The sequence below is a fragment of the Amblyomma mixtum genome, chromosome 10 (genome assembly GCF_055824585.1).
Source record: "Amblyomma mixtum isolate Tamu chromosome 10, ASM5582458v1, whole genome shotgun sequence".
Classification (NCBI taxonomy): Eukaryota; Metazoa; Arthropoda; class Arachnida; order Ixodida; family Ixodidae; genus Amblyomma; species Amblyomma mixtum.
In genome coordinates this window covers 116726424-116833075 of record NC_143021.1, presented here as the reverse complement: position 1 = coordinate 116833075, position 106652 = coordinate 116726424, and the positions used below count along the sequence as shown (strand labels likewise).

The following is a 106652-nucleotide window of genomic DNA, read 5'->3' as shown; positions in this document are numbered from 1 at the left end:
ACTTGCCAATAACCGGAGCGTAGGTCAAGCGAAGAAAAGAATTCGGCGCCTTGGAAACAGTCCAATGCATCGTCAATGCGTGGGAGTGGATACACATCCCGACGTGTGATTTTGTTGAGGCGTCGATAATCCACGCAGAAGCGTATAGACCCATCCTTTTTCTTGACAAGGACAACGGGAGATGACCAGGGACTACTTGATTCTTGAACAACACCGCGGTGGAGCATGTCGTCGACTTGTTCGGCTATGACACGACGCTCTGTAGGTGACACACGGTATGGGCGCTGGTGCAGAGGCGGGTGAGTGCCTGTGTCGATGTGGTGGGAGACAGCCGTCGTCCGGCCCAAAGAGGCTTGCGGCGTGTCGAACGAAGACGAAAAATGGTGCAACAGCTCAAGAAGCTGCTCGCGGCGGCGTGGCTCGAGGGAAGTATCAACAGAACAGGCGAGGAGATCACGCTGAAGCGGGTCAGAAGCCACATTAGTAGGGGTCAACGCATCAATTTCGCAAGCAGATGAACGGTCGGTAGCGTCGAGGTCAAATAGTACGTCCACAGGCTCAAAACGGCCAACGCACTCTCCACGAAGCAAAGTAACGGCGTAAGAAAGTGTATTGAAGACCAGAAGTGTGCTAGCACCACTGCGCAAGTCAAGCACGGCGAAGGGCAGTGAGATACGGTGGCGGCAGGAAGCAACGTCGGAAGGTAAGAAGACAACGGTGGCGTCGGCGGTAGAAGCAGCACAGAGAGGAACGAGGACACCGCTAACGGGTGGGATAGTAGTGTCCTGAGCGACATGGAGTTTCGGAACAGCACGAGGACCCACGTCATCAAACGCAGCGGCGGATGGCAGAGCGCATGGCACGGAAAGTTCGACGTGAGGGCGGGCGCAGTCAATCATGGCATGGTGATGGGACAGAAAATCCCAGCCGAGAATGACATCATGAGAACAAGTGGTGAGGACGATGAATTCAATAAAATACACTTCGTTCGCAATTACTACTCGGGCGGTGCAGAGAGCTGTGGGCTGGAGATGCTGTGCGGTGGCGGTACGTAGCGACAAACCGGAAAGAGGCGTCGTCACCTTGCGAAGAGAGCGGCAGAGTTTTTGGCTGATAACAGATACGGCGGCACCAGTGTCTATGAGAGCAAGCGTCGAAACACCTTCCACAATAACGTCAATAACGTTCGCAGGGAAAAGAGGACTTTGACGGTCAGCGGAGTACGCAGTTCGTGCCTCGGGAACTGCGACGGTTAGTTTCCCTGTTCGGCTGAGGAAAGTCGGCGGCGCATGGGCGAAATGGAGCGGCGGCGGGGTGACGGTGAGCGACGAGACCAGGAAGCCTGGTGGTCAGAGGGTTCAGGTGGCGGCCCCGGCGGAACTCGGAAGGAGGGCGCCGAATAGGACATGCCCGTATATTCAGGCCTCGACAGTGACATGCGGCGTCGACAATGGCGGGAGACGTGCCCGGGAATGCCGCAAGCAAAGCATATCGGACGGGTGTCCGATGTGCGCCATGGCGAGGTGGGCGGCGCAACTCTACCAGTAGTGCGTGGCGAGCGCATGATGGCCGAAGGATACGCATACGCCCGGGGAGGGGCTGGGCGAGCCACAACTTCGGCGTAGGTGCGAGGCGCCGCCACAATGGGGTGCGGCGCGAAAGCGTCAGGATAACTTAGCGGCGAAGCACTCGGGGCAGGTGGAGATAAGGCAGCCTCAGAAAGCGCCATCCGGGCAGCGACAGGAGCTGTAGGATGGCCGGAAGGAAGAGCTTCCGAGACCTGTCGCTGGATTTCATGTCTGAGCTGCGGCGCCAGAGAACATGATGGTTCGGGTAGAGATGGTAGGAGAGATAGCTGGCGGGCAACCTCCTCGCGGACAAATTTCTTGATTTCGGCGCTGAGGTAGGAGGAGTCGGGGTCCGCGGCCAGTCCAGCGAGCGACGCGTCAGCAGGGTGGCGAACCAAAACGCGTTGCTTCCGTAGCTCGTCGAAACTTTGGCAAAGTTCGTATACCTTTGCGATGGTGGTCGGACTCCTAGCCACGAGCATGTTGAAGGCTCCATCATCGATGCCCTTCATGACGTGGCGAATTTTATCTTCCTCTGTCATAGATGGGTTCACTCGTTTACATAAATCGACTATGTCCTCGATGTAACTTGTGAAGCTTTCACCGGTCCTCTGCGCTCGCGAACGGAGACGCTGTTCAGCGCGAAGTTTGCGAAAGGCAGGGCGGCCGAATACTTCGGCAAACGTTGTTTTGAACACGGACCAGGTGGTGATGTCCGACTCGTGGTTCCGATACCAGAGGTTTGCGACGTCAGTAAGATAGAACACGACGTTGTTAAGTTTCAGAGCGTCGTCCCACTTGTTGTGCCGGCTCACCCGTTCGTAGGCTGACAACCAATCTTCCACATCTTGGTCGCAGCTGCCACTAAATATAGCAGGGTCGCGTTGACGTGAGGGTCCAGAACAGGTGATAGGTGGAAGCAGGTCGCAGGAAGCAGGAAGCAGGGTCGGGGGCTGCTGGCTTGGGTCCTCCATGGGAACGGACACCGTGCGACTGTGGAGTTCCAGGGCGACGTAGGGGGTTGGGATCGTTGCACCCTCCACCAAGTGAACAGTGGATTTATTAGTAGGTCACGGCGACCAACGAACGCAGCGGTCAGGTCGTAGCAAGACGGCAGAACCAGCCGAAGGAAGCAGCTCCAGCACGAGCCTCGCGTCGGAACCACCAGCGATGACGACGAAGTGCGGCACCGCGGAGACGTCCTCTTCTTCTTCTTACACGTTCTTGAACAATGTCACAAGAACGCCAACGTGGTGTTTTCCGTTCAACAGGTCCTTCAGCGCTATCGCGTTAATATACTCGGGAACTCAGGGTGAAGGATCCGGACCAGAGAGCACATGGTTGGCTTATGGGTGCCTGAGTGCCGGCTACGTGAAGAACCCGTTGCCACGTGACGTACGGTAGTTGATTGATTGACAGGTAGTTGTGATTCATATAGAATATGGGGTTTAATGTTCTAAATCGACCCATGGTGTGTGAGGGGCGTAGTATTGAGGCTTCCGCAATAATTCCAACCACCTGCGGTCTTTTAACGCGCTCTGATATTGTACAGCAGGTACATGCTTCCTTCCAGAACAGTGTGTAAAATCTTGATGTGGACTACACGGCGCTGTGTATCGTGCTTGGCGTTGTGTGCCTTTTGGTGGCCGCGAGCTTGTCGGCATCGCGACACTTTTCCTGCATCAAAATGGCGGTTTGGCCGAGTTATTTCACCCTGAGCAGAAGTAAAGCGCCGCTCGAAACGAAACACAGACAAAGGGAAGGCGCCAATACGACTCCAGCCCTCGTTGCATTTGACTCTTCCCTTTGTTGACGGTTCATTCATAGCTGCACTGAATTTGTACTCTTTATATACGCAGTCTGCTCAGTTGAGATGAATAATAACAAACAAGGATTGCAGTACAAAGCGCCAGCGTTCGCCGCGCTGGTCATGCCAGACGAGGTGTATTTGTTCATTAGGCTCAACGCTGCAGCGATGTCCTGGTGAAGTTGAAGCTGAAGTTGATTTATTTATTCAACAATGAGAGGGAACATCGAGACAAAAAAGCTCCATTGAGCTTGACAGGCTCTCGAGCCCCAAAAAACAAACTAGACGGCAGCACTCCAAAGCCAACAAATACACGCGGAAGTAAAACGGTGATACACAAAATATGGGAGCATAAGATTTCCTATTTATACTAGATTAGGTTGAAATGAAGTCACAAATTTAATGCACTGTGACAATACAAAACACAGTATCAAAAATATTAACAACCTGATTCAGTAAATGGAACGCTTCTTGTTCTGTTACAAAAGGGATGGACTAAAGATGAAGCTGAAAACAATGTTTGCACGTCCATACATTTTCTGAAGTGATAAACGGAAGTTCTCGAGAGAAACTATCAGTAGGTTACCGGGCCGACATTATTTCTGTCGGATCTGCACGGGGAAAGAAAAAAAGTGAACTCCGGAGGTAGCGAGTTACCGAGCGAGACGTCGGCCCTTAGGCATTCCGACTGCATGAGGCCGCGACCGAAACAGCGAAGAGCCGGGTGAAAGAAAAGTATTTATTCCCATGGTAGAGAAAAGACTGTGGAGCAACTCATACAGTGGCAAGCTTATCTTCAATGCACTACACACCGACGAGAGAAATTCTCGCGCCACCAGAGGTATGCGTTGCACACGTAATCACGGCGAAACTGAACGGCACGTCATGTCTATCGATGCTGAGAAAAAAAGGAGAGCGCATCCATCTTTCAAAATCATCACGCAGTCGTCTGTCCATCTCACTGAAAACTTTGCACAAACAAAAAGGGACAGAAGGCAGAAGACACACAGACGAGCCCTAACTTGCAATTGAACTGAAGGAAAACGGAATCTATGCGAGGAACTAAATAGCAGAGTTATTGGCCCACGACACATGTAAAAAACGTAAGCAAGGCCAACATCACAATCAACACCGCATCAACAGCGAAGTACCACTTAAATAGGCCGTCAGACAACATAGATGAACATGAAAACCGGGCAACCAAACAATGATAAAAACTGCCGAAGGCACTTATGACTCCTTAAGCGCTTAGATGGCGAAAACACCGTTCTTTTTACTTTTCCATTTTTTTTTTACTTCGCTTTTTTTTTGCGATGACACACCTGCTCATTAGCAGCCGTAAGGCAACGCGTATACTAGGTTCCTCTTTGTTCGAATTACTCGAGCGAAATCATGCGGTTGTGACGTCCTGACCCTGTCGACCAATCCAGATTTTCCGCTCACAACACCGTACTACAAATACCACGCCCGGTTTTCGGCTGAAAGGCACACGTAATGCTATCACATTAAAAATTCCTGCTTTATTTCTTCAGCATCGACGCGGCAATGCCACGATTGGCTCTGCGTGCGTTTGTTACGTCAGCTGCCTGCTGTGCTCAGAGGCCGCGCAGCTGGCACTGAATGCGCGTCCATGCGTTAGAAGTTCACGTCAGTGTCCGTAGGGAAAGTCTGCTCTGCGGACAGGCCATTCTACAGCTACCACCATGAAGACCCTGCGAGAAGTGGAAGTGGTATCTAATAATAACAACAACAACAACAACAACAACAACAACAACAATAATAATAATAATAATAATAATAATAATAATAATAATAATAATAATAATAATAATAATAATGTTTATTTTCACCACTCGATACAAGTGATAAAAGTGGTGGCTGAAGTAAAAGCTGCTGTCTCCGCAGCTTGACGACGCCTCAGCCACCTTTACATCAGCAGCAGTGACATGGCGAAAGGAAAAACATGGGTTGGAAGGCATTTTCTATTCAACAAGCCCTATTTAAACTTGCAAAAAGAAATTTATCAACACAAGGCGAGGAAGAAAGATTGCATCGCAAGAAAAAAATACTGAAGTCAATATAATCGTTACACAAACAGGTTCGCTATGTGCGTATGCGTCATTGCAATAATATCTATGAGCTGGAAGTCAATATTGTTCATAAGAGACGGTAATGAATACTTTATACTTTCAACCCCAAAACCAGTCCGTGAAAAAGGAACAAACCACGGTGTTTGGTACCTAAAAGAGTAGGTTTTTGTCACTTTTTCCAGGTTTGCTAAGTTTAAAACAATTTTTGACCTACCTTGTGCTGCTTTTTTATAGGCACACAGCAGTTTGTATGCGTAAATATTTTCCGCTGTTATGATCCTGTCCTTTCGGAAAAGAGGTAGTGTATGCTCAAACCTAGGCGTATTCTCTATAGCACGTACAGCTTTCTTTTGTAGTAGTAGAAGCTTGTTAATGTTTGTTATAGAGGTATCTGCCCATACTAAGCAGCAGTAGTAAGCACCAGCAGCACACATGTCTCCCATGGGGGTGCATCACCCTGAGGCACACCACTGATGACGTGAGCACAGGTGTCACATCCCATAGAGAACGGATGCCTAGCCAGCATCCCCTTAGTGTGAATTCTGAACTGGGTCCCCATTGGCCCAATCCCCTTGTGGCTCGACGCCCACCTCCGCAACTGGTTATACGTCCTGCAACGCCGCTGATGACGACCCTTTGAGAAAGTATCCCAAAGTGCTATCCCTGTAAAATAGCCGGGCACCCAGACAAAACCTCGGAGACACTGAAAAGAGGAATGGTGGGCCGGGCCTACAGAGTTACAGCGCATCCGCACGACACAAGCGGACACAAGACAGTCATCACGCAGATTCTTTGCAGGTTTCTTCGTGAAGCGGGACAGCATACCTTCCTGTGACTTTATGCGTTACGTCCCCATGAGTTCACACTCGTTCAGTAAAGAAATGAGTCGTTCAAAGGGGAGCAGTGCTCTGATGCCCATCCTGGAAAAACTGAGGAAGAAAGAAGAAGGCATATCGTTGCGTTACCAGGCATTCTCCGGCGTATGAAATCTTGTTTTACGCATGCACGCAAATACGGCAATATCTCTTATCTTTTAACACTCCTCTATTTGCACGTGGCAGTGGTGGTGGCTCTGCTCGAGCCAGTCGGCAGGCCCGTGCACTTTCCTTTTCATCCTTCTCTCAGTCGCAACAACAACTGAGAAGAGCACAGTTAAAATCAGCCATATCCGTTGCTTCGTTGGCTCAAAGGATTAATGCTGCGCTCATGAACGCATAAGGCGGCGGTTCGGTCGCACTTTTTACTGCTGCTTAATTATTCATCTTTTTTTTCAGGAACCATTAACAGCACCGAAATTATTTTTCATTCACCTCTAGGGTCGTGCGTCCTTGTAGATTGCATTCCGAGATACTTTTGCGCCATCATCATCATCATTAGCTTGACTACGCCCACTGCAGGGCAAAGGCCTCTGCCATGTCCCTCCAATATTTCATCATGAGTCCATTCGCTACGAGTTACTTATTCCCACTTGATATATTTCGCGCCGCACAGATCACATACATAAGGTGGGATTTTCTAGGTGCAAAACTAAAACATTCTTGGATTCTTTTATTCCTCGCACGTCATATGACTGCAACCACCTTCCTTCTTCGGTTGCCACAATTCTTGGCCCCGTATTATTTCGCACTGCTGCTACTGCTTCTATTGAATGATATATTTTGTTGATTACTTATTCTAACTTATCTATGCTCTGGTAATTTATTGTTCTCTGCTGTTGTTTGTATTTTCAGTGTTGTTATTTATTACTCACTCCCCTCTGTAATGCTTTGCCCTGAGGTTAAAATAAATCAATTAATTAATTAACCCTCTCCTTTGCTGGCTGCGGCCACCTTACCCCAGCATACTTCTTGATCTCATCCGCCAGTGCATCTAACCGCAGTTTAAACCACACATTCTAAATCAGTTTTTCCCTCTTTTTTCATAGTGCAGTAGGACTACTAGCCGCACTTTGCGGATTTCTGGCATACGTAATACGTCCCTGAAGCATCTGATACACTTGGCACATGCCAAGTGCCAGGCGGCAAGAACCACCTGCAACTTGCCGCACTTGGTACACAGAAGAGCCACCTGCCACTCGCAAGCGCCCTCGTAATTGGCACTTCGACACTCATTTGATCCGATCCAATCGCGCTTTACATGCATGTTTTTTTTTTTTGCGAAAACAACACTACTGGAGCCCAGCTCGGCTCGTCGCGTATGCTCGTGGCGGTGCGGCTACCAAACGACCTTGAGTCGCCGTTGCCTAGCAACCGCTTCAGCTGCGCTCCAACAGATGGCGCCGCGTCGCTGCCGCCTGTCGCCTACACACCCAGAGGGCCCTACCCTAGCATAGGCGCAAGTACAATCTTGTGCCGTTGCCTAGCAACCCGAGTTACTACCCGTGCTTACATGAGTTACTCGGGTAAGCTCGGGTAGTAACTCGGATAAGCTCGGGTAAGTTCGGACGAGCGTCGTGCCATCTTCGCGAGAGGTTGCTCAGGAAGAGCAACATGGGCCGCAAAATCTCGACGGGTGGCTGGGATAGAAACCGCCACCTGCCAGTGCAGTGGCGCATCGCTTAACCGCTGCGCCACTGCGCTGGTAGTGGTATAGGAGGACTCACCGCCAGCTATGAATCTTAAGTAGGAATTACCAATTCAGCATACATGGGCATTAACCCACTAAAGATATCATGCCACACCGCTAATGCGGGGTTTCAGTGCTCGTTTAGTGCAGCTAGAAAGAGGCAGCAATACTAAAAATCGCATGGGGGCAGCCGCACACTAGAAGGAAGTCAAGGCTGCGCATGCTGCCACTCCGGTTTGAGGAATACATTTTCCCGAGAAGAAGAACCATTTGACTACAGTGGGTGTTCTCTTCAGATCTATCTATCAGACCAACTCGCCCACCAGTTCATGTTGTATTCTCTACAGAGAACAGATTCACATTGCCCGTCCATCATGTGCAGTCACGAGTAAAAAATATTGCAACTAGTGACGTGCCACCGAAGCGGCAGATAGCAACGCTCGGCGCTGCGGTTACGAACACCCCGATAGCCAAAGGGCCAGGCGTGTTCGCAAAGCACGACGCCATGACAGCCGCGCGAGGCGATGGTCGCCTCTCCGGTCGCGCCATTGAGCTAATCTTTTTTTACTCTCGACTGTAAGTTAAAAAGTGGAAAACAACGCTGAACCAGGTAAGTCAAGTGCTGCTGCGCAGAATTCGGCGCTTAGATATGCTAAACCGTCTACTCAACCAACCAACCCTTCTTAATCTGTACGCAAATAATCTCCCAGAACAGCAGCTTGGTTACTCATTTGTGACGGAACAGCGCAAAACACCGGGACAAAAGACAAGCTCTTGTCTTTTGTCCCGGTGTTTTGCAGCTGTTCCGTCACAAATAAGCAGATAATCTATCATTCCTCTCTGGATGTACGTTACATCTCAGGCCAAATTCCAGGATGGTTTTGATTGGTTTATTGGTTTATTGGGGTTTAACGTCCCAAAGCGACTGAGGCTATGAGAGACGCCGTAGTGAAGGTCTCCGGAAATTTCGACCACCTGGGTTCTTTAACGTGCAGGATGGTTTTGAGAAAAATTCGCAACTTAAAAAGTGAGACGAGCCAGGAGGTAAAACCAGAGTTGGTGCTCTCTACCGTTGCACACGCGTAGAAGTCGAGCCGTCTCCTCGGCGCATGCCAGATCCCCCGTTGGCCCATGCGGGAGCCCGACACATAAAGCATTTCATCACTGCCGCTGTGCCGTCGTTCACTTTAACCACGTTACCGGCAGGGGCGGCGGGCTAGTAACTATGGCCTCTACCAAAATGTGTCACCGGGCCTCTATTTCGCATAAAATTATCCTCCCTGACTGTGAACTGTTGGCGGTCGACATCTCACTTCCACAGTGCGCCAAAGTTACTATTGCAAAACATTCTCGCTAGGTGGCGCCGCCCTGGTTAGCTGGCTGCCTACCGTGCTCCGGTTTCACCTGCCCCTGGCATAGTCCAGGGCTTCGCCCGCCCCTGGATTTCCTCTCCATCGATTCAGGAAGGCTTCCGAAGCACGTGGATACCATCGTCATCACGGCCCGCTGCCGAGCTGGCCCTCCAAGCGCCTCCAAAAGTCTGATGCGGCGCGGCGCCTCGCTAACCCTAACGCGCCGCGCCTGCACCTCTGCAATGCAGCGTCTGACGAAGCCCCTGCAGCCCAGACCCACTGATGCCGCCACCGCGGGGCCTACTCCAACCGCCCACGTCACCGCGCAAAATCCTGTTGGAACCAACACTGTGAGCGACGCTGGGAGCTCCGGATCGACGGCCGCGGCGCAGCCGGCAGCGTTCGTCGTCGCCGCAGCGTCCACTGCTAGCCAACTCCATGCTCTAAGGGACGCCAACACCTTTGGGCCCATAGACGCGTCGCAGCCGCCTGCTTTCGTCGACGCCGCCGGTGCCGCCGCGCCTACACCTGCCACATTACCCGCTGACACCAAGACCTGCAGCCCGGCACCAGCGTCGCAGATTGCGCCTCAGGCTGACGATTCGTCGGCAGACATGGACTTCATGGCGTCCCCGGTAGACGACACTCCATCCCCGGAAATCGGCTGGAGCACCATCGGTGCCAGCCGTAAGCCTGCTTCCGCCACCCGACCCCGCTCCGAGCTCATCACTGTTGGAATACAACTCCCTCCTGGTACCCTCAATCCCAAGCTGCCTCTCTACGACGTGCTCGCCGCAGTCACCTCAGCTGCACAACTTTCCTCCAAGACCAGTGCAGACATCACCCTTGAGGCCAAGCCAGCCCAAAGCCTTGTGTTTTTAAAAACTCATTCTCCTCTCACCGCCCACCTCCTACTTTCGATCACGCCGCTTCACCTTCACGGTAAGCCTGTCAGCATCAACACTTATTCCCCCCATCCTCCCATCTCATGCCTCGGCGTCATCCATAACGTCGGTGGCCACTTCACCCCTGATGACCTCATGCATGATCTAGAGTCTTTCAAAACTGATATTCTCGCTGCTCGCATGATGGGATCCACTCAATCAGTGCTCATTACGTTCGCTGGTACCGTCATCCCCCACTTTGTTTATTTCAAACGCGTTGCCTTCCGGTGCCGTCCTCATAAACCTAAGCCTCCCACCTGCACCCGTTGTCTCACTCTAGGCCACCGCGCCCACCAATGCCCCCAGCACAGCGTTCCGGCCAAGTGCCGTCGCTGTGCTGCTCCTCTACCCGCTGACCCTTCCGCTCATGTGTGTGCCCAGCCCTGGTGCGTTCATTGCAAGGTGAACACCCACCCCTCCCTCGACCCCACTTGCCCCTTTCTCCTTGCTAAACAACGCGAGTGTGCTAAAACTGCATACCTCCGACGCCTAGCTTTGCGCCGGGCCACTCAACCCACCACCCCGTCCTCCTCCTTCTCTAATCATGAATCTCCATCAGCTCCGATCACGTCACCACCAGGCTCCTACGCCGCCATAGTTAAAGGATCCTCGGTTCCAGCGACCCTCTCTTCCACTAAACCACCCTCTCCATCCTTGACTGACGAGAGACGCTCCTTCGACCTCCGGCTGGCAATGCTGGAACGCCAGCAGCGAGAGCAGCAGCGCATTTCCCACGATCTACAACAGCAGATACATGCCTTGACTCAAACCCTCCAGACAACCACCTCCTCTCTTACCTCCCAGCTTAGCAAGCTAAATGAGCACCTTGCCACGTTCACCACTCCCTCCTCCAGCGCCCATGTCGCCCCTTTGGCTGACCTTGTCGAAACCACCACACAGGCACATCACACTCGCTTGGTTCAGCTGGAAACTTCTGTTCTCCAGATTCTTACCACCCTCCAAGCACAATCAAAGCAATTGGAATCCTTCACATCTATGCTCCAATCCGTCCATGAGTCACTGCCCCCAGCAAAAAAGAAGGAACGCGTACCATCGCGTTCCTCTCCACTATCATAATGGCGTTTGGCGAGGACCTCGAGATTGTGCAGTGGAACTGCCGAAATCTTTGCCACAATAAGACCCCCCTCCACCAGTATCTACTCACCCGCACCTCTCTGCCTCATTTTCTCCTTCTCCAGGAGACCCGGACGGCCCGCAATATCCCAGGCTACCGCGCCTACCATGCCACTACGGCCACACCACTTGCGTCTATTTATGTACGCAGTGACGTGCTCGTAGCGCAAATTGACATCCCCTCCACCCTCCTTAAATATTTAGTTGGTGTGGTTTATTACCACCCATCTTCCCGCATCTCACTCGTCCTTTTGTCTTTTTACAACCCCCCTGTCACTTCCTCTTTATTCTCTGCTCTGGGCAAATTCCTTCACTCTCTTCCTTCTACCTCCCATCTCCTCTTTGGTGGTGACTTTAATGCCCCTCACACACTCTGGGGCTACCCACAAACCCTCAAACCCGGCCGCCTCCTCCATTGTCTGTCCCAGGAACGCCACCTCACCCTTCTTAATACTCCTGGCTCTCCTACTCGAGCGGGCACTGCCTCACAACGCCCCACGACACCCGACCTCACTTTCTCTCGGGGTTCACTTTCCTTTCACTGGCAGGTGACAGCCGAAACTCTTCTAAGTGACCACTTTCTCATCCATATCACCGCCTCTCTTTCCCACATCCCTCGCTGTCATCCGGTTATTCACACTGACTGGCATGCTTTTCGCACTAATCTCGCCTCCGACTCCTTTCAATCCTACGACGACTGGACGTCGCGCATCTCTGCAGCGCTCACGTCCAGCAGCCGTCGCGTTCGCTCTCGTTACCCAATCCAAGACCCAGATCCTCACCTTCTCCGTTTATGGCGTCGCCGTAAACGTCTTCAACGCTTCTTTCGCTCCCAACCACACAATGCCCAACTTTCCTCCCGGATCACTGCTCTGCGGGCCGAGATCGTCGCCCACTGCGCCTCCCTCGAGCACTCTCGTTGGAGTGCTCTTTGTGATGGCCTTGATTCTTCTTTGCACTCGCGATCCGCATGGTCTCTCTTTAAATCCCTCCTTAGCACTAAGCCTGCCCTTGCTCCCACTCTAGCTAAAGCCCTCACTCAGGGGACTCCCTCCGAAGTTTTTGATCAACTCGCCTCTCTCTACCTCCCGCCCCCTCTGGCACCCTCCTACCCGGTGTACTCAGGCGGACCTAATCCCGATCTGGACCAATGCTTCACTCTCCGGGAGCTCGAATCTGCTCTGGCTGCTAATGCTACACGCTCGGCTCCCGGTGAGGATGCCATTACATACACCACACTTCGTAACCTTCCTGACTGCGCCAAAGAATTCCTCCTCCAAACCTACAATGAGGCCTGGCAGAGCGGCTGCTTGCCGAGCTCCTGGACATCCTCCCTTATTTCTATGATTCCAAAGCCGGGCAAACCTCCCTCTCTCTCTAACCTCCGCCCAATCTCCCTGACGTCGTGCGTTGGTAAGACCCTTGAGCGAATGGCTCTGACTCGCCTCTCTGATTTTCTTGAGGCACGGGAGTTCTTCCCCCATTCTCTCATTGGCTTCCGACGCCGTGTCTGTGCACAGGACATGTTTCTGATTCTCCAGCAAACGTTTCTGTCCCCTACACCCACTCAAGTTTACGCACTTGTGACCGTCGATGTTCGCAAGGCCTTTGACGGTGTTTGCCACGATCACATCCTTTCTCAACTTGCCTCTTTGGATTGTGGCTCCCGCATGTACTCCTATATCCGCTCATTCCTCTCTAACCGTGTGGCTCGCTTTCGAGTAGATACCCACTTGTCTAACCCACACCACCTCACCCGTGGCACTCCTCAAGGTGCTGTTCTCTCTCCTACCCTTTTCAATCTCGCTATGGCCCCTCTCGCCTCCCAGCTAGCTGAAATTCCCGACCTGCATCATATATTTTACGCCGATGACATCACACTCTGGTGTTCATCTGGCTCTCCCGGTCACGTACAGGACACCCTGCAACGTGGCCTAGATCTCATCGACTCCTTTCTCACCACCGCTGGCCTCTCTCCTGCTCCTGAGAAATCCGAGCTTCTTCTTCTCAACCATTCCTCCTACCAGCGCTCACACAACCACTTCGTCTCTCTGCACCTTTCTGGCTCTCCCATTCCTGTCGTCACACAGTGCATAGTTCTTGGCTTCCCTTTGCATGCGGCTAAGAATGTGCAAGCCCTCCACCGCGCGGTCACCACCTGCCACTCTGTAACTCACCTCCTGCGGCGCGTGGTCACTCGACGCTCAGGTCTCCACGAGGCTCACGCGTGCCGAGTTGCCCACGCGCTGGCCCTCAACAAGGTCTTGTACTTTGCACCCTACGCTTCCTTCACTCAGACTCAACTTAACGCTCTCGAGACTGCCCTTGTGGGCCTCTACAAGGCAGCTCTCAACCTCCCTATCACTACCTCTACCACTAAGCTCTTTGCTACAGGCCTCTTCCATCCTCTTCGTTCTCTTCTCAGTCTCCATCGTGACTCGCAGCTTGCCCGGCTTTCCCTTACCCGTCAGGGTCAGTGGTTATTGACTCAAGCGGGTATCTCGCCCATTCCAATATCCCCGTTTACCTCTCCTATTCCCACCCCCGCTCCCAATCTTCGTATCCTTCCCCTCCCGACCAACATGTCCCCCGTCCTGCACGCCGGACGTCGTCATGCGGCCGCACAGCACCATTCCCCTCTCTTTGATACCCAGGGTGTAGCTTACACGGATGCCTCTTTCGTGGCTCCTCGAGGTTCCTGCGGCTACGCCCTGTACCATCCACACCTCCCTGCTCCTGAAACCCACACCAGCGGGCCGTATCTACACCCTCCAGACGCATTGTCCCTCGAGGTTCTCGCCATTGCGCATGCCCTCCAGTCATTTGCCCTCCTTCCCTCTCTCCAAGAGTACACAGTCTATTCAGACACACAAGCCGCTATACACAACATACAGAAACGCACCCTGACCCCTTCTCTCCAACAGGCGGTCGAACGAGCGGTCTCCGCACTGCAGCCTTCCATCGTTTTCCTCCGCTGGGCCCCTGGGCATTCAGGGATTGACGGCAATGAGCTGGCCCATCAGCTCGCCCGCGACACACTTTTCCGGGCACCGTTGATCCCCTGGCCCAAGCCCTCGGAGGACGGTGGGAGACTCACCCTTCGCCGCACCATAAAAGAGGTCTACCTTGAGCTCCGCCTCGACAAACGCCTTTACCCTCCCCCTCATCCATCACTCACGGTGCCGGAGTCTCGCCTTCTTCGGCACATTCAGATGAATGCAGTTATCACCCCGTCCCGCCTCTTCCTCTATCGCTATCGATCGGACCCTTCCTGTCCCAACTGCCCCTGTATCTATGCGGACCTGGCCCATTGCCTCTTCTATTGCCCGGCTGCTCAGCAGTCGGGTTCCTTCCCCCCACCCTCTCTATCCATCACCACCTGGCTCGACTGGCTTGGCGCTGAAGGGGAAGAAGAACAGCGGCTTCTGGTCGCCCAGGCGGTCGAAATGCTCGGCCTATAAATTTTGGTCGAATAAAAGTCTTTTACTACTACTACTACTACTACTATTGCAAACGTCTACTTCCCTGTAGGCGTTCACAGGACAGACAGTTTGGATAGCTTACTTAGCAACGCAAACAGTATAGTCATCGCAGGAGATTTTAATTCGCACCACAGTATCTGGGGTAGTAGTTCAGACCAGCTTCTTTGGTCTTTGGTGGTTCACACCAGCAAAGGCCAGCTTCTTTGGTCATGGATGGCCACGCATGCAGTGCGCTGCTGCAATTCCGGAGCTGTAACCTTTATGCGAGGAGCTTATCGTTCGGTCGTAGATTTAACACTAGTTACTCGTGGGGTGTGAGTATCTGCATGGTCAACAGAGGACTCGGGTACATCTAGTGACCACTTTCCAATAACTTTTAAGATTCTAACATCTCCCCTCAGAAAAAGTGGGGCGACAATGAAATTTGTAAATCACATTTCGTACAAAAAATTAATGACTGCCTCACTTCCATCTATAGTTAGCTCGACTCGAGCAGAAAGAGCTCAGCAGTCCATTTCCTTTCTGCAACATGCTTGTGAGCATTCTGTATTCTCCGTGTGCACTACAGCCCCTCACAGACAGCCGTCTCCATGGTGGACGGAGGAGTGTAAGAAGGCTTATCGTCGTCGCAAAGCTGCCTGGAAAAGCCTTTCCTATAATCAGAGCCCAGCTAATTGGATAAATTATAAGTTCTTTTCTGCATCTTTCAAACGAACTGTCAAAAAAGGCAAAGAGGTATATAATGAGAATTTAAATACGTATCTCTCAAGTCCCCAGAATAGGAAGGCTCTGTATAGGTTCATGGCGCGCAATAAGAACTCGCTGGCCGCCAACTGCACTAAGTCAATAGTGTTGTCTCCTCAGGAGGCTCAGCAAAACCTTGAGCGAATCGCTCAGGGGCTGGCTTTGCGTTTTCAGATGTAGAAAACAGAACCTTTACACACACTCGCCCCAAGCTCGGACTATACAGAGGTTGATGTGTCGGAGCTCCTACCAATTGTTTCTTCAATGCAGTCTGCTGCCCCGGGATCTGCTGGGGTTACTGTGGGTATGTTGAAGATTTTTGCGCAAGACTTCACCACTCATCTTCTAGATATCGTAAACGCGTCATTGGAAAACACGTGGATTCCTCATAGTTGGAAGATAGCGAAAATAATTTTGCTTTTGAAGAATGCAGAGAATGGATTTCAATTAGACAATATACGGCCAATTAACCTCAAATTTAGTCAAGTTTATCGAAAGAGTAGTAAATAGTCGCCTCACAAAACATGTTAATGCCGTAAATGGCAAAACAGAACCTTTACACACACTCGCCCCAAGCTCGGACTATACAGAGGTTGATGTGTCGGAGCTCCTACCAATTGTTTCTTCAATGCAGTCTGCTGCCCCGGGATCTGCTGGGGTTACTGTGGGTATGTTGAAGATTTTAGCGCAAGACTTCACCACTCATCTTCTAGATATCGTCAACGCGTCATTGGAAAACACGTGGATTCCTCATAGTTGGAAGATAGCGAAAATAATTTTGCTTTTGAAGAATGCAGAGAATGGATTTCAATTAGACAATATACGGCCAATTGCTTTAACCTCAAATTTAGTCAAGTTTATCGAAAGAGTAGTAAATAGTCGCCTCACAAAACATGTTAATGCCGTAAATGGCCTCAGCTCTGCGCAGATTGGCTTTCGTCGCAGTTGTTCCATTTGGACCGCGCATGTGGATCTAGAAAGCCGAATCAGACTTTCGATGCGCAAGAGGGCAGTTTCGGCTTTGGTGACACTCGATGTTGCTAACGCTTATGACAGCGTGCATGGAGCACACGGTCCTTCTTAACAAACTTGAACAGCTACACCAACCGCACTACATTTATGCCTGGATTTGTGATTTTTTAAAAGACAGGATGTTCTTCTGTACAGACGGATCTTTCTGTTCTAATACCTATGTCCAATCCAGAGGTGTGTCGCAAGAATCTGTTCTGTCACCGCTGCTTTTTAATAGGGGTGTGCGAATATCAAAATTTTCGAATACGAATCGAATACGAATACTTGGTTCCGAATATCGAATCGAATATCGAATAATCAAGGACAGACGCATTTAACCACTACAAAACATTATTTGAGCACCCAAGAACATCACAGTTCAACTATCAGTGATGAAATGAACACAAAAGGTTTGTGTGGCTGCACAAAAAGTACCAAAGTTTCAAACATTATTCTCAGAAGAGTGACAATATCAGAGAAGATGGCTAGTACACAGCATTGATTAAGGCTAGCTCGCCATAAGCACAGAAGCGCGTTGCTGGGATGAACATGAAAGGCTGTCGTGAAGGAAAACCGGCTGCCCCACATGATCAGGCAGAAGTAGTTCCCTTCTAGCTGAAACGACTTCTCCAGCCAAAGAAAATGCCCTCTCACTTGGCACTGACCTGGCACATATTGCGAGGTATTTCGTGCACAGCTCTGACTATACCAGCTTCACAGGTATAGCCACAAAGAAGCTCACCAGCGCAGTCAGCTACTGCATGACCCAACGTTACGCATTGCTCTGGGTGTGGTGTTATCGATCCTCGTGTGATAGTATCTATCGTAGCAAGTGCACGTGTACTCTTGTGATGCTCGGCGCATGCGTGACGTACTCCGTGTCTGTATATATACTTGTCGGGTTGCAATAAACGGGGCTTTTTCCTTTGGGCGTGGGCCTGGGGGCCACGCACTAGTCCTCATCGATGTGTCGTCCTGCGAAACACTACATGGTGTCAGAAGTGGTTGCCCAGGTTATACGGGACCCACGGCAGAAGTAAGGTTACCGCCTGTGGCCGGCCGCCAGCAGCATCGTATACCAGCCGGATAACAGCCCAGAAAATGTCGGAAGAAACGAAGGTTTCGTCTCAGCCTTTTTTGGTGCAGCCGCCAGCGAGCTTCAACTTCGACAAGACGTCCGAGTGGCCTGGGTGGATACAAGAATTCGATGACTACCGATTCGCCTCAGGACTTAATGAGCGAACTCAAGAGGCTCAGGTGCGTACGTTGCTGTACACGATGGGACGACAGGCACGCAACATTTTCAAGACATTCAACTTGTCCGAGGAAGACTCGAAGAAATACGACGTGGTGAAGACACAGTTCGACACCCATTTTGTCGCCACAAGGAACTTAGTCTACGAAAGTGCGTGCTTCCATCGCCGCCACCAAGAACCAGGCGAGTCTGTAGATCAGTATGTTACGGAGTTACATACGCTGGCTGATAGATGCGACTACGGGGAGATGAAAGAGCGGATGATTCTCGACCGGTTTGTAGTTGGACTACGGGACGCAAAGTTGTCGGAAGCTCTTCAAATGGATGCGGCGCTGACTCTGAAAAGTGCTCTCACCAAGGCACGCCTGAAAGAAGCTGTGCAGCGACAGCAGCAGGATCTTCGGAGCGTTGTGGACCGCGAAGAGCATGAATCCCGGACGAGGGCTGAAGTCGACACTGTTCATAGGCGGACATCGAACCAGAGACGTCCGGATCACCAGACGTGTGCCGCTTGCGGTAGGGGCCCTCATTCGAGGTCGTCGTGCCCTGCCAGAGGAGCACTGTGCTACGTGTGCCAGCGCCGGGGACATTTCGCAGCTGTCTGCTCACGGACACAAAGGACAACGGAACCCGAAGCATGGCCTTCAGAGGTAGGCATCCGCAGTCCTCGGGGTGAGCAACCGAACAAGAACTGTGTGACATTTTCCGTGGGAGATTTGGCTGTGTCATCTTCAAAGGCTCGCTTTGTTCAGATTGCTATTAATGGTGCAGTTGTTTCGGCGAAAGTTGACACGGGAGCCGAGGTAAATGTTGTCCCAGGGTCGTTTCCAGCGCTGCCCAAGGTACTACAGCCTACCGATGTTATTCTGATAGGACCAGGCGGTGACAGGTTGAACTTGAAGGGAAAGTTTACTGCCGACATTCTGTGGAAGCGTGCTTCGGTTAGACAGGATGTGTTCGTTGTCGATTCGGTGAGCAATGCGATTCTTGGCTTACCCGCAATAGAAGCCCTGGGAATAGTTAAATTTGTGGACGAAGCATCGGTTCATCAGGTAGTGCAGACGCGATTTGGTTCCTTGTTCCGCGGTCTGGGGACCATGAAAGGCGAATACTGTATTCGTCTTAAACCAGATGCCGTACCCTATGCCATTCACACTGCTCGTCGCATACCCATCCCGCTGCGAGATGGCGTGAAACAAGAGATGGAAAAGAATGGGGTCATTCGTAAAGTTCAAGGGCCTACGGAGTGGTGTGCTGGCATAGTGCCAGTCTTGAAGCCGTCAGGACAAGTGCGAATATGCGTTGACCTGACTCAACTAAACAAATCGGTGCAACGCGAAAGATTTGTGCTCCCCACTGTTGATGAGACACTCGGGTTGATCAGCGGTGCCGTCAAGTTTTCCAAACTCGACGCAAACTCTGGTTTCCATCAAGTGAGGTTAGCAAAGGAATGTCAGCAGCTCACAACCTTCATTACTCCGTTTGGCCGTTATTGCTTTGAGCGGCTACCATTTGGCATAACTTCGGCTCCGGAGTATTTCCAAAACCAAATGTGCAAGATTCTTGAGGGAATTCCGGGCGTAGTGAACCTAATGGACGATGTCCTTGTTTTTGGCTCTACTCAGAAGGAACACGACGAACGGTTGTTTCGCACCTTGGAACGCTTGGCCGAAAATGGTGTGACCCTAAACAAAGAAAAGTGCCAGTTCAGTGTAAAAGAGCTTTGTTTTCTTGGGTGCCGCGTGAGCCAAGATGGCATACGCCCGGATCCGGCGAAGGTTCGAGCAATTGCAGATCTAAAGCCGCCATCGAACGTTGCAGAAATGCGCAGATTTTTAGGTCTTGCTAATCATTGTTCACGATTCATTCCAGACTTGGCTGAGCAAACGACGCCTTTGCGTCAACTGCTGCAAAAGAACACTGAGTGGGTCTGGGCAGCGCCTCAGCAGATAGCTTTTGATAGCGTGAAGAGTGCTATCTGCTCAGATAGGTGTATGGCTAAGTTTGATGCACAACGTCCAACGATTATTTCTGCAGATGCTTCGTCGTACGGCCTAGGGGCAGTTTTACTGCAAGTACAACCGAATAAAGAAAAGCGGCCAGTTGTTTTCGTCTCAAGGTCATTGACACCAACTGAAATGCGCTGTGCGCAAATTGAAAAGGAGACTTTAGCTATAACATGGGCCGCGGAACGTCTCGAAAGCTATGTGCGCGGACTGCATATTACTGTGGAAACAGACCACAAACCGTTGGTTACTTTGCTAGGAAAGACGCCACTTGATCTGGTTCCGCCTCGCATTCAAAGGTTCAGAATGCGGCTAATGCGGTTCAGCTTTGAGGTGCAGTATGTCCCGGGCAAAAATCTCGAAATAGCTGATGCACTCTCCAGAGCACCAGTGGCAGGCCAAAAGACGAAGAACTTTCTTTCGGTCGATGAAGTCAACTGTTACGTTGCCGGCGTGTTATCTGAGTTGAGCGAGTCACAGCACTTCGGGCTAGTAGCCGAAGAACAGGCGAAGGACGAGACTTGTCGTACGTTGTGTCGCTACGTCCGTGAGGGGTGGCCTAGTCTACCTTCGTTATCGGCCGTTTTGAGGCCCTATTGGCAGGATCGCGTCGTTTTGAGCGTATGTAAAGGTGTCCTCATGCACGGCACTCGCATTGTTGTGCCACACTGCCTTAGAAGCAGAATGTTAAAACTGCTTCATGAGGGCCACCAGGGGGTTGTAAGGTGTAGAGCAAGGGCAAGGGAGTCTGTGTGGTGGCCAGGCTTAAGCGCTCAGCTTGCGGTATTCATTGCCGACTGCCGCACGTGTTCCCAATTTCGCTTCCAGCCGTGCGAGCCAATGATCCCGACCGAGACACCTTTTCGGCCATGGCAAAGGGTTGCCGCGGATATCTGCCATGTGAAAGGCTGTAACTACTTGCTCATAGTTGATTACTTATCTCGATTTCCAGAATTGTGTCCGCTGACCTCTCTTAGCAGCACAGAAGTTATTTATCATCTCAAGAAAGTGTTTTCTACCCACGGTATACCGGAAACGCTGGTAACCGATAACGGTGCTCAATTTTTCAGCCAGGAGTTCAGCCACTTCGCGAACTGTTATGGATTCAAACGTGTGACGTGTATCCCTAGGTACCCGCAGGCAAATGGGGAGGTAGAAAGAATGGTAAAAACTGTGAAAGAGCTGTTGCTAAAATCTGGTGACCTACATCTGGCTTTGTTAGCATACAGGGACACGCCGGGACCCCTAGGAAAAACGCCAGCAGAGCTACTCATGGGGCGGCGCCTTCGCACTACCTTGCCTCTCCACCCAAAGAAGCTGGCACCAAAGACCCCCAATCTCAAGGAAGCACGGGAAAAAGACGCAGCTTTCAGGGAGACTCAGCGGCAAAATTATGATCGCCGGCATGCTGCCCGACATATGTTCCCGTTGGTTCCAGGTGATTCTGTTTGGGTCAAGGACTACAGGCGAAAAGGTGTGGTGCTTCAGCGCGCAAAGCGGCCACGCTCGTATATTGTGGTTTTGGAGAGCGGGGGCCAGATTGAACGAAACCGGCGAGCGCTAATCAAGCAGGCGCCAAACAGAGGCTCGGATTCCAGGGACGGGGAGTATGAATTTCTGTCTAGCCTAGATGGTACAGAGGAGAACGGAAACTCTGTTTCCATTGCACAAACTGTCCCAGACGGTCCCGAGGAGAACGGAACGGAAGCTCTCCCAAGTGATCCGTTGCAGCCGCCGCCGGAAACCTCTTCGCCTGCGGTACAGGGTGAACATGTCACACGCTTTGGTCGAAAAGTAAGAAAGCCGGAACGGTACGGTATTTGTGAATGCCATTCATGGAATCGCTTACATTGAATAGTTGTTGTATTTTGTTTTACAAGTTGCTGCTTTAGTTTTCTCAAAGGCAAAGGGAAGATGTGGTGTTATCGATCCTCGTGTGATAGTATCTATCGTAGCAAGTGCACGTGTACTCTTGTGATGCTCGGCGCATGCGTGACGTACTCCGTGTCTGTATATATACTTGTCAGGTTGCAATAAACGGGGCTTTTTCCTTTGGGCGTGGGCCTGGGGGCCACGCACGAGTCCTCATCGATGTGTCGTCCTGCGAAACACTACACTGGGCACCGCCATGTTGTGTCTCTGTCAATAGGACTTGCGGACCGAAATGAACGCCGGTGCTCGCAATGTAATATTCGGCTAGATACAAATATTCGCGTCGGGTCGAATATTCGAAACAACACGAACACTTGGATTTGGAATCGAATACGAACACTAAAAATATAATATTCGAATTATATTCGAAAATATCGAATATTCGCACACCCCTACTTTTTAACATATTGGTTCGAGACATTCCCATTCACAGCGGGCTGGTATTTCCTCCCGACACCCCTTCGTACATCTCGCTAGTCTACCGTTCCACCCCAATTCTGCAGGTGGAGTCGGTTAAATACCTAGGTGTTACTTACGACCCAAGTCTGGACTGGCGCCAGCATATTAAGAATAATGTTATTAAAGGCGAACGCTCTCTAGGCCGGCTGATACGGGTAGGCAATAAAAATTTTGGCTTGCGTCGCGACACCTTAGTTCTTCTCTATAAGGCTTATATGAGACCAATTCTGGAGTTCGGTTGCGTGTTGTTCTCTGGCAGCGCAAACTATAAGCTGCAGCCTTTAGCCTTACTGAAAAGGCGTGCCCTACGGCTGTGCCTAGGGCTCCCAAGATCGGCTTCCAATGCTCTCCTTTATCTGGAAGCCCGTATTCCCGATCTACATTCCCGCTTCCAACTACTCACGGTGCGTACTTTCCTCAGGTCCTTTGACTCGGCCCTAGGTGTTAATACTCCCATTTTCCTATCCCACCCACACCTGTTTTTCTCTTCTCATTGGCCACGTTATCAGCTCCCGCAGGTTAGGTTTACGCAGAACCTGTTGGCCCCGCTTCAGGTCGATCTGACCTCCTTGCAACGAGTTGCTGACACGCAGGCTGATCCCGTCTTCTATTACGACCATATCTTTCCGTCCCATGCCGGCAAATATCCTAAATGGTCTTCTGGCTGAGCACTTACAGCATTTTCCTTATCGTGCTGTTCTCTCCACTGATGCTTCCGGGAGCTGTGAGAAGGCGGCAATTGGGATATATTCACAGGATCTGGCTTTCAGCTATTCCGTTCGTATCCCGGATTACACTTCTGTATTCTTTGCAAAGTTTTTGGCACTTGGTTTGGCTCTTCTTAAAATTCCGTCGCATGTAGCACGGGTACTTATCCTTGCAGACTGCCTTTCAGTTTTAGTCTCTGTCCAAACTTCCGGCACCTCTCTATTGATGCGTTCCCTTAGGTTTTTTGTTCCGCGCACAGTAAGGGAGGTGCGCTTTGTCTGGGTACCTGGTCATTCGGGAATCTACTTCAACGAGGTGGCTGATTTATTGGCAAGGTCAGCTCTCACTGCCCCTGTAATATATCCCGCACCGCACCTTATTATGTTGGAGACCTCCCGTTTCCAGCGATTCCAACATACATCAGCCAGCTTGGGTGATCCGTTGCTGAATACCGTGGACTTTCAACGTTTAAAGTTCCCATGGAATGTCCGTTCATGTAAGACAAGGCGGTGTGAAGTGTCCATGGCGCTTTTGCGATGCAGAATCCCCCACCTCAACTTGTACTTATGCAGATGCGGGTTCGCTACGACAAACCTTTGTAACACATGCAGAGAAGTTGAAACTATTGACCATTATTTCCTCTCTTGCCGGCGGTTCGCATTTCAGAGAAAACAGTATTTGGAGGTCCCTCATTCGAGGTTAGGACTCCCTTTGTCTCTACCCGTTCTGCTCTCGTTTGGTGCGAGCGCCACGGGATTCTCGTTAAGCACTATTTGCGACTACCTTCATGATTACATCATTGCAACTGGTCGCTTACCCTGTTAAATCCATATAAAATTCCACCGAATGTCCAAAAAGCGTATTTTACTTTATTTCTGCAATATCTAATTTGTTTATTTATTATAGATTTTTAAGAATTCATACATATTTTCTTATTTCAAACATTCTACTATATCACTCAGCTTTCTTTTCCCCCGTTTTTTTTTCTGTCGCATTCACCACCGTACCTTGGTCAATCCCCCCGCGTGGGTATGTGCCATTTTCATATGGCGAAGAAGAAGAAGATCCGAGGGCTCCACTCGACGAAGAGTACAGCCACAAAGAAAAGAATACGTTCCAGGCTTCCGAGGTGAGCGATCTTCTGATGCGGGGAGAGATTTTTCTTTTTCAGCGGTATATGTGAGAAGGACATTTGTCCGGGGTAAACGGCGTGGTTATTGCTTTATGTCGTAGCGAAAAAATGCTACCTTCATCTCTTCGCTTCGGTTAATATCGATCAAGAGCAGTTGCTGGCCTCCTTTTGGGCCTTTCAATGATCACATAGAAATTGTTTCCGTGGAGTGGCGGTAACACTCACTCACTGGGAACCACACTTTCAGCCGGAAGCAAGCATAGAAGATGGAGTTTCCTTCGAAAAATTTCTTTATGTGAATAATATTCATAATAATAGTAATAAATCAACTATCTAACGCATGAATGGGGAGGGTGTTTGACAAAACACGCGATCGCCGGCATGCATATATTCCTCCTGAGGTTCTTCCAGAGTAAGGTGACAAATTACCGCTTTGCCGCATCATAATCACTTCTTGTCCGACTCTCTCTTGTGCGTTGCAGCAATGCACCGTCCAAAAAGGTTTATTTTGTTTTGATCTATGGTTGTTTCACGTCTCAAAGCGACTCAGGCTATGAGGGATGCGTAGTGAAGAGCTCCGGAAATTTCGACCACCTGCGGTTCTTTACCGTGCATTGACATCGCGCAGCACACGGGCCTCTAGAATTTCGCCTCCATCGAAATTCGGCCGCCGCGGCCGGGACCGAACCCGCGTCTTTCGGGTCAGCAGCCGAGCGCCATAACCACTGAGCCACCGCGGCAGCTCCGTCCGAAAAGGATGCATAAGATTCTCTTTCACAGTGCGGTGCCAAGCACCGATACTCGAGCGTTGGTTGGCTCAGTGCAGGGATTCACACTGCTTCGTCTTCGACCCAGTGCGATGCAGTTCCTCCTGGATGTAGTCACGATGGCGGCGCTGGGCGTGGCAGTCCGGGCATCGCAGAGACCACACGTCGTCATCATTGTCGCCGATGACCTGGTGAGTGTCCTTAGCGCGTGCTTTCCTTTTGGGCGAGACTGCTGCGTCTTCTGCCGGCCAAATAGCCCGCAGTGAAACTTACCGGCAGTTTGACCCACTCGCTTACTCTGGTAGCATCGCGACACACAGGCAATGAAACGACACTGCGGCATTCTCTTTTCCCAGCTGTTTTGCCGGGAGTCAGATGTAACCAAAAGAATCTCGGAATGCCACCTAAAGGCGACTGATTCCCAGGGGAACAAATATTGACTTGTCCTGTTTATTTCTCCAGTTATAAAAACGAAAGGAAAAAAAGAAAACCTTCTAAAGGGGGACTTGGAAGTGCGGTATTTTGTGCCTTCAAAAGATGTGTCAATCGACTAAGCCATAGAGCCGATTGGCACTGCCAGCATTCTGTTTCTCGGGTTAATCTGCCGGCTGCCGGCAATATAGCCACTTTCTTTCCTTTCTCTCAGAAGGGACACTCGTTATATAATCATCATAATCATCAGCCCGTCTACACCCACTGCAGGCCAAAGGCCTCTCCCATGCCTCTCCAATTAATGCTGTCCTTTGCAAGCTGCGACCACCGCATCCCCTCAAACTTCTTAATCGCATCCGACCGCCTAACTTTCTGCCACTCCTGCTACGCTTGCCTTATATTCGAATCCACTGCGTTACATTAAGAAAACATCGGTTGTCTTGTCTTCGCATTGCATGCCCTCCCAAATCCACTTCTTCCTCTTAATTTCAACGAGAGGAGGAAATGGCAGGAAGCCGGGAAAGCTTTAACATTAGGTGTTTATGAGGAACTTTATCGAATGCTCTGGCGAAGTCTAAGAAGAGGGCATCAGTTGGTATATTAGCGTCGAGATTAGAATGATGATCATGAAGGAATGTAGCAAGCTGCGTCTCACATGAATGACAATTTCGAAATTCATGTTGGGATGGAGAGAAAAAATCTATGGAATCAAGATGCTGCATGACTTGAGAGTATATTACGTGTTCCTTGAGCTTAGAAGGGGTGCTAAAAAGCGCAGCTTTTTGGGCTTGTTGGTGCATGATCATAGCGAGATAATATAGCGCAGAGTAGGACAGGACACAAGAAGACAACACGAACAACACGAGCGCTAGTTGGCGGAGGGATGCTAATTGGCGAAATGGGGCGATAGTTGAGCGCTGAATCCTTGTTACCTAATTTGTATACAGGAACGTTCCCCACCTTCTAGTCATCCGGGATGATACCTGCGACGAGTGACTGAGACAAGACAAGAATGAGGGAGGAGGAGGCAAAAAGCTAGAACTGCAACTTTACTAACTCTGTCCTCCGCAAAGAAAAATACATGATTTCAGCAACAAAAAAAAATGGCAATTATACTTTGTAGACTTGCGAAAGCGTGTGTTTAGCCTGAGTGGCTCATCGTTTTGCTTTGCGGGGCCGTCGGCACGTCAAGCGACGACATTAGTTCGTGCCGCATATGGGAGTTGATGAAGACGGAGGCGCTTTCGGCTGAGGTGATAGCCTCTCTCTCTAGCGTGCTCTTGTGATCTCGCACTGCGGCCTTTGAAGCTGATCTGTTCGCGCCACCACGGGTTCGACTCCATATTATGGATGTTAATGTAATATCCTTGACATGTCTTAGAAGACGCACACAGACATATATATACATCAACTCCACCTTGAGTGATTCCCCTAAAATGTTCGACCGTCACACTCACCACTTCGAGTCGTTGATCAGTTCGCACTGGCCTTACCATACAGGGTCTGTTCTGAAAGTAGTAGGACTCATTTTTTTTAATAACATTTATTTAAGGCAATAGTACAAACGATTAGAATTTTTCAAAGTAGCACCCTTCCGCACCTACACGCTGCTGCCAATGAGTTTTCCAGTTTTCTTACGCCTCCAGGAACGCCTGGACCGGAATGCTGTTTAGCTCCCTCGTCATGGCCTGTTGAACCGCCTCTACCGATCCGTGATGCTTCCCCTTGAGCGTCCATTTTATTCTCGGGAATATAAAAAAGTCTGGGAGGGTCAAGTCGGGGCTGTAGGGGGCCCGAGGCAGCTTTGCCGCCTTATGCTGGGCAAAAAATCGGGGTCCTCATTCACATGATGAAGAAGATCCTGGCAGATCGCTTTCCGGTTGGCCTTTTGCTCCTCTGACAACACTGCCGCCACCAACTTCGCGAAAACTTTCCTCATGGCTAAGTTTTCTGTCACGATCTGAAAAACTTGGGTTTGAGGAACGCTCATGTCATCAGCAATCCTTCTGGTACTCATCCTATGATCACTGTTCAGGAAATGTTTCACTCGCTGAAGATTTTCTTTGGTCTTGCTGGTCGAAGGGCGTCCGGAGCGGTCGATGTCTTCCACTTTTTCCTAACATTCTCGGCATCGCTTGTTACACTCAAAAAACACCTGATCTACCCATGGCAGCGTCACCGTAGGCCCTTTTTAATCATGTCGTGAGTCTCTTTGCCCGTTTTACCAAGGTTTACACATTTCATCGCGTATCACTGATCCAGTAAACGCTTTATGATTCTACGTGACGAGACGTTTCGACAGGGGTTCACAGTACAAGCGACCTACTCTCTTCAACCGCCGGGAGCCGACTGCCAATTTTTCGCAGCGTTCCCAATATCCCCCTTCAACGATCCTGCACGCGCAGACCGCCTCTCGTCCTCCCGTTCACTCAGGAAAAAATCAGTCCTACTACTTTCAGAACAGACCCTGTATGCTAGCCGTCCCGATTAGCACAGTTGGTACAGCGACTGCTTGGAGAGGGGGAGATGCCGGGTCGAGTGGACGCTAAGGAGCATTACTCGCTTATTACAAATTGGCTTGACCTTAGGAGATTTCCCTAAACATTGCATTGATGTTGTGTAAAAATATTTACATAAATAAAACCGCAAGAATGCAGAAACATTTTTCACACTGTCAGTTATACGAATGCTCTTATAACAGTAAGAAAAGGACGGAAATTGTTTTGTAGTGTGCGCTCAGGAATTAAATCATCACTATGGCAGAGGCTCAAGAAGTGCGGCTCTTACCATACGCTCTCCGTAAGCTGCTCTGATATCTGTTAGATGTCCGTCTTCCCTGCATTGCACGCGGTGTTTCTTCTGAATAATGAAGCCAGCTGTGCAATGTGTCAACAGTCTAGCAAGAGAACAGCAGTTCACAATTGGTGGCGATGTGCTGGAAGTGTGGAAGAGAATCTGTCTATTTAAGGCAGGTAGTGACAGCTGATCCGGATCATGAGACGGAAATGACGGAAATGACGAGACCCTACTGGTCTCGAATAAAACTTACTTGACAGTCAGCGCTGTTGTGTCCCCTTCTTGTTCTGTGCCGTCTTTGCGCTGTAATAATGAATGCTGTATTAGAAGAATAAGAATGGGGTGGAGCGCATATGGCGTCTGACATCATGAACGCCAGTTTGACAATATCCATCAAGAGAAAAGTATACAACAGCTGTATCTTACCGGTACGCACCTATGGGGCACATACGTGGAAGCTAACAAAGAGAGTTCAGCTCAAGTTACGGACATCTCAGCGAGCTATGGAAAGAAAATGATCGGTGTAACGTTAAGAGAACGGAAGCGGGCGGAGTGGGTGAGGGAACTAACGCGGGTTAATGACATCCTAGTCGAAATGAAGAGGAAGAAATGGGCTTGGGCAGGGCATGTAATGCGAAGGCAAGATAACCGCTGGTCCTCAAGGGTAACGGAGTGGATTCCAAGAGAAGGTAAGCGTAGCAGGGGGCGGCAGAAAGTTAGGTAGGCGGATGAGATTAAGAAATTTGCGGGGTTACGGTGGCCGCAACTGGCGAGGGACAGGGTTAATTGGAGAGACATGGGAGAGGCCTTGTCCTGCAGTGGGCGTAGCCAGGCTGATGATGATGATGATGTGCAGTAAAAGTTGCATTGTTTCCTCCCGGAACGCTTTCCCTCGGGCCTAAGTGTGTGGTGGGCGCAGGGTTGGGCAGACGTGGGCCACCACGGATCGAGGCAGGTGTCGACGCCCAACCTGGACGCCCTGGCCGCTGACGGGCTGGCGCTGGCCCACCACTATGCGCAGTCCGCCAGCACGGCCTCCCGAAGCGCCCTCCTCACCGGCCTCTACCCCATACACACAGGTGCGATGCTGCTCTGTGTGTGCGCCCTTCGGTGGCTACGCCCTGACACCGCTCGTACTGGTCACTACCCAGACCGGGTGCTTCAAGTCATCCACTACGGCGACGTTGGAGACTAGCTTTCGATAGGGATTCGAACCAACGACATATGCACTTTCAATTATATGCCTCCCCATACTTTTATCTCTTTCCTTAAAGGTGCACTGAAGAGGGTCTTTTTGCCGCGAGAACTCAATCTACACGTTCCCAGCATTCTTGGAAACTTCGATTGATTACCCTGTGCGGCCGATTTCTCTAATTAAATCGGATTAATGTCCAGCTCCCGCTTTTTTTTTTAATTTCCCGCATACGGTGGGAGGAGTCGACCAACGCATGGAGTGGTTTTCAGGCAGTCGCGTGAAGACTTTTCTTTCGCTTTTATTTTGTTTCTTTTAGGTTTCCGTGAATAAATGGGTCTAGTCAGAGACTACACAGCTGCGAATTAGGCCCACGGAAATAAAAATACGCGTGGACTCTTTGCTTTCGCCGGTCACTACGTATCACTCCGCTGGTGGCAGAGCGGCAAGCCGCCACGGGATTGGATGGAAGGTTGGTCGACTCCTCCCAACGTACGCGGGGAATTAAAAAAAAAAGCGGGAGCCCGACGTTAATTCAATTAAAATTAGGGAAATCAGCCGCACAGGGCAATCAGTCGAAGTTTCCAAGAACGCTGGGAGCGTGTAGATCGAGTTCCAGGGGTAAAAATACGAGTTCAGATTCCTCTTCAGTGCACCTTTAAGGCGTCATTGAGGTGCTCACCGAGGTGTGAGACAATTACTAGGCAGTTTCCTGTTCTCAAAAGCCAATTTTCTTATCAAAATTGTGACGCAACCGTACGTTTTACAGCCTTCCAGGTGGTGTCATATGCTCGTAGGGGTGGGTGTCAGTGCGCCCAGAGGCAGTAATGCTTTTGCATTCCCACACGTCCGCCGTTTTAAAGGGATACTGAGGCGGTTTTCGAATCAGCTAACCTTCTAGGGTTTTGAAGTAGTGTCATTGCTGATGACGTCTGTGCAATTAGTTTTTCGATTTTGGCTAAAACAGTGGCGCAATCACCAATTAAAAACGCGACGTTTAAATTTCCCGCGCCCCGCGCGAGCGCAGGAGACGGGAACAGCGGAGAGGGAAACCTAGTCCATGTCGGCCTGCGTGACGTCATGTTGAGGAGCCGGGGATGCTTCGGCGCACCCGAGCGCGCTTTCAGCGCGCGTTGTTTCTCGTGCTGCATGCGTTGTTCCTCGTACTGCGTGCGTTGTGACGTACAAAGCGTGTCAGCCAACCTTGAGAATCAGATTCAACAGGTACTACTCTGCGTTCGTGTCCACGAACAACTACGGCCGCGACTGTGTCGTCTTCCACTGTTTTCCGCAAGATCACAAGCTCGCAGCGCAACCTCTCGCTGCTGTGACGAAGAATTCAAGCCGACTAAAGCAAGCTTACTCTGCTCGAAGCACTTTCGTAAGAGCGGCTACATGCAGAGCTTGTCCTTAATGTGACCTCTGGAAATTTGTGTCGAAAAGGCGCGGCAGAACCATGACACAGTTCCTTCGATTTTCTCGCGTGAGAGGCGTGTCACCATTCCGACCATTCCGAAGAAGCGCCTCTTTTAAAAGTAGAAACATGCTCACTTAGCCCCTGAAGAAACCTTATAGAGGCTTAAGCATGTATCGCTCTCCTCAGCTTAGGTGCGGCCAGACCACCTGAGACGTGCTCAGCAAGGCTCGGTTAGTGATTTTATACACATTTCGACGTGTCCAAGCAAGCAAGCAAGCAAGCAGGCAAGCAGAGCAAAGCACAATAAAGCAAAGCAAGCAAGCATCGAAGCTCTTCATATGCGGCATCTCGTTTAATCCTAGCTAAGCAATTAAAATGAAAGCGTTCGACGTTGATTTCGGATGCAAATTTATGAGAGAAATGAATGCCAACCGAGTTTTTGCAAAAAAACACCGCAACCTTACTCGGTTTCTTCATCAAGTTGTGGCAGCAGGCGAGTTGCAGCTAGCTTGGCTTTTAAACACACATATAGTAGGCAACTACTTCACTGAACCTAAACTGCAAATCTAGGAAGGACGAACGTTTCCGAGGCAGCGATTAATATTTTCTGGCATCTGCTGAACGCGCCAGGAGTGAAGCGTATTTGTGCGCCTATTTGGCTTGGTTTCCAGCGCACCATGATTGCGTCACTATCTTGTGGTCACATGCCTCGCAGTGCTTGGCCACTGCGCTTCGCTAATATGGACACCAACTTTGTGCTCCTTCATCGTTTCCTTGAAATACTTTCTTGCCCCAATTTGCAACGCCGGGTATTGAGAACAGGATTTTTTGTACACAGTGCTTTGGGCCTTTTCTTTAGGATGACGCTCTTCCGGGCGAGCCAGGAGGCGTCCGGTGGTGGTAATTGACTTGAGTATTGTTCGCACCCCTTCCTTTCCGAGAATACGAGCCGAGGTTGTGCTGGCACCTTTTACGCATGGTCTGCATCGCGTCTTTGACGCTGGCGTATGCTTGTGCTAGGCATAGAATTTTTTCTTGTGTCTTTTTTGGTTTCAGGCGATACGTGGAATGAGCAAACTGTAGTATCCTTTTCTTCGGTGGTCAGTAAAAAAAAAATACTCGCCGTATTCGCTTTTACAACGACACGGAAAGCTGCGATCTGCCCTCAACGCAGCGCCGGATCCGCATCGGCAGCTTCTCCAGTCCTCAAAGTGACGTCACGACCTCTCTTGACCAATCACGGGCGGCGGCGCGCCGCGCGGCGTGCCCCGCGGCACAGGCCGCATATTTCGGCAAAAAAAGGCATTCGCGCTTGTTTTTGCCTTATTTGGATGCGATATTCCAGTATACAGCATGAAGAACTATAGGATGCCGCTGCCAGCCCTATTTTCAGAAAAAGTGCTTCAGTCTCCCTTTAAGTGCCTGTGCCCAATTTTTTGGCTAGTCTTTACTTGGTTACGAGCACGCTTCTGACGCGAATTTCGGAGCATTATTCAACTTTGGTAGCCAAATAATTCGTGCATAAATACTGCGCCGCGATTTCAGCACGATGCTCGGCTGACACTACCGACAAAGTGCGCAAGAAGCGGTTCATGGTTAATAAATAAATGGTGTCCAGGTTTTTCGGTTGCATGTTAGTATAAGGCTTAGCTCCCATGTCATCCAGCTTTACTCGTTATCGTGTCCTCTTTTTCCTGTGCTGTTAAAGGTAGGATCATCCTGCGGTGATCTTGCCTTGGAGCACACTTCGGTCGGTTTCTGTTGCAAACGCTGATGGAATTTTTATTTCCTCTCAGGCATGCAGAACGATGACATCAAGAATTCGGAGCCGTGGGGCCTGCCGCTTAAGTACAAGATTTTGCCCGAGCACTTCAAAGACTTGGGTTATTCAACGCACGCAATCGGCAAGGTAACTGAGAGCACTTCCCTGGAGATCACCGGGCTCTTCACTGCGTACAATGTTAGAGCGCTACAGACTCAAGTAATATTTACCGTGACATGCACTGGCTCCCGTAAAAGGGGATTGCCTCTCTAAGCCAGGCTTCTTTTAAATCGGCGAGGCGCAATGTGGAAACCCGCATTGAACATATATATTTTAGGCAAAGAAAAACGGAATAACGCCACCTCTAAGTGTTTCCACCTGCGCTGTTTTAAAGGCTTGGCTTGGGTAGCAAAATTTGGGGAAGGCGGCCTACTGCGTTTTTATTTTTGAAATAAATCACTAATAATAGCGACACTGAGATAATATTGCTGCTATGCAAGTTCAACAACAGGCTTCTGATTCTTGTTACAGCCGAATCTTTCTTGTTCAGAACATGGTTTCCGGGTGCAGCTCTTGGTATGCTTTGATTTTGGTTGAAAAAACGCTTTTGGTAGCATAAACAAGCCATGCTGCACGAGTCACGTTATTTTGAATATTTGATCAGAGGAGTGTTGCTGCCAAGTCTGTTTATAGTTGTATCTGTGTGGTTGTATCTATACAACCACGCTCCCGTCCGTCTCCCTCTCAGTCCTTCTATCTGCCGCTTCTCTGTCTCTGCCAGTTTTTTTATGTATTTATTTATTTATTTATTTTCGTTCTTTATCTCGCAGTGGCACCTGGGCTTTTTCAGAAAGGAGTACACTCCGCTGATGCGAGGCTTCGACCACCACTTCGGGTTCTGGACGTCGCACAGCGGCTACTACGACCACTGTTCACACGAGGCACGTCTCGCCGACTGTCTCGACTTATAACGCGAAGCAATTTATTACCAGTGCAGTAGAGCAAGCACGTAGCCAATATTTGTTTTCGGGAGTTGCGAAGCACTTTCTTCCATCGGCGGGGAGGATAGCTTGATTTCAAGGGGGCCCCTCTTGGATAACTGCTTGAATGGAACAGTGGGCGGTTGGTTCAACAAAAACTGTGAGGTGCAGATGTTCGCGGACGTAATTTCAGGATTGATGATTGCCTTCTAGAGAGGCTTGCACATCTTGCAAGTATTGTCTCGTTCTTACAGCTGATGTATTCTCTGGTCTGCCAGGAGGGAGAGCTTTGGACCGACTGCTCCCCGGAAATGGGCTGTCGATGGCGTTGGCCCCTGCGTCCTCTCCTTTATTCCGAACTTAAAACGTGAAATGAGTGCCAGGCTAGTCCGCACATTAGCACAAACTAATAGCTTTAGGGAATAGGGTTCAGCTTAAGTTAAGGACAGCGAGCTATGGAAAGAAAAATGATGGGTGTAACGTTAAGAGATCGGAAGAGGGCGGAGTGGGTGAGGGAACAAACGCGCGTTAATGACATCCTAGTTGAAATCAAAAGGAAGAAATGGGGGTTCGGGCAGGGCTTGTAATACGAAGGCAAGACAACCGGTGGTCCTTAAGGGTAACGGAGTGGATTTCAGGAGAAGGCAAGCGTAGCAGGGGGCGCCAGAAAGTAAGGTTGGCGGATGAGATTAAGAAGTTCGCAGGGATACGGAGGCCGCAACTGGCAAAAAAGGACAGGAGAGACATAGGAGAGGCCTTTGCCCTACAGTGGACGTAGGCAGGCTGATGACGATGATGATGATGATGAATAGCTTTACCATTCAGTGCGCGCTCTTGAACTTAAATAAAACCTGCTACAGTTGGTAAGATAACCAATCACACGGTATACACTACCTGCCTATTTCTTCCCCTGGTCGAAATCAAGAGAAATAAATGGACTTCGGAGGGCATGTAATCCGAAGGCAAGATAGCCGATGGTCCTTTAGGAGTAACAGAGCGGATTCCAAAGAAGGCAAGCGTAGAAGGGAGCGGCAGAAAGTTAGGTGGGCGGATGAGATTAAGAAATTTGCGGGGATACGGTGGCCGCAACTGGCAAAGAAGGACAGGGTTACTTGGAGAGACATAGAGAGGCCTTTGCCCTGCAGTGGGCGTACTCAGGCTGATGATGATGATGAAGTTCAGATACACCAATGTTGGAGAAACCATTACTGGAGGCCAGGTGAATCATGGCAACCTGATAACGCATCACAATTCACAACATGTGAAAAGCAAGCAATGAAGCATGTGAAACATTTGAGCATGAGAAATGCAAGCAATTTAAACAAATAAAACAAGTAATGATAATAAGTGTCACGGTGGTCACCTGCCAGTCCCGTGTTCTGGCGTACTGCCTGAAGAGCAGGATAGAGCCTCCTCAGGTTCAAGTACTCTTGAACCTGAGCAAGCAATCTTGAATGAATAAACAAATTGCAAGAAAAACGGCGGAAAACATGCTTCGAGCTCTAAATAGAAGCTGCTGTCCCGTTCTTTGTTCTGCTTGGAAGTTTTTCCATTGCGTTTTCTTATCATGTAGGCAAATGTCTGCGCAACGTAACCTAATGGCGCCTGCGGGCTGTCAGGGCCTTGATTTTTAACTATTGAGAAGACAAGGAAGGCAAATAAAAGGCTCGTTATGGCATATATATGAAGAAAAACAGCTATCAAAACTGAACACAAAAAAAAATATATATAAACATTTCCCCGTGCTCCTTGTATGCGGTGGCTGTTGGCCTCCTTGGCATTGATTCCTGAGTGGCGGTATCAGCGCGATAAGTCTGTCTACTCTTACGTGCTAGCCTTCTCACCAGATTTACGATTAATGGGCTGAAGTATATCTCTCGTTGAGCAGCATTCGCGATTCACTGCCCGGTTTCAGCACACCATCCACTGGCGCACAGCCGCATATAGGCAACGTATAGAGGCAGGCGCCGTCTGCTGCGGCTGATTCCATGTGTTCTTAAAGTCGATAAAGGCAAATTTTTGCAGGTCGACGACCCGACCACCACGGGGTCCAGTCCGTTATTTTCTACTTGCCACTCCTCATCGAGTGCTCGCCTGCAGGAAGAATGTGACAGTGCAAAAGATGTACAGTCTTTGTCAAAAGTTTAGAGCCCAGGGGGTTCACTTCGAAGCTTTATATTGTGACTCCAGGGGCATTCATGGAAGTCCTACCTATTGCAGGATGCAGTACCAGAAATCTTCTGATGTCCAGGAAATTTGGAGCGCTACAGATCCATTACGAACGACACAGTGTGCCTCAAAAGAAAGCCCCCTAGGTTCCAAACTTTTGACAAAAGCTGTACCATTTTTTGGGTTCCTATACCACCTCTACAAACAGTTTATGCTGAACAACTCGCCCTGCTTTGCCGAACTACGCTGAGCGTGGCCATTTGTCTTCTCGCAGACTTACACCCTACTTGGAAAAACGCTTTCTTCCTGGGGCCTGGACCTCCGGCGCGATTTCTCCATCGTCAGTGACAAGGCCGGCCAGTATTCCACAACCCTGTTCACCGATGAGGCAGTGGATGTGATTCGCTCTCATAACTACTCAAAGGTACTTGGGACACGCATCGCTAGCAATTAGGACTCGTTGGCAACCCTCCACATCGCGTATATTGGAGCCGCTTCTGTCGGTCTGTATTTGTTCCTTATGAACTGGACGGACTTGTAAAGAGGAATATGTCCAAGCCAGCGGGAAGGCGTGGAGTGAGCGGAGGGGCTCCCAAATGTTTTTTTCTTATTCGCGTTATATTTGCCTGGTTAATGTGCGGCTCAACAATTGGTGCCGTGTCATCTACTGTAGTACATACGTTACGATGCTCGTGGTTAAAGCTGCATGCTTGACGGCGCTGGGGCTTTTCTCCGATAACTCTTTTCGCCTTTTGTGCCGATTTGCAGCTAGCTCAGCCGAAGCAAATTTGTGTTAGTGTTGTGCTTTAAATACCTCGATTTATTTAGTGCCATTTCTGCTCATGGCGCCCTGTGTGTAAACGGAGTCCAGATTGAGCCTGAGCCGTTATTTATTCTTTAAAACTAAAAAAAGTTCATCGTGACGCTCAGCCCTTATGGTTGTTTTGGGCCTGTACAGAGAGATGTATGCGCGGAAGTTGGTAGTTTGCACCGGCCTTTTTATCGGGTGCTATAAATCCCCGGCTTACTTTAAGCACTACAAATCACCTCGTGGCAGCACGCGTTTCAGTGTTAAATGCACTAACCTTAAACCTTAAGCACGCTCAGCGTTGAGGAGCACACAGGAAGAGACAAACTGAAGTTGACCTGTAAGGATGTATTCCCGCAATATAACGACAGACTACTCATCACCAGGAATTCTGGACATCGCCGAGCCAGCGGCGCTAAGATTAGCCACCATTCATGTCCTGTTCTGCAGCCACTCGGTCATTCTCTTTCTTAATCACGGATAAATGTGAAAGCGCTTTTCTTTAATGTTCGAAGCCATGCTCCACGTCGTAGCAGCCAAGGGAGCTAGAAACACTTCTTCCGTATTCCTGATCATGTTCACTGCAAAGGCAGCTTTCGAAGGCTAGACGAGGTTGAAATATGAAATGCAGGTGTCACTGCCACCGGCAGTTCTCGCTAGCAAACTGAGGTCACGTGACAACACAGTTATGGGCGCAGATTCTTAAGGCTAGGCTATACACCAGCATTCACTTTGCGGCGCTGATCACGAATCCCTATTCGGAATATGCACCATGACATTGAATCGGGTGGCGGGAAAAAACGTTCATCTCAAATCTACTTTTCTGAATCAACAGGCACTACAGCACCTCTTTCTCCCTTTCTTGCATAACTCCCTCCTTTATCCGTGTGCCCTTACGTGTGCCCTCGGGTGTCCACCGAGATGTGAGACGGATACTGCACCATTTCGTTCCCTCAAAAACTACTTTCCATATCCTGATCAACAGACACATGAAAGCAGCCAGAAAGATCCGGACAATCGCCTTGTATTAAGAACGAAAACTAGATAGAGGGGTCCCCAGTGTCTCTCTGACATAGTCTAAGGAGAGCATCAGCTCAGCGGTCTTAGTGGATTCCTGCGAGGCCTATACTGTCGTGTCCCGTTTCTTCCCTGTACAGCCGCTGTTGCTCTACCTGTCCCACCAAGCGGTCCAGGTGGGCAACTCCTATCACCCGCTCGAGGCCCCCGCCGAGAGCATCAGGAAGTTCGAGCACATCAAGGACCTCGATCGACGCATGCACGCTGGTGAGCACGAAGGACGACTGCGCCCGCGCTGCGTAAAGCCAAGGCCTATTGGCCCTTCCACTGCTAAATTTCCCGCAGAAACTCCTCCTGCGCTTCCTAGGGGGCGCCACAAAAACAGCGCTAAAAAGGGTAGATGTGCACGCTAGTTGGTGAACCCTGGTTCCTTACAAAGCGCAAAAGAAAAGGACACAGATAGAAAAGACACACACAGCGCTGACTTACAACTAAATTTATTCATGACATATACATGTATATATAAAAATGACAAGATGTACGAGAGGCGGCAAAGTGGTATAATGCGCAAAAAGTTGAGAGAACCTTTTAGTTGTAAGTTAGTGCTGTGTGTGTCTTTTCTTTCAATTTCCTTACCTTATGCGCTGTTGCAAGGAATCAAGCGCTAAAAAGCGCTTTTTACACCTCTGCTGGCTGATACAAATTCCCGACACCTGCTTTCCATTGCATGCGAATGCACGGAGACAACCTTTCGGTTGTGCTAAGGCACGTTTTTCAGTGAGTCTTTGAATGTTAAGCACTAAAAGATTTTTCATTGTTTTCACGGTACGAAAGGACGATAAATCATGTAGGATGGACTGCACATAGAACGCACAAAATATCAGGCGCCAAGTTCCAGCGCCCTGCCTGCTACAAGTCAGGCAAGTAGTATGGCGAAGTGGAGCTCCACGTAAGCTCTACGCGGAACTTCCAGGCACGAAGAAAAAGGAACGTTTCCAATAACCAAAACCGCCACAGTGTTAGACAGAAAAATAACGAGTGTCGGGCGCAAGCAATCTTGCGTTCGCGCACTACTTTTTCCTGTCGGCGTACTCTGTCCTTCCTTGACTACGGGAATGCCGCCCTGAAATTTTGTGTCTAGCTTTCCCGACTTTGCGTACTGCATGCGCCACTAAACACTCTCCGACGCGTGCGCTTTCGGAAAATATAAAGTTGGGCTTTTAGAAGCTGAAAAGTGGCAATAAAACACGCCCGACCGTTTTGCTACGTTCGAATCTGGCCTCAGCATGAGCTGGGTAGTTTATTCGTAGAACGCAGTTCAGAGCGAAAATACGCGAATGTCGATATGTTTCCCCATTGTCTTGACATCAATGTAATGCGCTTTTTAACTCCGGAGCCTGCGACGCTGACGTAGTGGGGCAATTGGGATAAACCATATAGCCACTTTTGCATCCCGTACCGCTCGAAATGAAGTCGTCATGGTTGAGTACTGAATCGTGAATGCGGAATCCGTCTGCAGCTGTTTCGGCTTAGGCAGCGCTTTTCCTGGGATTTTCTCCCCTTTCGTCTTCGTTTTTCGCGCTGTTGATTTTGAAAACTTATTGCTGGCAGCTGTACATTGAAAGTAAGGTGTTATGCTGGACACACCACACACCACACCCCTCACCTTTTTTTCTCGTCGCGGTAGGCTTTAGGGCTATGGCTGCTAACCAGAATGGCCTCCTGGCCGATTTGTCTCACGGCTGCAGCTTACCACGCCTCGGTAGTTATGCTGCACATATGAGCATGTGGTACGGCCAAGCAGCCAACATAGCGCGAACTACGCGTTTCTCTCGACCAGTGTGTAAAGTGCCCGTATCCAGCGCGCCCGTCACTCACTTTCGTGTTGCTTTGAACGAATTTGAATAATGGAACACTGAGAGTGAGATACCGTTGCTCGCGGCAGCTTAAAATGGCCTGAAACACCTTCTGAGAAGGGTACATAAACTATACAACAATAACTGATGGGCACGTTGCTCTGACATGATTTCTTGTGAAACAGCGCAACGGCACAAGGCCAGAGGACAAGAAGGGACGATACACAGCGCTGTTTAGCGCTGTTTATCAGCGCTGTGTATCGTCCTTTCTTGTCCTCTGGCCTTGTGCGGTTGCGCTGTTTCGCAAGAAATACATAAACTCGCTGAATCATTACATTGCGCTATAGTGCACATCTAAGCCAAATCAGACACTTCTACACGCAGCAGAGAACACACAATCGCACCCGAAAGTTGGCGAGCCCTTTCCTGCGACTTTGAAACTCTCGTTCTCCTCATTGTCGCATGTCTGCAAATCTCGGTTAAGAGATGCCTGTTGAATAAGCTCTTTTGGACGTCACGCAGCTATCATGGTCGCTGCCAGTCTGCAGCTCGCCCCAGTAGGTCAGGAAGCTCCGCCCCACTGGGGTAATTTTCGTGATGGGGATTCTCGTGCGCGTTGGCAGCCAGCCACGGGGCAGCGTAGGTGAGGCCGGGGGAGGAGCGCCGATCTTTGAGCATGCAGGAAAGAAAGTGAGGAGAAAGAAAGGTGTTAGGACGCTGCAATTCGAATTTCGACACACATAACTTAGCCTCTAACAAAGACATGAAAAATCCTTGCTGGGGGATACTGGTGAAGCAGACTTCTTTAACAACCCAGGAATACCACGACTTTATTGATAGCCCCTTTCGAGCCTCTTTAAGACGCAGCAGTAGTGACGGTGGCAATATTTCGAGACCGAAGACTGCTGGCCAGGTAGACGTCGCCGATTCCTTCTCTTTTCCACATTTCGCCGGAAGGCACGCGAAGCGTCCGTCTTCGAAATTTTTTGCTGCAGCCGGCTCAGAGTGAGGTCTGTGGTTCGTCACGGGTCTTTTTGCACCTACTATGGAAGAGGAAGGACGTCCAGTCGACTCAGAAAGCCGGCGAGATAGGCGTTGCAAGCAAATCAAACTTTTATACTTCTTGTAAGGTGCGGTTTTGGACTAGTTGGTAATTCATGCTTGACACAAAGCGCGCAGAAAGCACAAGAAGAACTTCTATTGTCATCGCTTGTGCTTGTGCTCTCTTCGCTCTTTGTGCCAAGCTTGTAATGCCCAGGCAACTGCTTTTGCCTAAGGTGCAAGCCGCGGTTGTGGCTCAGTAGTTGTGGTGCACGGCTGCTGACCCGAAAGACTCGGGTTAGATCCCGGCCGCGGCGGTCGCCTTTCGACAGAGGCGAAGTTCTAGAGGCCCGTGTACTGGGCGATGCCAGTGCAATTTAAAGAACCCCAGGCGGTCGAAATTATCCGGTGTCCTCCTCTACAATGTCCCTCATAGAACCCTCCCCTCCAGCCTATTGAAATCCGACGGCGTGTTTGCGCCAAGACTCAAGGGCTCAGTAGGCTTGTGACGCTTGTGGACAGTGAAGCCAACTTTGAACAAGTTACAAGCTCCGAGATCGTTTCTGTTAACAACAAGCTGCTCAGACATGAAAGATGTCCTCACGGAAGAGAGGTTGCGGAACAAGCGCAAACTATCAACTGATTTTTATTCTTTAAGTGTGAGCTTCTATAGGTAACGGTATCAAACGCACCGAAAAATGGGATGACGAGTTAAGCCTGTGCATGGGCCAAACAAAATGAAGGAGAATTTTTTTTTTTTTTCAGCAATAATACAATAAAACTGTGCTCTCACGAATGGGTCACCTGTTTCCTTCGGGAATGGTACGCCTCCAACAGCTATCGTCCTACTGTGCTCCTGCTTCTGCCTACAATCCTGATGGTCTATAAATCTAATAAAAAATTACGGAGGGCACTTAAGACTGTTTGTCTAAAAGCACGTCTTACTGGGCTAGTTGGTGGAGCATTTTTCTAACAAAAGGTAAAAACAGCGTTAAATTTAACACAAACCACACAGAAAGACGGACAGGACGAGCGCTGATTCCGACTGTGTTTATTAAAAGCCGCATGTTGCGTATATATAGCCCGATGAAGATGAACGCATGAGCACTTCCGATATGGCAAAAAAAAACTAGTCATGACAATTATAGACAATAACACTAGATAAAATAAATACAAGGCGATTTTTTTAACGTTTACATAGAGCAGCTAGGTTGAAAGGACGAGCGGAAACTGATTTTAACGCGAAAGCCGCCCTTTGTCGGCCTCCATGGCACGAAATTTCTCAGTGATGTCACCACGAGTGTCTTGGCCAAGGATCCAAAATACAGCTTTGAGCCTACCGTACCGGCACACGAGCTTTTGACTTTTAACCGCCGCGCCACAAGAAAAGCGAAGAAAGAAAATGAAGAGAGGTGTGTTTTCGACGGCGTAGACAGTTTGGCAAAGACCACACTAAAGAAACCGGCTCCGAGAGGGACAGCCTTGACCGACAAGGTTGCCGCATCTTGCTAGGATAGCGGTCTGTCCCTACTGCAAGCGAACAAAATGCGGTGACTTCGTTTTCATGCCTTCAGGTATTTACAGCGAGAAAGTTTTGCAAGCAACTGCGAAGAACTTCGTGCAAGTCAGGCCACTCGCCACCAGGATAAAGAACAAGGCTGTTGCCCTGTGCAAATCCCTCGAGTTCCAGAGCCTGGCAAGGGCTGTTTTGAACTCTTCAGTGAATGCCTTGTCAATTTTCCTTGTGGTTAAGGCCTAAAACTCACAAGCACCGTTTAGGGCCATTGTGAGAGAGAAGGGTCCCTGGCAGCAACTCATTAGCTGCTTTTTACTGAAGAACCTGAAGGATTTGTGCGTTTCTGGCCCTCCTTAAACGAAATATTCCTTGGATGTAGTCAGCGTGTTGGAGGAAGAGAAGGATATGTAGAAGTCCTTTTTTACTCTGTGCCCCATAGCGACCTATCAATTGCTATTCGAAAGTGTATTGAAGCAAACGGCAGTGTTGCCTTTCAAAACACACTGACAATTATATGTCACTTTTAGAGCTTTATATTCAGTCCACCGTCATCCAGTTTGACAACCGGTGGTTTCTACAAATCCAGGGCATTTGCATCGGTTCACATGTAGCGCGCATTTTTCTCGCATTCATTGACAACACTTTGGCTTCACTATCTTTCCACGGACGACGGAACTGTCCTAAAGATTTTTAGATATGTTGATTTTTTAGTATTTTTAAACAGACATGACACAGGCCGCTAGGAGGGAACTGGCATGAAAATTTTAGGACTTTTCTCGCAACATGGCATGGGGCTGTCTTTCACATATGAGCTTCCTGAACAACAGTGCCTCCAGTTTTTAGACCTTAACATTAAGCTGGGGAAGAGAAGTGTTTGCTGGCGCTACGTACCTACAGCAAAGAAGGATTTTTTACCGTTTGATTACCCAATCAAAAACTGTAACGAGGGCTAATGCCATCCTTTCCATGCAATCAGCACTCCTCAAGTCATGGCCTCACATGATGCGGGCGAGCTTCCTGGGTGAGGTAAATAGATTGCGTAAAGCAGGGTTCCATGACCACGTCTTGGCTGCCGTGACCAAGGCACTGCTGCAGAATCTCAAGGGTAGGCCAAAGAGGCAACGCCGGAAAGAAGACTTCGGCGAAGCCAAACCAGTGGTGATACCGTACGTTCAAATGGTGTCCCACTATCTTAAAGGAGTTGGCAACAAGTTCGGAGTCCCCAAGGTCTTCTCCGCCCTCTGCAAATTGGGTAAGATGTACCCCAAGGTTAGCAGCGGTGCTAAAGCAACATCTGGCTGTGGAAAGAAGCACACAAAGCCCTACGTAAGTGGTCTACGAGATCCCCCTTACATGTGGCAAGGTATATGTCGGTGAGACTGGACGCTGTGTCAACGAACGTGCCGGGGAACATAAAACATCGTTAGGAAGCTCATCAGATTCGTCTGAATAAATTAGGAGTCACTTTGGCGACTAAAGTGGTGCAAGGCGAAAGCCTGAGTACAGCATTCTGCCACGAATGTGGTTGTGGATGATGATTCAAGTGCTGCCAGCGAATGACGCGTCCATTGGCTGTCTGCGTGTGTTACTGATGTGTGGTTAACATGTTAAGCTTCGCCTGTAGGGGTGGAACGCGACAGCGTCTTGCAACGCTGCCAGGGAGTCCGCAGAACGCCATCGCCAATTCGGCTGAACGCCTTGCTGGACGGTAAATTTATTTTTTTGAGGAAAGGAAATGTATCTCTCTCGCATATCTGGGTGGACACCTGCACCTCGCCGTAAGGGAAAGGGGGAAGATGGGAGTTAACGAAGACGCCGTATTAGCTAGACGCGCCTTTGTTCATTCCAAACCATTGAGCTGGCATTACGGAGTGGCTAGCGTGCTCGTATCGCACTCCGGAGACCCTGGTTCGATTCCCCAACTCGACCAATTTCGTTCTCGGTTTTATTGATTTATGCGGTCTAACTAGAAAGGCTAATTAGGCTATTTCATATTTATATTATTGTATTTCTATCCATCGTGTTCTGTCATTAACCTGTCAAATGTTGGAACTGTCTAGGATGTTCGACACAACGTATATGAAACGAGCAACGTCGAATTGAGTGGGGAAGTGCGTGGTGGTGGAGCGGACGCGGCTTCGTACTTATCTGTTTTTTCAGCAGCGTCTCCTTCCGCGGACGCTGTTGTCGCTGCGACGCGCGTCTTTCTTTTCTTTTCCTCTTTCTTCATTCTGCTCTATCTTAATTAGGCTAATTGATTAATTAAGCAATTAACTAAACTCAGTCCCACTTAGTTGGAGCATCACTATACGATCCCTTTGATTGGTTGCATGGTTACTAGCCAAAGTACAATTGGCCCCATTTGAAATTCGCGCACTGTGACGTCACGAGCATTTCGACCAATTGAAAAGCGTGACATTTTCTGTCGACAACTCCTGCTTACAACGATGAGGCATTAAAGGCTTCCGCCTTAAAATTTACCCACCCATTGCCACTCTTGCATCGATAAAAATGAAAAAAAAAAACTGTAAACCACGACTTTGGGAGATCATAATTCTAGCTATAAGTAAAGACAGATTAGCTCGCGAACTGGCAGAAGCCTTTTTTATCAAAAAGAGAGGCGACGCGTGCGTCAGCGCCGCTTCTATCTCCCTGCGAGCAAGTAAGTGAACGTAGACGGGTAAAAAAATACGCGGTAATGAGTAGTTTTTGCCTGTGGGGTGTTTTCTGTTTATATTTTTTGCCGTATCGGAAATGCGCATGCGTTCACCTTCTTCAGGCTATATATATGAAACATGTGGCCTTCAATAAACACAGTTGGAGTCAACGCCCGTCCAGTTCGTCGTTCTGTGTGGTTTGTGTTAGGATAGGATAGGATAGGATAGGATAGGATAGGATAGGATAGGATAGGATAGGATAGGATAGGATAGGATAGGATAGGATAGGATAGGATAGGATAGGATAGGATAGGATAGGATAGGATAGGATAGGATAGGATAGGATAGGATAGGATAGGATAGGATAGGATAGGATAGGATAGGATAGGATAGGATAACTTTATTTGGCTCTAGCACAAGTGTTTTTTTTTATGTAGTCAGATGAGTCCATACGCAACGGTCGGTTGCCCCTATTCCAGGGCTCCGCTGGATGCTGCCGTCAGCTGAGCTCGCCGTATCAAACCGATCTGGTCATCGCGGCAGTCGCTGGAGAGCAGACCCTCCCATTGCTCCACACTTGGGTTTTGTATAACTGGGACGATGTCGACTGGTTTGTGTTAAATTTCTGCGCTGTCTTTACGTTTTGTTAGACGTTTAAGACTGTTTATGTGCTTCGAATGTGAAAGCGCCGTCTCATTGTCAGATCTGCTGCGAGGTTCATTAAAGATTTTTTTTCTTTCTAGTCACACAGCTACTCATTAGCATGCAGTCGTAAGTAAGCGCATACATTTATTCACCGAGGCATAACGCGGTTTTGTGGCCTATAGATTGTGTGTTCGCCTCGCAGTGTGAATGGAAACGTTTATTGCCAATGATGTAAATCGTGGGGGCGAAGCCCCCTACATGGCACTTGGATGTCTCCTCAATGTGGGGAGGAGGCACCCTTACAACGCGAAGGATAGCCCCTGGAGCGCAATCCTTCGGTGAGCGCTGGGGATGATCCGGCGCTGGTCTTGAGCGGACGGGCTGGTCACAAGAGACTCCCAGTAAGACTCCGCCGCGGTTGGTGATGGGGGATGAGGGAAGGTGGGGCATGTGAGGAGGGTGCGTAAGGTCTCCCGGTTTGCCGCAAAGTTTGCATGATGAGGGGAACTGGCCTGGGTATCGGGCATGCGGCAGTATTGGGTATGGAGCAGTCCGGGTTTGTAGTTGTCGCCGTTGTGCAGCCTGCGCTATGGTGAGCGAGGAGCTGGGAGTGCGTATTCCCTTCGTTTGTCTCGGTAGTACGAGAGTCTGATGGCCCTTGGTTCAATCGACGTCACTGTATTAACGCCTGCTGCTGACATATTCGAGCTCGTGGTGACATCACTGAGAACTTTCGGGCCATGGACGCCGACGAACGGCGGCTTTCGCATTAAAATCAGTTAAAACTTTCCGCTCGTCCTGTCAACCCAGCTGCTCTACGTAAACGTTGAAAAAAAAATCGCCCCGTATTTATTTAATCTGGTGTTAATATCTGTACTTGTTATGACATCATTGTGCAGTGACATGAGCTGTAACGGTTAACCGAATTGCCTGTTTCTCGTCTTGTTCACAACGTTGTTGTCTTCCTTTTAATACAACGGAGAATACCTGTATAGTCAAGCTTATTACCTCACCTCGTACACGACGGGATAGAAACAGAGCGTACTTGTCCTTCCATCTCCTGTGTATTGTTTGTGGCGTTCTTGCGCGAATTTCCAGCCATTTAATCCTTTCGCTTTAATCCATTCAGGTACTGTGTATGCTCTGGTGTAAAACGAGAATTTGCAGAATTTCCCTGGATAGTGGAACAACTAGCGGTGTCTCCTTCTTTTCATACGAATTTAGCCCGCTTGATGTCGCTACTGCGCAGCCTTTTCTTGTTCGCTATTGAATGCAGTAAATGATATTTGTTTGGAACAACTAGCTTGGCTGAACGTACTTTGGCACACTCGGCTAAAGATTTTTCACCAGTAATACTATTATTCTTCTGCTTGTCTAGCGTTCTCTGTAAGTTCTAAAAACCACGTGTGATCTCCTGATGCATGGAATGCTCGTTCGACAAATCCTGCTGTTTCATTGTTAGAACTTTCGGTCATTCTGACGCTTTTTACAAAATTTTCTGCATGCCTTTTGTAAAATGACCTCGACTGTATTTCACTGCAAACCTAATTGCTCTCTTGAGACCGACGTGAAACATTTAGCGGAAAAAAAATATATTTTTCCTGAAGAGAAACGGCGAGCGGCACTTTACACGGTAAAGAAACTCCTAAATGCTTTTGTCAGCTCTTGAGAGTAATACTAATAATAACAATAATTACTTGGATCCTAAAACTCTTCTTCTCCGAAGCTAACCATCTGCTCTCTGCATTCTTCACGTTCTGAAAAGTAGAGCTCCACCATCTGCGCGGACCGGAATACGTGAACGTGCAAAACTGCCAATGCCCAGTCAATTATGTGTCAACATGCCAGTTCCTTGTCACCTTTTTTACCGGCGATGCGCTCCGCCTATGGTCTGCTATCTTCCTGTCACGTTGTGCTCTCTACCTTCCCCTTGGTGTCTGCTTGGTTGGTATATATAGAGCGTGTCTCGTCTTCAGAACAATGTCTCAAGTGGCCAGAGTTCCCCTAATATTCTATGAAATCCAACAAAGCAGCACGTCTGCCATTCCAGTCATAAAAAAAACCCTGATTTGGCTTAACATTTAAAACATTTAAACCAAGAGCGTTGACGCTGACTGATAATAGGCCATGTCGGGGCCCTCACATTTCTACGGCAGGGGTTTTCAAACCAAGTTTTATGAGATCAGAGTTAGTGCATTCTGTCCTAGCATATGAACAGTCCAAAAGTAGGTACCAAGAACTACACAAACAGCAAATCAGACCGACCTGCTGCTACAAACAAAACAACTTCACTTTTCCAATTATTCGCGACTCATTTTCATTTACTCTATAACATATACACTGCCGATTTATCAGCCGCACTTTACCAAAGTGGCTGCCGACATGGTTACACCGATTTTGGAGTGTGCGTCATCCATATGAGACCCCTCCACCAAAACAAATATAGACATGTTGGAAAAGGTGCAGAGAATGACCGTCCATTTTATTTTCAACCGTTGCAGACGAACAGAGAGCGCAACATGGATGGTTAATCTCTTGGATCTTCAGACCCTCCAATCCAGACGCACAGAATACAGGCTTAGTGTTCTTATACCTCCTGTAAAATAATAAAACGCACATTAAACAAGGCTCTCTACCTTACTCCTGTGCCTCGAGCTAACACACGCTTTAACCACGGGAAAATCTTACAAGAACACCGGGCTTGTATCGAATCATTTAAACACTCCTATTTCCCTAAGACTGTGTCCGACCAGAATAGGCCGCCTCAGAATGTTGTTGATTCTCCTGATGAAGTGGAATTTATTGCCGCTTTGAAAAGTATGAATGTCTAACTATTTTCTTTGCCTTAGTTTTGTATTTTTGGTAACATTCATGTGTGTTTCCTACTCATTTCATTTCATTTCATTTATTGGTTTTGTTTGGCCAGTACAGAGACTGCAAACAAGAGAGAGCAAGCTAAAGGCGCCTAGTAGCGCCTGACAGAGGCCTGCCCTCCCCATGTAAAAAAAACAAAACAAAGTGGCACTTGGCAATGGTACAAAGTTTCCATAAGTAACAGAAACTAGAAAAGCAGCGGATATATTGACAACGAAACAGAGATCAAGCATGCATAGAGCTAAGCACAACAAACTAAGATCAAAACATAACAAAGACAAAAACTGATTAGGTAGAAACACACCACAACTAGCTATAACAAAAATATTCATGAACAGTTTTCCTAAACCTGACCTCGGACATATTTTGTAGCGACAATTCTGTTAAATATGGATAGGTGTTTAATGTATGAGGAACTATGTGAGTTAGTTTTTGGAACCCATAGTTTGTACGGGATTTTGATGCATGGTATTGAGGGTGCCTAAGACTGTATGCTGTTTGGGCAATTAAATATGTGCTCTCGAAAGTCTGCCAGTTTCCTTTCATAAGGTTTCTGATATAAACAGCAAGCTTCTTGTGGTAAGCCGCCGTGATGGTTAGCAGTCTATGGTTGAGGAAGGAAGGACCTGTGCTCTCACTGCAATGTAAATTATCAATTGCTCGTACAGCTCTTTTTTGTAAAGTAAGTACTTTCACAAGATTGGTTGAGGTAGTCGTTCCCCAGATCAACAAACAATATTGTACATGCGAAAAGACTAGAGAGAAATAAATTTGTAGTTTGAATTTTCGAGGCAGTATTGTGCGAAATTTATTTAGGATACCAACAGAGCGAGCCATTTTAGTGCAAACGTAGTTTACATGATCTGTCCAGAGTAAATGTTCTTCAAAAATGACTCCAAGGAACATTGTAGAGCTGACACGAGTTATAGGAGCTTGTTCGAAGTGAATTTGGAAGTTGTTCGGAACTTCCTTATTTTTGGCTCTAAACAGTATGTACTTTGTTTTCCTGACATTAAGTTCTAACCTATTTGATTTTAACCAAACAGACAATTGGGATAACCAACTATTGGAGGCTGCTTGCAAAATATTACTATCTTGCCCTGAAAAAAATACGTTAGTATCGTCTGCATAGATTATAATGTTGTCTGCTGGACGAAGGTTGACGATATCATTAATATATAATAAGAACAACGTTGGTCCCAGAACGGAGCCCTGTGGCACACCAGACACAATCTGACCGATCCCAGATGAAATACCGTTAATGATAGTTGTTTGAGATCGGTTGTCAAGGTAGCTAGCAAAAAAGGTTAAAGGAACGTCGCGTATTCCATAACACTGCATTTTTTCAAGCAATATCTTATGGTTAACCGAGTCAAACGCTTTCCTCATATCAAGGAATATGCCAACTGTTAGCAGTTTATTTTCAATGTTTTCAATTAGCTTTTCTTTGATTTCCAGTAAGGCGGCCTCAGTTGTTTTGTTTTTTTGAAATCCGTACTGTTGCTTGGAGATGACATGGTTTTTGTCGAGATATTGAGAAAGACGTGTGTTGATTGCAAGTTCTGCAATCTTAGAAAAAACTGAAAGAATGGAGATCGGCCGATAATTATTTAAATCATTAATGTCACCCCCTTTGTGAATGGCAGTGACACGAGCTATTTTCAACTGATGTGGAAATGTGCCTGTCGTGAACATTAGGTTAACTATATGTGCTAATGGTATCGCAATGACATCTGCTACTTTCTTGATCGGGACTGGAGCTATGCCATCGACACCTGGAGCACTATTACTGCGTAAGGAGTGAATAATGGTAATTATTTCTGAGTCAGTGCATGGTAACAAAAACATGGAATTACTTTGTTTACTGGTTATATAGACTGAGACATCTTGATGTGGACCATCAGTTGATTTTGGCGGAAAAACAGATAAGAAATGCCCATTAAATTCATTTGCTAGTTCAGCGCCATCATAGTTCGCGCCATGAATGTGGAGTGAGACGGGTGCATTGGTTCTGTTTTTACCTAGAAGATCGTTAAGTGTATTCCATGTTCCCTTCGAGCCATCAGACATGGAGAACTTTCTCGCGTAATAATCACTTCTTGCTTTTTTAATGTCAGCGCCTAACTTATTGCGGAACGTTTTGAATTGACGGAGAATGTCAGTGTCTTTTGTTCTCACAAAACGAGAAAAAAGTCTGTTCTTTTCCTGTATGCGGTCATATAGTTGTTTTGAAATCCACGGCTTTCTTGATTTTCTATGAGTTCTGCGCGTTGCTTGCGGAAATGCAGTATTGTAGTGTTCTTGAATAGTAGATATAAAATTTGTGTACGATTGGCATGCATCCTCCTGTCTTAAAATATTACTCCAATCTGTGCTAGCACAAAGACGTCGAAACTCTGATAAGCTGTTTTCATCAATTCTTCTAAATGTGGAAGATTCCGGTTTACTCCTGTGTTGTTTTGGTTGACTCGGAACTATACAGAATATAGGCATATGGTCACTAATGCTTAATGTCAAAACGCCAGCCGGGACATCACTAGTGCAAATATTCGTAAAGCACACATCAATAAGCGTTTCAGAGTTGTCAGTAACTCTTGTTGGTGAGGAAATTAAGTTCACAAATCCATAGCTGTTGTACAAATCTAGCAAATTTCTCGTAACGGACGTTTGACCCAGAATATCAACATTTATATCACCAAGAAAAACCACTTCATAATTATTAAGAGAGACATATTCCAAAGTTTTTTCAACAAAGTTGCAAAACGCAGATACCGAACTGCTTGAACTCCAGAAGGAGTCTGCAGTATTCCTATAAAATAAATAAAATAAAAATTGACTGTGGCTGAGCTTGGTTAAGCCTGGTAATTGCGAAGCAATACGTGGTTCTGCTATTGTACCGCTTGTGGTGATGCTCTGGTTATGCTTATGCTAATAATAATAATAATATAATAATAATAATGGTTTTTATTTGCGCCAAATGAATACATGGCGCGGGAGACCCGCAGTAAAAGCTGTCACAAGCGACAGCTTGACAAAGCCGGAGGCCCCCCTATACACTTGACAGCATCATAGGCGCAATGAAACGGCATGTCTCATCCAAAAAGAAAATAGAACAAAACATGAAAACATCTGCAATTACAATCACTCATAAGAACTACATAAAATTATACAGAAAATGTGTTAGAATGAAGCTAGAAAGCACTTACAAAAGCAATGGAACATTCATGTGCGATGGCAATGAGTTTAGCGAAAGTAACAGATAAATTAAGCACATTTTTGCTTCAAATAAAATTCAAATCAAAGTGAATACAGACAAGCGGTACAGTCAGGGTAAACAACAATGTGACAGAGTAAACAGGAATGGCAAGCGAAGTGTCCTAGTACATGTTGAAATACATGTTGAAATACATGTTGAAATACTAGCCAGGGGGCAGCGCCCCTGGCTAGTATGTCTATGGTGATACTCTTGGCTGTGCTATGTTTCTGCTATGTTTGGCATGGGTAAACACGCACAGATAAGAATGACGACACACACACTCGTTTTCATCTTTTATTCAAACCTATAAATACGCTTCGGTGATATGTGAAGAAAAGACTCTTGGTCTGCACATCACTTATCACATATTCGTCAGAAGGTCTGTACATAATTAAGTCTAAACTGCTTCCCCACTGAGCTCTTCTCGTTCTTCTTCTGTCTCCGTAGCTCGCTGATGCTTTCTCTTTGCAACCTGCCGAAGCGTGTAGACTGGAGGCGGCATCTCATGGACTTGACGTGGAGAGCGCAGTCAGGCCGCGGCCGTGGCTATGCGCCGCGCAAGGCAACGGCGTGAGATGGGGCCCCGTTTTTAAGCAGATGGTATGACGTCACTTAGCGCGTAGCGCCCCGGGTGAGAGTAGCTGGAGTCAGGCCACGGCCGTGGCTATGCGCCGCGCAAGGCGACGGTGTGAGATAGAGCCCCGTTTTTACACAGGTGGTATGACGTCACATAGCGCGCAGCGCCCCTGGTTAGAGGAGCGGGAGTCAGGCCGTGGCTATGCGCCGCGCAAGGCGACGGCGTGAGATGGGGCCCCGTTTTTACACAGATGGTATGACGTCACGCAGCGAGGTCACGCGAAAGGTCAAGCGTGGCTATGCGGACGCGGCACGGCACGGGCTGAGGTGGTAGCGAAAGTAGTTTTGCTTCGCAATAAAATAAATACGGAGTGGGCATGTGGCCACCGTTTTCGGTGTAGAACCAGCGTGTAAACGATGCCGGCTGCCGACGCGTGCAGCGATGGTGTCGGCGCTGGACGACTCCGTAGGCCGCGTGTTCCAGGCGCTGAGCGATCGGCGCGTGCTCGAGGACACCGTGCTAGCCTTCGTCGCGATGGGCGGCGGCGACACGTTCGAGCCCGCGGCCGGCTCCAACTGGCCCCTGCGCGGATCCAAGCTCTCCCTGTGGGAGGGGGCCACGCGCACCACGGCGCTCCTCTGGAGCACCAAGGTGGCCAGGCCGCGCACCGCCACGCAGCTGATGCACGTCACCGACTGGCTGCCCACCCTGTACTCGGCCGCCGGTGAGACGACGACGCTTGTTACAGCTGCTAAAATTTCGAGGAACTTCAGCGGTTAAAGTGGTGAAAGGTGAAAGCCTGAGTGCTGCATTCTGCTACGCGATTGTTCACTTCGCATTCTGTTGGTGCATTAATTAACTGCCAAGTCATCATCATCATCATTAGCCTGACTACGCCCACTGCTGCAGGGCAAAGGCCTCTCCCATATCTCTCCAATTAACCCTGTCCTTCTTTGCCAGTTGCGGCCACTGTATTCGCGCAAATTTGTTTATCTCATCCCCCCATCTAATTTTCTGCCGCCCCCTGCTACGCTGGCCTTCTGTTGGAATCCACTCCCTTACCCTTATTAAGGACCAGCGATTATCTTGCCTTCGCAATACATGCCCTGCCCAAGCCCATTTCTTCCGCTTGATTTCAACTAGGATGTCATTAACCCGCATTTGTTCCCTCTCCCACTCCGCCCTCTTCCGATCTCTTCCGATAATTCCGATCTCTTCCGATAATTTTTCTTTCCATAGCTCGCTGCGTTGTCCTTAACTTAAGCTGAACCCTCTTTGTTCAGCCACGCAAGAAAACTTATAAACACTGAAGTGCGGCTGCTCTTTGCAGTTGTTTTCGTTTTTCAAAGTTCGGGGAAGGGGGGAGGTGGCTCTTAGTCGAGTGTTACGGTATACGATATAACCGCTTTTGTGTCTGCAGCCTTTCTAATGTGGAATAGTGTCAAAAAGATAGTTTGGCCAGGACAAATCCACAGTCTACTTTTTTCTTTATTTCCTACATCTGAGCTGGACAATGTAAGGCCGAGGGTCGATGTCATGCGTAGTTCGCGCGCGATAGTTGTCACCGTCATAGGTGTGACGAGCACGAGTAACCTTTAGTGGGCTTCACCTCATGAGCCTCTCAACACTGGTTGACTGACAATCTCTGAATGCGAGTCAGTTCAACAAACCACGATTTACCTGGCAAGTAATAAAGTTTATGTGAGCGAGTTTTAAGGTGAAATATATTGGATAATTTTACCCTGGGTGCGTTTGCTCGTTCGGCCGAGGTCGTCTGTGCGAAACTGCTCTGAGACTTGCGGCGCTCGTAAAGATTTCGCTGAGCCCTGCCGTGTTAGCTCAGTGATTACAGCTCTCGGCTGCTGGCCCGAAAGACGCAGGGTTCGATCCCGGCCGCGGCGGTCGAATTTCGATGCAGGCGAAATTCCAGAGGCCCGTGTACTGTGCGACGTCAGTGCACGTTAAAGAACCACAGGTGGTCGAAATTTCCGGAGCCCTTCACTACGGCGTCCCTCACAGACTGAGTCACTTTGGGACGTTAAACGCCAATAAACCAAACCAAACCAACGAATTCGCTGCTTGCTCCTGCCGTTAGGTGGTTTCTTTTTTGTTTTTTTTTCGTCTTATGTTTGTCGTTTCCCTCTGTATAGTTCAACGTTCGCCCCAAGTGCTCGTCTAAAATACCGGTCAGGGGGCCAGGGTGTACAAGTAGACAATTAAAGATAAACTGATTGCTCAGCAAGTGCTATAGAAAGCGCTGTGCCGGTCGCTGCCAGGCGGGGACATCACCGACCTCGGGGCCATCGACGGCAAGGACCTGTGGACGGTGCTTGTGGACGACCGGCCTTCGCCGCGCACCGAGGTCCTCTACAACATCAACTACCAGCGCAAGTTGGCCGCCATACGCGTCGGGTGGCACAAGCTGGTCCTGGGAGGATCTCTCGGGGACCAACGCGACGGCTGGTGGGTACACCAGCTGACGCCACTCGGCGACTGCAATTATAGAATCAGTTTGAGCCCGGGCTCGCCTCCAAGGTATGTGAGGCCTTAAAGAGAAACTGCATAGGTTTGAGAAATCGACGAGCTTAAGAGGGTCGAATGCGTGAAACTTGCAGGTGAAGCATGCGACGTCTTTTTGGTCTACCACTTGAAATAGTGAAGTAATCGCAGATTAAAATCCGGACGCCCTTCAAGCTTTTCCGCAGCGCACAACGCAAAGTGGGGGGCGCATGATGACGTCATCGAAAGTATTGGTGCATTTCCAACGCACAAACACCTCTTTTCGGGCGTTTCGGTTGTCGGGCGACAGGGACACAACAAGACAGGAAACACAGAACAAGAGGGGAGACACTACAAGCGCTGACTCGCAACTAAGGTTTATTATAAAAAACAGAACAGAATATATACAGTACCACCCGCGACTTTCATAACACCGGGGAAACAGATTACGTGCATGGCGTGAAAGATGATCTAAACAGGACCAGCGCGCGTGTGCACCCGGTTATTTAAGTACCTAAATTCCAAATCTGACAAGGCCACTGAAGGTTCACTGACGCACCGTTTGCCGTTTTTTCGAATAAAGAACGCTTCCATCAGCTCTCGGGTCACCTTATCTTGGTGGCAAAAAAGCACATTAGTTTTCGGGTAAAGGGGTGTGCATTTGCAAACCCAGCAGTGTGCGGGAAGGTTGTCTCGCGAGTCACTGCCGAGTAAGTTGCGGTGCTCAAAGAGCCTTACGTTTACACAGCGCCCCGTTTGCCCGATATACTCTTTACCGCAAGACAGTGGCAAACGATATACAACACCCTTTCTACAACACCCTTTTTCTGTCTTAGTTTGCGCTGTTTTTTCCACCAGCAGGAAGTGACTTATTCAATCCTCTTAGCATGCGGTGACAAATAGATAGGACAGACTGGCAGATGCATTAATGACCGGTTCCGTGAACATTACAAAGATGAGCAAAAAGGCGAAAAAGGACATATAGCCGCCCATATAGAAAACTGCAGCGCCTGTCAACCAGAATTCGAACAATGCAGAGTAATAGGACGCCACGCTGATCAACTAACTATGGAAGTGATTGAAGCCTGTAACAAAAAATCTAATAAATACACCGTTGTCAGTCCGCCATCTGTGTTTTTATCAAAGAAATGGCGTTCCTTTCGAGAAAAGAAAAAAGAGAGAAAAACGAAGAAAAAAATAACTTAGTGAGATTTCGCGCCCTTTGATTACCGTTGGATGTGAGTGAACTTGCCTTCCTAGAAAAAGTGTTAAATTTGTTGTTCGCGAATGCCAAATTCAATCATGCCATTGTTTTAATGATTTTAATGCTAAGATATTGCAGTTCTCAGAAAATCTTTGCCACCTACACATGCCATTCACTTTTTAGGTTTTATCGGTTTTCTTTGTTATTAGATGTGTTTTATCGTTTGTATGGCTCTTTACACCATGTGTAATTATTCGATACGCAGTCAACCACTGTGCTTTCTTCACCTTTTCCACCTCTTTTGAGATTTCATCATGTTTTATCCTTACCACCCTCTTACGCTACTTAAGGCTTTTACGGCCCTTTGCACCTCATGACGTCGACTGCTTCCGATTACATCTGTCACTTCCTTCCTATATATTGTCAACCTTTTGCGCAACCAAGTTGAGCTGCAAGTCAGCGCTCGTGTTGTACATTTCTTTCCGTCGTCCTTGTCTGGTCTGCGCTGTTTCAGAATGAGCACATCTGCGCCACTGCGCCAGGAATGGTATAAGGGCTCCCAGGGGTCATTGACTGCTAAGTAGATAATGACCGACTCCGCTTACAAGGGCATTAACCCACTGCCACTATCGCGTCATACCCTTAAGCCGGAGCCCTCTCCAATTTTCGACTTGAAGCCGCCGCTGTGGCTCAGTGGTTATGGTGCTCGGCTGCTGACCCGAAAGATGCGGGTTCGATCCCGGCCGTGGCGGTTGAATTTCTTTGGAGAAGAAATTCCAGAGGCCCGTGTACTGTACGATGTCAGTGCACGTTAAAGAACCACAGGTGGTCGAAATTTCCGGAGCCCTCCACTACGGCGTCTCTCATAGCCTTAGTAGCTTTGGGACGTTAAACCCCACAAACCAACCAAACCAATTTTCAACTTGAGGCCTACATCCTGCTGTTGAATTTTCACATTTCATTCGAAATGTACGCACGCATACTACCCACTAAATTTTTTTTTTTGGTTTGCAAAAAAAAAAAACGAAATAGGTAAACTGTAAGCCCCTTCTGTCTTAAAAAAATGCTTTTACAAAATAGTTGCCATGCAGCTCCGCTAAGAACTACAACTACATTGTCATTCTCCGTGGCAGCGGTGGCATATACTGACAGTTTCTGTAATGGGCGGTCACTTCTGCGCCATTTTAGGGCATGAGCTCAATTCAGCAACACCGACATATCTTTGCCGAAAGCTTCGTTTTCGCGTCTTTAGTGATATGGTCCAATACTGCGGCTGGACATAAAAGCCTTACTTCAAATGAAAATTTAGCTCTTTGTCCATCGCAGTAGGCTGGTGCTTTGCCCCAAAATGACGTCTTCTGATTGAATTGTCAGCATACTTGTAAACGGACGCCAGATTGAGGCCCCTATTGACTGAAATACAGAGAGCACTTAATCTGTAACTTGGTTTTAGTTGCCGAGTATGGAAAAAGCTTGCTCCATCAGGGTCAGTGGCCCTCAGAGTGGTCCGACGCCAAAGACACAATCCAGGAGGATGAGGAGGGGTAATCAAAGTGAGTGGATCTTAGGGTGACTGGGCATGTGTAGAGATGAAATCTAGAAAAGTGCGGTGAGGGGCTAGTTGGTACCACATTATGAGAACAAAGAATAACTCCGCAAAGAGGACGGGACAAGGCCACTGCATCAACATTAGATTATTAGAGCAGGCCGATTCCTTAGCTGATTCAAGGGGGCAGCATCTGCCTAAGCATTGTAAGACTTGCAAGTTTTATGACAAAGATTGTAATCTGCTTTTCGAGAGGACTAAGGTTATCGGACGCGCGAGGGATAAGAAAGAACGGGAAATTATCGAAGCCTTGGAAATCGCGAGATTGGGGCCTGGCAAATGTGTTAGCGATGCTTCTGTACACCTGTACCGCAAGGAGTTGAAGTTTCTTGGTTTCACGAGGTGATTGTGGGTTTTGTCTTTGTGGTTTGTGTGCATGCGCTTTGTAGTTGAAGGAAGGAGGCGCTGGTGCAATAAACCAGTTGCAAAACCGTGATCTGAGCTTGTTGGTATATCTTCACAACTTCACCAGCGCTTGTCCCTGTCCTTCCTTCTCTGTCTTTGTTCCTCGTCGCAGCGCTGGTGAAGTTGTGGATAAACCAGTTGTTAGTCTGCGTTTGTCCCGTGTGGTTCTTCTCTTTTGTCCCGTCCTTCTTGCGCAGTTATAGGCAATTTTCTAGGTTTGCGTAAGGTTCAGAGCAGTTTAGGTACGCTGAGGTAGCTGGGAGAAAATGTAGTTGAGGTAGCTCGGAGTTTATCAAGGTTACCTTCTCATTCCGGTGAGAAAGGCCAAGATATTGAAACCGGTTCACTCGTGCGAGCGCAGGTACGAGACGCGTGACTCCTCCAGCGTTCTCGGTGATCCAGCCGAAGGCAATACGTCGGCGTCTCCAGCCAACAAGAGCAGCGTCGTCTCCAAGGCGCTCTGGTCGATGGGCAGAGGCACCTCGCGGCGCGCCGGCGAAGCTCTGGTGACGGTCGACTGCGGTGCCCGGCCGCCGCAGGCCGAAAACTGCCAGCCCCGGCGAAAGCCGTGCCTGTTCGACCTGCAGGCCGACCCTTGCGAACGCAGGAACATTGCCGCCCTGCAGAAGAAGGTGAGAGCGAGAAAATTGGTGTGGTTTAGCTCTGGTTAAACCTGGTTGGTTGCGAAAGCACGGCTTGCTTAGCTGCTTCTGATTCTCGTCGTTTTTGCAAACGTTCTTCTCGTTGTTCCTCTGTTTCCTGGGCACGTTGTTTCATCATGGCTTCATTCCGTTCAGCTTGCCTAATCCCAGCTTCTGAACTCGATACAGCTCGTTTAACTGCTTCGGCTTCTCGTCGTTTCCGCAGTCGTTCGTCTCGTTTTTCTTCCGTTTCTTGGGCACGTTGTAACCTCATTCTTGCATTCTTCCTAGCTTGCTTGGCTGTCGCCTTAAACTGTTCAGAAGCAGTAGAGCAACTAGATTCAGATATAGACTCTTCGTCGGCGACTTCCATGCCGAGACTCCTCGAGGAGCGCGGCACGACCGGCTGCTCCTGGCTGCGGTGGAGAGAGCAAGCTAACGTCACGCGTCGCCATAGCAACGGAGAGGCTGACGTCACAGCGTCTGTTAGGCGCAGCGGAGGCTCTTCGGGGAGCAGGGGGGACCACGGACCACGCGACGAGCGGTTAGACCTGGCTTATTTTTGCTTTCGCAATAAAATGAGCCGACGCTGAGGCAGCGATCGAACATCGAGCGTTAATACATAACATAGGTCGCAGGTCCGAATCCCTGCCGCGAGCTAGACTCTAACATAACTAGGAAGTTTAGGCTGCACGAAACGCGAAATCGTACCTCACCACCCCGAACACACTGCGACAAATGGTTGAGCCGCTATGTATATATGAAGATTCGTAAAGGCGTGGAATTTGGAGTACATAGGTCGCCGGTTCGAATACCTGCTGCAAGCTACGCTCTAACTTAGCTAGTAAGGTTATGCTGTACGAAACGCTGAACCGTATCACACATCTGGAACATTCTGTGCCAAACGGTTGGCCGAATCATTTTACACGAATGTCGCGACTACTTGACCTCGCTTTGACGCTTGCCAAACGGATATATACCGGATCGACACAGTCGGATTTCCACTACGGGTGCTCGGGCCGTGTCGTGTGATTCCACAAGAGATCATCATCATCATCATCACCAGCCTGACTACGCCCACTGCAGGGCAAAGGCCTCTCCCATGTCGCTCCAATTAACCCTGTACTTTGCCATCTTATCCCCGCAAATTTCTTAATGTCATCCACCCACCTAACTTTCTGCCGCCGCCCTCTTCTACGCTTGCCTTCTGTTGGAATCCGCTCCGTTACCCTTGAGGACCAGCGGTTATCTGGCCTTCGCATTACATGCCCTGCCCAAGCCCACTTCTTCCTCTCGATTTCAACTAGGATGTCATTAATCCGCGTTTGTTCTCTCAGCCACTCCGCCCGCTTCCGATCTCTTAACGTTACACCTATCATTTTTTTTTTCCATAGCTCACTGCGTTGTCCTTAACTTAAGCTGAACCCTCTTTGTTAGCCGCCACGTTTCTGCCCCATAGGTGAGTGCCGGTAAAATACAGCTGTTGTAGACTTTTCTCTTGAGGGATATTGGTAAACTTCTATTCATGACCTGAGAGACCTGCAGCATGCCATATGCGCTCCACCCAATTCTTATTCTTTATTTCCCTCTCATGTTCCGGGTCAGCTGTCACTGACCAATTATCTCAAATTTTTAATTTTTTGTATTATTTTATATATTGCACACGCAATATTCAGTAGGCAAACAGTGCATTTCGTGTCGAGAAAATGCTAATATTGTAGGAGAAAAAAAATTATAAACGACATCGTTGCAGCGGCAGCGTTTTCCAGCGCAGATTAATTTCGCTATTTTGCAATGATCTAAGAATCGAGATATGAAAGCCACGGTGAATATGCTTTGTGTGCAAAAAGTACAGTTAAGAAAGAATACGTAAGGCTTATTTCCGCCATTCGAAAGAAGTTGTCACTTGCTAGAAAAAGTTTTGAAAACGGCTCAAGTCTTAAATGGAGCTATTATTAAGGATTTTTTTTCCGCAAATATAAACCACATCTCCTTCAAATTAGCACAATAGATAAACATCAAGGTAAGAAAAGAGTGTACCGACTTTCATTGTTATATAATATAGGGAAATACAAGAAGGATTCCCTTAAATTTGGCATTTTTTAATATAGTAGTGTTTTCTCAAAAATGAAAGATAAAACCCCATGCCCAATTTTTCTCAGAACTCTTGCAACAAGTCTCTAGAAGGAGGTGAAAAAGAATGCAAAAAAACATGTTGCATTATTCTGTATCCAATAATGTTGTCCAAGCTGAAACTTGTAGCTTCTTGAGCATCGGTACGAGCGCCTAAAGGAAGGGGCGGAAGCACCAAACACGCCCTATGCTGCTCTAAATTTTAAGGCGGAAGCCTTTAATGCCTCATCGTTGTAAGCAGAAGTTGTCGACAGAAATGTCACGCTTTTCAATTGGTCGAAACGGTGGTGACGTAACAGTGCGCGAATTTCAAACGGGTCCAATTGTACTTTGGCTACTAACCATGCAACCAATTAAAGGGATCGTATAGTGATGCTCCAAGTTAGTGGGACTTATCCAGTTAACCTAATTAACCTTTCTAGTCAGACCAGATAAATAAATTAAAGAAACCGAGTAGGAAATTGGCCGAGCTCGGGAATCGAACACTGGTGTCCGGGGTGTGAGACGAGCACGCTACCACTTCGCCGTGCCAGCTCGATGGTTTGAAATGAACATTCGACAAGGTCAAACACGAAGTAATCCTGGACCACCTCAGTAACACCAACTGTGGCCACAAAACATTCAACTACATAAAACAATTTCTTACAGACCGTCAAGCCTACATACGCATACAAGATGCGGAACACGGACCATACACCATCGGCTCGAGGGGAACACCTCAAGGCGCGGTCCTGTCTCCCCTCCTCTTCAATTTGGCAATGCTTCATCTTCCCTCCAAATTGTCCTCTTTGCCCGGGATACATCACGCTCTTTATGCGGATGACATTACAATCTGGGCCACGCAAGGTAACCTGGGCCACATGGAATCCTGCCTGCAAGCAGCGGCGACCCTAGTCGACGACTACGCGGCCTACTGCGGACTCCAGTGCGCCCCGTCTAAATCAGAATTTGTGCACATACGTCCCTCCCCTCGGGACACAATTCCGCTTTGCATCAGTCTCCCCTCGGGACCGATCCGGGAGTCCAAGGAGATCCGCGTCCTTGGTCTCTTCATACACCACCAACGCAGAGTCGACACCACCCTAGCCAAACTTCGCACGGTGGGAGACCACGTGGGCCGCATGGTCCGCCGGGTCTCCAACAAGCGGGGCGGATTACGAAGCAAGGATGCACTGCGGCTTGCCCATGCTTTCGTAACGAGTAGAATCCTCTACTCAACCCCCTACTTGCACCTGCGCAAACATGATGATGACCAACTGGAGGTCATCCACCGGAAAGTCATCAAGCGGGCTCTCGACCTCCCGGTCACCACGTCCAACCAGCGACTTCTGGCCTTGGGCGTGGTGAACACATTTCGGGAGCTTCGAGAGGCCCACTTAGTCAACCAATACACGCGTCTTGCACAGACCACGTCCGGTCGCCGCCTCTTGGACCGGCTACACATCAAACATGACTACCATATTGAGGAAAGGGAGAGAGTGTCAGCACCCTGGAGACGCGCCCTACGGGTCCGACCCCTTCCCCGCAACATGTCCAGAGAAGACCATAGCGGTCGTCGCCAGGCGCGCGCGGAAGCGTTGGCGCGATACTATGGTAACCAACAACATGTGTATTACGTGGACGTTGCCGGCCCACACCACGGGGTGTGGTACACGGCCGCAGTCGTACACAACACAAACACAGTCAACGGGCTCACTTTCAAAGCCTACAGCGCAACACACGCGGAGGAGATTGCCATTGCTCTTGCTCTCACTACTCCCAAGTCGAAACACATCATCACCGACTCGCGAGGGGCCTGTCGGAACTACGAGTTGGGCTGGGCTCCCCCGCTTGCCTGGCGCATACTGGAATATGGCTGTCGATCTGAAGATCCAACTCCACGCAACCTGATTTGGGCCCCCGGTCACCAGGGACTCCAGGGAAACGAACAGGCCGATCAGGCCGCCCGCGCACTCTCTCCCCGGGCTATCTCCCTGTCCTTGGAAGGGTACTCCCAATCAGACAATCTGGCAATTACATTCAAACAAATCACCGATTACTACAAGGAGGAGCACCGGCGCTACCCGGCCCCTTGTAAGGGTCTGGATCGCGCTGACGAGCGCCTCGTCATCAAAATTCTTACTAACACTGTACTGTGCCCGGCGGTGCTTAAACATTTCAATACATCCTTTGATGGCGCGTGCCAGTTCTCTGGGGAGGTGGCTGACACCTTCCACATGGTTTGGGCGTGTCAGTCAAACCCATCTATCCCCCCCAACCCCAACCCCACCAGAGAGGACTGGGAGGCGGCCCTGCTCGGCTGTCAGGACCTAAAGACCCAAAAGGCCTTGGTTCACCGGACGCGGGCGGCGTTGCTTGCCAATGGGGCCCCGGAATAGGGGCTCCACCTAGTATTGTTAGGGGAAAGGGCCATTAGGGCCTACCCCAATCACCTCTCTGTAAATATTTATTGCATTATAAATGTTTTTCACCACCACCACCTAGTGAATACGGTGTCTTCGTTCACTCCCATCTTCCTCTCTTCCCGTTACGGCGAGGTTTAGGTGTCCACCGAGATATGAGAGACAGATACGTTTCCTTTCCTCAAAAACCAATTTTCCGACGAGCAAGGCGTAGAACCTTTCCTCAAAAAGCGTTGCATTCAAAGGGCAACGCATGATGTTGTTGTGACTGAGAGAAGGATGAAAAGGAAATTGCACGGGCCTGCCTACTGGCTCGAGCCAAGCCACCACCGTTGCCACGTGCAGATAGAGGAGAGTTAAAAGATCAGAGGAAAGAGAAAAAGGAAATAAAAGATTCGCGTCCCTGCAACAACTGCGTCCGCCGGAGCGAACGCTGCTGAAAAAATGGCTGAGGCTTAGCTAAGGTTAAGCCTAGTCAGATGCGAAGCATATTGATGGCTAGGCTTGGTAATACATGGCTTTCCTTGGTTGAATACTTGGTCAGTTTAATACAACCACTAGAAGCCTTCGTCGTGGGGGAAGACAACGGCATGGCTACAGCGGAACGCCGACTAACCCCGAGACGCGCGTTGGGTGAGCGCCTGGATTGCCACGGAAGCCGCGTCCGCCTGCCCGGTGGAGCGAGCGTTTCACCTACACCGAGTGTGAACGCGCGTTCGAAATGCGCGGGAGTGTGACGTCACCATACCACGTGATTCACACGGCGTGCAACCGCAGCGACGGCACAAGTTGGAGCCCCGTCTACCCCGTCTCTCATCTGTCGTGACGTCATTGTGTCACGTGGTGTGACGTCACCATACCACGTGGTCTGCACGGCGTGCAACCGCAGCGACGGCACAAGTTGGAGCCCCGTCTCTCATCTGTCGTGACGTCATTGTGTCATGTGGTGTGACGTCACCATACCACGTGGTCTGCACGGCGTGCAACCGCAGCGACGGCACGAGTTGGAGCCCCGTCTCTCATCTGTCGTGACGTCATTGTGTCACGTGGTGTGCACGGCGTGTAACCGTCACGAAGGGCTTGGGTTACCTATTGTAATATGCTTCGCATAAAAAACAGATAAGCGGCCGAAGCCGCGCTCGCCGAAGCCAGGACAGATACACCGCGCCGAACGGTTGGTGGCGTTCCGTGGACTGCTTGGCAGCGCTAGAACACGCTGTCGCGTTCCACTCCTAAAGGCAGAGATTAAGCGTCATTAATTGGCAGTTAATTAATGCACCAACAGAATGTGAAGTGAGCAAATGCGTGGCAGAATGCAGCACTCAGGCTTTCGCCTTTCACCACTTTAGCCGCTAAAGTTCCTTCGTAATTTTTCTCGACATCCCGAGGCTGAGACCTTTTCTATGAATAGCGAGCATACCTCGCTGAAGCACGCTGTCAGTGTTACATGGTCACAGGTCAGATATCTATCCACGACAGGCCAGTGCCTCGGAAAACGAAACTTCCTCAAGTTCCCTGTGCACAACATTCGAGGGACATTCCATGATCGGGCTCGCAAGGATCGCGTGATTGAGAGCAGCATATGGAGTGCGTGAACCTTTCATGACCAACAGTGCTCCCATACCTGAGATGGTACCTGAACTTATAGTGCCTGACCTTACTGACTGTCAGCTACGTCCTTATGTGTCGATTGATTGATTGATTGATAACTTTTATTTCCACCGATGTAGGAGGCCCCCTACTCCCCGTCCCTGGCACGCAGGCCTAGGGGACGGGGGACGGGACCTCCGCGACTAAAGACTGGCGAAGATACATTGTCTCTTCGCGGCTTCAGCAGCCAGGCGGACAGCCCGTTTCTGGTCGGCAGGGACCTCGCTTCGCAGAAGGGCCTCCCAGGCTTCTCTACTCTTAATATTGTCCTCAGCACCCGGGGATCCAGGACATTGCCAAATTATATGATCGAGGGTCCCCCTCGCTCCGCAGGTTTTACATTTGTCACCTTTTTTATCGTCTAACGTGGTTTGAAATAACCAGACAGGGTTAACGAAATTTCCGGCCTGTAATCGTCGCCAGGCAATGGCCTCTGTATTGGTTAAGTTTGGATCGGGTGGTGGCATTAGACGCCTGCCTAACCTGCAGTGCACGGCGATTTCCGCGTACGTTTGCAAACGTTCGTCCATCCCCTGGGGGTCGGGCGGCTCGACAGTTACCCGGAAGTAGAGATCTCGGGCTAACATGTGGGCCGCCTTGTTACCGGGGACGGATGTGTGTGCTGGGACCCAAATTAAGGTGATCTTGCGATCAATTTTGGCTGCGGACAGAATTCGAGCCGTTTCTGGCGAGACCCTGCCCTTTCCGATGTTGCAGATTGCTGTTTTGCTGTCACTAAGAATCAAACTAGCCTTGGTTCCGGCGCAAGCAAGCGCTATTGCGACCTCCTCGGCCGTATCTATGTTTCTACTCCTAATGGAGGCGGCAGCGACTGGTGCACCTCGGCCGTCGACTACTGAGGCGACCCTTTTACCCTTTTATTGGTCCTCTCAAAAACGAGGTAAAAAAACATAAAAGAAAGAGAGAGGATGCCTGGACCAGCAATGCTTTGCCAGGCTTAACGCCAATTCAAAATAAATGAAAAATAACTAAATGTTCCAAAGAAGAAAAAAAAATTAAGCGAAAAACAGAGCATTAAAAAAAACTCATAAGAAAAGAAAACAAAAGTCTCGTTATAATAAGTTAGACGCAGGCAGATAGCCAAAGCACAGCGTGCAGTCCGCGAAATAAATAATAATAATAATAATAAAAAGAAAACCCAAGTCACTGCAAAGTCATTGTCACCGTAACAGTCAAAGAAAGCGCTGAGCGCCGGCCACAAAATAAAAATCATAAAAATAAAAACATAATCAAGACAAAAGAAAAAAAAACCGAAGTCACAGTCACTCAGTCAAGGACATAGTCACAGTCACGCAGTCAAAACAGAGTCACAGTCACACAGTCAAGGACGTAGTCACAGTCACGGTCACGCCACGACAAAGCCACCTATGCTCAATAAAGGAGCACGGGGCGCTCCGCTGTGCAAAGTTTGGGGAAGAGAGATTAGAGGAAAGAGAGAAATCAGCGTGAATAATTTGGAATTGTACTACTTATGAGGTGAACCATTTGAAGGAGAAGAGCACAAGCAGCAGGGTTTCGGAGAACGGAGGGGTAAACAGATGGTGTGATGTCCGATGAGCAAAGAGATTTTAAACGAGAAACTAAAGAAGCAGTAACGGAACAGTCCCGGAAGTAATGACGGATATTTTCACATAACAATCCACAGGAACAAGTTGAAGACGGAGACAGGCCAAATCTTTTAAAATAGAACGGAAATCTACCATGCCCAGTAAGTAACGTTATTAGAGGATTCCTGGGTAGACGAATAAGGGGAATGTTAAGTGTATCAGGGATCCAGTTGAATAGTTCAGTGCCACCATTATTCTCGCGCCAAAAAATGCTCCATAAAAGAAGTGAAGAATGGTGCAAACGGGAACGAACGCAACGGCGTGAAAGGGTAGAAATATATAAACTTCCAAACTGGCCGGCACTACCAGCAGCTTGGTCGGCTAACTCGTTTCCAAAGATTCCAGAATGACCCCGGATATGAAATAAAAGAAATGGGGCTAAAGAAGACAAACGATAGAGATCTTTCTTAATTGCAATAATAGTCGGATTGTAAGAAGTAACTGAAGACAGCGCAGAAAGCAGAGATAGAGAATCAGTGTAAAAATGAACAGGCGTAGAGGGAGGGTTGTGAATAGCATAAACAACAGCAGAATGAAAGGCTACAAGCTCAGCGGCATAGGCGCTAGAGGGTGGTTCTAAAGATAGACGGTGTACATGGACAATATTTTGTGTTGAGCTAAGAACAACAAATGCTGCACCAGCTAAGCGAGGAGTGAAAGACCCATCAGTGTAAATATGCAGGGCACGTTGACAAGAAAAGAATACAGCTTCTTGAGAACTAAGTTGAACAAAAGAAAATTTAAATTTTAATGAGGGATGGTCTGACCAGGGATCAAATAAAGGTTGAATGTGAGAGGGATCATAAAAAGTATTGCCGTACACTACGGCTTGACGTAATGTGAAAAGCATAAACTCTGCGCATAACTGGTCCAGATAGATAGGCAGAGGAAGAACGTTCGCAAGAACATGAAGAGCAGCGGTTCGCGTAGTATGATAGGCACCAGTAAGAGCCAGAAGGGGAATTCGTTGAAGAGATAAAACACGATCTCTTAGCCGAGAAAGAGGGCAATGAAACCACCAAGCTGGGGCTGCATAGGTAATTGTAGGGAGAATAACCTGATGATAAATTTGGCGCATATGAGAAGGAGAAACACGAAAATGGAAATGGAACCAGTTAAGGAGCTTGGTGGTAGATGCAAGAATTTTCGTTTGCAAATAATTAACATGGGGAATAAAGCTTAAGTAAGAGTCAAAGACAACACCTAATAATTTAATACTCGGTTCACACTTGAGACTGTAAGTGTCTAGTCGAATAGTCGGCTTACGCTTATGTAACGCCGGAGCTCCATTAAAAAACAAAACATAAGAACACTTTTCTGGGTTTAACTGAACGCGGGACGTGGTACACCAGTTTTGGATTAAAGTTAAAACATTTGAGCCCAGCGTTGACAACTCGCGGCTAGTTTTGCCAGGGATGAGTACAATGATGTCATCTGCATATGCCTGAATGTGGATAGGTGAGGGCACAGGAAGGTTTAGGAGATCATATAGCAAAATGTTCCAAAGCAGTAGCGAAAGTGGTGAACCCTGCGGACTGCCGAGGGAAGAAGGCACAGAAAGAGTACAAGAAGGAGATTGATAGGTCAAATGGCGGTTATGAAGGAAAGACTCCAGAAGGGAATATAGATTTTGAGGGCAACGATGCTTTCGTAAAAAATGTAAAACCAGAGGGTGCCAAACACTATCAAATGCTCCTCTGAAATCCAGAGAAATTAGAACCACAGGAATTTTTTGTTGTTTATAACTATGTAAGAACTCCCGCAAATGATATAGAGCCTGAACAGAACTGCGACCATGCGTGAAACCATACTGATTTCTATGAAGTAATTTATTTTGGCGCAGGAAGTAATACAGCCGACCATATATTAAACGCTCGAGCACCTTACCGAAAGACGAATTAATACAGATCGGTCGGTAAGAATTTGGAAGGTGCTTTGGTCTGTTCGGTTTGGGAATGAAAGTAATTCTGCCAATTTTCCATGTCTGCGGAAAGTAACCCAAGTGCAAGGCAGAATTAAAGAGGGAGACGAAAAACAAGGGATGAGCGTTAAACAAGGCGACAACAAAACGAGGAGAGATAAGATCAGGCCCTGGAGAAGACGACAAATCTAATGAATTGATGACAGCTTCGATCTCCGCAGCAGTAAACGGTAAATCTTGGACTGAGTTATTGTAAGGCTGCGCAGTAATGTCCCGAACATGAGTATGAAAAGGGAGATCACGGGAAGAATCATCTGTAGCGACGTGAGTACGAAGGAGCAACTGTATAGCGTCAGGAAGCGTTTCAGTATATGTGCCATCAGCGTACCGTAGAGGAGGGATAATGGAAGGGCACCTGAGCTTGCCAAAAGCATGTTTATATGGCTTACCTGCCACTCGCTGCGTCCACGTAGGCAACCTCATTTGCCCTGAAATTTCCGGCCCTTTTAACCAGCGCCTCCGCCCTCTTCTCCCGTCTTTCCCTGTGATGTTCTGGGTGCATGTTGCGGGGGAGGGGGGGAACGATGATATTCTCGCGACATTGTGGCGGTAGGGCGACCTTGTCGCATATGCCCCTATCTACTTTTCGGCCGACCCACTCTAAGATGGTCCGGCCCGTATTCGTTGTACTCAGTCTTTCGAGCTGGGCGATTCGCACCGCCTCGGCGAGTTCAATCCAAGTATTATGCACCCCCATTTCCAACAGGCGGTCTGTAGAGGTGGAGATAGGTAGGCCCAGCGCCCTCTTGACGCAACGCCGAATAATTGCGTCGATCTTCTCTCTCTCGTTTACCCTAATATCGAGGAATGGCGTGGCATAGCATATTCGGCTAATAATATACGCCTGCGTCAGTTTCAAGAGGCTACTTTCTTTGAGGCCCCTGCCCTTCAGCGCGACCCTCCTGAAAATCCCTGTTACTTGCGCAGCGTAGTTGCTGAGCTTCTTGATCGTTCCTTCATTGTAACCGTCCTCTTGGATAAAAAGTCCGAGGATCCTGATGTGATTAACTTTCGGTACAGCTTTGCCCTCTACCTTAATTTCAAAATTCCAGTCGCGCTTGCACCGGAGCGCTTTCGGATTGTAAACAAAAAGTTCTGATTTCTGCGGCGAACACACAAGGCCCCTTTCGGCCGCGTAGGACACTACAGTGTCTGCCGCTGCTTGCAGCCGCTCTTCTATGCTACCGTCACTACCACTGTTCAACCATATGTTGATGTCATCGGCGTACAAGCTAAATTTTATGCCGTCTATATTCCTGAGTGCGGCGGGAAGGCCCCTCATTGCCACGTTAAAAAGGAATGGGGAGAGCACCGATCCCTGTGGCGTTCCCTTACTTCCCAGGTAAACCTTGGGGAATTCTAAGTCCTGAAATTTTAGTTTTATCGTCCTGTGCGACAGGAAATCCTTGATGTAATTATACGTCTTTTCGCCGACACCTATGTCCGCAAGCCCCGCAAGGACGGCCGCATGCTTAACATTGTCGAAGGGTTTGGTTAGATCTAAACCTAAAATCACCTTCGCGTCTTTGGATCTCGAATTTATAATGTCATGTTGCAAGCGAAGCATCACGTCCTGCGTACACAAGCCCGGCCGGAACCCGACCATCTCGTGCGGCCACAGGTCGTTCTGCTCCATGAAGCGTGTCAGTCTAGCCTGGATGACGCGTTCCATTAGCTTTCTTACGCGCGAGGTTAGGGAAATTGGTCTGAGATTTTCTAATCCGGGCGGTTTACCCGGCTTAGGGATTAGCACCACGTTTGCAGCTTTCCATTGCTGAGGGAGACGGCCGCTACTCCATACCTCCTGCATGTATTTCGTGAGCGCCGTTATGGACATGTCGTCCAGATTCCTTAATAACTTGTTCGTAACCCCGTCTGGGCCGGGGGCCGATCGCGTCTTTAAAGTCAAAATTTCGGCCCTAACCTCCGCCTCTGTTATGGGCGCATCGAGAGTCTCGTTAGGCGGGCCCTTGTACTGCGGGAGGGGGAGGGATTCTGGGTCGCCGATGTAGGTCTTTACTAATTTTGCCACGAGCTCCGCATCCGTCCCCTCGAACGCGTGCCTGGCCTTCGCCAATCTAGTGCCCGATTGTGTGTTTGAGCTATCAGGGTCCAGGAGATGTCGCAGCAGGCCCCACGTCTTGGAAAGGCTCATATTGCCTTCCATTTCATCCCATCTACTACACCAGTTTTGCTCAGAAAATTTAATTGCGTATTCCTCAATTTCCTTATTATGCCTGGCTATTCTTCGCCTCAAATTTCTGTTCCATCTCTGTGTGTCGTACCGTGTTGCTGAGGTGTGCCAAGGCCCCTTCACAGCCAGAGACCTGTTTGAGCTGAACCTAATTACTTTTTTTACTGCGAAAGCAATACTACTTGCACTTTCACGCCGTTGCGTGCCGCGGCCGGTGACCACCATCGTGCCGCGACCGGTGGCCACCATCGCGCCGTGGCGGTGAACCCCATTGACCTTCATTTGACCTTGATTGCATTACATTGGATTAGATTGGATTGGACTGGATTAGATTTGATTAGATTACATTAGATTAGAATAGATTACATTGTATTGGATAGGAGTGGAATGGATTGGTTTGGATTGCATTTGATTGAATTGGATTGCATTGGTTTGGATTGCATTGGATTGAATTGGATTGTATAACCGATGCATCACCACAAGTCTAACCACAAGCACCACCACCAGCTACACTCCCAGCTGTACCATGGCGTACGTACGGATATTGCTTTCGCAATTACCGGGCTTAACCAAGCTAAGCCACAGATTTTTATGGACAAACACCGATCTCTGACGGTGTTCTGTGTGACGGTTCTGTGTCTTCGTTTTTTGCGCAGTTTTCAGTATGAATTCCTACCAACTAGCCCAGTTTACCGTTCTTATTAGTTACTCTGACGTAAGCAGGATTCGGTGGCGCCGCTATCACCGCGTGCGGGTAACCACTTGGAGTGCAGCCCACAGGAATGAATGCAATGCAATTTTCAAAATGCCCACCACACCTGTGAGGTTGGCTTTCATTACAAAAAAAAAAGCTGACTACATCATAGAAAGGATCATTGTAGCGTACGACATCATTTAAAAGCCTTTTCTTTTTCAAACCTAAAAATATGAACTTGCGGGCGACGTTTTACGAATCCACATTCTATACTATAGGCTCTTATCGTCTTTTATTAACGAAGGAGGACCTCATTTGCTCACTTTGGAGTCTATGATACGCAAAAGCTTTACGAAAAATGGGCATAAGTTGAGGGAATGCCTTCTCCAGCATAGCTATAACCCACCCAGCATATGAGCCACCGCGGTGGCTCAGTGGTTATGGCTCGCAGCTGCTGACCTGAAAGACGCGGGTTCGATCCCGTCCATGGCAGGCGAATTCCGATGGAGGCGAAAGTCTATAAAGGCTCATTTACTGTGCGATGTCAGTGCACGTTAAAGAACCCCAGGTGGTCAAAATTTCCGGAGCCCTTTACTACGGCGTCTCTCATAGCCTGAGTCGCTTTGGGACGTTAAACCCCAATAAGCCAAACCAAACCGAATAGCGGCTGAAAAAGAAACCAAAATGCATGCAATCAAACGCGACTTAGAAAAGACAATTCTGCATTTCGCCTCCATTGAAACGCGGCCGCCGCAAACGTGCTCGAACCCGGATCCTCCGAGTCAGTAGCCGAGCGCTCGGAATACTGAGAGCTCGGGAGCCGCCTCGTTACCAGGGACGGCAACATGCGCGGGTGTACAAATTGAGTGAATTTTTCTATTCAGCGTTATTTGGGTGAGGATTTTGGCTGCTTCCCGCGATATCTTCCACCACTGTCCAAAATTTCGGATGGCAGTTTTGCTGCCGCCAATAATAATGAACTTGGCTTCCGTTCGTATGCACGCCAGCGCTATCGCAACTTCCTCCGCGGTCTCCATGTTGCGGCCTCTGACGGCTGCCGCGGATACCGGCGCCCCTCGGCCATCGACTTCCGAGGCTACCGTCGCATCCGTTCTGCCACTCGCCGCATCGGCATAGGCGACTTCCTTCGCTGCCATATTTTCGTACCTTCGCTCTAGAGCGTCGGCTCGTTTGACCCTTCTTTTTACGTTAAATTCTGGGTGCATGTTTCTAGGGAAGGAGGGGATTGCCAAGGCGTTCCTGCTTTCGCTACTAATTTCGACTTTGGCTCTGTCTGGCTTGAGCCCCACTTTTGTAAGGGTCATCCGGTCGTACTTAGTCTCTCTAACTGGGACACTCACACTGCCTCCGCCAATTCTGACAACATTGGTGCCAAAATTGTGCCGCATTAGTTCATCGTACAGCATTTCGGGTGGTTTCATACGATACATCGTTGCATATAGCTTACATGTGCTAGTCAAGTTTAGGCTAGCTTGCGACAGGAATTCAAACCGATGACATATTCTCCGTCAATTCTATGCCTTCCCAGACTAAAGATTGTGATGCAACCGTTCGCCGTAGAGCGCTCTGGGTGGTGCGATACGCGTGTGTGTCTTTGTGGGTGGAGTCATACGTCGCACCACATGAAACGGCGGCAGACAGTGGAGCGCACTGCCTGCGGCGCGCCATTTCGTCCCTGGATTTCACTGCGGCCGGCTGAGTGTGTGCTCGTGCAGTGAACAGTGAAACATCAACGCTTTCGCATTCCCACACCTAAGCAGTGCCGAATTCTTCTTTCCTCATCCCTTATAGAAATGGTCTATAGACAGTCTAGAGACTTCTTATTAACTCTATTGACTACCTATGGATATTGCTTTTTGTCTATCCACAGTCTGCAGACAGACAAAAAGTGCATGGCCATACATGGTCTACTAAAAGTGCATGGCCATAAATCAATAGATTGTCTAGACCAGGGGTTCTTAAACTGGGTTCCGCGGAACACAGGGTTTCCGCGGGCTGTTTTCTTGTGTTCCGCGAGAACCCTCACCGGCCCTGACCCGGCAGCTGATATGAGACTGGCTCTGAGTGCTACTGAGCCACGCTTTGACTTGCTCTTAAAAGGGAAGCAGTACCACACATCACATTAGTATTTGTATTAATCTTTGCAATAAACATTTAACCTCTGCAACTTTCCCTTTGCAAAAATGCACTCGACAACATTGCTGGTAAGTGAAAGCGGGGGGGGGGGGGGGGGGGGGGGGTTCCCTGGTACTTACTGAAGGCTTTTGGGGTTCCTCCAAGCAAAAAAGTTTGAGAACCCCTGGTCTAGACTGTCTACGGCACTCGTATTGTCTATAGACTGTTGCCTTTATGGACAGAAGTCTATAGACACGCTATATAGACTGTCTAAAACTTTTTTTGTAAGGGATATATGCCCCGTCGGCGTATCTCAGCCTTCTCACCCCGTGCGTGCGTTTCCCGCAGGTGCTGGCCCGTCTTTTCTACAGGCTGCAGGAGCTCCAGGGCAGCGGCAAGCCGCCCCTGAACAAGCCCCCGTCAGCGGCCGCCAGCCCGGCGCTCCACTGCAACGTGTGGGTTCCCTTCCTGGAGGGCGAGATTGGCCACGCCATGCGGGGTCAGCGCCATGCCGACCGGCTGCCCACCCCGTAAAGGCCTGCACGGGCATGATCTGCTCAATCTGCGAGGTTCAAGAGGAGCGCTCAATTATGAAATGTACTTTATCGCGTGTTCTTAATAAAAGCAGAGGAGGGCTAGAATAAATGGAGTAACGCCTCAAGCAATGCGTGTTTTACATGGCGTTTTATTTATACATTTATACAAGTTGTGATGGTTGGTTGGTTTAAGGGGTTGACCGTCCCAAAGCGACTCAGGTTATGAGAGACACCGTAGTGAAGGGCTCCGGAAATTTCGGCCAAGTGGATTCTTTAATGTGCACTGACATCGCACAGTACAAAATATAGTTGTGAGCTTTCCATATTATCGCTACCCTCTTGTTCCATTCGAAAGTTGAAACAGTTATATACTCGAATCAAGATGTTGTCATTGCCTTAAAGGAAAGCATAAACAATATTGACATTTCAGGAAGAAAATCATTCCACTTCGCCGTTATTTTCCGCCACATCAAAGTGTTAACAACAGTTTCAACAACAGTTAACAACAGTTTCATAACAGAACTAAACCGTTAGCGGTGCTGCAGCACGAATAAAATTCGCGATTGTAATTGTACGGGTATTTAACTCCAGAAACACAATATGAGTGAGCAAAATAACAGTCTACAGAGGAAAGTTGTCGTTTAACTGCGGCAAATAATTTGGCCCCTTGCGGCTGGTCTCGGCATTTTTACTAAAAAAAAGTGCATAGTCTATGCCTGCCTAAAGGACGCTTTTACAGTTTTAAACATGGCTATTCAGCTGTCTCCAGGTCACGTGTGTGCAGAACGTTTCAGAATGTTCGCAAAGTTGTGTAATCCACCTCATCTGATGGGAATCACAGGTGACAAAATAGTCGAGCGACCAAGAAATCACTTACTTTCCATGCAGTTGAAAATGCGAGAATCATGGAATAAAATGATATAAGAAAATTTGTCAAAGGCAGTGGTCGAAACATCTTCTCCAAGCTGCCTGTTTTTATAGTTGCATTTGTGAGGGTGCTACAGAGAGAGAGAGAGAGAGAGAACAACTTTTATTTAGAAAGCCTGCAGAGTCGGTTAGGCTCCCTCCAAGCAGGGAGGACAAGCTTTTACCGCGACGCGGCCACTAATAAAAAAATCCCTCGACTTATTGTACCATGTGTGTGTGTGCGTGGGCGAAACTTCTGTTTTAAAAAATTCATTTTCGGCAAAAGCTCCTGGTTTGCTGTCGATGTTTACAGATCTCGGCACATCGCGTGTAAAAGGGCTAATGGTAGCGAATGATACACACTACCCACATCGAAAATAAACTGGTCAAAATAAACTTCAACCTTCAACCTTCAAGCCTGAGCGAATGACTATATAGATCTCAGAACCGTGTATCAACAGATAACTTCAGGCATTTTCGTCGATCCAACGAGGAATTTGTGAAGAAATTCAAACGCAGAAATTACAAATACATCAGCACAGCAGTTTCAAGCATTTAAGTCCCAAAAACCAGCGAAACATAAAAGTAAACGATTCGTATTCTACGAAATGGTTTGGTTTTGGTTTTGTGGGGTTTAACGTCCCAAAGCGACTAAGGCTGTGAGAGACGCCGTAGTGGAGGGCTCCGGAAATTTCGACCACCTGGGGTTCTTTAACGTGCACTGATATCGCACAGTACACGGGCCTCTAGAATTTCTCCTCCAAAGGAATTCTAGCCGCCGCGGCCGGAATCGAACCCGCGTCTTTTGGGTCAGCAGCCGAGCACCATAGCCACTGAGCCACCGCGGCGGCTCTACAAAATGGGTAACGACGAATGGTTTCCCGAGGTGGAGAAACACTATGCGTTCATCTGAAAACGCAGGACTGAAGTTTTGGAGAGTGACGACCAAAATAGGCCATGCGACTTAAAGCACAGATTAGTGATGTTGCGACCCGGGTAGCATGGCCGGTGACCGGTGATTGGACGAGGAGTATGGGAGACTGGGTTTAGAGGAAGGTAACGAAAACTTTATACACTTATTTACATTATTTACAAAGCAGGACTGAGAATGGCTCTCAGTGGAAGGGGAACGTCTTCGTCAACCGTAGTCGACTGGAGCTAGCAGGCTTCTCTCGGCCACACTCACGGCCGAGTTAAATATCGTCCGGTTTCCCCAGATCCCTGGCTGGGGAATAATGGTCGACGAGCACTGTCCAATCCGATGGACCGAAGGGGACGTTCTTGTTACCGCCCACGGCTGGGCAGGTGCGAGCTTTCCCACTCTCTCTCGCAGCTGGTTCGATGAGAGGGGGAGTTGCCGCCTCATCCAGCCCTGCGGGAAAGGAATCTCCCGAAGTCCTCCAGCAGGTGAATAAACTTGCTTCCCCGCCGATTTCCCAGAACGCGAGTCGGGGCCACAGAATTCTTCAATTATCCGCCAGCGTGACCGGCGCCGGCCCGTAGCCTCCTCTGTGGTCGCCCGGACAATACCTCCGATCAAGGAATTTCGCTGGGGTTATTGCTGACAATGGCCCCTGGCATTCTTGCTACACTAATCCGCTGAGGCTCGGAGGGGCATTCCAAGCATCCCACTTCCCATGGTCGTCGCGGGGTTCTCGGCCTCGTTGATTATTCATGGTTGCTACTGGTCTGGCCCACGTGGCTAGAAGTACGGTCACAACAGCTCGTCCGCCGCCAGGTAGAGGCCTCGAAAGGGGTTACAGCTCCTCGCTGTCCTCTGAAGAGGCCGCATCAGCCAGGCAGGTCCTCTGTTTCCTGGGTGATCCAAGGGTCGGTGTCTGCAGGCCATGGGTCTCAGGTAGAGCATTAGTGGTCAAATCTGCACCATGCCCCCACCCCGGCAAGGCAAGAGCACCACCCTTCTCCCGAGTCGTGCCAGGCAAAACAAGAACAAGGCCTCAAGCTGTGCTGCTCAATTTACTCCCCTTTTTGGCTCCCCCCCTCAGGCGGTCTGGTTGGGTGAGCTGCGGGCGATGAACGTGACCTATGCGGGCGATTTAATGCCACCGCATTTTTTTTTAATTTGGAAACAGGTTTTGTTCTGGAGAAATTACAGCTGCCGTTGCGATTCACAGACCAACGGCCCTCGATAGATTAGACGAGGAGACAGTAGAGCTCCACTACTATTCACGTATTCTCAAGCGCTAATCTATACCTAACAAACAAAATCGACACACTGCAACTATCCATTCCAAAACCTCCAATGGTGTCACACCAAAAAAAAGAAACTCTTTTACGCAGAGAATCAACAAGCGTCTTTAAGCTACATCATTACGGCTAGAAAACACGAAGTACAAAATCCTACAGGCATAAAGCTCAAACTTCGTTTGCGTCTTTCTACCGTACATGAATAAAAAAAAACAAACAGCAAATACAAGACGCACGTATTCCTGAAATATCTTACTTCAGCCGCGCTCGGCGTGGTCGGGCTGCCGTTCTACCAGCTACGCTTTCCAAAAAGCTGCGGGGCTGATTAGTTCCGTCTTTTTGCGACTGGCATGCAAAGCCCCGGGCAGCGCTGAAAAAGCTTTACACGAGAGAGGCGCTTCCCCCTCTCCGGTACCCTGCATGCCTCGTCTCTGTCTGACCCGCGCGCGCTCTCCGACGCCCTTTTGTCCGGTAGCCGGGCGTTTTTTTCTTCAGCCAGCATCGGGTGTCACATGTCTCCTGAGAACCCCTGCTGTGGTCCCACAATGGAGCAGGTGGTTTACCTCCAGACTGCGCACGCCTAGTTACCTCGGCTTTAATGCGACGCTTATGAACTCTTGAGCGCCGCGGTTGCAATTTTGCAAAGTTACAAGGTTGGCCGGTCCTCAAATTCGCGGGCTTTATGACCCGTACCTTTTTCATTTCAGCGCAACCGTTCACCTTAGTTTTCCTTGCGCGCCGACGCTTTCTCGAGGCTACCCTAGCGCATCTGTATCGTGCGTTTCCGGTTATCGCGGCGCCCGTCGCGTGTTAAGCTGCTGGCACTCACCGCAGCATCAATTTCCAAAGGCTCATCGTTTCCGCCATTTTTCCCGCGCAGCAAAGCAAATTGCGCTTTCCTCGCAGTGCTAGGCGACGGTCTCTCCGAAATATCCACCGCTCCTGCGATTTCATTCGACCACAACTCGTTTTCGGGTGTTCGGTCGCGAGCGGCCGTTGTTCCCTCATCCTTGAGATGACCTCTGTTTTGATGCAGCGCAGATGCGCATTCCTCGCTTAAAAGCGATCTTTCACCTGTCACTTTCAGTGCGCGACTGCTTTCTGGGGGGCTACATTTCGGCGCCGCGCCTACACCTATCTGGGATGCAACGGCGATCTGTGTGGCAACGCACTTTTCCGCTAACGCTGTGCCGTGGCCTGGCGCTTCAGCGCCGCTGTCAGGTGACCCAAGGCAGCCGCGCTCTGTGCCGCAGATTATCACCTCCACTTCCTGACTGCCACTGTTTGCCAACTGCGCCGGCGGAGGACCTTCTCTGGTTTTGTCATTTCGTTGACATAAAACCACCTTGCAGCCTATCTGGCGCGGAACCTCTGCCTGTTGCAGTTTGTGCTGAACTGGCGGTTCTCTCCGGGCTTGAACCTGCCCTGTCACTGCTCTTGTGAGCCACTATTTTGTGCGTAGCTGACCAAGCGGGGCTCGTTGGCTGGTCGCTGACGCACTGATGGGAGCGCTGCTCGCTGCCATCACTTCGGCCTTTTGACTCGGTCTCTACACAAATTCCGAAGTATCGGAAGAGGGCACTTTTTGCTTTGTCGTAGTTGTCGGCATCCTCATCGGACAGCCGCGCTAATACGGCGGCGACGTCACAAGGGAGGACAGCCAGCAACATCATTGACCATTCGCCCTGATCTAGCTCCTCTTCCGTACATATCTGTTCAAAATTCGCGAGGAAAGTTCTGAAGCTCTCGCCTCTTCGAAAAGTCATCAACCGATCTCGGTCCCTTCGCCATATCAGAAGCTTTCGCGTTTCTCGCTCCTCTTTTGCTGCTTTTGCCTGAATTTCAGCCAGCTTCGCCTCCAGTTGCCTCATTTCTCGCGCCACCTCATCTTTCCTCTTTCGTTCCGCTAATTCCAATTCCTCCCTTCTTTTTCGTTCCGCGAGTTGCTCTTTTCTTTTCTGTTCCTCCAACTCTTCTTTTCGCTTTCGTTCCTCCAATTGCAGTTCCTCCCAGTGCTCCACTATCTCCTCATCCTCAAAACCGAGGGCCTCTGTCGCACTGACAACCTGCAACTTCTTCATAGTTATCCCACAATGAATCCCTAATTCCCCAGATAAGGAGATCAGGTCCATCTTCCGCAGCTTTCGCCAGTCCATGACCGCCCTTAAATGCTCGGTAATAATGTAATCGCAAGTCTCAAGGATGGTGTTGGTGCAGCGCAAGGTTTAAATCCAAACAGGCTACTGCAACCAATTTACACTACCAGGAAGAGCAGCACAAATGCTAAGCCTGGCAACACTCAAGGAGAGAAGGCAATACACTCACCAAAACCGGAGCACGGACACCACGCAGACGATTCCACCGCTGCCAACCAGTTGTTGCGACCCGGGTAGCATGGCCGGTGACCGGTGATTGGACGAGGAGTATGGGAGACTGGGTTTAGAGGAAGGTAACGAAAACTTTATACACTTATTTACATTATTTACAAAGCAGGACTGAGAATGGCTCTCAGTGGAAGGGGAACGTCTTCGTCAACCGTAGTCGACTGGAGCTAGCAGGCTTCTCTCGGCCACACTCACGGCCGAGTTAAATATCGTCCGGTTTCCCCAGATCCCTGGCTGGGGAATGATGGTCGACGAGCACTGTCCAATCCGATGGACCGAAGGGGACGTTCTTGTTACCGCCCACGGCTGGGCAGGTGCGAGCTTTCCCACTCTCTCTCGCAGCTGGTTCGATGAGAGGGGGAGTTGCCGCCTCATCCAGCCCTGCGGGAAAGGAATCTCCCGAAGTCCTCCAGCAGGTGAATAAACTTGCTTCCCCGCCGATTTCCCAGAACGCGAGTCGGGGCCACAGAATTCTTCAATTATCCGCCAGCGTGACCGGCGCCGGCCCGTAGCCTCCTCTGTGGTCGCCCGGACAATACCTCCGATCAAGGAATTTCGCTGGGGTTATTGCTGACAATGGCCCCTGGCATTCTTGCTACACTAATCCGCTGAGGCTCGGAGGGGCATTCCAAGCATCCCACTTCCCATGGTCGTCGCGGGGTTCTCGGCCTCGTTGATTATTCATGGTTGCTACTGGTCTGGCCCACGTGGCTAGAAGTACGGTCACAACAGTGAGTTACAGCGAAAGCAGCGACGGATACAAGTGCTCGGGCAGCTATTGCCTGATAGACAGAATAGGAGGAGGAGGAGAATGTAGAAGAGGAAAGGCAGGGAGGTCAACCTGAATAATAATCGGTTTGCTACTTTACACGGGGGAAAGGGGGTGAGGGGATAAAAAAATGAAACAGAAAGGGGAGTAATAGAAAATTGAAGACACTCTAAAAAGTAAGCGTTCGGGGAAGTCACAACCTATCGTGCAGGCCAGAAGTCCACAAGAAGCTTAGCAGTGCCTTGGAGGCTTTCACAGCCGACGATCACCGCGGCCAGTGGCCGAGAATCTTCATTTCAGTCAGTGGGCGTGGATCTAGGCGGTCCAGCGCACGGCTGCGAGATAACAGAATAGCGAACACAAGAAACAAGAGTCATTCTAAGCACAACCTAAATATGTCGACATTGAACCTTTGACAGGAGAAAAAAGCAAGACTACTTGGAAGACGGTACCAAATGTCGTAAAAAGAATATGAGTGCTTTATAGAATTTTTTAAAGGACGTAGCGGCCACAAATACAAGTTAGAAGAGACAAAAAACAATACAGGAGAGCTGAAAACTTCTATTTTCACTAACACGATAAGTTCCTGAAAAAGGCAGAAAACGGCCGTATTTACCACAATAACCACGGACAGCAACAAAGAGCCATACTAGACGGAAAATATCTTCGTTTCGACCACTGTATCCATTACTCAACAAGAAACTGAGTGAACAAGGCGAAACCGGCATAGCAAATGGTTATCTGATAGTTTTATCGCGCAGGGTGGAAGATGAGAAGCGGCGCACCAAGAGGGTAGTAGAGCAAGACGTAAGGACACAAAGCGACGCACAGCCGCCGACTGCTGTATACAAAATTAGAAGTAGATCTCTTAAGAACACGTAGAATTTGACAGAGGAACAGAGTCAGACATTTTGGAAACATGATATAAGGACTTTTTGTTGTGCCAATCATGACTTAGATAAGGGAAAATGATGATAAATTCAAGAGGGATTACATTGATTCTTTAACGCGTTCTAATGACAGTATAGCTAAATTTTGCTAAACGCGGTCGTTTTATAAGCTAGCAGCGCCAGAGAATTGAATACGGCCCTTCCAATCGGAGAGTACACGGAGCGTATAATGGGCGAGGTGCGTTTACAGTCTCGGTGCAAAAGATCACGGCAAAGTCGTCTACTACCGCCACTTCCGGTTCCAACTTTCTCCCCATGTTCGCTTGCTTCGTGGCAGTCCATGTGTACGTATCTCTTTTTCTAGTAATATATTTTTACTGCCCCCTCGCTGATTGTATCTCAACACAAAAGCGACGCCGACTCTGTCTGCTTCGTGTGGGGCTTTCGCTCAAAGTGCAATCATATCAGTAAATGTGATACGAGGCTTCCTGTACTCGTATACTTCTATGCAGTGCGATGTGTTGAGGCGCGCTGCCGCACAGTTACATGTATCGGTCGTTTCCTAGCTCACTGTCATTCATTACACCCTGTGAGGAAAATACATCTATTGTCTGCTCAAGTGTACACGTGTCAGCGCTTCGCAGTGCGGCAAAATAACAGATACACAATGATTTGTTCAAATGCTCGTGAAACTGACTGTAGCGGATACACCAGCCACGCCGGCATATTAACTGCGATACAACACGCTCACCTTTCGGGATTGTCAATTTCTGCGCTAGGACACACACACGCATACGCAGAACGAGCCGCTTTTACGGTGATGCTGTACAATGAGCACAAATAAATTGAATAAGCTATGTCGGCACGCATGGCGAAGGCAAACAATGGAACAAAGTTGAAACCGGAAGTAGCTGTCAGACTGTTTTCCCATGATTCTTTGCGTTTACATCAGAAACTCAACTCACCCATTCCCCTGGCGCCGTCGTTAACGTCACGGGTTTGAGTCCAGTGCGGGTAAAAAGGAACCCAATTTGGTCAACTCGCGTACCTCTCAAAACCTGCTATTCTCTGCCAGGAGGCACGATCTGCGAGTACAGCTGCGCGGGCATGACTACGTCACGTGACACATTCGCCGAGGAGTGACGTGTACAGGTGGGTGTTGCAGCACGCGCGCCAAAGGCGCGCGAGTTTTGACAGCTGCGCGAGATGGCCAAAATTTCTTGAGTGAGAGCACCGACGGTAATCGCGCTTCCGAAAAGTAAGAAAAAAATCACACCCATTATAACATCTGGCTACATTTCTCTAACTGCGGCCTAACTGTAATAGACTATTCCTTTATTTTTGTTGCGAAAGCAACACTACGCGAGTCGCCGAGCCATTTCGCTGAGCTGACGAAAGGCCATACTGCGCATGCGCGAGGAGCAGTGACGTCACACGGCGCACAGCTGGCGTGCTGCCACCGTCGCTGCGCGGGTGACACAAGCCTGGCCCACATGGAGCGTTTTTTGCCCGCGAAATCGCGTCGCGCGCCCGACGCCCGACGCCGACGTCGACGAATTTACTCCCGCATGGTCAGCAGGCGAGCGGTGCGCGCTACGGGCACATTACGGGATACGTTGACAAGATGGCGGCGCCCTGCTCGCCCGCTTCGGTATAAATACACGTCACCGCTGGATTCTTCGACGCGATAGCTCGCTCAAATGGCAGCGGTTCGCTTTTGTCCGTTTTGTCCTTTGTCAAACCACAGCCAAAAAATTGGCTGTGGTTTGATCAATGGCCATCCCCAGCAGAATTACGGAAGCAACGGCGCGACAATTGCAGCGGCGGCGGCATCTCAGGGAGCACTTTGACTGTCTAAAGTGCGTAGAGGCGAAAGCGTTTTCCGCACCACTTTGACCGCCTCTGTGCACTGGTGACGTCACATATAATTAAGTACTAATTATTAAGCAATGTCAAATTACTAACTGACTAATTACTGATTAATGAATAAATACTGATTAACTGTTAATTAATTACCCTTAAGCTTCGCTTTTAATAATAATAATAATAATCTCTTTATTTGTGCCGTAGGGTACACGGTCGACACTGGAGGCCGGCAATAAAAGCTGTCACAAACGACAGCTTGACAGAGCCGCAGGCCCCCATGCACTTGGCAGCGGTACAGTGGCAAAGCTTATATGCAAAAAAAGATGCTATACACAGTACAGCTCACAGTACACCCTGATAAATAAATTCCATTTTCTAGACAGAACACAACATAAAATTTTGTGATATACGGCATAAATTAATAGATAGAACATAGAATAGAACATACAACATGATGGATAGAACATAAAACTACCGTGGCTTAAGGCATGAAACAATCACAGATCAATTCTATGAACTAATAAGAACAAAATGCACAGGCGGTTATAGTCTAGTAAGGCAAGAAAAGACAGTCAAGAGTCATGACAGTCAGACTCGTCATGAGGAAGTAGCATGGATACAATACAATAGAAATAAAAATCCGGTAGGTAAACATGGTCACTTAGTGCAAGGAGAAATTATTTAGTTGAAAAGGATATGGGTGTAGAAACAAAATCAAGTATTAAGAAACAGAAAAAGAAGTGTAATTGCGGATTGTCAGTGACAATTAAGCATGATCATTTGGACATGTAGTATTTTCTGTTTTCTTTAAATGGATGTATTTGTAATTGCACATTTTCTTTATTCAATTTAGGAGTGGAACGCGACAGCGTGTTGTAGCGCTGCCAGGGAGTCCACGGAACGCCACCACCCATTCGCCGCGATGCGTTGCCCTTTGAACGCAACGCCTTTTGAGGAAAGGAAATGGCGCAGAAATTCTCTGTCATCTCGGTGGACACCCGGACTGCACCGTACAGGAAGGGAGGAACTGGGAGGGAAAGAAGAAAAAGGGGCCGTAATGAAAAAAAAAAATGGAAATTGTATTTGAGGAAAGGAAATTACGCAGTAACTGTCTCACACTCGCTCCTCGCGCATGCGCAGTTGGGGCTCTCGGGGGCTCCGCGAAATCGCTCACAGCTAGCGTAGTGTTGCTTCCGCAACAAAATGTGAGGCCAGCTTGGCGAGGTCACGGACCCGGCGACAGGCAACAGTGACAGCAGTGCCGAAATTTCTAACAAGCATCTGTTGCTAATAAAGTGGTAGCATTAGTGAAGGTGGTACTTTACTAAAATTGTGGCGCAAATAAACTCAGGTGGGGTAATAACTTCCAATAATCTTTTTAATATGCGATTTTTAATTTAATATCAGTTGAGTGGCTGGGTTGTTGCACAGGGACCCAACGCGCACGCATCCCGAAGCCTGGCACCCTTTGTTTTGTGTGAGTTAGCTGTTCGTCGGGGCTCCTCCAGCAGCCGCCATCCCGGCGCCGCCGAAATGTGTTTGTTTTGAGACAAACGCGGCAGATGGCGGCACCGACGGTTAACCGGTGAGTGAGTGAGTGAGTGAGTGAGTGAGTGAGTGAGTGAGTGAGTGAGTGAGTGAGTGAGTGAGTGAGTGAGTGAGTGAGTGAGTGAGTGAGTGAGTGAGTGAGTGAGTGAGTGAGTGAGTGAGTGAGTGAGTGAGTGAGTGAGTGAGTGAGTGAGTGAGTGAGTGAGTGAGTGAGTGAGTGAGTGAGTGAGTGAGTGAGTGAGTGAGTGAGTGAGTGAGTGAGTGAGTGAGTGAGTGAGTGAGTGAGTGAGTGAAAAACTTTATTGAACTCTAGATTCGCTGGTCTTCTGCGGTCTTCTGATGGCTTCGTCCATCTTGCACAACGGTCGGTTGCCCTTAGTCCAGGGCTCCGCTGGATGTTGCTGCCAGTTGGGCTTGCCGAATCAGACCTGACGGTGAAGAAGGAACGCCGACCAAAAGAAAAAAAAAGACGTTTCGGCTCCCGTACGGAAGCCTTGTCAACATTGAAATGAAACGAGCAGCTGAGTGGCATTAAATATGCTATGAAAAGAGGGCGCAGGGAGCGTGCGTAGACTGGGTTAAGATTTCGATCGTTGCGGTTGAGGGTGTGAGTAGTAGTTTGGATGATCAAAGATTCCAAGTGCAGGCGAGAGCGTAGCTTCTTTTCGGTTGGCAGCACCTGTGCCCGGCCCCAGTCGATGTCATGGCCTGTAGATACTGCGTGTTCGGCGATAGCACTAGAATCCACTTCTTTGTTACGTAGTACATTGTTACTGCGTCCTTTTAGCCGCCTCTCGAAGTCACCTGTTTCGCCAATCTATACGTGGTCACAGACGGACAAGGAACCTTGTACACTACGCCAGGGTATTGTTCCTCAGGAAGGTGGTCTTTGACGTTTACCAACGCATGACGCAGTTTTCTTGTCGAAACGTGGGCGATATGGACATTGAAGGTGCGCATGATGCGCGCTATCGCTTATTCCGGGAGCATAGAGTACGGCAGCACGTTTCAAGGGCGACAGAGGAGTTTCGCCTGCTGGGCGACTTAACTGTTTTTCCACAGATTGCACAAATGAGATCGGTATAGTTGTTGCTTGAAAGTTCTTGTCGTACGTTTGAAAGTCAATGGTCTGGTCTTCAAGGGAGCTGGAGATTCGTTGGATCGTTTTAACAAGGACACAGCGACTGATTTCTTCTGTGTAGCAGGGTGAACTGAATTAAAGTTGAGGTATCTTCCGGTGTGGGTCGGTTTTCTGTAAACGCTGAAACTGAGCTTACTGCTGTCCCGTTTTATCAATACGTCCAGAAAGGGCAACGCACCATTCGCTTCTTCTTCGGTAGTGAAGTCTATTGCTTGTTCTATAGAATTCAAATGGTGCGAGAAGGCGGCTAAGTCAACATAACGAATCAGACAAAAGCAGTCGTCAACATATCTGAGGAAAATTCTAGGCGGTGATGGAAACGTTAAAAGGGCACGGCGCTCGACGGATTTCATACAGAGGTTAGCGACGGTCACGGATATAGAGGCACCCATTGGTGTGCCGTGAAGTTGGAGGTAAAAGCGTCCTTGGAAGACGAAATAAGTGTTATCCAAGCAGAACTGCAGGAGCCTACGGAGATCCAAAACTTCAATGGGGATTCGTTTAGGTAGATACTCGTCAGCTTCGAGAGCAGCGGGGCAAACTTGTACGGCCAGGTCGACGGGAACGCATGAGAAAAGCGACTTGACGTCAAACGAGACCCTGAGCTCGTCATCGTCCGGTGCTATGTCGCTTACCTTCTCGATGAAATCAGTCGAGTTGCGAACGTGCGTTGAGCCAAGGCCGACAAAAGGGGAGAGGATACGATGGAGGTAGCTGGATAGACTGTGAAGAGGGGACCGACTGTAGTCTACGATGGGGCGCATGGGCATACTAGGTTTGTGCACCTTCGGTCATAGCCTCCTTTAAAGTACAAAGGAGGCTATGCTTCGGTAGACCGTTGAGAGCAGGGGCTGAGCCGTTCGTGCACAGCAGAGTGAAGTGGAGTGGCTTGTAGGTCGGAGGAACAAAATGTCTTGTTTTTTGTTTCTTGTTTTTTTTTCTTTCGGTCGGCGTTCCTTCTTCGCAGTCAGTATGTTTGTCCCCGACCAGACGAGTTTCCGTCCAACTCTGGACTTCACGAATCAGACCTTCTTGGTCGACCCGGCGATCGCTGGAGAGCACTCCCTCCCATTGTTCCGCACTCGGGTTTGTTATCACTGGTACCACGCTTATTCTCTGGCATGCCCACGTTATGTGGTACAGCGTGGGGGGTTCTTGGCACCAGGGGCATTTGTCATTGTATTGTGTGGGATACATTTTGCTGAGTACGCTTAGGTTCGTCTACGAGCCGTACGAGCTGCCTTCACGCGACAGAGTTCTCTCTGCAAAGGGAGCTGTGCGGTGGTGGATACCGCTTTCTGCAGCCCTTGTAGTAATCTAGTATCGCCGAATAGTGTTAGGGGACAGGTTCGGTCCCCTCGAGGTCGCCTACGTTGGATGCTCGGTAATAAGTGTACCCTCGAGCTATCTTGCCCGCCTCTTGGTTTCCTGTTATTCCCGTGTGTTCCGGCGTCCGTACTAACGTATGCTTGATTGATTCTTCGTTTGGTGGTCGTTGTGTTATGTGGTCTCCGGAGCGGAGTATGCGGAGCGCTCTGTGCCCTATTCTGCCGCGTAGGTAGTTGCGGCACGCCGTTTGTGAGTCTGTAGTAAGGATTGTTAGAGACCGTTTCGACCGATAGCCCTCCGCTGCCGCTAGAGCGACGGCCGCTTCTTCAGCCTCGACTATCGTACAGTCTTGTAGTGATGCGCTGGTGATCTCGCGTAGGGTCGAATCAATCACCGTTGTTACCGCGTTGCTAAAAGGAAGTAATTTCTCATTGACATCCACCCGAGCGCAGCCATACGGCTACCCCGGACCAGGACGAATTTTTCTTTAACTACAAAGTTTCTGAGAAAGCTGTATAGCTTTGTAACCCTTATTACAAATCTGCTCCACCTTGGGGGATTACCCTAAACATTTGACCATTACCGCGTTGCTGTTGCTCTGCCCCGCTGCTCTGGTGTATGTGTCTGCGTCCACGTATGCCGTCGTTGCTTGGGGTACTAGTGTCTTTTGTAGGTATTCGGCCCTCGCCTTTCTGCGTGCGTTGTGTAGGTTGGGATCCATGTTCCTGGGTATGGGTGTTACATTTAGTGTGTTGCGTTACTCGTCCGGAATTGTTTCTGTCCTCCGTATCTCTTGATGTTGATCGGCGTAGCCCAGTTCCTTCAGGAGCTCCCTGCCAGATGGGGTCTGCTGTAGTCTGCGTCGTTGGGAGACTAGTAGCGCCTCTCTCAATTCCTCAAAGGTGTTGTGTAGTCCTAGGGCTAGGAGCTTTGCGGTTGAAGTGTTGTGGGGAAGGTGGAGCGCGGTTTTGTAAGCTTTGCGTAGAATCGCGTCCGCCTGTTGTACCTCACTCTTGATGGGATTGTAGTAGGGGAGGCTGTATTCCACTCGGCTCACTACCAGGCTTCTGACCAGCTTGAGTGCGTCCTCCTCTCGCATGCCGTGGCGTCTTTGCGAGATGCCCGTGATCATGCGGGCCACTTGTAGGGGGGATGCCTTGAGTAGGGCAAGGGTGTGGGTGCAGCGTTGGTTTGACTGCATCCACATCCCCAGGATTCTGATGAGTGTCTTTTAAGGTATCGGCTTCCCCTCGAGGTACACGTTGAGCCTTAAGTCGTCGCTAGTGGGGACTGTGCGGTTTTGCTTTCCTCTCCAAACTCTCAAGAGCTCGGACTTCTCAGTGCAGTATTCTGGCCCTCCTGCTCGGACGTCCTCTACGCAGGTGGCTGCTTCTTGTAATTTCTCTTCTTTCTCTCAGCGAACCTGTTACTCAGACGGTGATCACCCAGATGGTTATGTCGTCGGCATACATGACATGGTGTACGCCATCGATTTCTTTTAACTGTTTTGCCAAGCCAATCATGGCTATGTTGAAAAGCGTAAGGGGGGGGGGGGGGGGAGCTGACCGACCCTTGAGGCATCCCTTTGTTTGGAGTAAGGAACTTCTCTGATGGGAGCTCTCCCAGGCCAATCGTTGCCATTCTGTCTGAGAGAAAGTCTTTGACATAGCCGTAGACTCTCCTCCCGCAGTTCAGGTCGTTCATGCCCGTGAGGATAGCCTCGTGGCTTACATTGTCAAAAGCCCCCTTGATGTTCAATGCCATTATTATGTTCTCTCCGTTCTTGGGGACGTTCCCGAGTACTTATCCTTTCATCGATAGTTTTGCTCTGAAGCCGAACATGCTGTGGGGATACAGTTCGTTGTCCTCCATGTACTGTTGTAGTATCAGCGTCACCATTCGTTCGTACAGTTTTCCCAGGCACGATATGAGCGAGATCTGTCTGAGGTTCTCAATTTGTAGTTTCTTGCCCGGTTTAGGAATCATGACTATCTCCGCATGCTTCCATTCCTCGGGGACGGTCTCCCCTTCCCAGTGTTTGTTGAGAAAGTCCGTTAATTCTGCGACTAACTCATCACTGAGGTTGCGGATGAGTGCGTTATTGATCTTGTCTGCCCGCGCGGCCGTGTTTCTGGTTGAGTTTCGAATCACTGCGTAGACCTCTTCTCGCGTGATGGGTCTGTCCAGGGTATCGTTTTCTCTTCCCCGGTAGCGCTCTGCGTAAGCTGCTGGGTGTGTGTCCCCGAAGCACTTAACGCGTACTTCTTCCAGGAGTGCTGAATCTGGTCCCTTGAACTGGTGTATTAACCGGTAGATGGCTTTGTTGTTTTCTGCCTTGGTCTTGGTCGGATCTATGAGAGCTTGAGGATGTGCCACGTCCTCGCTGTTCTTAAAGTTCCGTTGAGGAAGTCGCTGAACTGATGCCAATTTTACCTTGGCAACTGCGCCACGTACTCCTCTGCTTTCGCTGTGACTTCTGCGATCTTAAGCTTTAGCTTCCTAATGTACTTTTGTTTCTTCCACCTCTTGGTGAGCCCGCGTCTAGCTTCCCACAGCTTGAGCAGCCTGGCGTTACCTCGGGTGTCTGCGTCGTTCGCGCGATATCTTTGGTGTACTTGCGCTGTTATTCCTTGAGCATGTTTCCCTACTCTTCTATCGATTGGATCCCGTTCTCGGCGAGATTCCCATCGCATGCCTCTCGAAAAGCGCTCCAGTCCGGGATTTTTGCCAATCCCAGCTTACGCTTGAGCCGGTCTGAGGTCAATTGCGTCTCACTACCCAGGTTCTCTAACAGGTTCTCCCACGCTGCTTGTTCCGCTCCTCTTATGAACGTGAGATCAGGGCAGCTGTCCCTACTAACGCTGTTTCCGATTCTGGTTGGAGTGTCTGGGTCTGTGAGGAGGTTGCAGTCGCTGTTCTCTGCTGCCTCCGCTAGCGTCCTACCTTTTGGGTGTGCTGTTTGGTACCCCCAGCTCTTGTAAACGGCGTTAAAGTCTCCGGGCATGATTAGCGTGCTGTCTTTCGCTAGTTTGCGTGCGCCGTGGAAAAGCTAATAGAATTTTGCCTTCCTCTGTTTAGGGGGGCTCTATGCATTCACAATAAAGATACTGCCCCTCTTTCTTTTCCTCTTTGGTATAATTTCTACTCTCATGTGTCCTACGTCGGTGTCGTCTATCCTGGCTTGGCGTATGGCGATGAGTGTCTTGCCTACTAGGGTTGCCGTTCTTCCTTTATCTTGAGTCTCGTAGCACGTGTATCCTGCGAGTGTTGGCTTAGTGCCCGTCTCTTGAAGCGCTTTGATGTCAGGCGGTGTTTGTTGTGTGTGAATGTATTGTTGGAGGAGGCCCTGCTTCTTACGGTAGCCTCGGCAGTTCCATTGCCAGATATCTAAGGTCCCTTGCTTGCTTAAAGCTGTACTGGCCATATTTAAGCCTCAGTGTTGTTTGTTAATGTGTTGGCGAGGGCTGCCAGTGCGGGGCGGTGGTAGGCCTTTTCTCTAATGTTCTCGGTAAACTTCTGTTTGCGGGCGCTGCTCCGGAGCTCTGGGACTTCCTACGTCATCTGCTGCATCATTTGCTGTAACTCTGCTTTAAACTTGGCGAAATCCTCGTTGCCTGCTTGCGTCGGGGCTTGGGTTTCTACAGTTTGCGACTCCGGAGGGCTGTTCGAACTGGGGTCTCGCACTGCCTTTGTGAGCTCTGATATTTGGCGTTCTAGCTCTGTCTGCCTAGCACGTGATAGCTCTAATTCGTGTCTCAGCGCTATTTTCTCCGCGTTCTCCTGTCTAGGCTGTTCGCGGGTGCCGTTTGTGTTGTTGTTCCGCTGGTTAGCTGCCCACCCCAGTGCGAATCAAACCAGGGGTTTTCGGCTCCCCAGCTCACCTTGACACCGCCGCTCTTTCGGGTTGGCTCCTGCTTCTTCTGCTGTTGCTGCTGCTGCTGGCTCCCTCCCTTGATGGCCGGGGGCGGCAGGGGCGGGAAGGGCCGTTACCGGCTCCGTGAAGAGCACCGCGACGCCCGGGATCACTAACGGCTCTGCGAGGTCTCCCCCTCTGAGCTGAGCCACCTCGGCTTCTCGCCGCGGTCTACAATCATAAAACATTACGATCCTAACACGGATGGGCGGTGCCCGCACTGTGGGGTGACCTGTGATATCTTCCACATGGTGTGGGCATGTACCCAAGATCTCCACCTCCCCCCCCCCTTCCCCTACCCCTTCCCGAGAGGCATGGGAGACTGCCCTCCTCAACTGCTTCTTGCTTGAGTCCCAAATGGCTCTGGTGAAACGGGCGAGAGACGGGGCCTCGTCATGAGGTGTCCCGGACTAGGGACGCCGACCATGTAGCGGGGCCACTCTGTGGCTTCCAAACTCTATTTCACTAAATAAAAGTTTTCACCACCACCGCCGCTGTTGGCCTTGCCTCGCAGCTCCCTGGCTTTCTTTAGTCGGTTTTGGCACTGCCTCGATCCGGTAGCGTGGTTGCCTCCACAGATCAGGCATCTCGGGATACACAGGTGATCCTTTAGCGAGTTTTTCATACCGAACTGTTTGCAAGCCTTGGCGTCTGGTGTGGGGCACACGTCGGAGCGGTGACCTTGTTGGCAGCAAACGTAGCAGATTTGTCTTGTGGGCCGATACGGGCAGCACTTCTACTCGGCTCCGCAGTAGATGACGTGTTTCGGTGTGATGGGTCCTCATGTAGGGCCGAGGGCGCGTCATGTAAGGGCCGAGGGCTCGTCATGCCTTGCTGGCTTCTTTCCTCGGCCCATTTCATCATTGTGATGAATAAATCTGTATTATTATTATTATTATTATTATTATTATTATTATTATTATTATTATTATTATTAATATTATTATTATTATTATCATTTCATCAGTTTCGTCTACCTGGGTATCAAGAATACTACGTTACGAGACCCAAAGGAAGGGGCGGCGGCATAGCGGTCTTTATCAAATCACGATGGTCATCCCTACCCGCTCAGATAGAATTTAAGACAGCTGAGTCCCTTGCACTTGATCTGGAGCTATCCGGAATGACGATAACTCTAGTTGCTGTTTACAGGCCACCATCAGAGCATGCTCCATCCTTTTTAGAAGAATTAAAGCAATATTTAGAGAGGTTACCATCTTACAGTAATTTATGCTTAATAGGAGACTTCAATATCGACACCTTGAAAATAGACAAGGCCTTGGCGAATAATTATTTAAACATATTAGCTGAATATGGAGTGGAATCGCTGGTCCGTGAGGCAACCAGAGAAGAACTTGTATGCGACAGAACTGTAGTGTCATGCATTGACCATGTGCTAGTCCGGCCTCCCGGCGGTATGAGTGTAGACTCCGTGTTAATTACCGAAAAACTGGCAGACCACTACTTTGTTGGCTGTAAAATCTACTGTGCTCATGAGCCATGTTTGCGACCCGTTTGGAATACTTGTTTGGAGATAATCGACAGAGCTGAGCTTGACCAATTAATCTCAGAACAAAATTGGAAAACGGTACACTCGAGTTCATGTCCAGGTACGTCCTATAAGAGGTTCCTAGAAATATTTTCTGATATTCGTGATAAGTGTAAAAAAAACAGTTTCTGTCAAAAAGCGCCATACAAATCTGCACTGGTTGAATCATAATATATTAACGGTTATAAAAGAAAAAGAACAACTTTGGAAGAAATGCAGACAATCACCAAATAATCAGTCACTAAGGGATTTGTACAGAGCCACGAGAAATAAAGTAACGGCAATGCTGCGGGCTTCTAGACGGCAGCATTATAACACCCAATTTTCAGCTTCTAAGAATAATGCAAAGAAAACGTGGATGCTGGTAAATGAGCTGCGTGGTTGTCAATCGCATAGTTACATTGATAACATTAAAAAAGGATTCGGAGAGATATCGTCGGACGTTGCAAACAGTCTAAATGACCACTTTTCGTTCGGGTCTCAAGCTGACAGTCATGAACGATCCCATTATCAGGCGCCAGCGAACCTTACTACGGACTCGGCCTACCTACCACCACTTGATAAGGAAACTTTAGTGCACATTGTGCGACAGTCTCGGAAAAGACGCGCTGTTGGTGTGGATGGCATATCTGCGGACGGTATCTGGCGGAATCTGCCGGTATTGACGGAACCGGTTCTTTGTATTTTGAACACTATTTTAGAGATAGGCCTGATGCCCGATGAAATGAAGCAAGCACGCATCATTCCCCTATACAAAAATGGAGATCCTTCGAACCCCGCAAATTATCGCCCGATATCTGTACTGCCTATACTATCTCAAATTTTAGAAAAACATGTTCTCGATGTTATGTACAGCTTTGTAGAAAAGCATAGCATGCTCACACCTTCTCAATATGGATTCATAGCAGGTAGCGGTACAAATGTGCTCTTCGAAAGCCTATCAGATTTTCTACATGAAACTTTTGAGCGAAACCAGATTGCATGTGCTGTCTTCTTGGATTTAGCCAAGGCCTTTGATTCTGTCAGTCGGGACATACTGTGCAGCAAGTTGTATAGCTATGGCTTCCGCGGCCAGTTTCATGATTTTTTGCGTAATTATCTCTCGCAGCGGTCGCAGTTAGTCTGTTTAGGAGAATTTAGAAGTACCATAAAATTCACTCAGACGGGTGTACCACAAGGATCAGTGTTATCACCGTTACTGTTTAACATTTATGTTAATGATTTTAGCTCGGTCATTCGATACAGTAATATTTATCAGTATGCCGATGATACACTTATTATTGCTAGGCATATGAATTACAAGGACGCTGTGTCAATGCTACAGTTAGACATAACTGAAACCATGGCATGGTTTCAAGAAAACAAGATAAATGTAAACCCAACCAAGACACAACTGGTATGTTTTCATAATCCGTTGCAAACTATCAGTACACAAATACCTGTTTACCTTCATTCCCACAAATGCTCGTCCTGCGCATGCCCACCCGTTCGGTACACTGATTCAGTAAAATATCTGGGTGTCTACTTTGACTCCGACCTGGCTTGGAACAAACACATGTCCTTTATCTGTACTAGACTTCGGCAGATTGCTTGCATGTTGTACCGATTGCAATCACTTGTTCCTTTACGTGTAAAAAAAATGATCTTACACTCCTTAGCATATTCTGTCATACGATATGGTATAGCCTGTTTTTTCAATTGTTCATTGTTTTGGAAAAACAAAATTAATGGGCTACTCAAGAACATTCTTAAAAGTATTGCTTATAACACCAACCCCCCTGCACCTGGTATTACATTGTTTAAATATCTAAGACTTCCAGACTTTGACACCCTTTTTCTCTCCACCATTGTTCCCAAGTACTTTTGGAATACAGACTTTTGTCAGCGACGCAGCATCGGTAAAGTTTTACGTGCCGATACAGGTTTTGCGATACCTCCTATAAGAGCACGTTACGGTAAAAGCCTTAGAAAATACTACATTCCCCTGACCTTTAATGACCTTCCTGGGACAGTATTACAACAAACTACACGATCCGGAATCAAAAGAGCTTTAATAAAACTTCAAAAATAGGTGGTGCATAGTGCTTTTGGTACGTATTTTATGATGTTTCGGAGCATCCGATATAGTTTTGTTCCTTTCTGTGGTGGTGGTGAAAAACATTTATAATGCAATAAATATTTACAGAGAGGTGATTGGGGTAGGCCCTATTGGCCCTTTCCCCTAACAATACTAGGTGGAGCCCCTATTCCGGGGCCCCATTGGCAAGCAACGCCGCCCGCGTCCGGTGAACCAAGGCCTTTTGGGTCTTTAGGTCCTGACAGCCGAGCAGGGCCGCCTCCCAGTCCTCTCTGGTGGGGTTGGGGTTGGGGGGGATAGATGGGTTTGACTGACACGCCCAAACCATGTGGAAGGTGTCAGCCACCTCCCCACAGAACTGGCACGCGCCATCAAAGGATGGATTGAAATGTTTAAGCACCGCCGGGCACAGTACAGTGTTGGTAAGAATTTTGATGAGGAGGCGCTCGTCAGCGCGATCCAGACCCTTACAAGGGGCCGGGTAGCGCCGGTGCTCCTCCTTGTAGTAATCGGTGATTTGTTTGAATGTAATGGCCAGATTGTCTGATTGGGAGTACCCTTCCAAGGACAGGGAGATAGCCCGGGGAGAGAGTGCGCGGGCGGCCTGATCGGCCTGTTCGTTTCCCTGGAGTCCCTGGTGACCGGGGGCCCAAATCAGGTTGCGTGGAGTTGGATCTTCAGATCGACAGCTATATTCCAGTATGCGCCAGGCAAGCGGGGGAGCCCAGCCCAACTCGTAGTTCCGACAGGCCCCTCGCGAGTCGGTGATGATGTGTTTCGACTTGGGAGTAGTGAGAGCAAGAGCAATGGCAATCTCCTCCGCGTGTGTTGCGCTGTAGGCTTTGAAAGTGAGCCCGTTGACTGTGTTTGTGTTGTGTACGACTGCGGCCGTGTACCACACCCCGTGGTGTGGGCCGGCAACGTCCACGTAATACACATGTTGTTGGTTACCATAGTATCGCGCCAACGCTTCCGCGCGCGCCTGGCGACGACCGCTATGGTCTTCTCTGGACATGTTGCGGGGAAGGGGTCGGACCCGGAGGGCGCGTCTCCAGGGTGCTGGCACTCTCTCCCTTTCCTCAATATGGTAGTCATGTTTGATGTGTAGCCGGTCCAAGAGGCGGCGACCGGACGTGGTCTGTGCAAGACGCGTGTATTGGTTGACTAAGTGGGCCTCTCGAAGCTCCCGAAATGTGTTCACCACGCCTAAGGCCAGAAGTCGCTGGTTGGACGTGGTGACCGGGAGGTCGAGAGCCCGCTTGATGACTTTCCGGTGGATGACCTCCAGTTGGTCATCATCATGTTTGCGCAGGTGCAAGTAGGGTGCAAGTAGGTGCAAGTAGGATCCTTTCTGTGTATGTGCACAATGGCATTGCTCAGTGTGGTCCTCTTTCCTTTTATTTTGTCTGACTGATTTATGCTAATACATTGAAAGTGCATTGAACTTAAAAAAAAAATATTTCTTTAACGTATTTATATGACACAATTATGAGTTTTCAGTGTGTACGCCAATAGCATATTTGGCTGCCTGTTAATCTGAACAAGCGCATACCATTTGTTTGTGAATTCAGATTCTGCCCCGCTGCCGGGCTCTGCCATACAAGCCATGCAGAGGCTTCGGCAGGCCCGGCAAGTTATCATGTGTATACTATGAGGACTAATAAAAATTATTATTATTATTATTATTATTATTATTATTATTATTATTATTATTATTATTATTATTATTATTATTATTATTATTATTATTATTATTATTATTATTATTATTATTATTATTATTATTATTATTATTATTGATGGTCTTGATGGCATTGCAGCGTCTCTACTTCAGAGAAATTATCCAAGTCTTGAGAATATCCTTCTTTTTATCCTTAACGGATTCTTAGAGACTGCCGCAATACCCAAGATGTTAAAAACAGCGATTGTGAGACCAATACACAAAGGTGGCAAGAGAGAGAACCTTGAAAATTATAGACCAATATCCGTTTTGCCAGTACTTTCCCAAATTTTAGAAAAATTTATTCTAGAGTGCATGACTTCTTTTGTGAAAAAATTTTCTATTCTGTCTGACCGTCAGTTTGGTTTCATCGAAGGTCGTGGAACGCTTTCACTTCTCGAAGAATTTGCAGATGAATTGTACGCAACTTTTGATCACAATCTGTTTGCATGTGGCTTGTTTCTAGATATCGCCAAGGCATTTGACACTGTAAATCATAAAATTTTGTTGCAAAAATTATACCTGCTTGGATTTAGGGGCCCGTTTCATGACCTATTGAGAAGTTATTTAGAAGATCGCTCACAAGTCGTAGCCCTTGATTACACCACAGCCGTTAGCAGCGGTCAGATGTTGGGCGCTGGGGTTCCTCAAGGATCTATCTTATCACCATTGCTTTTCAATTTATTTATCAATGACTTCGCCTCAGCAGTAACAAATACCTTGGTCTTTCAGTACGCCGATGACACGGTTTTACTTACGAAGCATATTTCCTACAAAAGTGCTGTTGCTTTACTGCAAGAAAATATCTGTATCGCAATGAACTGGTTTTCCATGAATGGTCTTTTGGTAAACCAACAAAAAACAAAACTGGTTTGTTTTAGAAACCCATTGAAGACAACAGTACTGAGTGAATCGGTTTTTTTGCACTCCCACAATGATAAAGACTGCCATTGTACTCCTGCTGAAAAGGCTGATTGCATAAAATATCTGGGGATTTACTTTGATAGCGACCTCTCATGGCATAGTCACATGGCTTACGTTTGTGGCAGATTGCGTAGAACGGCATGGCTACTGTTCACAGTTAAATCTTTCCTTCCTTTATCGGTAAAAAAGACAATCATGCATGCACTTGCATACAGTGTTATTAGATATGGCATCACACTGTTTGCACACTCTTCACACAGGTGGCATGATCGGGTAGACGCTCTTCTAAAATATATGTTGAAAAGTACCGCCTGTGAACATTCCTTTCCCCCTCATGTAAACTTGTTTAATTTTCTTGGTCTTCCGTCCTTTGAAACTTTATATAGGCACACTGTTATTCTTCGGCACTTTTGGAATCCTGCTTTCAAGACGAGAGCAGTTTCTGCTAGAGCACTACGGAATTGTCAACGCTACACGGTCGCCAGATACGCAACCAGATATGGCAAAGCAAGACGATGTGTTTATGTCCCTACAATCTTCAATACGCTTCCTGATCAGGTGTTGACCGCTACATCTAAAGCCACCGTAAAACAAATGCTCAAATCTGTGAAGTTTTAATTCTAAATTGATGCAAGAAACTTGTAAATTCCAATGTGATTTTTTTTCATCTCTTTTATACAATGTATCTTCCTTAGTATTTGTATTTCAGTGTTTGTGCACTTACCCGGATATTTTATTGCCTTTACTTTTCGCTCGCCGATTTTGCCGGGCCTAGTCCTGCAAGCCTCCCTTGGCTTTGACAGGCCCGAGTTTGTATGTACCACCATGTGTTGTGGCAATAAAATTATTATTATTATTATTATGGCGGCACTGATGGCTTTGGCATGCCCGGAAATGTATTGTATTGCCTGACGGGAAATAAAATTATTATTATTATTATTATTATTATTATTATTATTATTATTATTATTATTATTATTATTATTATTATTATTATTATTATTATTATTATTATTATTATTATTATTATTATTATTATAAAGGTGGCGACGGCCGCCTTGGTCTTGTGTTCGGGCGCTGTGGATGGTGACACCCTGTGTGCGCGTCCACAAGTCGGCTTTCAGTTCCTGCGGTGTCGCTCCGGGATCCACTCCGTGTATCACGCCGCGCCGGGTGTCTTCCGATGCGGCCACATAAGCGCTCACGTCCTATGAGCGTCCCTAGATCGTGAGGCTAATGATGCGTCTCGCGAGCTGGGCGGCCTCCTCGTTCGGCGTGCTCACGGTTATCATGTTGGATCCTGTGCGGAGCCTGGCGATCAGGTCTCTTCCCTTGAACTTGTTGCTGCATGCCGCGGCTACGGCCCGGGCCACTTGAAATTGCTAGAGCGACTTGACTACGACTCTCTTGGGGCGCAAAATAACCTTGAAATCGTCCCTGGGGAGCGGGGACAGCCTCTGCCTAGGCTGCCGCTGCGATCTTTTCCCGCCTTTCTTCAGCGCGCCGGCAGCTGGCTCGCCATGTGTCGGCGGAGGGGCCGGGGATTCCCCTCCGCAGTCACCTTTGAGCGGCCGGGGAATTCCCGGCGCTGGCGGCGTTCTGTCCGTTTTTCCTCTGTCGCTTCTTATGTCGTTTGGTCAAGGCCAATTCCCACTTTGCTTCGTCTTCTTTTTGGGTGTCTTGCTGGTCCTGCATGGCGGAGTCCTCCTTGATCTACCCGTCCGCCGAATTCTCGGAGTCGGAGACGTCGAGGTTGCCATCGTCAATGCACTCCCGCGCTTTACGAGGAAGCAAACTTGCGGAAAGCACAATATTAAGCACGGACTTAGTGAGCCTGTGCTTATATTTGACATTTTCGCAAGTTTGCTCCGTCACCCCCGCTTCTTGCGAATTCTGGGCTAGTCTGCCCGTCTATGGCTGCATCGCTGCACGGCTGCGTGGCTGTCGCTGAGCGGGCCTGGCTCCCCGCGAACGCCCGTAGTCGTGCTAAGCCTCAGTAGGCTTAGCGGCGAGCGTTTCCCGTCAAAATCGCCCGAGCCACGTGGAGGCTTGAAAGTCCGCTAAGCTGCCAAAAAAATGGTCCTGCAGTCTTGAAACCGGTGTCTGGGCGATCCAGCTTGTGAGCTCTCTCAGATCCAACCAAAAGTTGGCGGCCCGGTGGGTGGAAATAGTCCGTAGGAGTCGGAATCTACGGAGACCATGCGACGCACGAACGCACTCCCCCGCAGCCGCCTCACGTTCGTCAGTGAGGAGGCCCGGCCTTCCAGCCCGCGTTCGGCCCGCAAAATGCGCGGGCCCCTGGAGTGTCAGGGCGGTGCGTGTAAATTTATTGGTTTCGACAGCACAGCGCATGACGGACCGGGTGTCCCAGAAGCGAGCAGCAGAAGTGGGGAGCCCGCGACCAGGGCAGTGCGCGCGGTTTGGACTGGGTGTTCGACTTCCCTGTGCTTTCGCTGGCGTTATTGTGCGTTTGTATCTCTTTGCTGTAACCAAGAGAAAATGCGTAACGTCTTCATAAAATTCCCGCCATGCTCGCGAGACAACAACCCCGTAAGCATCGGCAGGCTATTGGCTCCTTCAGTTTGATTGAAATTCTCCTGATTGGCTCTGGCAAGCACATTTCCTATTGGTTACAGAGAGGTCCCCAGAATGCAGGACAAGGGTTAATTATTAAAGGCGAGTATTTGGTGCGAAAGGGGGATCGGAGGACAGATCGCTGGTGAGTGCTCGTGCAATTAAGTAAATAGTGTCCCGAAGAGGTTGTCCAGTCTGTTCCGCAACGTGCGGCCGGATCACCGAACCGTCACAAGACTTCAAGGTCAGCACCAACAATATGTCGATCATCAACATCGATCCGCTTCAGAACTGACTGTATCGATGTGATGAAACGGAAGCAAGGAGAACGTCGATAAGAGCGCACCTAGAAGAACTAGTGACCTGTCTCAAAATGCATTTATTATGATTAAGTTCCATTTGCCATTTCTGACTTCCGTGAATAATGTTGTTTAACGTAGACTTCAAGGCCTGTTTCTCACGGTTGTTGTTAATTCTTCAGTAAATTACACAATCACCACAGTGCACATGTATAGATGGGGATACACAATAAGGCAAACCAGTAATATAGATTACAGAAAATCACAGGGGTGTTTCGAGCGTGCAGCGTGAATGTTTCAGCATTGGTGTGACAGAAAATGAAGGCGGGGCAGGCGTCGCTTGTTCCCCTACTTGTACAGCGGTGGGATTCGAACCAACAACCTCCCGCGTCCGAGGTGGATGACCAATGCGCTAGATCACACGTCGCCTCGCAACATCTCTCCCTCTTCTTTCTCCCACTTACCCATTCCTTCCTGTCCCCTAAAAGTGAATACGGGGGGCCTGTTACAGACGGGACACTGTCTGAATGTACGCCTCCAGGAGCATGCCAGGTCACTTGACGGAAGTTCGGGGGCGCACCTGACCAGCACGTCAAAAGCAACAAGTGTTCCCCATTGTTCAAAGAAACGCGCGTTCTCTGGAAACATAAAGATAAGACTTCCCGGGAGAGTATGGAGGCCTTCCGCATAAGGAAGTCGGCTGATGATTGCCTCAGTTCGCCATCATTGCTGCTGCTTGACGCTGAGGTTGATTATCTTGAAAGTGCATTAAACTATGATAACAGGTCGATTCGTGGTGCTGTAACACGTGTTATTGCCTGGCACCTTTGCAACCTTGTTCTGGGCTGTGCATGTAACCGTTGGTTTTTTCTATAAATTTCGCGCTTTTAATAAATTTTGTTAGTTGTTAGTGAGCACTTGTGTTGTCGTCACTCCGTCTCCGTCATTGTCCTTGTGGACAGCAGTATGAATAAACCGTGTAAACTGTGTACACCATGTAGATAGTGCACAGGCGGTCACAGACGAGTATCCAGGCCTGTTTCACATAAAAAAATTAGGCAATGGCTTAGTTCTGGTTAACCTGGACATACAAGCGAAAAGCTGCAGTTACGCTTGGTTTGACGCCATGGCTGTCGCAGTTCGCGCACAATGCACTGGGAGCACCACGATAACGGTGGAGGTGTTCTGTCGTCCACACACTGCCTGTGCGGAGGCGGAGGAGGAGACGGAAATCGGCTCGGTTAAAATTCAGGGGGCACTTTGGCTCTCTAAAGTGGTGCAAGGCGAAAGCGTTTCCTGGCGCATTGTTTCTTTTGATTTTTCATATCTTTTCTTCCATTCTTTGCTTTCATTTCTTTTCTTATGTTTATTGTTTTTATTAGTTTATTTTTCATATTTTCTTTTTCATTTAATTTTTTTCGTTTCTTTCCTTCTTTTTATTATTATTCATATTTTATTTTTTCCTTTTATTTATTATATTGTTTTTCTTATTCTTATTGTTTCTTTAAATCTTCCTGTACTTACCTTGATTGTTTTTTATTTTTTTCTTATGTTTACTTTTCCATTTCTTTTATTTTATTGATGAAACCCTTGCATTCAGTAGATGCCCCTTTATTCATGCTCTAACATTGATCCTTAGTGGCGGAGCGGTAGCGCCTTCTCTTCAAATGCCAAAGGCCCTGGTTCGATTCCCAGCCATGGCGCAGTTTCTTTTTAAGCAGTGACGAGTCGGCGGCGACGGCTGCGGCCAACTGCACCGTGCGTGACGTCACTCCGTTTCGCGCATGCGCAGAAGAGGCAAATCTGGGCTCCGGTTCACCGGAGCGCGGTGTTCACTAGCCTAGTGAAGCTTCTCGCTTCAAAACTTGAGCAAGCCCTTTGTCACACACCACCAATAATGACGTTTCACCCTGGCGCCTAGAAGGGTTTCTTCGGAGAGAGGGCGAGAGTCCAGTTGTCTCACGGTCTCTTCCAATGTTCTCCTCTCATCAGTGTAGTTCGGGCACTCGCAAAGAAAGTGTCCGGTAGTCTCTGGAGTATGGCACTGTACGCAATTTGGGTTGGTTTCTATTCCGATCATGCGAAGTTAGTGTTTGGAGTAGGCAATGCCAAGCCGTAACCGGGGAAATAAAGTCCCCTGACGTCGCATAACCCTAGATGGCAGATGAAATCGTGAGCCTGCGTCAGGCTAAGAGACGCGGTCCTGTTGATGGGGCGAATCGTTCCAGTGCAAATGCATTGCGCCTTGCAATAAATGCGCCAGCAAGGTGAGATCTGAAAAGGGCTATTTCAATGAAAGCACCATTATCATATGCCAGCCGAGCCTCGGCATCAGCACGCTTGTTTCCCGCTATGTAACAATGGCTCGGTATCCACTGAAGCTTGATGACATGGCCGCGGCGAAAAGCCTCAGCTAAAAAAAGCACAATCTGTGGAACCAGCTTCTCGCTTCTCCTTGGTTTCACATAAGTTTGTATGACCTGCAATGCCGATCTCGAGTCGCAGATTGTAGCCCATTGGTGCGCTGACTGGTGACCAATATAGCGGACGGCCTCTCGTATGGCTGCCATTTCGTACCATCTCGTATGGTTGCCGCAGATGACGTTTTATGCATGAGCCTGAAACGGTGACATAAGGCATTTCCTGGCACTATCACCGCTGCAGCTGAAGTGGTGGTCGTCACGGATCCGTCCACAAAAACATGCTGGTGACTCTGTATGGCAGGCGATAGGCGGCACTGCAGACGCCGACAACAACGACGACGCAAACCCGAGGAAAGAACTAATTACAAACTAACGCTCTAAATGTAGCGATCCGAGAACTAGTTAAGTTGGGCTAATAGTTTAAGAATCAAAGCTGCACTGAGGAGGAATCTGAACACGTCTTTTTACCGCGGGAACTCGATCAACACGCTCCGAACATCCTTATAAACTTCTAATTTCCCGCACGGCCGATTTCCGAACCTAAATCGGATAAAACGTCCCGGCTACCACTTTTCTTTTAATTCACCGCTGACGGTAGAAGGAGTCAACCAACGCGTGGAGTGGCTTTCACCCAGTCCAGTGGCGGCTTGCCGCTCTGCCATCGGCGGAGTGATACGTAGTGATTGGCGAAAGCAAAGAGTCCACGCGTATTTTTATTGCAGTTGGTCTAATTTGCAGCTATGTCGTCTCTGAATGTCTGTTTATTCACGGATACCTAAAATAAACAAAATAAAAGCGAAAGCTAAGCCGCCACGCGACTGCCTGAAAGGCACTCCATGTGTTGGTTGGTTGACTCCTCCTACATCCAGCTGTGAGTTCAAAAAAAGGTGGGAGCCGGGGTGGTTAATCCGATTTAGGTTAGGGAAATCGGCCACACAAGGCATTAATTAGAAGTTTCTAAGACTGCTGGTAACGTGTAGATCGAGTTCCCGCGATAAAAAGAGGAGTTAAATTCCTCTTTAGTGCACGTTCCACTATTGGAAATTAATCAGCACGCCTAATATTTAAAATGTTTCACCTGCTTTCTGATGCCGCCAACAATGGTATTACTATGCCGCAGAAGCCATCGTTACAGCTAAAAAAAAACCTTGATTCAAAAATCTTTGCCGAGGTTCCATGAAACACCCAGTATAGTCCGCGCAACATAAAATTTTAGCATTGAGACATGAATACCCCGGATTGTATACTGCAAACTACAGCATATATAGCCCAGCGTAGCGAAGCTCCTGGAGGTTCTACGCCCTCGAACATCATCAAGAAAGACTTCGTCAGGTCATGTTTTGGAGCTTCCCTAAATATTTTGTGTGACCACCTTGATCACTCAAGCCACAAGCTCCGAGCTCGGAGCTTGTCCTCGGGTTATGCTATCCACGACTTCATTGCCTTCGAGTCCCCAGTGCGCTGGTATCCAGGTGATTTGGTATTTGAGCGATCGGTTAGAGGAGCTGCTGCAGTTTATTTGTTCGTGCAGCCTCTTATGTGCTCGCCCTGCTAAGAGGAGTCGAAGCGCCGCCCGCGAGTCGGTGATTATGTGTAGTTCTCGGCGGTTTGTGACGTCCCCGTGATTAATGAGCGCGATTTAAGTGTCTACTGACCAGGGAGCCAGTTGTACACCTTTCCTTTCCTCAAAATCGGCAGAGTCCAAACCTTCCGCTGGCTTTGAGAAAACGAAAGACGCATATAAATGCCCCAATTTGTAGGTGGGCACCACCGACTACCCACAGCGCGATTGAGGTGTCCACTGCTGACGCTCGTTGGTTACCGCGGGAGGAGGAGGAGGTTAACCAGAAGAATAATCGGTTTGCAACCCTACAAGGGGGGAAGGGGGTGAGAGAGGAGAGCAACAGAAAATTGAAGTCACATGATAGTTAGCATTCGTTAAAGCCACAGCCTATCATGGAGGCCAGAAGTTCGCAAGAAGCGGAGCAGTCTCTTTGAGGCCTTCATCGCCGAAGATCGCCACGGCCAGTGGCCGAGAATCTTCATTTCCGTCAGTGGGCGTAGATCTAGGCGCTCCAGCGCACGGCTGAGAGTGCCTTTCGACGCTGTAGGCAGGGCAGTCACAAAGAATGTGGGATATAGTCTCGTCATACCTGCATATGGCACATGCAGGGCTAGCAGCCATACCGATCAAGAGAGAGAGAGAGAGAAAACTTTATTTACAAAGGAATTCGGGGCACGCCCCAGGGTCCCCGCACGACCCCACTGCACTCAAGTGTTTATGTTCCTGAGGTCCATAACACTGGCAGCACGGCCGGTGGCGATGGTCTGCACGGCCGGGTCCTCCGAATGCAGCAGGGTCTCCCAGTCCTCCCAGGTCTTGAGGTTCTCTAGGTCCCGCGGGGGAGGGTCCGCCGGGCAGAGGGAAAGGATGTGGAGGGACGAAGCGAAGGGTTCTGGGCATAGGGCGCAAGCAGGAGTGGGGAAGGAGGGATGATAGTGGGTTAGGGTAAGGGGCGAGGGGAGAGTATGTGTTTGTAATCTGCGCCAGAGTGTTGCGTGTCTGTTATCTAGGGAGGGGTGGGGCGGGGGGTAGAGCTGGCGAGAGGCTCTGTATGCCTGGGTCAGCTCACTGAATGAGTGCATGCGATCCTTCGTGAATCCCCGATCCGAGGCCACCTGAGCCCGGTTTAAAGAACCTCGGGCTAAAAGGTTGGCGGCCTCGTTTCCGGGATTCCCGGAGTGCGCAGGCACCCATATCAGCTCCACTTGGCGGGGCGGGGGTGCATCCGGATGGAAGCCGGAGCTTTAGATCTGGGTCCAAGTATTTTAAACGTGAATTGCAAAATTTGCCGCCATTCAACGCGGCAATACGCGGTACGTCCCACACACTGCCGTTCTCTGTTTACTTGTTGATTGTGCTGGTGTTCTTACTCGGCTTCACTTGGCCGGGCATCACGTGAACAGGCGGACACCGCTGAAACCTGGGTAGTGCGGCTAGAAGTATTTCGCAATATAAAAAAAAAGAAGTTCATTTTTGTACACTACCATTAAACCCCATTCTCAGATTTCACCCATGTTTGTCTCTTCGAAGCTTCTCTGCGTGACATGGAGGTTGCTCAGGAAGAAGAACCTGGGCTTCACAATCCCCACTGCTGGCAGCACCTGCCATCGCAGTGCTGTGGCGCATATCCCTTAACCGCTCCACCTCGGCGCAAGGAGTGGTACGAGGACTACCAGCGATATATGCATGTCAAATAGAGATTGACGAACTCCACATATACAGAAATTAACCCATTAACGCCATTGCGTCATGCCCTTAAGCCGGAGCATAAGTCTGATTTCACCTAACTTTGTCTGAAGTGGGCTTGACTTTAAGAAACGAGTCTCAAAACCGAAACCGAAGTAGAAACGGAAATTCTAGCACACCTAGTTCCTATTCGCCCTAACAATTTTCAGGCCCAATTTTGCTTGTCAGAAATGCATATTAAATTTTGCTTCAAGAAAATCATCACCAAATCAACAGACAGCAGTTGAGTCGATTTTCACTCACGACCAAAATTAGTTGCGTTTGTACTGAGCGTGCGTTCAATATCAGTAAATTTGCACAGGAGCAATTTCAAGTAGCGAAAGTCCGGACATCGGTTATTATCATCAGTAACGTATAGCTGCTGTCCTTGAGAGAGAGAGAGAGAGGAAAACTTTATTTACACAGGAATTCGGGGCGCGCCCCTGGGTCCCCACACAACCCCACTGCACTCAAGTGTTTATGCTCCGAAGGTCCATAACACTAGCAGCACGGCCGGTGGCGATGGTCTGCACGGCCGGGTCCTCCGAGCGCAGCAGGGTCTCCCAGTCCTCCCAGGTCTTGAGGTTCTCTAGGTCACGCGGGGGAGGGTCCGCCGGGCAGAGGGAAATGATGTGGAGGGAAGCGGCAAAGGGTTCTGGGCATAGAGCGCATGCCGGAATGGGGAAGGAGGGATGATAGCGGGCTAGGTTAAGGGGTGAAGGGAGAGTGTGTGTCTGTCTGTAGTCTGCACCAGAGTGTTGCGTGTTTGTTATCTAAGAAGGGTGGGGCGGGGGGTAGAGCTGGCGTGAGGCTCTGTATGCCTGGGTCAGCTCACTGAAGAGTGCATGCGCTCCTTCGTGAATCCCCGATCCGAGGCCACCTGAGCCCGGTTTAAAGAACCTCGGGTTAAAAGGTTGGCGGCCTCGTTTCCGGGATTCCCGGAGTGCGCAGGCACCCATATCAGCTCCACATGGCGGAGCGGGGGCGCATCGGGCGAGTCCAGTATGTCAAAAGCAGGGACTGAACTCGGCCTCGAGCAAAATTTTGTATCGCAGTTTTAGAGTCACTTAAAATATACCGGGCTTCAGTGCGGGTGATAGCAAGTGCAATGGCGGTTTCCTCTGCAGCCTCTGGGGACGTGTCTGGAGGGAGAGATAGTGTGAAGAGGACACTAGGATCATTC

The 106652-nt window shown here is 48.9% G+C and overlaps 3 protein-coding genes across 3 annotated transcripts; 2 read left to right on the top strand and 1 right to left on the bottom strand.

The window, feature by feature from the left end:
• Positions 1-1252: 1252 nt before the first annotated feature.
• On the bottom strand, positions 1253-2629 carry LOC149326750 (uncharacterized). Its single transcript, XM_089564667.1, has one exon. It carries the CDS (start codon positions 2540-2542, stop codon positions 1253-1255), a length of 1290 nt encoding a protein of 429 aa, XP_089420793.1. The 5' UTR covers positions 2543-2629.
• Positions 2630-17732: 15103 nt separating this feature from the next.
• LOC149326749 (uncharacterized) lies at positions 17733-24240 on the top strand. Its single transcript, XM_089564666.1, has 3 exons — positions 17733-18624; positions 21397-21716; positions 24229-24240. The coding sequence occupies exons 1-3, from the start codon at positions 17799-17801 to the stop codon at positions 24238-24240; spliced, it is 1158 nt and encodes a 385-aa protein (XP_089420792.1). The 5' UTR covers positions 17733-17798.
• Positions 24241-25024: 784 nt separating this feature from the next.
• Positions 25025-73658, top strand: LOC149326748 (arylsulfatase B-like). The gene is made up of 10 exons (XM_089564665.1): positions 25025-25147; positions 29104-29263; positions 32590-32702; positions 33386-33496; positions 35979-36128; positions 37670-37796; positions 52391-52675; positions 54228-54414; positions 58027-58297; positions 73473-73658. The coding sequence occupies exons 1-10, from the start codon at positions 25049-25051 to the stop codon at positions 73656-73658; spliced, it is 1689 nt and encodes a 562-aa protein (XP_089420791.1). The 5' UTR covers positions 25025-25048.
• The last annotated feature ends 32994 nt before the right edge of the window (positions 73659-106652 follow it).

Excerpts from the sequence above, each read along its gene's own strand:
- LOC149326748 (XM_089564665.1), top strand. The coding sequence starts at position 25,049 with ATGCAGTTCCTCCTGGATGTAGTCACGATGGCGGCGCTGGGCGTGGCA. Across the intron at positions 29,264-32,589 it reads CCTCTACCCCATACACACAG|GCATGCAGAACGATGACATC; the intron begins GTGCGATGCTGC and ends ATTTCCTCTCAG. Across the intron at positions 37,797-52,390 it reads CGATCGACGCATGCACGCTG|CGATGGTGTCGGCGCTGGAC; the intron begins GTGAGCACGAAG and ends CGACGCGTGCAG.
- LOC149326750 (XM_089564667.1), bottom strand. The coding sequence starts at position 2,542 with ATGGAGGACCCAAGCCAGCAGCCCCCGACCCTGCTTCCTGCTTCCTGC.
- LOC149326749 (XM_089564666.1), top strand. The coding sequence starts at position 17,799 with ATGTCGGAAGAAACGAAGGTTTCGTCTCAGCCTTTTTTGGTGCAGCCG. Across the intron at positions 18,625-21,396 it reads AGGCATCCGCAGTCCTCGGG|GTGATTCTGTTTGGGTCAAG; the intron begins GTGAGCAACCGA and ends CGTTGGTTCCAG.